The 139,809-nt window shown below is 48.7% G+C and overlaps 5 protein-coding genes across 13 annotated transcripts; 4 read left to right on the forward strand and 1 right to left on the reverse strand.

Moving 5' to 3' along the window:
• The first annotated feature begins 4,480 nt into the window (after positions 1-4,480).
• Positions 4,481-11,318, forward strand: SLC32A1 (solute carrier family 32 member 1). Its single transcript, XM_064730017.1, has 3 exons — positions 4,481-4,498; positions 7,626-8,389; positions 9,157-11,318. Exons 2-3 carry the CDS (start codon positions 8,018-8,020, stop codon positions 10,342-10,344), a joined length of 1,560 nt encoding a protein of 519 aa, XP_064586087.1. The 5' UTR covers positions 4,481-4,498; positions 7,626-8,017; the 3' UTR covers positions 10,345-11,318.
• Positions 11,319-15,519: 4,201 nt separating this feature from the next.
• SGK2 (serum/glucocorticoid regulated kinase 2) lies at positions 15,520-33,358 on the forward strand. Of its 3 annotated transcripts, XM_064730104.1 has the most exons (15): positions 15,520-15,623; positions 19,282-19,434; positions 24,939-25,008; positions 26,173-26,230; positions 26,675-26,724; positions 27,302-27,359; positions 27,886-27,969; positions 28,287-28,418; positions 29,241-29,353; positions 29,828-29,864; positions 30,419-30,505; positions 31,783-31,878; positions 32,150-32,305; positions 32,674-32,763; positions 32,970-33,358. In XM_064730104.1, exons 2-15 carry the CDS (start codon positions 19,383-19,385, stop codon positions 33,123-33,125), a joined length of 1,239 nt encoding a protein of 412 aa, XP_064586174.1. In that variant the 5' UTR covers positions 15,520-15,623; positions 19,282-19,382; the 3' UTR covers positions 33,126-33,358. The 3 variants fall into 3 exon arrangements, with proteins under 3 accessions (XP_064586174.1, XP_064586173.1, XP_064586175.1); XM_064730103.1 differs by lacking the exons at positions 15,520-15,623; positions 19,282-19,434 and adding an exon at positions 20,829-21,043; XM_064730105.1 differs by lacking the exons at positions 15,520-15,623; positions 19,282-19,434 and adding an exon at positions 21,899-21,943.
• Positions 33,359-34,847: 1,489 nt separating this feature from the next.
• IFT52 (intraflagellar transport 52) lies at positions 34,848-43,641 on the forward strand. Its single transcript, XM_064729849.1, is given in 12 exon segments — positions 34,848-35,151; positions 35,960-36,047; positions 36,311-36,440; positions 37,297-37,412; positions 37,731-37,907; positions 38,481-38,567; positions 38,858-38,926; positions 39,634-39,788; positions 40,778-40,865; positions 42,008-42,116; positions 42,612-42,757; positions 43,340-43,641. Coding segments are annotated over 12 exon segments (1,332 nt in total). The 5' UTR covers positions 34,848-35,032; the 3' UTR covers positions 43,388-43,641.
• A 1,415-nt stretch (positions 43,642-45,056) lies between these two features.
• MYBL2 (MYB proto-oncogene like 2) lies at positions 45,057-61,885 on the forward strand. 6 transcript variants are annotated; one of them, XM_064730170.1, is made up of 15 exons: positions 45,087-45,226; positions 49,240-49,333; positions 50,425-50,496; positions 50,875-50,967; positions 52,552-52,772; positions 52,921-53,077; positions 53,787-54,056; positions 55,267-55,656; positions 57,103-57,242; positions 57,518-57,617; positions 58,189-58,302; positions 58,810-58,926; positions 59,069-59,215; positions 59,554-59,596; positions 61,165-61,885. In XM_064730170.1, exons 3-15 carry the CDS (start codon positions 50,440-50,442, stop codon positions 61,311-61,313), a joined length of 1,998 nt encoding a protein of 665 aa, XP_064586240.1. In that variant the 5' UTR covers positions 45,087-45,226; positions 49,240-49,333; positions 50,425-50,439; the 3' UTR covers positions 61,314-61,885. The 6 variants fall into 6 exon arrangements, with proteins under 6 accessions (XP_064586241.1, XP_064586240.1, XP_064586237.1 ...); XM_064730167.1 differs by lacking the exon at positions 45,087-45,226 and adding an exon at positions 48,625-48,722; XM_064730171.1 differs by lacking the exon at positions 59,554-59,596 and having other exon boundaries at positions 45,057-45,226.
• LOC135456374 (uncharacterized) lies at positions 45,938-47,744 on the reverse strand. 2 transcript variants are annotated; one of them, XM_064730173.1, is made up of 2 exons: positions 47,645-47,744; positions 45,938-46,965 (listed from the first exon to the last, which is right to left on the reverse strand). In XM_064730173.1, exon 2 carries the CDS (start codon positions 46,938-46,940, stop codon positions 46,188-46,190), a length of 753 nt encoding a protein of 250 aa, XP_064586243.1. In that variant the 5' UTR covers positions 46,941-46,965; positions 47,645-47,744; the 3' UTR covers positions 45,938-46,187. The 2 variants fall into 2 exon arrangements, with proteins under 2 accessions (XP_064586243.1, XP_064586242.1); XM_064730172.1 differs by having other exon boundaries at positions 45,938-46,961; positions 47,645-47,734.
• Positions 61,886-139,809: the final 77,924 nt, after the last annotated feature.

Raw genomic sequence — 139,809 nt, forward strand, 5'->3', positions numbered from 1 at the left:
CAGAACCTGGGTTAGATCCACCCTGCCTGCACCTTGCCTGGTCCTGGGTCCATTTCTGCCTCTTATAGAGCACAGCATCCTACCAAGAGTGACCAACACCCCCACAGGAGGTTTGCTGCAGTGGTAACAGGTGAAATTTCTATTTTGCTGAAATATTTGCTGTGTGTCAGTGTGAGCTGCACTGTGCTGCTGTGTCACCAAAAATATATCCTCTGCTGCAGCTGTGGTTTCCAGCTCGTGGTCTCTTCCCTCCTTATTGTCTCCTGGCAAAGGATAATTTCAGTCCTGCCTTAGTATCTGTTCTCTTTCTGTACATTACCCAGATGAAAGAAGAAAGATTTCTCTGCAAAGGTCTGGTTTTCTCCCTGTGAGGTTTATGCTGAGACCCCCAGGGATGGTTGGACTCCTCTGGTACCTCTGGACAAGAAACTCACTGCTGGCTTGCTCATGAGGACAATAAATATTATCCCAATAAATATTGTCCTGTCCCAGCTTTGCTAATCTGAAGTGTTGGCAGGAAAGCTTTTCAGGTCAGAATATTTGAGAAACTGTAGAAATGCTGTATTTAGGCTGTAATTACTGAGTGCTGTCCCTGTGACTGGCTCTGGAGCCAGCACTGCCTGCAGGGTGAGGTACCCAGGGTTATGATGGGCACCCCTGCAGATAAAGGCACTGTGATGAGCTGACCTCTCTGAGCCATGTAGGAAATAGGCAGGTTCTCCATGGCTTGTGTTGGGCACAGGTAACTGCATTTCCCTGTTAGTGGAGGGCCAGCAGGGCTGGTTCCTGTGCCAAGTGCCCCTGTGGGCATAGACAGCCACTCACACCCTCCCTGTGCTGCAGTGAGTTTTGCCAGCACTGTGGGATGCAAGCGAATGATCTGTGTGAAGCCTTCCTGCAAAAAGAGGGTTTTTTTTCTTTTTTCTCTTTTTTCTCTTCTTCTTTCTTTTTTTTTTTATTATTTTTTAATTTTTTTTTTCTTTGCTAGAAGCAGGGCTCTGCAGTGCAGAGCAGGGGCAGCCAAGCTGAGTGCAGCACCCAGTCCCTGCCCAGTGTCCCCTCAGCTGGCACTGGGCATGCAGGGCATGCAGGACACACAGGCACAGCACCAGGTGAGGGTTTGTGTCTTCTCCTCTCCAGCAGCATGGGAAATGTTGCTGTGGGCTGAGCTCCCCTCTGGATCAAGCTGTGATATCCCTCACTTTCCCTTTGGCTCTCCTTAGGACACAGCAGCAGCTTCATGTGATGCTTTTCTGGGCTCAGCTTTTGACTGTATCCTTTACATGGAGTTTATCTTTGGTCTTTAGGAAAACAAACCAAGCAGACTAATGGATGATATCTGCACACAGAGCTGCCCACTCAAACCCTGCTGCTAGAAACAGCACCCTCCATGTGTGAGGCTCCACAAATTGGTGTGGGAGTCATGTTCAGAGACCCAGTTGCAATTTTGCCCTGGCTTAGGTAAACCTGGTTTCTGTCACTCCAAAACATTGAGAAAGGTCCTGTTAAAGGAAGATACACAAACCTGTGCCTGCTGCCTTGCCTTGTTAGCTTGGCTGAGCTGTCAGGAATACCTCAAAGCAGGATTTGGGATTTCCCCAATTGCTCCTCTTGGCTTTTGGATAGAGCTGGAAGATGTTTGCAGTAGATGTGAGTGACTGTACGTTGCTGACCTGCTTTTATCAGAAATGGCCACAAAAAGGAGAAGGCACATGGACAGATGGGGGATGGAGCAGGCTGAGACTGAGCCCTCCTGACAAGAAACACCCCAAGGCAAGCTGGCTGCTGGCTGGGCCTCTGCATGAGAGGCCCTTCCCACAGCACACACAGATTAAACACAATTAAGAAAAAACAGCATTAAAAGAATAAGAAAAATATAGATTATATAATCTATATTTGTACTGGGGCATCATCTGACCACAGAGAGAATTTTCCTGTACAGACCAGTCACTGTTACAGCCTCTACAACTGCAGCAGAAGAGATTTTTATTTGAAAGTTGACATTGAAAAGCTTGGCACCTATGAAGTGTGCACTTTCCTTTCCTAGTTCATTGTCATTTCCTGTGAAATACAAGTGTGTACATATATGAATATTTAATTTGACAGTGATGAAGCTTTATATATTAAGTCATTGAAAATGCTGTTAGGCTCGTGGGAACAATACCACAGAGCAGTGAGTTGAGAATTTGGTGCCCAGTGGCTACCACTTAATTTTGATGTGAAGCATAAAGACAAACAATGGGTTAAATTTAATTCCAACCTATGGAAAGTGGTTTTGGGAACGTGTTGTGCTCAAATTGCAAATTAATTTTTAGTTTATAGGTGATGATGGTTTATCAAGGCTCTTCCCTCTGGGAAATGGAAATCACAGCAATTCATGTACAAATTTTATCCCAAATTACAGATCAGAAGTTATTTATTTCAGAAATAATGAGGTTAAAGCAAAAAAAAAAATTTATTTTTTTTACATATGGGAAAATTTTCTTATTGTAATATACATGATTTATAATTATTATATTCTCAATCCTTAATGTGTGTGGTCTTTTTTTTATGAGTCTGTAATTTAGGCAGCCATTTTGTGTATTCAGTAAAAAAAAAAAGAAATAAAGAGGGGACATCCACTGCAGGCTTTCTCCTGGAGACTCTGCCTTTGGATTTCACTCTGTTGTGGTTATTTTCCTGCAGAGTCTCTGCCAGGGTGGCTGCTGCTGCCTTTGTCTGGAACACCAGAATATGGATCAGAGCACAAACCCAGCAGCAGCTTGTGTGATTCTGCACCCAGACTTTTCACTTCGTGCTTTTTGCTGCTGCTGAGCTTTAAACACACTCGAGAGGGAGAACCCAAGGCTTGGGACATTCAGGGCTTGGGACATTCAGGGCTTGGGACATTCAGGATTTGGGACATTCAGGACTTGGGACATTCAGGGCTTGGGACATTCAGGGCTTGGGACATTCAGGACTTGGGACATTCAGGGCTTGGGACATTCAAGGTTTGGGACATTCAAGGTTTGGGACATTCAGGGCTTGGGGCATTCCAGCAGCCCAGAGCTTCCCCTCTCCCCTCTCCCCTCCCCTCCAAACCCTCTCACCGTGCACCACGTCCGGACACCGACGCCTTTTCCTTCCCTACCGAAATTCCCAGAGCTATTAACTGGGTCACGGGAGCTGGTCCCAATCCAGCAGTTTATCTAATTGCCTTTTTATAGAATATCCTGCAACTCTTCATTATGCTGTCAGAGCCGCCCGGCGCGGTGGCGGCGGGGGGATGAGGAGGCAGGGCTGGGATGAAGGGCACTGCTGTGCAACCTCTCCTGTGCATTGCTGGGGCTGCAGGGCTGCCCTCGGCCCAGCCACAAACACAGGAGATGCTTTTGGCAGCGGCTGTGGGAAGGTGGAACGGCTTTCATGTCCTGGGATCACCTCTCCAGGTGTTCATGTACCTGTGCAGAGGGGTGGCTGCTCCAGGAATGCCTGGGCTGGCCTGTGAGGGTTCTGTTCTTCGGGCAGATGTGACCGTGGAATTTGCTGTATGGGCAGAAGGTGCCCCTCAGCTGGCAGCTGTGCTGTGCTGCAGCAGGTTAGAGGGGTGTGGGGAAAGATCTTGGCATAGACCAGGAGTCTGAGAGCAGGAATCAGGGGCTTGCACACCTGCATTTGGGCACCCACTCTTTTCCTGAGTGTTACAGGGGAGGATGAAGGTGAACATTCAAGATTTGCACAGCCCCTTTTTCACAATTTGCAGTCTAGTGTGTTTGCAGTCTAGTGTGTTTGTAGCAGCTCACAGACCCCCAAAGCCCACGAGAATCAAATCTTTTGCATTTGGGAGCCTGACTGAGCAGTGAACTTGGAGCGATGTCCATTCTGTCCCCAAATATCTGCACCTTGCAGCTGGCATTGCTCTGTGCTGCCCTGCAGCCCAGAGAGGGGCAGGTGCTGAGGGATTCAGAAAGACAACACACCCAGGATCGGCCTTGCTGACTTGCTTTAAATGATTTTTGAGCACAAATTGCTCTTTTCCCTCAGTGTAATAATCAGAAGACCCAGCCACGAGCCTCACAAGCCTGGTCTGCAGAGATAAGGCAGAGCTGCTCCTCCGCCTTGGATGTGCCTGGGGAGCACGGTGGGCTCTGGACGAGGCAGGAGCAGCCCCGCACACCCCTAGGGCAGCTCGGGGGGTACAGGGACCCCCAGCCCGCCCCGGGGAGCGGCTCAGGGAAGGCAGAGAGTGCCAGAGCCCCTCGGCTCCAGCATTGGCTGCTGCTCGTTCGCGGGCGCGCTCTCGCCTTTCAGCTGCTTCGGCTGAAACGATTTGCAGCTCAAACGCCCCCCTGAGAGCCGCTAACCTTTGGATAAGGTTTGGCACCATTATCCTGCTTGGGTTAATTGGGAGTTAGGGAGAGCTCCGGAGTGACGCGGCTGCCTCCATCCGTCCGTCCGTCCGTCCGTCCGTCCAGCCTTCCCCGGCGTGCTGCGGGCAGCGATGGGGAGAGAAGCAGAGGTAAATGCCCCGACCCTCCCCTCCCCTCCATCTCTCCGGGTTTTCCTCTCTTCCTCTCCCTCTTTCTGTATCCTGTAACCCTTCCCCGCCCTCGCTCCTATTTTTGTGCTTTCTACCCCATTTCAGCCGCCGGCAGTAGTTCGGGGGGAGAGGGGAGAAAGTATTTTTATTTCTCCAGCCGCTGCTACAGAAAATCTTTTTCTCCCCGTCCTGGACAGAGGCAGGAGCCAGCGGGCATCCCGGGGGCAGAGGGACCCCGGGTGGGTGTTCCCGGCTGGGCAGGGGGTCCGGGGGCTGTTCCGAGGTGCAGAGGGGCGGTGGGTGCGGGCTCAGCTCCCGGGGTTAACATCAGCATGGGGCAACAGCAGCACCCCCGTTCCTGTGCCCCCCGGAGCCCCCCGACCTGCTCAGCATCCTCAGCATCCCCCAGCTTCTCACTGAGCTCGGCGTCCGGCGGGGCTCGGCAGCCCCCGGCGCTCTGCGGGCTCAGCTTGAGGGGTCCCCGGGCAAAGAGGGGGCACAGCCGCGCTCAGCGCTGGGAAAAGGGACCCCCGACCCCAGGGCATCCCCGGGCTGAGGAACGGCCCGAGCAGGACCCGAGGAGGTTCCCAGGGCAGCGTTGCCCCGGGGCTTTCTCTCTGCATTGGCCCTGAGATCCTGAACTTATTTGCGAGCTCCCTGTGGATTTCCTTTATTTATTTTCTTAATTTCCTTGGTTGGAGTTTTTGTTTTATTGGTTGTTTCGGAGGGATTTTACTAGGTTTTGGGTTTTTTTGTTTTGTATTGGGTTTTTATTTTGTTTTGGGGGGTTTTGGGTTTTTTTTTTGTGTCTTTTGGGTTTTTTCTTTTTTTTTTTTTTTTTTTTTTTTTTTTTTTTTTTTTTGCTTGTTTGGTTGGTTTTCTATCCGTTGGGTTTTTTGTATTTTTTGGGGTTTTTTTTTCCCTTTTTGTTTGTTGTTCATATTTTTAAAAAAATATTATTATTTATTTTGGTTAGGATTTATTTTTTTCTCTAAGAGATGTCTCCCGAGCTCGACACATCCATGACATTCTGGATGCTCAACGAAGAGCCAAAAGCCCATTTCCTCCACCCTTGGCGTGATCATGGAAAGGCTTGGGTTGGAAGGGACCTTAAAGTTCAGCTGGGTGGCTCCCAGAGCATCCTCCTCCACTCTCTGGTATCAAGGGATCCCGGTGGGACCATTTTGGGTCTCCCAGCCGCAGTTCGGGGGTGCCGGGGCAGGGGCACGGATGCTCCAGGGCTGTTTGAGGAGATAATCACGCACCAGACAGAGGTTTGGATGCATTTTCGTTCCTTCTTCCCTGATGCCCCTGCAACCTCCAGAAACAGAGCTCCTTCACGCCTTCTTTCATAACGAACTAGTCTTAAGATGAATAAAAAAATTAATATTAATAAAAAAGAAAAATAAATCGTTGGATTAATCCCTCACGGTGTCTCGTGATTTCCCCGAGCTGTGAAGAGGCGAAACGGCGGCCGGGGGCAGCGGGGACGGCCTGAGCTTTGCAATTTCTCCCGTTAAATCCCAGCCCGTCAAGACTCTGCTAAACCCGGGGCGAAGCCGTGCCCCGCTCGGCGTTCGCGACCTATCTGTGCACTCACATGAAATAATTCCCACGCAAAGCCAAGGATGCGCCACGCTCAGCCGCCCTCCTCCTCCGCTGCCATTAAAAAACCCCATTTTTGGGGTGCCGGCTGTAGAAAGAGCTCGTTCATCCCCATGCCGAGAGCAGCGGCTGAGAGACCCCTTAGGGGTACTGCCCTCACCGCGGATATTTTAGTTTTATTCTGGTTTTTTGCACCCTTCAGTCTTTTTGCACCCAATTTCCTTTTGAATTGTGGCTGGGGAAAAAATAAAAAGGTTTTTAAGAAGGTGATTTAAGGATTTTTTTTTCCTAGGAATTGGGGTTTTTTTCCCCCATCTCTGCTCAGTACCGCATCCCACCTGCAACCGCAGCCTGGGAGCTCCCTTCCTACGCCCTCGACAACGATATTAGGAAATAATTTAGTGGTGGCTTTTCCTTCTATCTGTGGTAAAAAAATGGGGGTTTTTTGCCTTCCAAAACATCAAAGGAAAAGAAATTCCTCCTTTCCCTCATCTTTCAAAGAACATACATTCATATACATATACATATACATATACATATACATATACATATACATATACATATACATATACATATACATATATATATATATATATATATATAATTTTTTAAACAACGATTCAAAGGCTCTCCCACCGCAGAGGGGACGTGCTTTCCCACACACCGCCCCCGAATGCCATCGCTCCCCCTGGCACTCTCCACTTGTCTGTGCCACAGCACAGGACCGGGATTTCCCGTTGTCGTTATCGGCTGTGTTAGCCGCTCACCTCGGAAAAATTTAAAATAAATTAAAAATCGTAAGGCTTTTTGTTTAAACGAATATAAGCGCTTGGAAGCAAACCGAAATTATCGGTATTTTTTTAAAGAAAGGAGAAGATCAGTAGTGGCTGGTGAGGACGGAGAGCTCAGCACGGAGCATCCCCCGGTGCCGGTGCCCCCCTGCGGTGCCAGTGCGGTGCCACCCGGCTGCGGGCCCCAAAGGAGACCTGTGCCCCTTGTCCCGCCGGTTTTGGAACTCCCTGATCCCAGGAATCGTTAGAGAGAGCCGAGCCCTCGCTCCCTGTGCGCGGGTGGCCACGCACCGCTGTGTCCCCCGGGCAGGGGCCGCTGCCCAGGCCGCCTCAGCCTCCGAAGGGGCCGCGCGGTTTGGGGGACAGAGAAAAAGAAAAGAAGGGGGTGCGAGGAGGAAAATCCCGTTAAGAACCTGTCGAAAGCCGCCCGTCCGCCTCTTCAGCGGAGCTCTTTTGTTTCTCAGTGGGGAAGGGGCTGGCGGCCGGGGTCTGCGGGCGGCTGCGGGGCCGGTGCGGGGCAGGGCGGGCAGCGCAAGGGATGCGGAGCCGGGCTGGGGAGCAGGGGGGGGTCCCGGGCTGCGGCGCTGCTGGCGGGGCCCGGCGGGCGTGGGTGGGGCGGGGGGAGTGCGGGGGGCTGGGCTTGGCCGGGGAGGCTGGTACCTCCCCCAGAAATGCAGCAATTCTCTCCCCTCTCCTCTTCTCTCCGCGAGGTGGGCGCACTGCGATGGAGACGCGGCGCGCTCTGCCAGGGGCTCGCTCTGCCCGTCTGGTGACATCGGCCGGCTGCTGACAGCCCCCATCCCGCCCGAGTCGCCCCCCGATCCCGGCGCGGGGCTCGGCGGAGCGGCGCGGAGCAGCGCGGAGCGGGCGGCGGGGCGTGCGGGCCCGCTCCCCCCGCAGCGGTGTCATGCCCCTGGGCACCCCGGCCGGGAGCCGCCCGCACTGCGCCGGGACACGGAGGTAGCGGCTCGGAGCAGCTCCCCGCAGCAGCCCCTCGCCAAGGGGCCGCCAAGCCCCGTCCACAGCCCCGCCGCCCGCCCGCCCCGTCGGGTCTCCGCATCCCCGAGGATCCGCGAGCAGCGGAGTCACCGGAGCCGCCGCCATGGCCACCCTCCTCCGCAGCAAGCTCTCCAACGTGGCCACCTCGGTGTCGCACAAATCCCAGGCGAAGATGAGCGGCATGTTCGCCAGGATGGGCTTCCAGGCGGCCACCGACGAGGAGGCAGTGGGCTTCGCCCACTGCGACGACCTGGACATGGAGCATCGGCAAGGGCTGCAGATGGACATCCTCAAGTCCGAGGGCAGCGAGGAGGGCGGGGAGCCGCCCCTGGAAGGGGACATCCACTACCAGCGGGACGGCACAGGGCCCCTGCCGCCCTCCGCCTCCAAGGAGGCCTGCTCCGAGCTCTCCGGGCAGGGCAAGCCCAAGATCACGGCATGGGAGGCGGGATGGAACGTCACCAACGCCATCCAGGTACGGCCGCAGCCACCGCCGCGGGGCACCGGGCAGCGCTCCCTGATCCCGGTCCCGTTACGTGCTCTGTATCTCGGCCAGAAGCCGTGGGCTGATTGCAAACCGGTTTCGAGGAAAAGGGGGAATAGAGAAAAAACAGAAATAAAAATAAGTGAAAGATAGAGGTGAATAATAGAGCGGGAGGAGGGAATTAAATGGAAAAATAGATTTTAAAAAAAGGAAATTAAAATCCCCTAGCCCAGCCTTCTGCTTTGCTTAGCCCCCTCTTTCCTCCCCGAGCTGGGCACAGTGCCAGGGAGGGGCCCAGGCCCCAGCCCTGTCACGCTGCAGATTCTGACCCCATCAGGCTGCCCCAGCAAGGAGGGACAGGGGGACACGGGGGTGACTGGGCTGGTGGTGGGGCTGCACTGGGGTGGGCCCAGTCTGGCCCCAGCAATGGAGGTCTTGGTGCACTGAGAGGGGCTGGGGACAGCGAGGGTGGAGACTGGAGCAAAGCCTGGTCACCCAAACCTTGCCCGGCTGTTGTGGGTGCTCGGGGGTGCGATGACGCGGGCACTCTGTGACTGTGGGGGTGGCACGTCACAGGGACAGGGGTGCGTCACCGCGTGGCAGTGGCTGCGTGGCGTGACTGTGCGACCGCCTGCGTGGGCGCCACGGTGCGTGGGCAGACAGAGAGCACGCACGTGACCGCCCTGGCGCGGCTGTGTGCGCTCAGCCCAGGCCCCTCAGAGATCCGGCAACACGGTTTCCATTTTGTCTCTTTCTAGGGGATGTTTGTTCTGGGCCTGCCCTATGCCATCCTTCACGGTGGATACCTAGGACTCTTTTTAATAATTTTCGCTGCAGTGGTTTGCTGCTACACTGGGAAAATCCTTATTGCCTGTCTTTACGAAGAGAATGAGGATGGGGAGATAGTCAGGGTGAGAGACTCCTACGTGGACATCGCGAACGCGTGCTGCGCGCCCCGCTTCCCCACGCTCGGGGGCAGAATTGTCAACGTGGCTCAGATCATTGAACTGGTCATGACCTGCATCCTCTATGTGGTGGTCAGTGGGAACCTGATGTACAACAGCTTCCCCAACCTGCCCGTCTCCCAGAAGTCGTGGTCCATCATTGCCACGGCAGTGCTCCTGCCTTGCGCGTTCTTGAAGAACCTCAAGGCAGTCTCCAAGTTCAGCTTGCTCTGCACGTTAGCCCACTTTGTCATCAACATCCTGGTGATCGCCTACTGCCTCTCCAGGGCACGCGACTGGGCCTGGGACAAAGTCAAGTTTTACATTGATGTCAAGAAGTTTCCCATCTCCATTGGCATCATTGTCTTCAGCTACACCTCCCAGATCTTTCTGCCTTCCTTGGAGGGGAACATGCAGAACCCCAAGGAGTTCCATTGCATGATGAACTGGACTCACATCGCAGCTTGCATCCTTAAGGGACTCTTTGCCTTGGTCGCCTACCTGACCTGGGCTGATGAGACCAAGGAGGTCATTACAGACAACTTGCCATCCACCATTAGGGCAGTAGTCAACATTTTCTTGGTGGCCAAAGCCTTGCTCTCGTACCCCTTGCCGTTCTTTGCAGCTGTAGAAGTCCTGGAGCGGTCCCTTTTCCAAGATGGAAACAGGGCTTTCTTCCCCAACTGCTATGGGGGTGACGGGCGGCTCAAATCCTGGGGACTCACCCTCAGATGTGCCCTGGTAGTTTTCACCCTGCTCATGGCTATTTATGTCCCCCATTTCGCCCTCTTGATGGGTCTTACTGGGAGCCTCACAGGCGCAGGGCTCTGTTTCCTGCTCCCCAGTCTCTTCCACCTCAAACTCTTGTGGAGGAAGCTCTTGTGGCATCATGTCTTCTTCGACGTTGCCATTTTCGTTATAGGCGGTATCTGCAGCATCTCTGGGTTCATCCACTCTTTAGAAGGCCTCATAGAGGCTTTCAGAACCAATGCTGAAGACTAAGGAGGGGCCAGAGTCGGGTGCAGGAAGAGAATTGCATCGAACATCCGCATAGCCAAATAATTCTGCATCCCTTTAATGGAAAGAGTCATTATTTTCGTTACATGCATCCAACAAATTCTATGTCATAGAATCTGCAAACTAAGGAAAATAAGAAGAGATGAAAGTGCTCACCCTGGTGTCTTTTTAAATAAGCTCAGATTTAAATCTATTTTTTTGTTATTTAGATTTTTTGGAAGGAAATTATCTGATGCCCCACCCCTATCTCCTCACTCGTTGCCTGAAGCTTGGCCCCCCACAAACGGCCTGTTGGGAAACAGTCGCAGTTTTCAACACGCCTCACAGATATGCAAATCAGTGTTTCAGGAGCTGAAACACAGGTGCCGATCCCACGGGATTGGGAAGCAAACCCGCCAATGGGGCGGGAGCAGGGACCTTTGTTTTAACACTTTGAGAGATGGATGTAGACGAGACCCAGATTGTACGACCAGCCCAACAAGCCCAAGCAGCGTCTGATGACCGGTGATGCCGCTTACCTGCAATGTTTACACCGTAGTCACGATAGATGTCAGGACTGCTCGATTCTTCCATCCCAATCCACACCGAGGAACGGCGCTTCCCATCAAACACAAATGTGCTGCCTCTGGTTGAAATCGCAGCCCTGGAGTCCACTTCTCGGTGACTTATGTTTCGTTTTGTTTTAACAATTGTTATTTCTAAATTATGAAAAGCTAAAAAATAATATAATAATAATAATAATATATGGTTGGATTTGATGTCGTTTCGGGATTACAGGAACAAAACTACGACACAATTCATTCTGTGCAATCTACCAGATCCGTGGAGCTGTTTCCAATGTACGTGTGGTGTCATTGTGGTAAATAAGATGAAAAATGTATATCAGAAAAAAAAAATCTATCTTTAACATATAATGTGGTACATAAATATATGGAACAATAAAGAGAAAACATAGATGATGAGGCTGGCCTGGTTCGTGGGGGGCTTGGAGGAGCAGGGCAGGGGCAGAGGGAGGTTCATCCTCTCATTGTCGGGGCTACAACACATCCTCGGGCTAAGGGAGGCAGTGCCGGGTTTCCAGAGAAGGTGGCATTCAGCTGCTTGCAAGAGGTAGGAGACATTTTTTGGGAAGAGGTCATCTTACAGCTGGGGGTGGCGGGGCTGCTTTCACCCCCTCCTCACAGTTTTGCTTTCCCCCGTAGTGCTCAGACTACAGGAACGGGAGTTGGCAGATGCACCCCGGGGTTTTTGTTCTTTGTGAAACAAAGGAGGAGAAATAAACGAAATAAAAGGCTGGGTGTACCCCTGGCTTGATCCAAACTCGCCAAACCCTGCCCACGGGTGTGGAGCGTCGGGCTGATCCCCGCTGCGGGCAAAGCCGCCACCGCGGGGGAGGTCAGCCCCACACTCCAATCCTGTGACAGAAAACACCTCGATTTACACCATTTTAAAAGCCACGACAACTAATTGTCCATCCGCTGCCGCTACACAGCGAGGATGAGGATGGAGGGACCCACCGGCAGCGCTCCCGCAGCACAAGCACAGCTGAGGTCCCCGTGGGGATCCTGTTATTGCCCCCAAAACACGTCGAGCCCCGCTAGGGCTGGGATGTGCCCCCATCTCCCCCGCCTGGTCCGGCCGGGGTTAGCGGGCAGCTCCGCAATGCGGTACCGGGAGGGGGTGTTGGCACAAGCTGGGAAAGGGGCTGCGGGCGGAGAGAGGGATGTCCCTGCTCGGGGTAAACGCATTTCGGGCGATTTTCTGGGCAGCTTCCGATAGAAAAGAACAGGGGAGCTGTGGGGTCTGTGCCGTATGGGGACAGGGTGGTGTGGCGCCGGGGGTGGGTGAGAGTGGGGGGCATCGTGGTGAGACGCCTGCCCTGGATTAGCCACATTTCCCTCCATGCTGGGAATACCCAGCAGCGTCCTACCCCATTCTCAAGCTCATGCCCATCGTCTTCACGCTCATCCCTACCTCCATCCTCACCACTTTCACCCTCATCATCCCCGCTCTCACCCCAGGGCAGGTGACCCGTGATTGCCGCCCTGCCGCAGGCACCGACAGCCCGATCCGCCCCCCTTCCCGTGCGCTCCTGGCCCGGAGCCGCCACGGCGGCGCAGCGCCCTCGCCCGACGGCGCTCCCGGCCCGGAGCCACCGCATCTTTCCATAGCCGGGAGAAGGGACATGCCCGGCCTGGAGCGACTGCATCCATGCCCGGATGGGAGATGGGATGGGCCCGGCCCGGAGCCACCGCATCCATCCTCGGCCGGGAGATGGGACATGCCCGGTCCGGATTCACCGCATCCATCCCCGGCCGGGAGACGGGAACCAGCCCGGAGCCACCGCATCCATCCCCAGCCAGGAGATGGGATGGAACCGGCCCGGAGTCATCGCATCCACCCGCCCGAGATGAGGGGAGCCAGCCCGGACAGGGGGCTTCTCTTCAGGGGTGCTCGCTGCTCTTGCTTCTGCCCTGAACTCTCTGTTCCAGGTCTGCTTTCTCCCCCGGGCAGTGATAAAGGGCCAGTGTGGGAGGAGATCCAGCCCATCTCCCTGCCCTGAGATAAGCCCTCCGATCCTGGAGTAAATGGAGCTGAGATTGCCTGGCAGGTTAACACGGTGCTCTGCCCATCTCTGGTTTGTACACGGTGCTTTCAGGGTGTTTTTGTCCCTGTGTTCCCCACCAGGGAAGCAAGGGGACCCGTGCCATTCCATGCCATGCCACAGCAGCACACAGCTGGCTCTCCTCTCCTGCGGGCTGCTGCTTGAGTCTGTACACAGGATGCTCACAGACTAACATGTCCTGGTTTTTGTGTTTTACAGAGGCGAAAAGTTCTCTGGTTCAGGGTACACAATGATGGAAACTGTTTGATGAACCTTTAATTTTGCAGAGGTTTTAAACCTAATTCAGCACTTTTTTCCCCCCTTCCCCATATGAGCAGACATGCTCCCTGCTGTACTTGGGGCTGTTAGATTTGTGCCCTTTTTATGACAGTGGGGGGAAGGTCAGGATCCTCACTCCTATCTCCCAGGGCCAAGAACAGGGAAGCTTGACCAGCACCGCAAATCCCTGAGCTCCCCAAGCTCCTGCTGGCAGGGAGGCAGCCCCGGCTGGAGGAGCACTGCAGGCGGTGCGGCTCCCAGGGCTGACAGGGCACCTCAGCGTCTGCCCCGCCGCACCTTCCAGCTGTGTCGAAAGCAGCGATTTCCCAGCGAGCCCCAAAGGGCTTTGTCTCGCTGTCAGCTCGGCTCAGGCGCTTCCCCCGTGCCCCTGCCGGGAGCCGGCCCTCGCTGGTGGCTGACGCGGACCCGCTTGCGAAACGAGCCGGCTCTGCAAGCCCAGCGATAAGCACAGGCTGTGTCCTCTAAACTTGTCCGTGGCTGTTGGTGCAACACTTGTGCCTCGGGCTAGGGACACGGGCAGCCCCTCCAGCCTGTCTCAGCAGACATTTTGATGCTGTGCCTATGCCTGTGGCAGCGTTCGTGTGCCCAGTGCTGCTGGACATGTGCAGCCCCGACAGCAAGGGACGCAGCGGAGTGAGGAAAATAACCCCCAAAATAGCAGCAGGTTTAACGTGAATAAAGCAGAAATCTTCTGAAAACCCAGTGCGATGTCAGAGTCTGGTCTGTGCTCCAAATGGCTTTTGTCTGTGCTTTGTAGCTTCTGGTCATGTGCTGCAACAATCCTCTAAACCTTCTCACTCTGAAAACCAGACAAACAAAGGCCCTCTCTGCACTACCAGGGAACGGATTTATTTCTCTCTGTGTCTTTACAGTTCCTCAGGCACAATGGGGACCTCTATTTGGGCTCATTTCCTGAGACATGAGGGTAATACCAAATCTCTGTTGCCCTCATGCATCCACACAGTTGTGCCACCCATTGGGACCATCGGTGGGAGCTGGAGAGAGGTGAGGGCAGAGCCCACTCCTCCCTGTGTGCAGAGGGCAGGCATGGCTCTGCCTCCTCCCCACACATGGAGCCAGAGACCCTGCCTGTGCTGGCAGCTGGATATCTCAGCCTCATGAAGTTTGGATACTCCATATCACATATTCCAGGCTATTTCAGAAAATGCTTTTTCAGAAAAGTGCTATTTCAGAAAATGCAATTTCAGAAAAACCAAAAGAGGTATTCATTTTTGATGGTGGCATCAATGTTCTCCATCAACTGATTTTGTACATCTTTGGAGTTTTTGTTTCAGGTGAGGAGCTGGAGGCTCCACCAGTGACACAACTCACCTGTCAGACTCTTGTTTGTGCCCCCACACAGGGATGTGACCCCTGGTGCTGGGCTCCTGCAGAGGGGAAACAAGAGGAATGGAGCAAACTGGGGAGAGCATGAGGGCAGTAGATTTTGGCTCTAAGAGTGCTCCTCTGGGCTCAGTTCTGATGTGCCCATGGGCCCCTCTTGGATTCTCAGGTTATTGTCACTATAGGACATGAAAAAACACAAGCACACACCGCTGCTCTCAAGGTGAAGGAAAAAGGGAAGTGTATTTTCTGACTCCAACATTTATCGTTTTCCAAGAGTGACAGTGGATTGGAGGGTGGCAGTGCCACCTCTTCAATGACACTGGACAAACCAACAGTCCATCAACTTTCTCTTCTTCCATAAAGGAATGCAAAACAATGAGTTATTTACAGAAAGTGTGTGAGAAAGCTCACTACAAGAATGTCAACATCAGAAGGCTTAGAAAATCTTAAAAAATCAGGGTGACAGGTTCATCCTCTGTATGAGTGGCCCAGGATCCACAGGACTGTCACACCTGCACAGATCAGGCATGTAAAAGTCCTGGGATTTCTTGCCCCTCAGTGCTGCCAGAGGGCAAGGCTCCCTCTCACCCAGCTCCTTCCTGTTTGGCAAGGTCTGTTGGGGAATTGGCAACAGGTCCTGTGGTCTTGCTGGAGTTTGGGAGGTGACCCATGCCTCATTACCTCTGCTGGGATCCAGCATGTGACCCAGCACAGCCTCCGGCAAACAGAGCACTTTGTTCTGACCCTTTGCACCTCCCTGCCAGCGAGCTGCCCTCTAATCCCCCCAAGGAGGGATTTTCCTCTCCCACCCCAGCTCCCTGTGCCTTGGTCCCCTCATAGAGAGAGGTCCAGGGTAATAATTTACTGCCTGCCACAAGCCACTCCTTCGGACTTTTTCTTCGACCTTCAGACTGCATTGCCAAAATAAAAACAGCGGGAGGGAGAGAGGCACAGGCTGCTCCCACGGCGAGAGTGTGGCAGTGCCCGCTGGATCCAGGAGCCCTGCCTGCAGGTAATGCCCCTTTGCTTTCTCTGGGAGGATTGAGACTTTCCCTTCTTTAAATGACTTTCTGAAGCCCTTTGGGAGCAGCAGAGGGGTGTGAAGGATTCATCCCTTGCTGCCAGGAACCTGGCTGGCCTGTGGAAGAGCTGCTCCCCAGGGCCAGCAGCTGCAAGGGGAGGGGGGTTCAGTTCCAGCACTTGTTGGGGTGGTTTCACAGATGTGGAAGAGTCCAGAGAGGAGATGAACGGCCTCCTTTCCTTCCTCTGGGAAATTTTCTGGCTTTAGCTCTGCCTCCCCCAGCAAACTTCCATCAAAGGAACTCCCATCACCCTGCTTGTCCCTGCAGCCCCACAGCAGCTCAGCTGGGTGGGCTCCTGTGGGCAGCACTCATGAGTGCTCCTGATCTGGGTAATTTCAGAAGCTGGAGATCAGCAGACACCAACTGTGTGTCCCCATGGTTCTGGGCCACCTGCACATGGAAAGGAGCCTTGGGCTCCATGGGGATTTGCAGCCAGCACTGGAAGGGTGAACTTTACACCAAAAATTTCAGGTTGTGTTGGCTGTGGTCTGCTGGGCTTTGAGAATCTCTGAGGTGAAGCTCAGGAGTGTCCATCAGGCTTCCCAAACCCCCCTCTGGCAGGACAGGGAGGGCTGTTCCTGCTCTGTTCCAGAGCTGGGCTTGCCACATTTCAGGACAGCTCTGCTGCTCTTGTACAAGGGCTCACAGGTGCTGGCAATGCCTTCAGCCCAGCTTGGACGGGGCTGCTCACTGCATGCAGTGTGTAGAGCTCTGCTGGAGACAATCTCTGGCTGTGCCAGCTCCAGTTGCTTCCCAGGGTTTGCACATGGATGGAAAGGGTTGAAAACAAGGATTCCAGGCAGGATGGAGCAGACAGAGGGGAGGCACTCCCAGGGACACTGCACCCACAGCTGCTCCTGAGGAAGACAGTGCTGTGCCAGCAGCCAGGGGCTTGGTTTTGGGCAGTGCAGCTCTCAGAGCCACTTCTGAGCTGCTAAACTCTGCTCAATCCAGCCAGGAAACTGCCCTTGTCCCCACCAGGTGAGCACATCTGGGGCTTGAGCTAGGAATGGTGGCCCTGTGTCACACTGACCTGTGCTACAGAGGAAAAGAGGTATTCACCCCAAAAAACAGGGTTTGGGGTTGGTTTTTTTTTGTTTGTTTGTTTTTTGTTTTGGTTTCAGTTTTATTTTGTTTTTGTTTGTTTGTTTTGTTTTTTGGTGGTTTTTTTTTGTTTTTTTTAAAGGCACAGGCCATAATGTGTCCTGAAGCGCTGCAGGGAAGGAAAAGAGGGAAAAGCAAGCAGCAAGGGCAGTTGAGCCTTTTGCAAGGACAAGGTTGGCCAGGAAGGGTCACTTACAGTCAGACTGCTTCCAATGGTGTGTTATTTATTCACTGAGGCTGTGCCTACACTTGAAAAGCACTTGGGAGCAAAAGAAGTTCCAGGCACCTAATTTAATGGCGATAATAACCACAGGAAATGTAAAGGCTTTACAAGAGATCAGTAAGATTCTGCCACATTCATATTTACAGAAACAGAGGCACAAAAAGTGGCAAAAATTGCTCAAACCCACCTTGGCTGTCCTTTGAAATAAAAAATTGATACCCAATGGCCTCTTCTTATCTCCTTTTTTCAAAACATGGGAAAATATCCCAGCCCTTATGTGGGATTCCTTGGCAAAATCAAAGGCAAAGCCCCAGGCAGAGTCCTGATTTTTGAAGTTGGAAGAAAAATATAGAGGGGGAAAAAACAATTTAAAGAGCTGCAATGGTCACCAATAATCTATTTGTTCTTTCATAAATTCTCCTAAAAGGAACAAATAGCCTCTGAGCTTTTAAAGAACAGCTTATCCTATCCTATCCTATCCTATCCTATCCTACCCTAATCTTAATCCTATCTCATTTTAGCTCTTACCCAGCAGAGATAACTAAGTAGCCAAATATTTTAGGTCACCTTTCACTGCAGATCCATGGACTCTTGCTTTGTGCTCTCTAGAGAAGTATTTGTTTTGAGCCTTATCTGGACTTTCCCTGCAATTCCAATTGCTCAGGACTGTGTGGTTCCACTTCAGTGACACTTTTATGATTATGGTTATGGATATTGCCAGACAGGGAAGATTAGGATTATCTTCCCCTGTAAAATAAGATATAAAATATTGTAAAAGAGAAAGAGAGGGTACTTCTATGTGCGTAGAGACAATGGGCTGGACCTGTTGTCCCCACTGGATGTGTCCTGTCCGGGTAAAGCTGCAAAAATATCTTTGCTGGGATGGTCCTTCCTGGAGGGATCCAACTCAGCCATGGAAGGACCAAGCAGCCCTTGACCCCTTATAGGGCTTGGGGAAGAGAAAGGCAGCTTCCCTCCCTTGGGAGGAAAGAAAATGTTTCCAAGAATAGTCAATGTCTGGAGGCTCTGAGTTGTGCTGAATAAAATCCCTCTCTGTGGCCAGAGCTTGTTCCCTCATGGTCTGGCCAGGTCCAGGCAGGAGGTGTGCACAGAAGGGGTTAAATTGCCCAAGATCTGCTCCTCACCTTTGAACTCAGGTCCAGCCAGAGGTTTTCCTGGCACAGATATGTTCTCTGGAGGGCAGAGAAACAGCAGCCAGGCACAGAGGAGCAGCAATGCTGGCAAAACGCAGCCCTGACATCAGCAGCTCTGCAGCTCCACCAGAATTGTTTAATTTTGTCCAGCAGTGTGTGAGTTCTGGGCAGGGGAATGGGCCAAGGTCAGTGCTGCTGCAAGGGGCCATGGTTACCCTGCTGGCACCTGCAGGGACACGTGCCTGTGGGATGTGTGTGCCCCAAGTGCTCCCACACTCACAAGTGCCCTCAGTGTGGCACTGAGGTGTCCTGCCATGGGCACAGGCAATGATGGGTGAGGGACAAGAGCTGCTGCAGGAGGGGCTGGGTGTGGGCACACAGGACAGGGCAAGGGCAAAGCCTCACCTCTTACACATGGGGAGGGCAGGAGGCCAACCCTGCTCACACCTGCCTGTCCCACTCGTGTCATCATGGTGACAACTGCTCACCCTGGTGCCCTCAATAGGGAGAGTCACAGGGCTCCACAGGCAGAGCCCTTTGCAGCTGCCCTGGGTGTCTGATGTTGAATTTCTGACAGGATCTGCCCTACAGTGGGGTTCACTCATGGGCCATGTGTCCCTATGCTTTCACCTGTGCTGGGTGAAACCTATGGGTGCCCTTCTCTCACCCCTACCCCTCCAAACTCTGAGTTTCCTGCCCAACATCACCTGCTGTCCCAGGACTGCTCCTGTGCCAGGGAGCTGCTGGTGTCAGGGCACTCACCCTGGGTACGGGTAGGGTGAAATGGGGTTCAGCTCCTCAAAAGCCTCTAAACCCCAAATTCTCTCCCAACAGCAGAAATACATGAATTTACCATGCTTTGGGTAAATTTCTACTGTGTTACAGGAGCCAAACCTCTCAGCTCTCTTCCATTCCCTCTGTTTGCCAGCCCCAAAGTATTTGTCACTGGGGTGATGGCAGAGCCCCCCAGTATATCCACCAGACTGAGTGGGTGCTGCCCAGACAAGGCTCTGTCCCCATGTCCCAGAGCTGTCTGTCTGTCAGTCAGCCAGTGCTGCACCCAAGGACTTGTCTGTGCTCTCACCCCTGTGCCCTTCACCTTTGCAGACAGAGGAACATCTGTGTGCTCTGCTTCCCGAGGACACCCCGGAGCCAGCAGCTGAATTCCTGCCCCAGCTGCAAGGAGAGGAGATTATCTTGGCTGGCTTATGATTGTGGCCTGGATGGAGCCCTCCCACACTGCCCTGGGCAAGACAAAAGGTAATGCTGCTGGGTGGCACGGTGCCACTGAGCCCTGGGCATGGTGAGGGCATGGAGAAGGCTTCCCCATGGTCTCCCACAAGTGTTGGGCTCCAGAGCCTTCCTGCTGGGCTCCAGCTGGGCTCAGCCTGCCCAGCAAAGGCTGCAGGGAGCCTGGAACCCATGGGACACACACAGAGGTGGCAGCTTTGCCCACCTTTGCCGACCTGGCCCTGACTGACACCCAGCCTGGAGGGTCAATCATCACAGAGGGGGTAGGATGGACTAAACCAACCCAACATCACGTTGTCCATCACTAGCTGTCATCAGATTCGGTGTTTTATGCATTTTAGCTGTTAAAATTTTCCCTACAGGATCCTCCTGCTTTCTCTTCTTTAGATAGAAAGTGGCTTTTTAATTAAAGATGTCTTTTTCCATGGAAATTAAAATCAAGTAGATTTTGATGATAACACTGAGATTTTCATTAAAGAAACAAAAGCAGAAGGCACTGACTAGAAAATGTAAGTTTAAGACAATGTAATTGATAAAATTATTCTGAAATTTGACCATTTCAATGCAAGTGAAAGCAAAGCTGGAGAAAAGAAGAACAACGGATCTTCTTAAAAGATACCAATGCTGATAGCTTGAGAATATTGGCTGAGCAAAAAATCAGCTTTTGATCTGAAAGAAGGTAATATTTCAAGCAAAATGCTGTTCCCCCTCCCTCTTTACACATGGCTCCAGGCACATCAAATGTTCCTGATGATCTCTCCCTGGTAGCTGTAATCTGGGACCTATCCCATGGTGGCCAGCCCTTCTGCTTCCCACAGGGAATGCTGCCACAGCCTGGCTTTTACCTCCTTGCACCCAGCACTGACATTGCTCCAGAAGCTGCTTTCCTGCTGCTGCAGCTGCACACAGGGAGATTTTAATAGGAAACTACAATGGAAGCAAAAAGCAACTGATTTATATTTAATAAAGAAAGAGAAGACATCAGCCTTTCTCCCAGGTCCCCTTTTGCTCAGAGCTCAGTCTCTGGTCTCTCAAATCACCAGGCTCCCCATGTTTGATGTTTGCAGTTAGCAGGGCTGCAGCCCTCCAGGGTCCCCAGGACGCTGTAAAAAGCAGTTTCTTCATGGTTTGACCTGAACCAAATGTTAGTTTTGACCTTCCTCCAAATGACTGGACAGAGGACAAATTTCCAGCTGACTTGTAAAAAATCATTCAGAACACCTGAGCTGCCTGCCAGGCTGCAATTTGCTTCCACACACCACCTGCACCTCTTCCTCCCCACCCATAGTTATCCCTCCCACCTAAATTCTCACTCCTTGGGTACAGCTAGCAGGTGTTTCTTCATCTCTTGCAGCTGGTCAGCTTTTCCTGCTCTATTTAAAGTGCTGCAGTGAGGCACCAGCAGTGGCTTGATTGCTCTGGAGAGTTGGTGGTTGTGGTTAAATGAATTGCTACAGGAAACAAAGCTCTTCCCCTTTGGGGTTTAGGAAGGAGCTTTGGGCTCCTGGGTGGGCTGGTGCAGGGATGGGGAGTGTGGGCAATGAGAGGTCTCTGTGCTCAGTGCTCATGGACTGCTTCCCATGCTTCAGGACTCAGCCTCTGGGAGATGAGCTCCCAGGTATGTTTGATGACTTGTTTTCATAGGTTTCTTTTTTTTGTGAAGTGCTTCAAGCTTTAGCCACCTGCTGTTTTCTTTGAGTTCTGCATGTAGCTTTTCTCTAAAATTTCAAGGGTTGGTTGTCTCCAGCTTGCCTTGAGCCAGAGCTGCTTGGCTGGGTTCCTGCTCTGTTTTGCAGTGTCCCTGGGGTGTAGGGAACAGGATCTGCAGGAGAAAATTGGACAAGCCACTAGGTCTCCAGAGGCTGGCTAAGAAAGCTCCCTGAAATGCAGAAGTTCTTTAAAGTCTTTCCTAACCTCTTCCTGGACTTGCTGTAGTGTCTCAATGGGGATGAAAGTGGAGTTCAGTACTAGCTTGCAGCTATCTCTTAGATCTGTAGCAGGGGAAAACTTGAGCCTTTTTTTTTCTTCTTTCCCCAGTAAAAGCACGTGTTTGCAGGAATCTCCCATCTCCCTTCCTGCTCCTCTCTGAGCTGAAACTGGGGCATCTCCCCCTTAAGCTGAGAGCAGCCCCTGTGCTGGGTGAAACCTGTGGGTGCCTGTTCCTCACCCCTACCCCTCCAAACTCTGAGTTTCCTCCACAACATCACCTGCTGTCCCTTCCAGGCCTCTCCAGGCTGGCAGCCAGCCCTTCCCAGAGCAGGAGGGGACGAGGGATTGCCTCGGAGGGGTTTGCAATGTAGGTTAGGCAGGGGAGGCTGCCGAGAGCGGTGACATCGGGGAGGAGGCGGGAGCAGCCCGCGGATGACGAGGCTGTGAGGTTGTGTCTCCGTGCAAGGTACGCCTTGCATTAGTAATGTGTTTGTAGCAAATAACGCTGGGCTGGCATGGGAATGTGGGTCACCACTGCCAGAACTGTGCGAGGAACAGGGAGCTGCTCGTGCTGTGCTGGGAAGCAAACGTATGTTACTGAGGGATGTGTGCTGGGGGGGGTTGGAGCTGCAGAAACTGCTCCAACTTGGAAGTAGCAGCTCTCTGTTGTGTGAGTGAGTGCTTCCTGCCTGGGGGTGCCTGTGGCTGGGAGTTGGGGTGAAATGGTGTTTGAGGAGGGGGGAGTGGGGTGCAGGGGTCTGTGTTCCTGCTGGGTAATAGTCCTGTGATATTGGGGAACTCCTAGACTTGCTTGCCAATGCTCTCTGTGGCCCTGGAGCATCCATGCTGCACCAGCAGGCACGAGGAGGGATGCAGCCGGGCATGGATAACCAAGGATTCCAGCGTATCTTCGTGACCTATTTCTGCTTCTGTTGTTCAGTGTGTGCGCTCAGGAAATCTTTCTGCTTTAGGGGGGTAGGGTTTGTTAGTGATAAGGAAAAGCCTGCTTGACTGCTTGTGAGATTTAAACCACAAACTAACCTGGTTTTGAAGGTGGACTTGGGCTGGGGAAGGTGGCTCTGAAGCTGTATAGAAAGTGATGTGGGATGGGGATATACACATCTATAAATGGGTATGGTACTTCAGAGACTTTAACCTCAGAGCAAGTCCCTTTAATGAAAAAGCTGTGTTGGAAAAGGCTGCCCTTGGTCAGCAGGGACTTGTTGAGTGGCTTCACTTCCAGCAAACAGGCAGTGGAGCAGAACAGGGGTGGTAGAGGGAGGCATGAATGGGCTGCCAGGCTGGAAGGGGCTCCTGTGTAGCTGCAGTTGCTAAAACAGGCTTGTCCAAGCCCCTTGGAGTGAGTCAGGAACTTGTCCTGCATCCTGTAAATACCTCCAGGGCACATGGATGTGTTTCCATGGTTGCCCAAGCTGTGATATGTCCATCTGAGCCTCAGTCATTAGTTCCCCTGAGTCTGGGATCAGAATAGAGGCTGCAAGCTGGCCCTAAGGTCAAACCCAAGCTGGTGGGGCTTCAGATTTGAAAGAAATGTGCTGTACCACCTGATGGAGCTGCAGGCAGTGAGCAGGAGTGAGGTGGTAGGTTGGGTTGCTCTGGCAAGAGACTCCTGAGCAGGGGTGGGAACCTTCACTCCTCTCCCCACTGCTGCCATGTGCAGCTTGGGGCTTGCCCACACACACCTGTGTGCCCTGTGCCAGCCTCCTCCCAGGCCTGGATCCTCCAGGGAGTGCTGTCTGCTCAGAGACTGCAGCAGTGGTGTCCCTCTGCTGGGAATCTGCCTGCGATGGTGTTTACAGGGGATGAGGGAAGAGACGAGGATCTGACTCCATGTTTCAGAAGGCTGATTTATTGCTTTATGATATAAATTACATTAAAACTATACTAAAATAATAGAAGAAAGGATTTCATCAGAAGTCTGGCTAAGAATAGAATAAGAAGGAATGATAACAAAGGCTCTGTCTCAGACTCTGTCCAAGCCAGCTGGCTGTGATTGGCCATTAATTAGAAACAACCAACATGGGCCAATCCCAGATGCACCTGTTGCATTCCACAGCAGCAGATAATCATTGTTTACATTTTGTTTCTGAGGCCTCTCATCTTCTCAGGAGGAAAAATCCTAAGGAAAGGATTTTTCATAATAGATGTCTGTGACATCTGTCCAGCAGCCCGTGAGGCAGACACTGCCCTGAGGCAGGTGCTGGGTGACCTTCAGCAGCCCTGGGAGAGCCAGGCTGGCAGGGAAAGGACTATGCCCAGTGGGAGGAGATGGGGCTTGATCTGTCTGGGTGCTGCCTGCAAGCTGTCCCTGCTGGTGGCTGCCAGCTGGGACAGGATCTTGGACTTGCTGCAGGGCAAAGTATGGACAAGGTCAGGGGCTCACAGACCAGCCTGATGTTGTAAGTTCTCCCTCTGCGTGGTTTGTGGGCTTTACTTTAAATTCCCTTTGCCTTTCTTATCCATTCAGAAACTCTAAAACCACAGCTTAGTTTTTTGGCTGCTCATCAGAGCTGCCCCCAAATCCCAGATCTGCTGGTGGGGCCAGCTCAGGGGCTCTCAGGAGTTCCAGGTCCCCCTGCCTGGTAGATCCAAAATGCATGCAGGAAGGGCTCTGTTATGGGCTTGTTTGCCTCAAAACTCATTGTCCTACAAAATCTTTGCCCAGGGAGACGGGTTCTGGCAGTTGGTGCTGCCCATTCCTTGGTCTGTAGAAGGAGCTATTCCAGGATGACAGCTTGCTTGTGTCTACAAAGCCCCTTCTTTTTAGATGGGAAAGGAAAGACATAATTCTGTGAATGTTTTGATTCTTGCTTTCCCTGCAGTGGCAGAACTGAGGAGTAAAAATGAATCTTGAAATGCTTTTGCTATCTACTCCTAAGCAAAACAAGGAACTCCTCTGTACAGGCTGCACTCCTTGGGCTTCTCTCTGGCTCAGCCTGTGCAGCACAGAGCAGGCTTAGGGCTTCCTCTCTGTGAAGGGAGAGGTGATGATGATGATGAGTGGTGGCAACTGCCTGCACAGCTGAGCAGCAGGGATGCTCCATGGTGGGAATCCCAGCTTCTGGCACTGGCTATGTGTCCTTGGGCAAGCCACTGCTGTGATGTGTGTGTGCTGGCTTACCTCCTGCAGGGCCTGAAAGGTTTCATTCACGTCCCTAATTACTCACAGAGCCCTGAATGGAAGGGACAGTGGATGTGCCAAGCGTGTGACGTATCCCAGTACAACCTCATCCTTGTAAGCACTCTCCTTGTCCCCCCTGGGGACACAGGGGTGGCTCTGAAAGGCTTGACAGTGGTGCTTCAGCCTGATCCCCTTGGCCACCAGAGAGGCTGTCTGTTTTGTGGCACTCATGCCTGTCCTGTGAGCTATTGAGGGCTCCTGGTGAGGCTGGGAGGGAAGATGTCCTGGTTCCTATAATTTCCTGGTTATTTTGGTATGTGAGGAAGGGGGAGGAGGGCGGCTGTGGAGAGAAGAGCAAGGTCAGTGAAGAACAAATGTGCCTCTGTGCACTTGTGATCACGCTGCCAGCTAATCGGCTTCGGTGCTCCAACTTTGCTCACAGAACTCATCAGGCACGGCCGGGAGAGGATAGAACAAACCATCAAGGCCTCTGGCTCCAGGCTCTGCTCATAGTGAGTATGAACCCCTCCCAGTGGGATGGGAGCCCTTTAACAGCTCAGCCGATAACCCCTGTGGTGGATGGAGCTGGCTGGCACCGGGCAGATGTGGGCAGTCCCTGGCACAGCTGCCAGCATCCGCTGCTGCCCGGCAGCTCCTGCCATGCCCAGCCTGGCTGTGCAGGAGGGGATTCTTTGGGATGGCTGGGGGTCTGTGCCCGGTGGTGTGTGGGGGCAGAGAGTGGGAGCACCCACAGGTGAGATGTGGGGTCTTTGGGCCCCCTTTTTGGGAGGGGTGGGACAGAGGGTGGCTGTGGGGATGAGAGCCTTCAGAGCAGATGTAGTGTGGTGGGGCTGAGGGGGGTCTAAGCTCTCTGGGGCAGAGGAGAAGGGAGCAGAGCTGTTTATTCATGTTATCTTAATTCTGGCTTTTGCAAAGAGCATAGAGGAACCCCTAAAACCAAAGGGAGGAATCCCTGAGGCAAGGCTCACCCATCCCCAGTGATGCTCAGGCAGGATGGATCTGAACCAACAAATGTTCAAGTCTGCCTTCTCCAGCCCCAGCAAAAGCTGCACCAGGCAAACAAGAGCTCTTTAAAGCCTCTGTTCACCAAGCCTGCCCTGGCTGCCATGGCAGCTCCTCTTCCCTGCAATGTCAACATCCCTGAGCTGCCCTGGTCTGACCTGGCCTGGGGAGTGGCCTGTGGGGCTGCCAGCCCCATGGACCGTGGTGCCTGGACCTAGCTGGACTCTCCTGGCTGCCCTGTGGGGGCACTCACAGGGCTGCAGCATCCCTGTGCAGTGGGGAGGGGGCTGCATCTCTGCCAGGAGAGCTGTGACTTCACCTGGCTGGGGCTGTGGTGCTGCTGGGGCTGTGCTGGCCCTCGTGTGCTTGTGCAGCTTCTGTTATTGCAAGTCAGGGGCCAATATTAGAAAAGCTTGTTCACCCAGGAACCCTGCTTCCCTAATCTCCTGTCAGCACACATCATTCCCTGCCTTCCCCAGAGTGTGGGTATCCCATCCTTTGGGGGTGGCAGTGCTGGGGAGCTCAGCTGAGCCCTCTGTAAAGGAAGGGGTGCCCACACTGGGGTTTGCACTACTCCCCTGCAAGTTAATGGTGTGAAGCTGTTTCCCTCTTGGATTTTGGACTCAACACTGACTTCCTCTTCTTTTCCCAAGTGCTGAGCGAGTTGTTTTTTTAATGGATCGCTCCCGGAGCCCAGACAAAAGCAGCCAGGTGAGATCATGGCTCTGAACAAGCAATTCCTCACCTTTGGGACTAAGGGGGCTGGTGCCTTTAGATTAAATACAAGAAGAAGAGTCTGTGTTAGCCTGCTGGGAGTCTTGTTCCTGCCCTGTCCTGTGGGTAATGCTGGGTGGGGAAAAACAGCAGGGAGGCCCTTTGGGACATGGCATGATGTTCCCAGAGTCTGGGGACAGTAAGGTTCCTAGGGAACAGGAAGAGCAGGTGTCTGTGTGTATGTATCCCCTTGTCTTTGGGAAGAGAGGCTGCAGCTCTGTGGTGCTGTGTGTGCATAAGGCCATCTAAAGATACCTTAAATGTTTGCTGAAGTATCCACTGGGTGTTTATCAGTGGCTCTGTGGGAAGGTTGCTGTGTTGAGGAAGGAAAAACCCAACATGCAGCACAGTCCTCATGACTAAAATTCTTATCTTCTCTAGCCTTCAACACCAACTGACAACATCAACCTCGGACCTTCTGCTAACCCCAAGTAAGCTCCCTGCAAAGCCAGGTAGGGTGTGGAGTGATTTGGTAGGGGGATGCAGATGATCCCTGTGTGCCAGGGTGGTGTCTGCAGAGTCTGGACAGTTACATTTTACATTTCTCAGCCTTTAACACCACATGTGCCACCAATGCACCAGCTTCAGAGACTAAGCTGTAGCTGGTATTTATTCTAATCATCCTCTCCTGGCCATGTCTGTAGCCCCTTGTCCCCTTTCTTTTGAGAGGTAGTAAGGGAAGCTCTTCCTTGTCACTGCTGGCTTCCAGATTATCTTCTCTAGAAACAGGCACAAACTGTATCCCCTGTAAGGGCATCCCTTAGTCCTTGCAGGTGCTGTCACTGCTGCTGCCTGGTTGCTGAGGGGTTGCTGGTGCTCTGCAGGGTGCCCTGACACACACAGTGTGAATCCTGAGCTGCCTGGGAGCGAGGGTCACCACCCACCAGTGCCCTTTAATCCCTTCCACAAACACTCGTTTTTCCAAGCAGGATCTCTGCTTGGAAGCTGGTGTTACTGTTGCGTGTTTCTCTCCCAGAAACATTAACTTGTTTCATTCTTGCCCAACAGTGCCAAGCCGACAGACTTTGACTTCCTGAAGGTTATTGGCAAAGGAAGCTTTGGAAAAGTAAGTGGGCTTTGTGCAGGTGGGCTGTAGCTGTTTGGAGGCAGCTTGGAAGGAAAATGTGTTCCTGAAGGAGTTTCTGGCTGTGTCCTTTGTGTTGAATAGTCTGTTATGAGTAGTCCATTCTACTTTAAGTCACTTCAACCTCTTTAAGGACTGAAGAGTGAGGTGTTTTATGCTCAGTGATGGTAAAGAGCAGTGCTTGATTCAAAATAAGTTTCAAACTTGTTCAGCAAAAGATCTCCAGAGAAACCTGGAGACTGGCAGGATTCTTTAAATGGGACTGGCCCTAAATACTCAAAAACTATTTTCTATTGGGTGTCTAGGGGGTCTATGTGGAGATATTGAGTCCTTATCTTCTGGCAATGAAAAAGTGCTGGGAATTGAGAGGGCTGGAGCTTGGTCTTTAAAACCCTGTAGCTGGCCCCCTGAAGCAGTTTTTCTGTGTATAATCACTCACAAGAGTGTTACACTAATGAGGACACGCTGACCAAGGTGAGACAGCTGTGACCAGGACCTTCTGTTGCAGGTTCTCCTGGCCAAACGCAAGTGTGATGGGACTTTTTATGCAGTGAAAGTCTTACATAAGAAAACCATTCTCAAGAAAAAGGAGGTATGACTGCTCTCCTGGGCTGTTCTGGAAATTGTGGTCGGTGTATGGGCTCTCTGGGTAATGCAATTGGGGTACCTGGCATTCAGGTAGGCAGTTCACAACTTAAAAATCCATTAACGTGGATCTGGCTGTGCCATGAGAACAAAAGAACAGAGATAAATTAAGTCAGATAGGAGAGAGTGGTTCTCTTTTTGGGGCTGGAAATGACCCTTGTGGGCTCCCCGCCTCCACCTGCTTTGAAAGCATCAGTGAGCCCTTAGGACAGGCTGGGCTGGATCTTTGCCTGAATCCTTAATGCCTTGTCTGCTTCTTGATAGCAAAACCACATCATGGCAGAACGCAATGTGCTCCTGAAAAATGTCAAGCACCCCTTCCTTGTGGGACTCCACTACTCCTTCCAGACCTCAGAGAAGCTTTACTTTGTGCTTGACTATGTAAATGGGGGAGAGGTGAGTGCATTTCCAGGCATTGTTTTAATCCTTTCTGGTCCTTCACAAACATGCTGCTTTATTTAAAATTATTTCTTGTCAGGAGATAATGATGTTGAGGGATAATGTTGTTTTGACCGCTGGCAAGGAGCAGCCAGGAATACCTGACAGGATACCTCACCTGTAAATTGAGTCAAGATCTTGCTGGCTACGACCTGAGTCAGATGATTTCCTAAGTAAAGATTCTGAGAAAAGCAGTATTGGGGCATTTTAAAATCCTATGGAGAATATGGGAAATACTAGCAATGGTGAGGTTCAGGGAAACCCCTTTGTGGGCCAGCTCTGGATCCATGCCTAGTGCTTACGAGTGATGCCATTGCAACTTTCTAGACTTTTTCTGTCATGTAGAAGCTTACTTTTCTCAGCTGTCTTTTTGTGCTATCTGAAACTCGCTAGGACATATTGTTAAGGTGGATATCTTGCTAAAATCAAGTTCATGCTGGGGACCTTTGCATGTTCAGCTTTCTGCATGTATCACTTCTCATGGCCATACTACCACTGTAATCAGCCTGTGGGTTGTAGTAAGCTAGGAGCTTAACCAGGTCAGGAGATGATGAAGGGCTTGAGTATTAATAATTAATTTTTGTGATGATGAGGAGGAGAAATGAAACAATTTCTATAAAGGTGTTTGTACTGCTTAAATTCACTTGGCTTGGGTTTATTTCATCCTGTTAGTGCTACCTGCTACAAATCACTTTTCACTCATGTAGCTGGCTTTCAGCCTTGCTCCAGATTAGCCTTCATTTATTTAGAGACATGATCAACCCTCTCACCTTCCCGTAGCTCTTCTTCCACCTGCAAAGGGAGCGCTGTTTCCGTGAGCCCCGGGCCCGGTTCTACGCTGCAGAAGTGGCCAGTGCCATTGGGTACCTGCATTCCCTAAACATCATCTACAGGTAAGGCAGGGGCTCCAAGCCTGCCCTGGCAGGGAAAGGGATTCACTGGGGAGGTGAAATGCAGGAGTGGAGTAGCTGAAGAATGACCTAGCCCAGACAAGACTGTGCTGCTGATACTTTCCCCTGCAAGAGGGTCTGCACATGACCTGATGGGCAATAAACCCTTATTTCCCCTCTCAGTATCAGTCTGAGGGTATTAAGTTAAAAGACATAAAATAAACCTGGCTCAATAAGTGAGAAATCATATCTCAGTAACAATTTATGCATGGAAATGCAAGCTAACACCTGATCCTGTGGGAAAGCAGCCTATTTATGTCTGCATGTGTGTATACTGATGGGAATCTGCAGTTTGGGAAGGCCTTGCTGATCTGGATTGGGAGGCTTTGTTAGCTCCTGTTCACAGCTGATGCTGTTTCACATCCATGTTTTTTAAATATCTGGTCAAATCTGCTCAAACAGCACTTTGTCTTGCAGGGACTTAAAGCCTGAGAACATCCTCCTGGATTGCCAGGTATACTCACAGCTTGGACTGTCTTCTGGCTTTAAAAACATCAGGACCACAAGCAGAGGGCTGTGCCTGTGCAAGCTGGACTATAGTTGATTGCATGGCATGGATTTTGTCTGTCTGCCCCACTGCACTTCTGTGCAGATCCTGGAGGGGTGAGAGGGCTCGCCCTCTGAAGAACTGCATGGTTTTGGGGCTCATTCCCAGAAGCTGGGACCTGACCTGTGGAGGGGATCAGGGTGGTGAAGAGCAGGTCACTGCTGCAGCTCTGGTAGCCACTGTTACATAAATTGTCTCTGGGATAAAGCAGCAGAAAATCACAGCAGTGCTGGAGCTCCTCATGGCTATCTAGCTGTAGACAAGTAAAAAATAAGAAATTGAGACTGTATTTTTCTACAGGCTCCAGTACCTGTATATAGGATGAACATAATGGGAGGGAGGGGAGGAGATGAGCAGTGGGGAACCAAAACCCACATGAGATGTAATGCATAGGCAAATACTTGGAAATCCTGTCTCCTCTCCATGAAGAGTGAGACAAGTTAAATTTCCCTTTTCTTTAGGGACACATAGTATTGACAGACTTTGGACTCTGCAAAGAAGGAATGGAGCAAGAGGAGACAACTTCTACCTTTTGTGGCACTCCTGAGGTACTTCTGGGGCTTTGCTGAGATTGGGGGACTGGAAACCTTCAGACACTTGGTGCTCTGGGTCTTGGGCTTATGTGACACCTCAAAAAAATATGGGCTCTCTGAGGCTGTCAGCCTGAAGCTGGAGCTCAGATAAGGCCTTCCCTATCCAGCAGACAGTTACTCCAAAATTGCTGTGTTGTTACAGGTATGAATGAGCTATTGGGGCAGGGGTTCCTGCACTTGGAAATGGCCAGACTTGTGAAAATAGCTGGGGAGTGGAGACAACCTTGTCCCTGGGAGCAGGATTGCTGGTTGTTTACCTGCTTTGAGACCCCAGTGGTGCAGAACAAGGAGCCTGCTGGTACTGGCATGCAGAGGACCTTGCTGTGCTCTCCTCTGTGTCCTTGGTGCAGGCAGGAGCTGCAGGATTCCCTGTGCAGAGCAGGGGAGCAGGCTCCCCCCTGGAATGCAAACACTGCTCAGAGGGGAGGAAATGCCTTTCCTCCAGTGCACTCCAACTGGGTTTTGTGAAGACTTATTCCAGTCTGGCTTCTTGGAGGCTTTTTTACCTGCTTCTTACTGAGCCTGGGGATTTTGGTAGCACTTCAGCCTAGGTAATGTATCTGTCCTGCTGCTTTCCCCAGGCAGCTTGGCAAAGGGTCTGTAAACATGACACCTTTCAGCATTGAAGCTCAGCAGAAGTGGGCAGGAATTTCCCTTCTTTTTCAGCGAGGTTTCACTTATGCAACAGCACAGCATGAACCAAGCAGGAATGTTTGAGCTTTGTTTTCTAGTTGTGGTGTTGGTGTTTTCCTGTTCTAGACAGAGCCTGATAGTACACAGAGGTAATTCTGTGGGGAACTGTACTGCAGACTGCTCAAATTCTTGCCTATTGCTCCTCTACAATGGCCCTTGGTAGTTTTGCTCCTTTGGACAGACTTATTTGGGCTGAAAACTGCAGCTTTTAAAAAAATACAGGAGTTATTTTAGAGGTGTGATGTCTCCCAGAGGGACAGGATTGTTGGCTGAATTGTGGCAGGTACCAAATGTTTGTAGGAGTCCTCTCAAGGAAGAGAACTTCCTGTAGCCTGCAAGGACACTTTGAGGGCTTTGGTAGGTGTCTCTCAACCCTATTGCTCCAAAGCAAGTGGACAGTTTATTAGATAATACTAGGAACAGCATCTGTGTTATTCTTAACGCATTTGCTCAACTTGAGCTGCAGCCAGGTTTAGGACTAAAAAGGGCAAAGCCCTTCCTTTATAATTTGACTCCAATATTTCCTTCTGAATTCCCAGTATCTGGCTCCTGAGGTGCTAAAGAAGCAGCCCTATGACAGGACAGTAGACTGGTGGTGCCTAGGAGCTGTCCTCTATGAAATGCTCTTTGGACTGGTGAGTTTGGAAATGGGCTGGTTCACTTTGCATTGTGAAAATTTGATTTGCAAAAACTGTGGTGTGAGGTTGGTCTGGTGCTCATGACGTACTTGATAGAAAACTAAATCCTGAATTAATGATCTGGTCCAATCCTACCACTGCCCTTTCGAGCAGAGGTGTGGCAGGTTTCCCTCATCTACTCACTGCAGGATTCATTTTGACCTGCAATGTGTGGCTCCTTCTGGTAGCTCATGTTTTACCTGGCTGCTTCTCCTCTCTTTCAAATTAGCCTCCTTTTTACAGCCGGGATGTGTCTCAGATGTATGACAACATTCTGCACAAGCCACTACAGATCCAAGGAACCAAGACTGTGGCAGCTTGTGACATCCTTCAGGGACTTCTCCACAAGGACCAGAAGAGGAGGCTGGGTGCCAAAACAGACTTTGTAGGTGGCCTTCACTATGAGCAGGAGGGAGGGAGGATGGATGGGGAGATTTCTATTCTGAGCATTTCTTTCAGAACAGCACTGCCTTGGAAAAACCCTCCCACACAGTCTGTCCCTTCAGCCTCCTTCAAGGAACACATGGGGTTGACTTGGATTTCCAAAGGGAGAGGGGAGCTGTCCAGCTAAGGACACCAGTGTGTGATGGGTCATTTCCCTTGGGGGATTCCTGGATCAGGACCCTCGTATATTAAGGATTTGTGGATATGAGTATGTGGTAACTTCAAGTTAACTACTTAAAGCTGTGAGACCAGGTGCTGGAAAATGAGGGTTGGCAGAAAATTGACTTTTCCTTCCTGCTTTCTGTACAGCTTGAGATAAAGAGCCATGTATTCTTCAGCCCAATAAACTGGGATGATTTATATCACAAGAGGATTACTCCTCCATTCAACCCCAATGTGGTAAGTGGGAAATTCTGTCTGTTTTACAGTAGGGATCCTCTCCAAGTATCTCCCACTGATGCTGAGGGTTCTGAGGTGTGGATTGGGACCTGCAGATGCAGTGGTGATGAATCTTTTGGAAGAGCAGCTGCCTTGGGCTCTCTGAACACAAGGGTCTGGTCTGGGTCTGCTCCCTCAATGATTTGTGTCTCTGCTCCTTGGCTTAGGCTGGCCCAGCTGATCTGCGGCACTTTGATCCTGAGTTCACCCAGGAAGCCATCTCTGCCTCCATCACCCGCACGCCTGACCTGGCAGCCAGCAGCTCCAGTGCCTCAGATGCATTTTTAGGATTTTCATATGCACCAGCTGAAGAGGACATTTAAATTTTACAAAGGCTTTGTCAAGCCATATTTTAAATAATGAGTTTTATGGGGTTTTGTGTTTTTGTTTTTTTTTTCTTTTGAGAGGTTTGGTACTGTCCTTTGCTCATGGTTTAAGGAAATTGGCACTAACACACTAACTGGCTGGGATGGAACAGAGCTCTTAATTTTTGTTGTTTGGTGGATTTTGTCCCTAAATGAACGTTTCCCTCTCAGAGAAAGTGGGACACTGACTATGATTTTCCCTGAGTGTCTTGTGCTACTTGGCAGAATTGTATTCACTCTGTGGTTATATTTATGGTTGAGGTATGTGCCATCATTCACATCAACAGCCATGTCCCTGTAACTGGACACATTTATTTTACTTTTTTATTTTTGTGGAGCTATGCCCAATGTCTTTCTCAAAGCCCTCAACAGAAAAGGAAACTCTTCACATCACCATGAGCAGTGGCTTCCTTCCCTTACTCTGTCACTCAAGCTGGTCATCCTGGGCTGAGTGAAAAACTCTGTTCATCAGTTATTGCTCCAAAGGCAGCTGCAGATTTTTAAGTCCTGAACTGCACTGTGGCTTTTCATGCCAGTCTGATCCCCTTCAAAGTGAGTGGATTATCTTTCTGGCCCAGGATTGGGATGCTACTGAAGCAACAACGAGGCTGTGATGTAGGAGGAAAATCCCAGATCAAGGGGGAGCGGAGAAAGAGGAGTTGCTTGGAAAAATAAAAATAACTTTATAGCTGAACTCTGGTTGGGGGTGAGGGTGCTTTCACAGCCTGTGCTTGACCTGCCCCAGGCACACCAACACTACTGTGATGAGCACAGGGCAGTGAACAACAAGTGGTGGCCATGCTCCAGCACTCACCTGAAAATGCCCATCACTCATGTGGAACAGTTATTTATTCTGCCTTAATTTAAAAGCTGGTGTGTTCATTGAATGTCACTTCCCACATTTCTTTTTAAGCTGTTCTGTGCTGTTGCTGTGGGGAGGAGAGGGGGCTCAGAGCAACACGGGGATAAACAGGGGGCTTTCTAAAATCTGTGTGATGCTTGTGCTGTGGGGAACCTTGTGCTTGGTACCACTGTGTGTTTTGGTTTTTTTTTATTTTTATCAGGCTCTATCTTGTATATGCTGAAGTCATTGGAAATATGACATCGTTTATATTAAAGTTGCAAACACTCATGTGCGTCTCTGGGTGTCCTGGATAAGAGGGGAAGGAGGGTCTTTGCCTTGTTCTGGGCTGGAGAGTACGGGGCTGCATGCAGAAAGTGACTAGCACTGCTGCGTTTAAAGAGGAATTCCCCAATTTAAGCTGATCACAGAATCATGGAAGGGTTGAGGATCTTAAAGGCCAGGGGCAGGGATACCTTCTACTGCTCCAAGCCTCATCCAGCCTGCCCTTGGATACTGCCAGGGATCCAGGGGCAGACACAGCTTCTCTGGGTAGGGCCAGGGCCTGGGCCTTCTCAGACCTCTGCCAGGGGCTCCCTACCCTCACAGGCAAGAACCCGAAGCTGTCAGGATTGGGATTTTAGACACAAGCAAAATCAAAAGCCCAGAAATGTGGAGAGGAGTTCAGGACAGCGGGACTGCGCCGAGCCCTGACAGGCGCGGACTGGGGCTGAGGGAGGGCGGGACCGCACCGCCCTGTCCCCGCCCCGTCACGCTCCCCCCCGCCCTCCGCAGTGGTACCGCCCCGCCCCTTTCCCTGACAGGGAGTGGAGCGAACCATTGCGGCGACCTCTGCACTCGAGAGGGGGGGAAAGGCCCCCCGCGCATGCGTCCGGCCGGAGCGTTGCTAGGGCGCGCGTGGTGACGGCGGCACGGCGGGGGCTCGTTGGGGACCCGCGGGCGGCCGGGGCGCTGGCGCTTGCCCGCTGCTCCCCGGAGCCCTCCGGCAGCCCCGGGGGAGCCTATGGAGAGCGGCCCGCGCAATGCCATAGTGTTCAACGCCTCCAAGGGCGAGAGCTTCACGCCGGCCGGCGGCTACAAGGCCCTGCGGAAAAGGCTGCGCGGCAGCTGGAAGGTGCTGAGGTGAGGGGCGGCTCTCGGGGCGCGGAGAGGCCCCGGCGGGTGTGTGTGGGCACCCGAGTGGCCTTTGGGGGTGTGTGGGCACCCGAGTGGCCTTTGGGGTGCGTGTCGTGAGCTGAGGTCGCTCTCTCGCGTTGATGGCGCCCTGTTGCATCTTCTGCCCCTGTGGGATGCTGTGCGTGGTTCTTGGGAGCTGCAGCTCACCTGTAGGAGATAGAGTGTGAGTTGTAAGGGTGAAGCTCTTCATACAGGTTTGTGAGTCTGTAGATGGTATTGTTTATCTGATCACTGCAAAATACGGCATGAGCTGTTTAGGAGAGGATATCAGGGAAAGGCTCTTCCCCAGAGGGTGCTGGCACTGCCCAGGCTCCCCAGGGAATGGGCACGGCCCTGAGGCTGCCAGGGATGCCCAGGGTGGGGCTGTTGGGGTGTCTGTGCAGGGCTATGGGCTCAGTGGGTCCCTTCCACCTCATCTTACTCTTTGAAATGTGGCCAGACCAAAAAGAAGAAAAAGAAAAATAACAGGAAGCTCCTCAGGTGCAAAGTTTAATAGCAGCTGTGACAGCTTGCAGCAGTTCTGGATCTGCCACAGTGCCTTGTCAGAGGAGCGTTGCTGTTTAGCTGGTTGGCATTTGTAAGGGTTATTTTTGCTCAAGTTGTCAACTTTAAACCCAGATAAAAGGATGTGAAGTGACTGAAGTGATTTGCTTTGTGTTCATTTGCAAGTCCTTTATGAAAAAAACAAGAGGAAAAAGTTGTGGTTCAGGACTGTATCCAAGAATAATGTGTGTCTTTATTAATCTATTCATAGCTTAAAAGATGAGATCACTTCTGAGAGACTGTTTGGGGTGAAATTGTGGATTACAGCAGGACCAAGAGAGAAGTTCAGTGCTGATGAGGTAAGAAGTCAATAATTGTTTTCAAGTTAGTTATGTTTTCAAATTTGCTTAAGTAGAAAAGAACAAGGCAGAAGACTTTGCTGTAATGCTGCTTTAAATGAGTTCATATACATTGGAATTTGAATGTTTTTCTTATAGGGCAAAGTTAAATGCAAGCAGTCAAAACAATTCCTCTTCCCTCATCCTAATATAACTTCATGCAGTTTTGTGTGTAGCTTCTCATGTTTGTTTGTTTTTTTTTCTGGATCTTTGTTGATTTCTAGTTTTCTGTTCTGAAGAAATTCCTGGAGGATGGTGGGGCCATCCTGGTGATGCTCAGAGAAGGTGGAGAGTCCCGGAATGGCACAAACATTAACTTCTTGTTAGAAGAATATGGGATCATTTTCAATAATGGTAATGGGGCTCACTGCTACCTTTAGTCATCAGTTTGAAAATTCTTGAAAAGATCAGGTTCAGCCTTTGTGGATACAAGCCAAGCAGATCTTTCTCACAAAGGATCTTTTGATCTAAAAGATTTTTTTTCTTTAAATCTGCATGCACATGACAAGGTAATATGAAGCACAGCAAAGGCTTTCCATGGACAGAGTACATGGGCAACTTGGCCATTTCCATTCCTTTGTGTAGTTGTTAGTTTTAATTTACTAAAAAAAATAATTTTAGGGAAATTTCTTGGTTAAGAAAATTTTCCATATGTTTTAAAGGATTGAATGACTTAATGCTCACACTGAATAAGAAGTGGCACTTTTCTTTAGCAGACCAATAAAATGTCACTCATTAGTTTTGTGCTGCCAATGTGGTAAAAAACCCCAACAACCCAAGGCAAGTGTGTGTCAATGTACATAAAATATTTGTGGCCTTTGGTGGCTTTTCTAGACTATGCCTTTTTTGCATCAATAGGACTCAATTAATCAAGTATTTGGAAGATGCATAAAAAATAAAGTTGTAAAAGTTGATCCAGGCTGTTTTAACTGGGTCATCTTTTTGTCTCTTTTGCTTTGCAGAAGATGATGTGCTTAACTTTCTGTGTTTTTTTGAATTTGCAAACATATTCCTATCCTAAATCTATTCTGTCCGAAAGGAAACAATAGTAAAGGCTGATTTCAGTTTTGTGGTGTTAAAAGCATGACAGATTTGTGGTGTTCAAAGCAAACACCCAGGGAATCCAAGAGCTAAACTAGTTTTTCTTTGCTAAATCCAACACATTGATCAGCTAAGATGTCAATTTCTATATTTTTTTCTTTTTTTCAAGATGCTGTAGTACGAAATGTGTATTACAAGTACCACCACCCAAAAGAAGCACTAATCTCTGATGGAGTTTTGAACAGGTGAGTATTTGGGGTATGGGAATCTTCACAGTAAACTCTTGTAAACTGGATTGTTTTCAGTAAGGTTTGTTTTTCAATATCTCTAGGAATCTGAAGCGCAAGAAACGTCTTAGGGAACGATGGTGGAACCTACTCACAGTAGTGTTTTTTGAGGAAACTGCTGTGAAAATGTGCAGAACACCTCAGAATTGGCAGTTTGGATTGCAGCAGTATCGTGCTTATGTGAGTTTCTAATGCCCTTCTTATGTCTTGTGCTTCTGTATATCTAGAGGAAATCTTTTAAGTTGGTAACCTCTGAGAGCAAGAGTTGAAAGATACTCTCATGACAGATCTTGTTGCCTTGTCTGTGGTTCTTGAGTTCGGAATCTGCCCGCCTCCCGGCAGCGTTTTTGAATTCGTTTCCTGCAGAGCTCTCACCTTTGTTTACCCTTTTGGAGCCACACTGAATGTGATGAAGCCAGCAGTGGCAATCCTGTCCACAGGCTCTGTCTGCTTCCCGCTCAACAGGCCTGTCCTGGCTTTCTATCAGCATGAGGTATGAGCAGCCTGGGGCCCTCCCTGCTTCCCCCTGCCCCACACACAGATTGTGAGTGGATCTTTTGGGGCTACTTAAAAACCCACCTCAGTTTTTGATGTATCTGCAAATTCCAGATGAGCCCAGTGACTCCTGATTTTTTTTATGGTAAACTTTGCATGGGGCTCAGAGGAGAATTAATGAGGTGGTCAGCAAATATTCCATATTTTTGGTTGACTGGTGGATGTCTTTAATTCTTTAAAGTTTTGAGGTTTTTCTGCTGTTTTACTAATAATTTATTAAATAAGATTATCCTTAGCTCTGTAAGTACAGCATATTGAATTCCAAGGTTCTCACCATGGAACCAGTAGATTTTTCATATATTGTTTTACTCATCCAGCCCTGTTAATTTATAAAAATAAATTCAGAAATTTAATGATAAAGAGTTACAAGCACAGGATTGATATTGTTAATAAATGTGAACAAGTTAATGCAGTTTTTTACTGTGTGGACAAGTAATGCAATGCAATAACAATTGCCTCTAAAGCTGTGATTTGGAAGGAATTTTTGCTATATTGTATTCTTTCTTGGTAGAGCAAAGGTGGAAAGATGGCAGCCCTGGGATCTTCCCACATGTTCAGTGACCAGTATTTAGATAAAGAAGAAAATGGTAAGATCATGGTAAGTTGGAGTTTTTTGGGAGGTTTTTTTTTTCTTTAAAAACACCTTTTTGTATCTTCACAACATTTGTAAATCACTCCAGGCCCAGCTTCATTTTAGAGCAGGACAGCTATGAAATGGATTCAGTATGGGAATTCTCAGCCAATACTAAGAGATATTCTTTGATTTATTATCTTATTTTTATTTTTTTTTTCATGGTATGTTATTTAATAGATTTAATGGGAATATTTAAGCATAGTATGAAATTACTTGGATCCTCCTGAAAGTAATTGAGTTTTGCCCTTCCCCAGGATGTGCTTTTCCAGTGGCTCACAACATCAGATATCCACTTAAACCAGATGGATATGGAGGACCCTGAGGTAAGAGAGATGCATCACAAGGAGGTAAAGAGCAGTGGGATCAGCACTGGTCTTGGCACACCCTGTGTTTATCACAGTGGTTAACAGCAGGATGGGTGCTGCTGTTGTTGCAGGACCTTTATTCATGGTCTAGGATTGAGTAGACAGATGGCTCAGGTGTAAAAATTAATGGTACCGCTCAGCCTTAGCTTGCTATTCAACATCAGATATAATTTGTGAAAGAGTCTTTCCAATTTGCCCATGTCTATGAGATGGACTGCTGCAGTGTGATGAGTTTGCACTTCCCTCTGAGCCCTGAGACAAGAGGAATGTGCAGGAAGGAAAAGCAGATTTTCTGTATGTGAGTAGGAATCAACCTTTGTGTCAGTTTTAGTTGTATACAAATGCTGGTTTTATTTGGAAATATCTTTTTGTGATTAAATTGTATACTCTGTGCATAAAAACCAGCAGTTTTGCACAGTTGATTAGTAAGCTGTCTGTTTTAAAGAATGAACAGAAATCCAAATAAAACACCTATGTGTTGTGTAGCTTTACAGCTGAGAGAATTGGGATAGTTACTGATCTAGTGAGCTGCACTGCAAAGGGCCAGAGTGAAAACAAAGAAAGAGTGAAATATTTATTTCTAAGAGAGATTTTAGGTGAGATATGAGGTAGAAAGAGACAATGGGTTGGCCATTGATGCCAGGGGTGTGTGTGTGTGTGCTCAGATTTCAGACTACACCGTGCTCCCAGACACGGCCGCGCTCTCCGAGCAGCTGCGAGTGTGCCTGCAGGAAGGAGATGAGAACCCCAGAGACTTCACAAAGCTCTTTGATACATCCCTTTATCAGCTGGACACAACTGCCCTCCCTTCAGTTATCAAGTCAGCAGCTGTAATTTTCTTATTATTTATTTATTTATTTATTTATTTCATTTGGTGTTCTGTATTTTCTGTTTGTGCTTAAGCTGTGTCTCCTTAAGAGCAGGAAGGACTGAGCATTTTGAATATGGATGTACCAGAAAATAGATTTGTACAGCATGGCAAAGATGTCTTCTTGCTTCTTGTCTTAGCTGTAGTTTCTGGCCCTCTTTTCTCTTTTTTTTTTTTTTCCCAACTACATGAGATTCATTAATTTGATATTTTGAGAACTGTCTGCAGTGAAGTTGGGCACTTTCTGGAGTGATAACTGAGAGCTGCTCGTTTTTCCCCTTTTGAATTACTTGGCATTTACTGGAAGCTGCATTTCAGTCAGATTTGCATTTCCCAGTGATTATGTTTTGAGGTTTATCAGCTGCTCAGTTTTACCAGTTTTTGTCACTATGTTTTGTCCATCATAACTCCCCTGTTACCCAGATCATATCTGAACACTTTGAGTAGTGGCAGCCTAACACAGATTCCATAAACTCCACTCTGCTGGGGACACTTTTTCTTCTTACTCTGTATTTCTTGTATTTTCACTAGTTGTGAATACACAGGATCTCCCTTCTGACCCCATAACAAATACTTTTTAAAAAAATCTTTATAAACTTTCCTGAAACCCCAGTTCTGCTTGTTTTGTGCTGGATCACTTTTCCTTCATCTGTGTTTGTCCTGCTAAAAGATGATTGTAGAATTGAGCTGTGATATTTCTTAGTCACCTTATATTTTCACCTATCATTACCTTCCCCTGTCACAACTTTAATTTTCTCACTGTAGAAGTTATTTGTTACTGATCTGTAATTCTCTGAGGTCCTTAAAAAAATGGACATCCCATTTTTTGTGCTGTTACAGTGCAAAACTTTGATTCACAAAAATCCATCTCTATAGCCTGCTAGTGGAAATAGATGTGGTATCACTTTTTTCCTCATACTTGGAATTTTTCTGTGCTGCAGAGCTTATGAAGAGCTGAATATGAAACATGAACCCCTCCAACTCATTCAGCCTGAATTTGAGACTCCACTACCTGTGCTCCAGCCAGCTGTGAGTAATTTTCTTCCTTGTATATTACAGGGAGAACCCTTCCCCATGAAGGTTGGACTTGAGAATCTTGGATGTCTGTTCCAACCTTAATGAGTCTCTATTTCATTTGTTTCATGCAAAGCCTCTGTGTGTCATTTCCATGGTTCTGTAAAAGAAGTAGTGGGAAATGCTGTAGCAATAACTAATCACTTGGGAGTTGACTACACTACAGGGACTGTCTTTTAGGAAAGAGCACTCATTCACACTTCTAATTTATTAAAAGAGCTTCAAAATGTAGTGTGTGGTACCAAAACAGAATCCTTGTGTGGTGAATCTTTGATGAGTAGCTGCTCCCAGTCCTGGCTCAGCCTCCCCAGTGAAATCAGGATGTGGTATTTGTGAAAGCTGTGGTGGTGAAGGTTCTGCACTGCCTGCTGCCAGGGAGGAGCCAGTCTGTCCTGCTCTGCCTCCATCTCCCAGATCCTCAGGGGAAGCAGAAAGTGGAGCATTGCTCTTTTACAGCAGGAGCTGATCAAACTTTAACCAGCAATGTTTGGGCTGACAGCAACAACATGAGCTATGGGTGTGTCAAACTCACTTCAGAAGGCAGGAATCTCTCAGTATCTGAATTTTGCCATCATTGCTCCATCCTGCTTTACCCTGGCCACTGAGAAAGCATCACTGGGATCCTTTAGAGCTTCAGGAGTGCAACTGAAAGTGGTGTCTCCTTCACTGCTTTTTATAAACCCAAGTTCAGCTTGTGACATAAATGGTGCCTGCATGAAACAGAAAGTACTCTTACCAGAATTGATGTCAGTATGTTTTCAGAGTGAGGTGTTAGGGCCAGTTTATTTCCTCAGCTCTCAGCCATCACCTGGGTCTCATGGAGCAAAACTGAAACTGCAAATAAGAATGTCTAGTTGGGATGCTGGGTGATGATTCTGACATACATGTGGCTAAATTCTTTTGGAATGTTCAGTTGTTTTTACAACATAAAAATGGAATTTTCAAATGGTGCCCCTTGGTTCCATGGCTTTGGAGTTGCTTTTGACTTTTTAAAGGGTTTCTTCAAGTCCAATATAAGTTCAAAACTGTTGTCTTAGAGATCTATAAAGTGTAAGAAAAATATGTGGCAATCAAGCATGCTGCTTTTTCTCTCCAAGGTTTTTCCACCTGCTTTCAAAGAATTGCCTCCTCCTGCTCTGGAGCTGTTTGACTTGGATGAAACTTTTTCCTCAGAGAAAGCACGTCTTGCAGAGATCACAAACAAATGTAGGTGGAGCAGATTGTTTGCACATTTAAAATAAAAGTCCATTTTTTTCAGGGGAAAATGGTTATATTTCATTCTAATGCATGGACCTCATTTGGGAAAATCTACTGCTCTTATCCTGATCTAAGAAATTGAAAGGCTTTGGAAATTAATAGTGCAACTTTATGTACCATGAAATTATATTTTGTCTGTTACATGACATTTTATCATGCTTCTGCCTGCTGTTTCCTATATTGTACATAAATTGCTTTGTGCACTCTTGCTGATAAATTTCACATCCTTTTTATGCTTTGAAGTTAAAATGTTAAGATTATTCTAAACACATAAAGATAAGCAGGTACTGGCTGCAGGAATACATCATGGCTAGTCCACCGAGCTTAATGATGGGACTGAATCTCCCAGGATGGCAACAGCAAATGGAGATTCAGAGCAGGCTTTTGGCCAGCTGTTCCAGATGTGTGACACTCACCTGCCTTTTTCCCTGGGTGCTTGTTTAGGCACTGATGATGACCTGGAGTTCTATGTGCGGAAATGCGGCGACATCCTGGGAGTGACCAGTGAACTCCCAAAGGACAAGCAAGATGCCAAATATATCCTGGAGCACATCTTCTTCCAAGTGGTTGAGTTTAAGAAACTGAATCAGGTATTTTTAATAACAATTACAAGTGAGTAGTTGGTAGTAGCAGCAGTGAGGGTGGTGTGTCATTGTAGCAGCTACACTTGTCACAGGCAAGAGGTGATGTAAGACATCAGCTGTGCAATAAATGAGACCAGTGAAGTGTGATCCAGAGTACTTATGGCTGTTAATGTCCATAAAACATGTACTGCTCAATTTATTAAGTCTCTCATTTATTTTAATTGGGGGATTAGTACATGCAAGTGTAGGTTGTAATTGCAGCTAAGTCCAGTTCATTGCTGGTGCCTGAGTGAGAGCAGGGAGTCCTCAGGAGTGTTCACAGCTCTGGCCAGTGCTGCAGTGCAGAGGTGACCAGCATTGTTCCTCAGGAGCTGCACTGAAATGCAGCTGTGCTGAAAGAATTCTTCATAGCAAATTTAATGCTTCAAAGTGTGTTTGGAGCATATTGGCAGAGCTGCAGTTTGTGCTAACAAGAATTGCCTGTTTCACATGTAGTCTATTTAAGCCAAATATCTTACAGTCCTACCCTGTTATTAAAACTCTTTCTTCTTCTTTTTTTTTTTTTTCCTTCCTCTTCCCTTACTTAAGGAACATGATACTGACCCAAGTGAAGCTGGATTCCAGAACAGTACCTGAGACCTGGCTTTCCCCAGTTTGAGCTAGACCTTTTAGGGAAAGTATATTTTTCCATTTTTAAAGTCTCTCTTCTCAGTGTATTGATTGGGACTGTCTCAGTAGTTCACTGGATGCTTGGATCATTTATGTGTGGTAGTTCAGATAATTAATGCCTTCTGGGGAACTGCTTGTATTTTACAAGCACTTTCCAAAGAATTTCTTATTTTTCTACTTCTTTATTGAAACTGTAATTTTTTTAATATATTAAAAAAAAATATACCATGAAAATGTGTTTTGGGTCCTTCTTTCTGGCTCCAGCATTTGCTTTCCTGTAGTTAAGTCTTTCTGTTGGTTCTCCTGGTGTACATGAAATCCTTAATTACACTGTGAGAAGGGTTGTTATTTTGGTTTGTGAACTGAGGACAAAAAAATAGAGCCATAATTTTAACAGGAGCTGCTGAAAATACATTTATCACCCTGAGGCAGCCTCCTTTTGTCTCTCTGCCAAAGAGAACTAAGGAGAGGTGAGTTTGTTACTGTAGAGAGAAAACATTTCTTCCAAGGGAGGGGAGGATTTGAAATTAAGCAACAATGACATTGTTGCAATTGCTGCCTCATAGCAGACTGGAACTACAGAATTTTAAAAAGAGAGGACAGCACATGGATGAAAACCTTAAGATTTAATGGATCATTATTAAGAAACTGTGATACTGCACAGAAACTCATGAATATTTTTAGTTCTATTTATTTGATATCTGGCTCACTCCCTGAGGTAGTGAGTTCAGTAATGCACAGGAGTGGAAATCCAGGTTAAATTCATTGACCATGAAATGTTGAAGCTCAATGCACAGCAAAAATAGAGCCAGGGAGATCAGTGGTGAGAAGAAAAGATTTGTCAGCATCATCAATGCCACACCTCTATTGCAAGGATTTTTTTTTTTATATTAACATGGTGAAATTGCATTTTAAAGACTTTTTTGGCTGTCAGTCTGACACTCAAATTGTTAAATTCTTCCCCCACTCAAGCCTTCCATGACTTCTGTGCTTTACCTTGCTCTGCCACGGTTTTTAAAATTTTGCAAAAAATCTGTTCATCTTTTTATCCCCCCAAATATCTTTTATTTTACATTTCTTCATGCTTCACATAGCATCTTGGCACAAACTTTTCTAAAGGAGGTGCCCCAAATCTCCTGATCAGTTGAGGTGTGCTAATATAACGTTAGCAGAAGTGCTTGTATCTCTTCCTCCACTGCAGCTGTTCCCTTTTCACAGCAGCATGTTGGAAATTTTTCATTTATTCCTCTGTTTTCCTTTAAGGCCATGGCTGTGTTTGTCACCCAGAGCACTTCCTACAATCCAGCTCCAGATTTACACAACAAGCTTAATCTCTCCTGTGCAGTATCAATAGCAATCAGTCAGCCAGCACAGGCTGCAGCTGAACCAAGCCCCTGAGTGCTCCTCGTGCTAATTTTAGCTCTGGTTTGTACTCTGGGGTGTTTATACTTCAAACTGTAAATAACTTCTGTTTCCCAGCCCTGTTTCAAGTTGTTTTGTCGCCTGTTCCTGATGTTGTAACATGGTTTAAAAGAAGCCATGTGAGCAGCCAGGGGATACAAGCTGCTCCCTGTTTTCTCGGTGTCTCTGAGGCCTCTCTGACAGCTGAAGAACAAATTTTTTCACTGAATTGATGTTTTTTTGCTAGTGTGGGATACATGTAGCTCATAACTCTCTTTCAAAGCTGTCCCTTTGGCCCTCTGGAAGTATTTAAACTTACTTTGTAACTAGAAACACTTTAGTCGGGGAGTGTGATACATGTAAAATTTATGGCTGACTGACAGAATTTCGAAGGAGTACAAGTAGGTGAGTGCTTTCAAGAGGTGAGGTGAGGCCAGGGGGAGCGGGTTGGGCACAGAGCTAGTGAGGGAGTTTATATATTAATGAAATTATTGCTGTGATTCATAAAAGTTGGTTACAAGCAACTCTTGCTGCTTTCTCATTTTGTCTCTGTCCTCTCATGCAGCATAACTGATTACCCCTAAAAAGGAGGGGGACAGTACACTGGTTATTCAGCAAACCATAAATATCCTGAAAAGCGGTTTTAACAAGTTCCTCGTCCCTTTCTTTGCTGTAAGCAGGGACAGGAGAGGAAAATCAGGATTGTGTGAATGGGGTGAGATCTAACGAGAGAGTGTGAAAAATCTCTAATGGGTGGGTGCGATGGCCTGGGCTCCTTTCCTTCCCACCCCTTGCGCGGGGGCCGGGACAAGCAGTGACACCGTGCATGAGGCAGGCGGGAGCCAGGCCGGGGGTGCCCGGGGGCCGCTCCCCGGCTGTGCTTTCCCGGTGTGCCAGGAGGGGGATCCGCAGCGCCGGCTCCGCAGCCGTGGCCCCGAGGCTGCAGCCGCGTCCCGCTGCCCCTTCTCCGCCGGGACGCGCCCCGAGCCCTCCGCCAGGTAACGGGGCACGGCCCGCTAGGAGGATTCTGCACCAGGCTGCGCCCTGTGGGGCTGTACCAGCCCCGGGTGTTCAGGGGGAGGGCAGCGAGAGTCAGAGACCACCAGCAGAGAGACGTTTGTTTGTATCTTTATTGTGCTCATACAAAACAGAGGGATCGGGGAGGAGGAGCCAGCAAGGCTGCGGCTCTCGGGGGTGCCATCACCAGCCCAAACATTCCCCATCACTCGTGCGGACTCGGCGACCGCAGGTGGGCGGATTTAGCTTGTCACCACTGCTGCCATCACCACTCAAGCTGCTGGCTCCATCTCCTGTGCTGCAGCGCGGATCCCTGCTCCTCGCAGGAGGGAGCAGGCATCCAGCACCATCACAGAGCATCGTGCAGAACCACAGGGGCAGCGTCAGGGTCACTCGGCTGGCTCTCCTGGGTGGCAGACCTGCGGATCAGCGTGGAGTGCTTCTTAAAGGCACCAGGCCAAGCCAGAGGAATCACCACAGGGGTCTCCAGGGGTGATGTGTCTGGTTTGGAGCATCCCAGTAAGTGTAACTCCTCAGTGCTGACATCGAGGGACATGCTGGTATCCATAAAGGATTTTATTGCTGAGATGTCCCACCTGGGTGCTGGCACTTTCCCAAGTGCTGAGACATCTCCAGGCAGCTCAGAGCTCTTGAAGAGCAGGCTCTCCAGTGGCTTGGAGTGCTTGTCTTTCTTGCAAGGTGTCGAGGTGTTCTGTGATGCCACATTCATCAGGCAGCCATCTCTGCTAGGGTGCTCACAGGGCAAACCAGACAGCTCAAACGTGGTCTGGCCACAGTGGGCCTTGCAGAAGCAGACAAGACTGAGGTCAGAGATGCTCTGAGTCAGGCTGTGCAGCTCAGTCTTCACACAGCTGCTCGGAGACTCCACCTGCTTGACAACACACAGAGAACTGCCACTTGCTGCATTGTCCAAGTCCACAGGAAGCTCCCAGGTGTCGTGTTTGGAAGCACTGCCAGAGTCCCTGTAATAGCTCACAACAGGAGAAGAATAGCTATGGCTGGAGGAGCTGGCCAAGAACCCATTTTCCAGGATTTCCTTTCTGGTCAGAATGCTGGTGCTGTGCTTCTGGGTGGACAGCATGGTGCAGAATCCAGCAGCTCTCTGGCTTGTGGAGAAAGATCAGGATAAACCTGTTACTGTTCAGTATAATTCACCAATGGATTACAGACTTACAGTATCAGGACCACTTTTGGCAAAATCCTCTCTCAGTCTTGCAAGGAGCTGAGCAGGATCCAGGACATGTAGGAGAGCATCCAGCCAATCACTCTTTTTAGGCTAAAACAGTTCCACTCCAGCCTGTTTGTTGCTCAGAGGTCATAGTGGAATCTCCCTGAAGTTGTATTTATTTCACCTCAGCCTCCATATCACTAGTCTTAGCTTTATGGCATTTTATCCTCACTCCTGCAGTTAGAGCACCCAGCTAGAATTAAGTCCCTTTGAGAAGGAGGCACCAAAACCAGGCTCTGGCTAGGATGGGAGAGGCTGAGGGTCAGCTCTCATCTTACTTTAAGTTCTATATATGATAACCCTCATCTCCAGCTCAGCCAGGAGCTGACTTTCAGTTCCTTCCTGAAGGACTGGGTAGGCCAGGGAAGGGCATGGCTATACTCCAAACACAACTTTACTCTGACTGCATGTTAAACAGCCATAAATAGTTCCTGAATTTACTATAATGGGGCTGAATAGTCAGTCTAGAAGGAGAGTCTTCCTTAAGAGACTAAACCCTGTTTTTTTTAAGCATTTAGGAAAAAAATGAAGGAATAAGAAAACAGAATAAATAGTACCTTCAGCTCCTGTGAAGACCCTTTGATATTCTTGACCCTTCTCTACTAGTGTTACTTACAGCAGTTTTATAGTTCTGGTAATCAATTAACAGCTGATTTCCTAATTAAGCTAGTTTGGGAGAGGGAGGAGCTTCTGTTTGCTGTTTATTAAGAACGGGGCAGTGAAGGTGGGCCATGGCTGACTGAGGGAGGGACTCTGAGGGCTGGCTTGTGGTCAGTGAATCCTCAGTAAGGTGACACTTCAAGTCTTGCCTTGTGTTTTGTGAGCTGTTAGGAATATCCACGTGTACAGACCTTACATTGATATAGAGAGTATATGTTAATATTTGGGCAGTGCTCTCAGGCACGGGGTTGGATTGTTGTGGCTGTCCTGGGTAGGGACTTTGATGATCTTTGGGGGTCCCTTCCAGCCTGGAATATTCTGTGGTTCTGTAACATGTGCGATGTTCCTGTTCTGTGTCCCTGCTTGGTGTTAGGGCTGGATATGGGATGTCCCGGCTCGGTGCGGGGCTGGATGTGGGGTGTCAGGGGTGCATGTGGGGTGTCCTGGCTGGGTGCAAGCATGGATGTGGGGTGACAGGGCTCGGTGTAGGGGTGGATATGGTGTGACGGGGTCGATGCAGGTTGTCCTGGCTCGGTGTAGGGATGGATGCTGGGTATCAGGGCTGGATGCCGGGTGTCCCGGCTCGGTGTAGGGCTGGATACTGGGTGTCAGGTGGGGATGCGGTGTGTCCCGGCTCAGTGTAGGGCTGGATGCCGGGTGTCCCGGGTCAATGTAAGGGTGGATGCGAGGTGTCCCGGCTCGGTGCCGGGCTGGATGCGGGGTATCAGGTGTGTATGCCGTGTCCCCGCTCGCTGAGGGCTCCCTGAGGGAGCAGAGGGCGGGGCGGGCGGGCGCCCTCCCGCGCGCGCCTCTTTGTGCGGGCGGGATGCGCGGCGCGCATGCGCGGCCCGGCCCCGCGCGGGGGGAGCGCCGTTGGCGCGAGATAGGAAAGCGCCGCCAGCGCCGCCGCTCCGGACCCGCGCCCGGCCCTCAGCGCGGCCCGGCCCGGCCCGACATGGCTCGCCGCGCCCGCGGGTGAGTGCCGGCCCCGCCGTGCCGCCGCTGCCCGTGCCCGCTCCCAGCCGCCGGAGGCTCCTCCCGGCCGCCCCGTTCCCGCTCGCCGGCCGGACAGCGGGATGCGGGGCGGCGGCCCCGTGGTACCCGCGCTGGGACAGCGCCCCGGCTCTGCCCGCTCGGCAGCGGGGGGCGAGCGGGAGCCCCGCGGCATTGCCCGCACCGATCCCCGCGCCCCTTTGCGCCAGCTGCTGAGCTGTGCCTGCGTGCCCCTATGCAAAGTCCACCCCGAGGGAGAGAAGTGGAAAGAAATGGAGAGAAATACTCTTTCCCCTGCTCTGGGCAGAATAAAACTTGCCAGCTGGCGCCTAAAGTGGAGGATCTCCTTTCAGTCTGGGCTGTGTGGGTGGGTGTCGGTGAGGTTGGGGCTCGGTGCTGGAAGGGGGAGATCTGGAGCTCTGCACTGTATGGTGGAGGTTGCTCCCTCTCCTATATTTTTATCAGGTAGAAATGATAATTTTCCTTTATTCCCCCCTAGCGAGGACCAGGATGAGCAGCATTACCAGGACACGGATTTGGATGTGCCGGAGCAGCGGGATGGCAGGTGCAAAGTCAAGTGGACACCAGAAGAGGTGAGTGAGAGCCTGACATTTGCCGAGAGAGGTGCTTTGGGCTGGTGCCTCTGACATGGCACCCTGGGCTTGGGTGACTCCACCCCACCCTCACCTGCTGGCCACGATCTCACCTCCTCCTGTCTTACTACTGGAGAGGACCTTGTGTCTTTTGTACTGAGCTCAGGCCTGAATGAGGCTCAGAGGTTCAGGGGAGTTTGAATTGCAGCCTGAAGAGCAAGAGCTCAGAATTTTTAACTTAAGCCTGTGAGTACTGAGTGAAACACCACTGCCTGCAGCACTCCTGTGAGAACAGAGGAGTCCAGATGAGGCCTGAGGCCTCCAATGAGCTGAAATGTGCAGTGGAAATGTGCTCCTTTTTCTGGAGCATTGACACTTGGGATTATGGTTTAGTCATCCTGGCTGAGAGCCTGAAGTTAACTGGGATATTCTCTTCCTTCCTCCCAGTTTCACTAATCAGTTTGTGCTGTGTGAAAACTACAGCTGGGTCAGAACACCAAGAAAGGTGACTTTTGTGGAGGGATCAAAGCCTTGGGCTCATGTTGGGCAGGGAATAATTTCATTATTGAACTATCCAGAGCTCCCAGATAAGGATGTCTCTAACAGGCTTTCTGTGAGCTGTAGGAGTTTGCATACCCAGGCTATAGCAGGGGTCACAAAAGAAATGCTGTAGAGTCCTGTGGCACTGAAAGAAGAGCACTGTGCAGGTGGTGATACACTTCAATCAGTCAGCTTTCCTGGCCAGACAAAGCCAGTGGCTGGGCTGGGAGATGGGCTGTCTGGTCAGGAGTGTTCTGGGGCTGGCTAAACAGGCCCTTGCCACAGGTTTGAACCAGACTGTAGAGGAATGGAGCTGAGCACTTGTTTTGTACTTAATGTATGAGCTTGTCCTAGTACAGAGCTCAGAACCTGTCTGTTCCAGTTGGGCCCCATGTACTGGAGGGTCTGCTAAACACTGGTGTGAGCTGCCTTCCTCCCCTGAGGAACAAAACCTTGACAGTTCAAAACATCTAATTTGTTCTTTTAATGCCATCAGCCCTGTGGTGTGTGTTTTCAATGTATCTGAAAGTGGATGTTTTTGTCCTTTGCAGGATGAGCAACTGAAGATGTTAGTGAGCCATTATGGGCAGAATGACTGGAAGTTCCTGGCCAGCCACTTTCCTGTGAGTGACCCCATGCCCAGCTGGGAATCCCAGTGTTTGCATGTTGCTGCTTCCCTGTGTCTGTGCAGTGGGACTCTTTTCTGACTGTGCTCTGACTTCATAGCTCCAAGCTGTGAAATGGGGCTGCTTCAGGGCAGGGGGACCTTCTTGCATAGAGGGCTTTCCATGGTGAGTGTGTTGGAGCTGGGGTGAGAAATTGAGGTTCCTGTCCCTGTGTCTGGTGCCCTGGGCCCAGGACCTCCATTTGTGTTCTCTGTGTGCTTGTGCAGGTGTTCTGTGGGACAGCCTGGGTGTGTGGGGACTGCTGTCACTTTGGGAGGTTTCTGGGCCTCTGGAGCCCCTGGTGTGACACAAGAATGTTCCCATTGCTGTTCCCAGAACCGCAGTGACCAGCAGTGTCAGTACCGCTGGCTCAGGGTGTTGAATCCAGACCTGGTTAAGGGCCCGTGGACCAAAGAGGAGGATCAAAAGGTAAGTCAGGGCTGAGAGGATCAGAGTTGGTCTGTCTCTGGCTGCAGAGAGGGTGGAGATGTCAGACCCCTCCTCAGGTGTTGCACACTGTGTGTAATTGCCCCCTGTGGTGGGTACCTGTGAGAGCAGCTCTGTCTGTCCTGCCCTGAGCAGCTCAGGCAGCCATGGTTGGGATGTGATGTGATCTAGGCCCCTCCAGGTAAACACCTTCCCCCTTTCACACAGTGCTGCTACAGTACAGTGCTGCCAAGGGAGAGAGCTGAAAAGGGAATTAATTCATCTGCCTGCTGGCAGGTCTCCACCTGGCCTGGCCAGGTTGGATCTAAGAGAAAATAAAACTGGCATTTCCTGTGCCACTGTAGGCAGGCTGGAGTGGATGTCTGAGGTTGGCTGGGTGAATCATGACTTCTGTGAGCCTGTTTCTCTGCTGAATCCAGAGTCAGCCAAGAGGGGCCAACTCAGACAGACTCATCATCTTGATGTACTTAAGGAAAGTTGGAGTGAAATCCTAATTTTACCAAGGTTTTCTGGTACAGAACATCTTAGTTTGTCAGAGTCTCTGTAACACTCCTGCTCCCCAGCTTCTTTCCCTTTTGGTCCATTATGATTTGTCAAGCCCTAAGGAAGCTTTTCCTGATGTTGTTCCCTGTTCTTACAGCAGAGCAGTTGTTGCCTGCTTTCCCCTTCCCTTTGCCTTGTCCTGACTCTGCCAGCCTACCCATCCTGGCCAGGCTGGGCTCCAGCTCTCTCCTCATTGCTTTGGCCCAGCTCCTTGGCCTCAGTTTGGCATTTTTGGTCCATTTTCCTGTGCTTGAAAGGCAAGAGTCTGCAGCAGGGACATTTATTACGTGAACATCACTTCTACCTGCACCTTTCAGCTCAGCACATCTGGTCAGGGTAGAAATGTTCTTTGAGAACTCTTCAGCCAGGATTTTGATGGCTGAACATTGCAGATTGTTTCATCCTGACTGTGCACTGGATATTTTAGGAGCCCAGAATGGATTCAGTGCCCAGAAATATTTGCAATGGGGCTCTGGCAGAAGTGACAAAGCCCTGGGTGGAGGGTAAGAGGCAAAGTGGATGGTTCTGAAGTGAATTTAAATCTCTCCCTGTGTGTCCTGGTGCTGTCAGGGCATGGAGCTGCAGACTTGTCTATCTTGGGTGTACCACACTGATGGGGACAGCTGTCACACAGCAAGGTCCTTGCGAGTAGGGAGGGCAGAGGAGCCTTGGAGCAGGTGGGACTTGGCCCTTGCTCAGAAATGGGAATGTGTTTCTACATTTGGGCACCTGCCAGTCTCCACCCCATCTTCTGTCAGGGGTCATCTGCATTCACAGGTGCCCTGTGGCAAAATGTCTGCATGGAAAGAGCCTCCTGCAGAAATTTGGCAGAATTATTGCTCTCATGAGGGTTGGAACACCTGACAGCCCTGGTGGCTCCCTCCAGCTTGTCCTCCAAAGGGGGCTTCCTTTGTGTGCCCTTGCCCGGTCCCAGAAAAGGCAAAGAGCAAAGCCTGAAGATGACTGCACTGACCTTCCCCTCCTTTTTTGCATTTCCTTATTCCCCTCCCACTCTCTCTAAAGGTGATTGAACTGGTTAAAAAATATGGCACCAAGCAGTGGACCCTGATAGCCAAGCACCTGAAGGGAAGGTTGGGGAAGCAGTGCCGGGAGCGCTGGCACAACCACCTGAACCCTGAGGTGAAGAAGTCCTCGTGGACAGAGGAGGAGGATCGCATCATCTTTGAGGCCCACAAGGTCCTGGGGAACCGTTGGGCAGAGATTGCCAAGCTGCTGCCTGGGAGGTAGGACCCCTTTGCTCACTGCTGCCTTCTCTGCTGGCAGATCTGTGTGTTAGGCTCTTGGGATGGGGCTGGGCAGGGTGGTGGAGCTGCTAGCTGTGCTTTAAAGCTGCTGGAAGTGATGGTTTGTTCCCTTCTGCTCTCTCTGCAGGACTGATAATGCTGTAAAGAATCACTGGAACTCCACCATCAAGAGGAAGGTGGACACAGGAGGTTTCCTCAATGAAACCAAGGAATCCAAGTCTCTGTACCTCCTTGTGGAGGTGGATAACAAGGAGAAGCAAAGTCAGACAACAGCTGAGAGCCAGGTACTGCACTTGCAGCAGGCAGCTGGGTCAGTCCCTGCCCTGCCAATGCATTCTGGAGCTCTTCATCCACCTTTCTGCTGCCTCTCACTGCCTTTTCCACAGCCTGGTGTCTGCATAGACAGTCTGCCTTCCCCAGCCTCCCAACTCTCTCTCTCCAGGAGACTGAGTGTGTTATCCAGGCAGAGGACAGCAGCCTGCTAGAGCTGTTACCTTGCCAATCCCAGCATCAAGTCTGTCTTAGACCCTGAATATTCATTGTGCTGCTGCTGGTGGGAGGAGGAGGCTGCTCCAGACAGTGTGTGTGTGGGAGCAGGGTGAAGAGATACTGTGTTCCTTTCCTCTAGAACAGGAAGCAGGGAAGTACACCCAGTGATTGTTTTCATGAAGATAGCATGTAGTTTTTGAAGGCAGGCTCCTGATAAATAGGAAACAGAACTAGTGCTACATGCTCAGCCTAAGTACAACTTTCTCCTGGGACACTGTTAAATGAAATCTTCAGTTAAAGAGTCCTGTGCTCATTATGTTGCATGGACTCCTTAGGGAGTGTATGGGACAGAGCAATGAGGGAGAATGGGGATGTGAAACAAACCCAATGGCAGGTAGGAGAGTGGGCAAAGCTGAATGTGTCCAGGTGCTCTCTGTCCCCAAGATATGACACTGTTCCCTTGCTTTCTGCTGATGTCTGGTCTTTCTTTGTGTGTGTGCCAAGAATGTCCTGCTAAACTGGCCGGTGGATGTCTCTGAAATAAAGGAAGAAGATGTCAGTGATGAGGAAGTGACAGGTGTGCAGGAGCTGCCCTTGGAGCTTCCAGCTGCAGAAGTGGCAGAGCAGAACGTGGAAGGGACTCCAGATGATGCAGTGCCCGAGGATGGCACTTCATTGGTGGAATCACCATACAAATGGGTTGTTGAAGCTGCCAACTATTTGTACCCATCTTGTGCCCCAGCACTCAGTGAAGCTCTGGACATGATTGAATCTGTAAGTAAGACCCTTGTTCCTCCAGTTACTCTTAGGGTGTTACCCTCACCCTTTTTATTTGAGTGAACTTACTGGATGCCCTTGATCATCACCCTGAGGAGGACTGGGTCAGTCACTGCCATGCAGCTTGCCCCTGTCTCTCTTCCAGGGCTGGGTTAGACCTTTCCAGCTCTGCCAGTACTGCTGTGGGCTTGTGGCTTTTCCTAGCTGGATGTCCCTGTGCATGGGCTCTGCCTGTGTGGGAGGCTGTAAGTGCTGGCAAACTTGATTTCCAGCCCTTCTTTGTCAGCCAGAGTGTGCCCAGTTCTCCTTTTTGTAACAGTTCAGGTCCATGCTCACTGACTGTCCTTTCTGCCCTGTCCTGGGGTGGGATAGGACAGGGCAGACTGGGAATAAGCCAAGCCCATTGTACTATGCAGGACAGACCCCTTCACACTGGCATAACTGCAACCATTTGCTTTCAGTGGAGGTAACTTCACTGAAAATAGTTATATTCAGCCAGTCAAGCAGTGCTGAGGTCCCCTGGGTGACAGAGGCACACCAGGGTGGGAGGCTGGCTAAAATCTACAGGGCACTTTGCTGCTATCAGAGGGAAGTTGCCTCTGCAGCCCTCAGCCTGCCTGAGGCATGGAGGAGTCACTTTGCCTCTGTATAGCAAGATGGTGTGCCTGAGGCTGAGCAACACATCTGTGGGCCCTTGGGGCCTGCTTGTGTGGTGCTGGGTGTTGCTGCTGGGGTGGAGCTGTGAAGCAGCTCACTTCTGAACTGGTCTGGTTAGTTTTAATCTGCTTTTAGCTTGTGCAGGTTACACCAGAGCCCTGTGCCCAGCTCTACAGGTGTGCCCAAGACTGTGGGTTGCTCTTGGGTGATAGTTCCTTCAGTCCCTGTTCCCAGCTCTCTGCCCAGCTGGTGTTTTTTGTCCCCTCTCTGAAGGGGTGCAGCTGTTTGTGCAGCTGTGCTGTTAACCAAACAGGGAAACCAGCTTTGCATAAATAGAAAAACCTGGCCTGTGCACAAGCAGCAGCTCTCAGCTGGGTCAGATCCCTGCTCTGCCTGTGGCAGAGGAGAGAAGGGCTTGAGCTGTCCCTGCCCAGGCTCCTTCCAAAGCTTGATGCCATCTCACACCCCTACTTATTTCACCTCCCAGTTCACCAGTCAGTCTGCTCAGCTGCCACCCTGGGCTGCTGCTGATGCTTTCCTTTGTGTGCAGGACCCAGATGGGTGGTGTGACCTGACCCAGTTTGACCTGCCTGAGGAGCCCTTGGCTGGCAGCAGCAGCAGTGGCAGCGCCAGCCCGGCCAGACCAGCACCCAGTGAGGCAGCCCCGGCACTGCCCAGTGTCACCGAGTACCGCCTGGATGGCCACACCATCTCTGACCTGAGCAGGAGCAGCAAGGGAGAGCTCATCCCCATCTCCCCCCACGCTGAGGGCAGCTTTGGCACCCCGCCCTCGGTGCTGAAGAGGCAGAAGAAGAGGAAGATCTCCCTCTCACCCGTCACAGAGAACGTCACCAGCACCAGCATGTCCTTCCTGGACTCCTGCAACAGCATGACACCCAAGGGCACCCCTGTAAAGACACTGCCCTTCTCTCCATCTCAGGTATCTTCTTGCCCTAATGTCATGTATGCCCATCAGCTCTGCCAGCTTTGTGCTCCTCCTGCCTTGAGTGAGGCCATGCCAGTGTGCAGAGCTTGTTCCTGCACTAAAAGAAGGCTCAGAGCTGGTTTCTGGCACTGCTTCTCTTCAGTGCTGCCCTTCCTGTGGGAGCAGCAGCCTGTGTCTCCATCTGGGAGTGACTGCAGCTTTAAGGAAGCCCAGCTACCCTGTCTGAGGGGCCGGGCACGTGCCCATCATGAGGAAGGAGCCCCATCTGCATACCAGGGTGTGATGGAGAGGGCACTGCTGCTGTCCCCAGGGCATTGCTGCCCCAGCTGTGGGCAGCAGAGTGACACCAGTGAAAACTTGCTTTCCCTATCTGCTGCCCAGCCTGTGTGACTGAACTGCAAACAAACACCTTGTGCAGATCTGTCTTTCTGTGTCTATGGAAATGCTCCTGGCCTTTGTTGCAAAAGGGGCTCAGGATCTTTCAGCCTTTGTTGTGACTCCCACAGTGTCCACACATGTGGTCTCCAACACATATCACCTTGGAGCACTGTGGTGGTCAGACCCACGAGTGTCTCCTGTAGAAGGGGTGGAGTTGTGCCTATAAATGAAAATAAAGGCTGCTGCATTCTCCAGTACAGTTCCCACTCAAGTTCTGTTCTCCAGAACCTCCCCAGCTGTGCCTTCCAGGGCTTTATTTCTGCTGTTTCTGCAGCAGAAAACATGGGAGAGGCACCAGAGGAGAGTCCAAAATGCAGGTTCAGATGGATTTGAATGAAAGCCCAGCACAAAGAAAAAACCAGAGCAGGACCCATAATGTCCAGCTCTGCAGAGTGTAAAAAGCAGGAATGTGTGGAGTGAGTCTGAGAAGAAAAAAGTGCATGCCCTGCCTCAAGCTGAGCTTCAGCCATCAGTGAATGTCACAAACAGAGTTTTTATCTCCCAAGAGGCTCTTGGGTACAAACACTGTTCCTTATGGGAGCAGAGCTGTCCCTCACTGGCTGCTGGGAAGAAAAACCCTGGAAGAGCTGGTACAGCTTGTTGTTTGCTCCTCATAGTTTAGGCTGAAGACTGCTCAGTGCAAGACCTGTTAACTTGTACACTTTGTGTTACATGGACTTCCCTCATGTTTGCCAGCCTGAGTTGGGTGATCTGGGATTACCAGTGCAAGGAGAGACTTCTCTTTACTCTGTAACTGGTAGCTCTGATAGTTGTATCAGCTTGTCCTTTATGGGAAGTGTATAATCTTTATAGGTATGAGGCACCTTCTGGCAACTTTTGTGTATCCATTTACAGAACTGTGAGTATTAACCCCCACTGGTTTGGGAGGGTTGTTTCTACTTCAGGGTTTCCTTCATATTTAGGGAAAAGTAATGGCTTGTGATGCAGTGCTGGGCTGCTTGAGACTGAGTATCTTCAATTTTTCTTTCCTGTGCTGTGCAGTTCTTGAACTTCTGGAGCAAACAGGATACACTAGAACTGGAGAACCCCTCCCTGACCTCCACGCCTGTGTGCAGCCAGAAGGTGATTGTCACCACCCCACTGCACAGGGACAAGACCCCTCTGCTCCAGAAGAACTTAGCGTAAGTCCTCCCTTTCCCACACAGCAGTCTGGTCCAGCTCAGACACAGCTCCCAGTACTTGTCATGATATTACTGAGAAAGGGGCAAGGCAGGCTGGGGATTTCCTTAAATCACTGTTTTCTCCCCCAAAACAGCTCTTCTCTGAGCTGCAGGGAGTGTCCAGGCTCACTGTGGGCACAACCAGTGACCTCTGTTGTGCTCAGCTGCTGGGTGAGCTGTGGCCTTGTGTGGGTTACAGGCTGTCTGATCCCTTGTCTTTCCCTCTCTGCTCCCAGGTTTGTCACACCAGATCAGACCTATGTGGTGGACAACACACCTCACACTCCCACACCTTTCAAAAATGCCCTGGAGAAATATGGACCAATTAGACCTCTGGTAATTATTGGGCAGGGCTGTGCCTTGTGGGGCTGATGAATGCAAATGAGACATGGGATTGAGGGAGGTTGGGGCAGGGCTGTGAGCAAACTCTTATCTGGGCCAGAACAAAGGGCAATTTGGTAGTGCCAGGCTGAGAGGGGAGGGGTGAAGGGGACATTGTCACAGTGATCATTTCATTGTAAGGAGCTGCAGGACTTTTAGATCCTCTGTAAACCAGCTAAAAATGCCAGAAGCTGCCCTTGCATCAGGCTGCAGTGCTTGAGGAACAGGGAAATGATCTGCCTAGGGCTCCCTGAGGAGCTGGATCTCCCAGGCCTTGTGTGCACACAGGTCCCTGATGGCACACTGGGGTTCAGCTGATAAGTCCCCGCACCTGCAGATCCTGTAAATCCATCAGGCTAGCAGAAAACTTGTCATATCTTTCCCAGCTGGGAAGCAAATAGGTTTTTGTGTTTGTCCTCCCTCTGTGGGCTCTCCTGACCCCACTGTCCCTGGAGGGGAATGCTTGTGAGCCTGCCCAGCACAGAGATTTTGACTGCCTGGTGCTCTCTCTGCCTTTCCACCCCAGCCCCAGACCCCTCACCTGGAAGAAGACTTGAAGGAGGTGCTCCGAAGTGAAGCTGGCATTGAACTCATCATCGAGGATGATGTGAAGCCTGAGAAACAGAAGAGAAAACAAGGGGTGAGCTGGCTGTGCATCCATACCAGCTGCTAAGCTGCCCTGTGCTCTTAAGGAGTGTTTTGGCTGGTTTGATTCATCCTGCTATAGATGCCAAAATGTTTTTAGCCCCGTGGCTGCTCTCTTTTAATCAGCAAGAGGTGCCTGAGGTTAAGGGCTGCTTAAAGTACCTCCTGTGGTGTCCTGGTTTATGCTGAGCTCAGGGCTTGTTGGCACACTTGGAGCATCTGGGGCAAGTTGGGCTCTCAGAAGGCTGTGGGATGGCATGAAAAGTCTCAGTTTCCTGGTGGCCTTCCCCTCCTACTAAAGGTTCCTCCTCTAAACTGGTGGCTCAAGGTGCCAGGAGGGGGGCACTGGAAGCTGCTGTGCCCTGTGGTGGGGAAGGCTGCACACATCTTCCCCCTGAGGTGCTGGTGCCATGCAGAACTGGGGTGCTGTGGCCTTGGTGGGCCCCCAGGGTGGCCTTTGCAGGGTGGTTTGTGCTGACACCGGTGTCCCTGTGCTCCCCAGCTGCGCAGGAGCCCCATCAAGAAGGTCCGAAAATCTCTGGCCCTGGACATTGTGGATGAAGACATGACACAAAACCTGCCTGCCCTCCCCAAGACTGTGTGTTTCAAAAGAGCCCAGGTGAGGGATTGTGTGCTCAGAGCAGGCTCTGCTCTGAAAAAACTCTGCAAAGCAGCAGTAGCAGCCTGGAGCTGCCTTTGAACAGCCCATGGGGATGAAGGGCTGGATTTCTTCTTTCCTTACACTTTTTCTCCTGGTGCAGCCTGTGAATTTCCTGTCAAGGTCCCTGAACCTGTCCTCCTCGAGCAGGAAGAATGACAGTGGTTTGCTCAACAGAGCCTTTGTGCAAGTGCAGCCAGAGAAAATGTCCTACAGGAAAATGCCAAGCCATTTCCGACCACCAGAACCGGTAAGCCCTGCAGCAGCCACTGCTCTCCCAGGCAGGAGTTTATCTGGCAGTGCAGCCCTTGTCCCTTGAGAAGTGAGGGATGGACCTCTGAACTGCTGCACAGGCATCCCTGCACTGTCAGGGCTGTCTTTACACCAAGGCTGGGAGATGCTGAGCCACTTTATGTGCCATTTTATGTTCCTCAAAGACATGGCTCATGTTTGGCCCTGGAATTCCTCATGGAAATCCTCACCCAGAAAGGAATTTGGATGTCTGCTCTGGCATTAAAGTAAACCTTCCTTTTTCCAGTGGGCACTCCTTGAGTGACAGCAGCAAGCTCATCTTTTTTTGCTTTTCAGGGCAGAGCAACTCTGAAGAGCTGTATAAAGGTTAAACAGGAAGGTATTTCCCAGCCCTGTGTTTTTTAGGGTGTTTCTGGGTAGTGGGGAAGGCTGTGTGCCTTAGGCAGCATAGGCTGGCTTTATCCTGCTTTATCCTGACCCTGTGGCAGTACAGAGCTCCAGTTGGCAGTGTGACACCTTGTCCCTTGTGCTGAGGTTGGGCCTGTTACAGCAGCTCTGCTCCTCAGCTCTGCACAGCTCTGCTGGAGTCACAGCAGCCTACAAATGCCCTCTGGGGCATAAACAGATCTCTACAACCTTCACTCACAGGCATGATGCATTCATGGAGGGATATCCCTATTTGCTGGGCTTAGATAAAGTCTAAGTGTATGGAAATCTGGACCATAATTTTGTAGGTATTTACTTGGGTTGAGTCACTTGAGGTCTCTGGTAGCTTCAGTGGGGATGGAAACACATGCTGTCCTTGTTGGGGGGTTAAACTGCAACTAGGAGCTTCTGTGATGGTGTTTTCCCATCCCTGGAGGTGCAGGGTTATCCTCAGGAAACTGCAGTGAGTGGGGATCTGTCCCTGCATTAGAGCTGTCTAGTGAAACCTATTTCTTCTGACAAATAAATACCCTTCAGCCAGAGTAATTCCTCCCCCTTCCCAAAATAAACCCTTCTTAAGCGCTTCCATTTCTCCTCCTGTCCTCACCAGGGCTGTGTTGCTCTGAGAGCTAATGGCTCTGTATAAATAAACTTTGGGGGTGACAGGGAGGCAGCTGCTGTGGTGACAGAGCACAGGTGTGCAGTGAAATCCCTCTGCCCACAGCCAGCAGGGCAGTCTGTGCTGCTGCTGCCTCTGGGGATTTATTGTGCTGCTCTGGTGCTGCTGGCAGGCAGTTTTTAGTTAAGGAAGCTCATCCAGCTCTGGGCTGAGCCTCAGTGGGCCCAAAGCCACTCTGTGGCAGTGTGGGACATTGCTGCTGTGGCCAGCACTGGAGCCCTGGTTCCCTGCAGTGCAGGTATTTCCAGTTCAGGGCACTGCCTGTGTCCTGGCATTTACCAGGGGATCCTCAGGGGCTTTCCTGGAGTGCAGAAACACTCATGGGTGCCCTTTCTGCATGCAGAGACTGAAGCACTCCTGGGTTTTTGCTGTGGGACCCTGCTGAAACTGAAGGTACCAGATTGCTGTTGAGGATGGCATTGGATCAAAACAGACCTGGGGCCCAGCAGCTCCTGTAGGAGTTGAACTGGTTGGCAATAAACTCCAAAGCTGTGCTTGAATTTCTTCCATCATTCTGGAATATCTTCAGGGCTGTGAATTTTAATAGGTTTGTGCTTTGGGGTTTTTGTCTTGAGGCAAGTAAGGGAAAGCCCTGAAAGGGATTTTCTTGAAGTGGAGCACTCACCTGGGAAACTGCTGACCCTGAACCGCAGAAATTACCACCTCAGCTGTGAGGAGTAACTGGTGGTGGGCAAGTTCCTCCTGGCTGTGAGATGGTTTCTGAAGTTTTATTTCCCTTGCTAGTTTTATTTATTTTTTTCAGTCTTTTAGAACAGGATATCACAAGATGTTTGTCCTTGGCCTTGACTGTGTTGTACACATCCTTTCTCTTCCCTCTGCAGATGACCAGGGCTTGGAAAGCAGTGGCCTGTGGTGGAACTCGAGACCAACTCTTCATGCAGGAGAAAGCTCGACAGTTTCTGGGCACATTGAAACAGAGTCACACATCAAGGACCTTAATCTTATCATGAAGGATTGTTCTGCTTTCTAATCTTATTTTTTAAACCTTTTTAATAAGTGGAGGGGGAACCACAGGAAAAAATATCTTCTGCCAGGCCTTAGTATATGGGAGTGGATTTTTTTCCCTTCAGTTCCCAGGTAGATCTACATTGTAATAAATGGGGCTAACTGCTGGCTAGTGTGTGGAATGCAAGCTTTGGGATCATTATGGAAAGGCAAACAAGGGAGGCTTGGAGAGCTGACTGCAAGACCTCTCTCTGCAAGACCTGAGTTCTGGAGAAGTGGAAGCAGCAGCTGTGTTGCACCTTGGAGCAGCAGGTGCTGGAGACTGACCTCCCAGCATCCCTGGATTCCTGCTGCTGCTCTGGTACCTCAGCAATGACTTTGTGAAGGTTCCTGCATGCCTTGAGTGTCCCTCCTGGCTTTCCCCAGGGGATGGAGTGTCCCCTGGGCTGGAGAAGGAGGAGGGAGGCTGTGGTGCTATGGGGTGAGCTGTGCCTGGAGCCCCTTGCTCCCTGTGGGGCTGCTTTGTGCTGCCATGGCTCCAGCAGGGGACTCTCCCCACGACTGTGCTCCCTCTTCCAATAAATGATGGTGCTCACATCCCTTGGACTCTGCCTCTGCCTCACAGCACTGGGGGAAGGCAGCAAAGTGCTGGGGTTTGTGGGGGCTCTTTGCTCTCCTGGCAAGTTGTTGAATTCTTGTTGGCTTTTCAGCAGGGAGAAGGGATTTTCTCCTCACACACACCCTGAGTTTCATCAGGTGTTCTGAAGTTTTGGATACTTTATGTAAATCAGATTTGGGATCTCTGCAGAGGTGGATGGAGGCTGGAGAAGAGCAGCAGGAGTGTGTGATGTAGCAAAGCTTTTCTGTTGCCCTTCCTTTAGAGACTAAAGTTGCTTCATGTAGCTATTCCAGTGTGGGAACAGTAGCACTGCCCTGGTTTGAGGTAGCCAAGGATGGAATGTGGGGATTTTAGCAACATATTAACTTTGCAATTGGAAAGGTGTTGGGAAAACTGCAGAGCAGCTCGACAGAACAGGAAGAGCTTTTTGGGTGAGCTGTGATGTGCTTTCCATGGCCAAAGCCAGCCTGGCAGATCTGCCTCTGCCTGGGGCTGTGCACAGAACAAAGCTGTGCCCACCCCAGGGTGCAAAACCAGAGCTGGGCTGTACAAATCTCCTTTCAGGCTGTGGCTTATGCTGGAAATAGAGTCAAAAAATCCTTGCTGACAAACTTGTTAATAAAACCTTGGATCCTGGGAAATGAGGGAGGTTTAGAAACCCAGCTAATTTTTCATTTTTACAAGCTCAGGGCCAGAGAAAATCCATGAAGTAATTTTTATTTCTGTTTCTTGGTGTTGCAGTGTTTGCTTTGGAAAGACAGCTGGGACCACTTGTCTGAAAGCCTGGCTTTAGCTGCTCCCATTCTGTTGTTATTTTAAGAAAAATCGTCATAAACCCATCCCTCTCTGCTGGGGCTTTGGTGGGCTGGGCTGTTCCTGCACTGGTGCCTGCACAAACCCAAGCCTGGAATTGCAATTCCTTCCTGGAGCTGTGAGCAGGCAGGGGCTGCTGCAGGATAAATCAGGCTGTGAGCCTGGCACCTCTGTTTGAGAGCTGCCCCCAAATTAAAGGAGGATAGGACAGAATAAACTGCTTCTCTGAGGCTGTAAATCCAGGCAGTGCAGGCTGTCCTGTACTACAGAACGTTTGTGGAGAAAGCTCAAGGGGCAGAAAAATACCAAGGTCTGGCATAGCTGATGAGTAAAATAAAGAATTAGCTTTTAATTGGAAAAGGGAGCTGCTTCTAGTGTGGAGGTTGCCAGTGTGGTTTGGCTGTCCTGGGGCCCAAGAATAGACATTGGTGAGGTAAAAAAGGTTGCACTTTGTTTTTCCTGTGAGTTTGGATGCTCTGCTTTCTTTCCAGTAAAAATCTCATGGAAGTTGAACTCCATGCTGCCTGTGGAGTTACTGGGCTGGAGCTGGAGACCCCTCCCAGTCTGAGGCTCCATGTCCCTGGGTGATGTCCCTTGAGGCCTCTGCAGTGACACAGAGTGGCCCAACCTTCATTCACAGAGGGAAATCTGATGTTTAATTTAGCTTTAAATGAAAGACCAGGATGAAAGTGTTCCATGAGCGCTGGCTGTGTGTGGGAGGAATCCCCTCCCATGGCCCAGCTTGTTGCACAAACCCCATATTCTACTTGATTTTAAAGTTTGTCTTTTGGTAGTTTGCTTTCTACAACAGATCAGATGACTCTCTGGTTGAGTCCAGACATGGAAAAAGGTTTTTTAAAAGGGATTTTTAAAGGATTTTTACCAGGAGTGGGAAGGGAATATCATAGCCAGAGCTCCTGGGTTGTGGCAGTGCCCTGACTGCTAACAGGACGTTGTTTCCAGCTGGGAAGAGTAAAAATAACGGAGTAAGGAGATTAAAAAAGGAGACCCATGTTTTTTTATTGGCAATCTTACTTTGGATGGAGCCTGGTGTGGCTGAGGAGCACTGATCTCACACAGTTCCATGGTCACCAGTGTGGGAGCTGCTGTGTGTCCCTCCAAGGGCTCTCAGCTGCTGGGCTCCCTCCTGCTGCTCACAGGGATTTCACACCTTTTTATCTCGTTTTCACAGCTAATTCTGCTAAAGCCTGTGCAAACAGCATGTTGCTCACAGGGGACTCTTTTGGTTCCACACCCACGGGGAGAGATATCTGACCTGGAGGAATGCAAGTGGTGAACAGAGAAATTCCTCGTATTTTGGGCATTTCTTGCATCTGAAGGAAATACAAGAAAAAGACAAATGATGAGGCTCAGCTAGGGAACAGGGTATGAGACCAGCCCTGGCAAAGCAAGGGTTCTGTAGTTATGGGATCCATGTTTGTGTTCCTGGGATGTGGAGTTCTCCAGATGTTGGCAGCAATTCGTGCTGCAAGCCAGCCTTGCCCTGCTGACCTTTGATGGCTCCTTAGTAACAGAGTAGGGGAATTTCTCCATTACAGCATCATTAATAGCTCAATATTAATTGGTTACACCCCAGTAATGTTCCATGGGCTTTATCACTGCTCAGTGCAGGAAAGGACTCTGGGATGAGTGCAAGGGGGTGCTGAGGTTGGGGTGTGGAGTCCAGAGTTTCTGCTGTGCCAAAAAATCCTTTGATCCTGGGGATTACTGACAGCAGCAAAGTGCTTCCTCTCCTACCTTTGCTTATGGTTTTTATTGAGTACTTGCTCAGCAATAACCTTGTAGAATTTCCCATGTGCTTTTTTTTGATGCTCTGACCTGTGGGTTTAGAGATTTGGGAAATTAAAAGGATGATTCCAGCTGGGCTAGAGTGCTGAGGATTAGCTGAGCAGCTCCTGGGTCTTTCATGAGATGGAGACCACTTGTGCTAAGGGCTGGCTGCAGCTGGACAGGAAAGTAACTGTGCTTTGGAAACTTAAAATCCTGCCTGCCTCTGTTTCTGGAGTGAGAAAACTGCAGTTCTTCATCTCTGCCTGAGCGGAATAATCAAATGTTAAAATATGGTACTAGGTCAGGGGAAAACATTTTCCTGTGGAAACCAAAGGGTCCAGGGTGAGGAAATAAATGTTTCCACTGAGAAGATGTTAGGGATGAGAAATTTCAGGGAGTTAAAACCCCTGGTGTGAAAAGACTCAGCAAAACTACCCAGAGGACAAGCACAGGGTCACCTCCCTGGCCATGGGCAGCCTCTGGCCTGTACCAGTGTGGCTGGCAGTGGCCAGAGCAGCTTGTGAAAGGCAAATCTAATACTTTATAGCAGGTTTGTGTTTGGAAATGCTTTATGTTTGGTTTTGTCTTCCCAAAATACTAAATAGATGCTGTAGGAAAATAAATAGATGTTGCATTCCTAATCCCCCTTAGATTTTTTTGAAAATTTGTTCTGTTTTGGAGAGCTCACTCAAAGCTTTGACTTTGAGCAAGGCAGCCAGCCCAGGGAATGGGATGCCTTGTACAACTGTGATGCCTTTAAAGATGGAGTTTGGGGGTTTCTTGGGGGGTTTTTGGTGCCATTCTGCTGTGCCCAGTTCTGGGTTCAGCCAGGGGCACTGGGATGCTGAAAGTGCTTAATTCAGTCTGTTGGGGAAGGGAGAGCCCAGTGCCTGGCCGTGAAAATAGAGTTATCTGTAATTGTACAGGAGGTAACAGGTGCCAAAATTGCTGTCAGATCTGCAGAAAAGGACCAGATAAGAGGAAAAAAAATAGAAATTTTAAATTCAATTCTGCTGATGTACTGGTCTATTCCCAGGGTCAGTGTAAATCGAGGTTTGAATTAAGCCAAAACAGCCCAGTTAATGTCTAAATCTGCCATTTCTCAGGCCCTGTGCAAGCAGACAAACACAAAATCAATATTTGCTCTAACTGTTGCTAAGTTTTCTTTGCAAATTAATTTCTGCCTAATAATCCCTGCAGCTGCAGCTCTCTGGAGCCCTCCCTGCCATGGCTCCTGCCCCGTGGTTCCCTCCCAGACCATGATCCCGAGGGGATGTTTGGGGACACTGCCTGAACCCCTCCTGCAAAACCCACCCTGCTCTGCCTTCAGGGCTGCACCCAGCATCCTTCATGGCAAGGGGTGCATGAGGGGATTGAGGCTTTCTTTAGTGAATTTCTGGATGACACTGAGCTGAGAGCGTGGGTCGATTGTGACGGTGTTCACAGGGGTCCAAGGATGAGGGAAGAGACGAGGATCTGACTCCATGTTTCAGAAGGCTGATTTATTATTTTATGATGTATATTATATTAAAACTATACTAAAAGAATAGAAAAAAAAAGGTTTCATCAGAAGGCTAGCTAAGCTAAGAATAGAAAGGAATGATAACAAAGGCTTGTGGCTCGGACAGAGCCAGAGCCAGCTGACTGTGATTAGCCATTAATTACAAACAAGCACATGAGACCAATCACAGATGCACCTGTTGCATTCCACAGCAGGCGATAATCAATGTTTACATTTTGTTCCTGGGGCCTGTTAGCTTCTCAGGAGGAAAAATCCTAAGGAAAGGATTTTTCATAAAGAGATGTTTGCGACAGTCGATCTGTTGGAAGATAGAAGAGCTCTGCAGAGGGACTTGGAATGGTTGGATGGATGGGCAGAGTCTAACAGGATGAAGTTTAATAAATCCCAGTGCCCAGTCCTGCATTTTGGGCACAATAACCCCCTGCATGTTGTAGGCTGGGGATGGTGTGACTGGAGAGTGCCCAGGCACAAAGGGACCTGGGGGCACTGATGGACAGCTGGACATGAGCCAGCAGTGTGCCCTGGTGGCCAAGAAGGGCAAGGGCTCCTGGCCTGGATCAGGAGTGGTGTGGCCAGAGGATCAGGGAGGTCATTCTGCCCCTGTACCTGGCACTGGTGAGGGCACACCCTGAGTGCTGTGTCCAGCTCTGGCCCCTCAGGTTGGGAAGGACCTTGAGGGGCTGGAGCACATCCAGAGGGGGCAGCAAGGCTGGAGAGGGGCTGGGAGCACAAACCCTGAGAGGAAGCCCTGAGGGAGCTGGGGGTGCTCAGCCTGGAGAAAAGGAGACTCAGGGCTGCCCCCATCACTCTCACAGCCCCTGAAAGGTGCCTGTGCTCAGCTGGGGCTGGGCTCTGTCTGCAGCAGCACTGACACAGCCAGAGCACACAGCCTCAGGCTGCACCAAGGGAAATACAGGCTGGAGATCGGGAAAAAGCTTTTACAGAAAGGGTGATAAAGTTCTGGAATGGCTGCCCAGGGAGGTGGTGGAGTCCCCATCCCTGGGTGTGTTTAACAAAGCCTGGATGTGGCACTGGGTGCCAGGGTTTGGATGAGGGGTTGAGGATAGGTTAGACTTGATGATCTTGGAGGTCTCTTCCAACCCGGTCATTCTGTGAATTCTGTGGAAGGAAATCAGGTATCATTTTTTCCAATCCCACGCCGTGGCAATGCAGCTGGATTAACACCCAGGCAGAGCCGTGTTGAGCCAGGAGATGGTTTTGTCCCTCCTTTAGAGTTATTTCTGGTTTGAAGGCTCGTTCTCCGCTCCTGCCGCTAAGGGGGAGTGTTGCCACGCCGAGGAGCAGCCGGATGAGGCTGAGGCAGCGCATCCTTCCCCTGCTCGCAGCTGCTTTTCCCTCCGGGAGCGGTGGGAGAGGCAGGAGTGAGGCAGAAATGGCCCCAGCATCACAAACACCCTCCTGTTCGGTGTCAGAGTGGGGAGGGACGCGAATTTCAGACCCTCCCTGGACAATAAACAAACTCCATCCTTTGTAGCCACATTGCTTTGACTGGGTTGAGCACTGGTTGATTCAAGAGGATGGAAACTGGTGAAGAGTGGGGAGGGCATGATGAGGATGCAGGTGGGTGGAAGGACCCTTGGCTCATGAAATGAGCTTTCCTGCTATAGGATTGGATGAAAAGAAGAGAAATACCCCAAAACTGCCTGTGGAAAGGATCCGTCCCTGCCTGGAAAAAAAGAGTTAAAAATGGGGCTTGGAGGCTCTCTGGGACAGGGCAGGTCAGGATCTGCTTCTGGCAGCTTTCCTGTGCTCTATACTTGTGTCATCACTGCTGTGCTCAGGCTGACCTCAAGGTCACTCTCCCGCCCTGTGAGAGACACAAATTGTATGTGCAGGTCAGATTTTCCCTCCTTAGACCCCCAGTCCCTCTGCCCATGAACTGCAGATAACCCCCCCTTCATCTCTTATTTACCTCTCCCTGCACAGGGTTTTGGGACCTGCAGATGCCAAACACGCTTGTTTATGGTTTGCTGGTGTTAGAATTGTGAGTTTTCCTCAAAAATATGTCTTCTTTTTAGTTTCTTACTTCACTTCAAATGTCATCCTTTTTCTCTTCTTCTTTCAGGGCCACCCAGGGATTTTATTCACAGAATTGGAATGAGCTGCAGAAGGGATAAAGATCATTCATGGGAACCTTGAAAGAATTGCCTGAGCTCCATGAAACAGAGATTAAAAATAAAACAGGGAGGTGAAGCACAGGCTCCAGCACGAGCTTCTTATAAATACTTGTCCATGAAATCAAGAGCTCTTTCTCACCCTGCTGGGTGACCTGCACAGGGAGGAGATGATGTATTCCCCTCAGGAGTGGGTAAAGAGGAGCAGAGCCCAAAGGCAGGGAAACAGCAAGCTGGAATACCTGCCAGATCTCAGTGAAAAACATTTGTGCTGCCTTCTCCCTGGGGAAAGGAACAGGTGAGCTCTGCTGAGTGTGGTTTCAGAGCTGGGGCACCAAGGGAAATACAGGGATAAAGTTCTGGAATGTTCTGCCCAGGGAGGTGGTGGAGTCCCCATCCCTGGGTGTGTTTAACAAAGCCTGGATGTGGCACTGGGTGCCAGGGTTTGGGTGAGGGGTTGGGGCTGGGTTGGACTCAATAATCTTGAAGGTCTCTTCCAACCTTGTGATTCTGTGATTCCTGGGGAAGTAAAGAGGAGGAGGAGAAGAAGCTGTAATCTCTCGCTGCCTGCAGGCACAGCTTGTGATGCTTTTGGTGCTGGTGTGAAAGGAAAGGCCCTCTGCTGCCTGGGAACCTCCTGGCCAAAGATCTGGGGCTGATCATTCCTGCCCTAGGGTGAGGTTATGATGCTTGTATCGCCATTCATGTGTTCTGTTCATGCTGGATATCATGTTCTGTACCTTCAGGACTGGCTCTGAAGAGTGAAAGTTTCATTTTAGTTTCTTATCAGCCACTCCCCCACAGCTGGTGGGACACACAGACAGGGCAGTACATGGTGCTGCTTTTGCTTTTGGCTTGGCTTTTTGCTTTGCTCTCACTTTTGCTTCTGCTCATTAGTTTAGCTAAACAGTCCAAATTTCTTCCTGGATTGTTTCTCCTTTCCTTTTTGGAACCCCTCGAACCTGCTCTGGACTGGGCTCTGGGAACACCGAGAGTTTGCACCTTGTGGCTGCAGCAGCTGCCCCAGCACACGAGGGACTGAGAACAGAGAGACCACGCCCAGAGAGACTTTCTGAATTTGTCATCTTTTTCAGAGCAGTGACAGAGTGATGTCACCTGGTATTGTTCATTCTGTGTGCTGGGGGTGCTGTGCCTGTTAAATAAACAGGTTCTTCCCACTTCTCTCTGAGGAATCCTTCCACAACTGCCTGGGGGCAGGGGCTGTGTGGGTTTGCTTTCTGGAGGGGCCTCTTTGGAGATTCTCTCCCAAATTTGCCCTAAACCAGGACAACTCCCAACCCTCAGCCTCTGTCCAGGCTGGTGTTCCTGGCTCTTGCATCCTCCCACCACAATATTCTCACAAAGCACTTTCCTCCAGACTGGTACTATGGATATTTCCCAGCTCAAACCCAGCCAGACCCCACTCTTGTGCACCCAAAGCTGGGAAATTCCAAGGGGAAAAGCTTGATTTGGTGCTGTGCTGGCTCTCTGTGCCCAGGCAGAGGCTGACCCCAGGGAGGCTGGCTTGCTGAGCTGGAAATGCTGGGAGATGCTCTCTGGGTGCTCTCTGTCAGCTGGCCCTGTGCAGCTTGCCCTGGTTTTGGGTCGGGCAGGGGATTCACACCAGGTATTTATGTCAGAAAAGCCACTCTGAAGCATAGCACATTTGTGTAGCTCCTCCTGTTGCCTTCTCCGGGTAAGTGACCTCGGGAGATGTCTTTTTAGATAAAGTGAAGGGAGGTGAGCATTTTTTCAGTCTGATAAAAGGCCATGCTGTGTCTGTCGTGGGTGTTTTGAGCATTCTGTGGCTGGCTGGGGACCTGCTGAGTTTTCTCTGTTATCAGAACAAGCCATATTGAAATGCAAAACCCTCCCCATCTCTCTCATATGTTTTTTTAAGATTCCAGTTGGGGGGTTTTACTGGTGCCCAACTATTCTTATCTCCTGCCCCTGTGGCCACAGGGATGATTCCAGGACTTTGGGAGATGGAGAAGGAGCCAGGCCAAGGTGAGAGCACAGTGGGATGATGCAGTAAGGACAAAGGGTTTCAGCTCTCCATTGGACAGGAAGGCAAAGCTCCTGTTTCTAAGGAAAAGTCTTCCTCCTAAGAAGAAAAAAAAAAAAAAGCCATTTTAGGTATTGCTGATAAGGAATCAACTAAATTCCTCTTTTCTAGGTCCCCATCTCTGCAAGAGATCACTCAGCTATTCAGCTAAGGCTTAGCACATGGGGCTTTTGAAAACATCTTGCTGCAAGTGCTTGGAAAATGCTATCATTTAAATCCATAATAGCTCTGTTAGGAAACCTGCCCCAGGCATTCACATCAGCTCCTGGTGGGGCTGTGTGTGTGTCTGGTGCATCTTCCCATCACCCCAGCCATGCATAATGTGATTATAGCACAACACCAGCCTGCCTGGGCTTGGAAGCAGCTCAGGCCAGGGGCCAAAAGTGATTCAGAGTGCCCAGGTGGGCTCCCAGCCAGGGCTGGGGCTGTGTGACAGAGCCTGGTGTGCTCCCAGATGAGCTGAGTGTGCTCCATCTGCTGTTGCCAGTGTCATCCTGCATCCCACCGGGGTCTCTGTTGGGTGGTGGCAGAGGCAGAGTGAGATGGGAAAGGACACCGGTGTGTCCTTTTCTCAGGAGAAAGCCAATTTCTGGAGCAAACAGCTGGGTGCCATCAGCTCTGTGACACCCAGACACGTCCATGGCAGGAGGTGTCAGCAAATCCTGACCATGCTGAGCTTCTGGTGCAGTACTGAGGTTAGAGAGGGAGCTCTGTTGGACCCTCTGCTGATGCCTCTGCCTGCTCTTCTCATAAAATATGGATCTGGGAGATCTGGAGAGCTCTGCTGCAGTTACTGAAATGCTTTTACATCATGTATTGCTTGCTGCTGCCCACACACTCCCTCCTCTGAATAATCATCAGTTTCTCCTATAATTATGTTTATTGCAGGCTTGCTATGGTGACACACTATCCTGCACTGAGGAGTTCCAAGCTGCAGTTCCAGCTTCCAGTTCCTGCTCTAGGGGTGCAGCCTGGGGAGGGAAATATATTATATATTATATATATTATATAGGAAATAGATATATATATTATATATAATATATTATATATATTATATATTATATATATATATTATATATTATATATTATATATTATATATTATATATTATATATTATATATTATATATTATATATTATATTATATATTCCTGGGGTGCTGCTGGGGAGGGAAATCCTTCCACAGCCTCTCTGTCAGGCTCCCCCTGCCCAAGATGGCATCACAGCAGGTAGCCCAGAAATTAATAACATCATCATTTTTCCTGTGTGCTTTGGTAAGCAGGCTAATTAATAATGATGGGTCAACAGTTTTTAGGATTTTAGGATTAGCAGCAGGTTTAGAGGAGGATCATGGGCATGTCTGAGCTGCAGTGTGCAGATGTAGGCAGGTGTGTGGCAGTAAATGATGTATGACCCACATATTAAAGTAGTTTTATTGTCTTTAAAAAAAAAAAAGTTTATGAACTTAATCCTCTTCCTCCACCACCTGCCCTAGTTTATTCAATCCCTCTTATTTAGGATAAAAATAAGACTTTGGTGTTATCAGGTAACTGATGGCTTTGGGGTGAGATGACCCAGCCCCCACAGCCCCATGGTATTTTATGAATTACTTGCCTTATGTGCTGCAGGGTGAGGAGCTGGGGACATCTCACATCTCAACAGACTTTCAGAGGCTCTGTCCTGCTTCTCCCACCTTGGTTTTCCTCCACCCCAAGGAAGCAGCCCCAGGGCAATGAGCAGGGCATGATGAGGGGTGCAGTTAGCAGCACCCTGTGAGGAGAGCCAGGCAGTGAGTGTGGGCTCCCTGCCTGTCCTCCTGGAGCCCCCCTTCCTGCTGGAAACCCACTTTTCTGCTGACAGCTCCCCAGCCCTCACACAGTGTGCTGGGTAACATCAGGGTATCAGTCCATAAGCTGCTAATTAAAATATAAACATACAGCAGTGAGAAGGGGCTTGTGTGATGGACCCTGAAATGCTCTGTTTGCACAGCTGATGGGACACTCAGTGCCCTGCAGCTAGACAGATAGATAGATAGATAGGGCTCCCCACTTGTGCAGGTTCCCTGACCCGGTGGTCCTTGTGTGTCCTGCTTCTCCCTGGATTCATCCCAGGGGCTGCAGCAGACTTAGGGGTGAGGTCTTGGTTTAGTTTATACTGAAGTGGTGTCTGAAGGTGTCTGTGGTGTGTTTGGGATGAGTGGGATGGTCCAGCTGCTGTGGGGAGCAGGGATGGGGTGTGACCTGGTGGGGACAAGGGGGTGGCCAGGGAGCTGCAGCCCCTGGTGGCCTGTGACCGTGTTCACAGGGGTCTGAGGATGAGGGAAGAGACGAGGATCTGACTCCATGTTTCAGAAGGCTGATTTATTATTTTATTATATATATTATATTAAAACTATACTAAAAGAATGGAAGAAAGTATTTCATCAGAAGGCTAGATAAGAATGGAAATAGCAAAGAATGATAACAAAGGCTTGGGGCTCGGCTCTCTGTCTGAGCCAGCTGACTGTGATTGGCCATTAATTAGAAACAACCACATGAGACCAATCACAGATCCACCTGTTGCATTCCACAGCAGCAGATAACCATTGTTTACATTTTGTTCCTGAGGCCTGTCAGCTTCTCAGGAGGAAAAATCCTAAGGAAAGGATTTTTCATAAAGGATGTCTGTGACAGTGGCCCTGGGTGACTCTTCCCTGCTGCCCCTGCTGTGAGCTGAGGGTTTGTTCACCCCACATGGAGGTGTGGGGGGCTTTGGGGTAATCTCTGTTTGCCTAAGTGCTTTGAGACCATCAGGAGAAATGCAGTTCCAGGGGATTTGTGTAATGGGCCAGACCCTAGCAGACCCTGCCCTCCCTCCTGCCTGTCCACGGGGTCTGAGCAGGTCCAACATTTATTTGCTCAGGTGGCCAAGCCAAACACGGGCAGTACCTGCTGCACACTGCACACAAATCAGGGCTGAGCTACAACGGTTAATTCCTCCTAAAATGGGCATGGAAAGTTAAACGGACAGGACAGGAATGAGGTGGCTTTATTTTACAGAGACTATTCCTAGGGAAGGTTCTTTCCACCTTTTCTGGGCAGGGGCTGCCCTGCAGACCATGGCTGTTGCCTTGACTCCAGGTTTAAAAACATCCAGCCATTTTTCTCCTAATTTTTTCCCATCTCCAACAGTTGCACCTGTTCTGAGTGCCTGTGTCCCTCAAGCTTTGATCCTGAAGCAAAGCTGAGTTGTAGAAGTTGTTGGTGCTGGGATGGATGTGGTGACAGGAGCCAGGGTGCTGCAGAAGCTTGGTTGAGTTTTGGATCAGGAGCTGAGCTGGTCCCCAGTGCTGGTGCAGGGCTGTTTTGTGTGAGCTTAGTGCAGTTCTCACAATGTGACCATGTTCACAGCAGTTCTTGGATGAGGGAAGAGACGAGGATCTGACTCCATATTTCAGAAAGCTTGATTTATTATTTTATTACATATATTACATAAAAACAATACTAAAAGAATAGAAGAAAAGGTTTCATCAGAAGGCTGCTAAGAATACAAGGGAATGAATAACAAAGGTTTGTGGCTGGGACAGAGAGCCAGAGCCAGCTGGGCTGTGATTGGCCATTAATTAGAACATCCACATGAGACCAATCATAGATGCACCTGTTGCATTCCACAGCAGCAGATAACCATTGTTTACATTTTGTTCCTGAGGCCTGTTAGCTTCTCAGGAGGAAAAATCCTAAGGAAAGGATTTTTCATAAAACATGTCTGTGACATCCCAACAGCCCTAGAGGGCAGAGAAATAATGTGATATGGGAGGAGATGAATGAGGGGGTCTGTGCTGGGGATGCTGGACCCCCTCTTGAGCTCAAATGCAGCAACACATCCATTCCTCTGTAACTGGACAGAAATCAAGGCAGAGAAACCCCCGGGGAGGCAAACTTGCTTTTCTGGGAGACATCACCTCCACAGCCAGGCACTGAGATGCACAAGGTTCCTGGGCTTGAAGGGGGCAGCAATTGCCTTTCTTACCCTTTCTCCTGAGCCAAGCAGCACTGGCATGTGGGAAGAGGAGCTCCAGCTTTGTTTTTATTTGCTGGAGAAGGGATCTTCCGGCAGCTGCATACTTAATGGCTTTCTAGGGCCATTCATTAACCTGACAAGCCGACCAGCAAACCCAGAGCAATGATTCTACCTGCTTGCCATGACGTCTCTTTTTACCCCAATAAACCTTCCCAGTCCTTGCAGCTCAGCTGATGAATCTGCCCTGAGATGCAGGGAAGGGCATCTCCAGAACAATGAATCCATGTCAAAAGATTTGTGAGCAGCCAGCCAAACAATTCCAGACAGAGAGACAGGAGAAAGAACATCATTCCTGAAAGCGCTGCATTATTGATTAAGCATTTGTGGTCCATAAAACATAGTAAAACCATGGGGCAGGCTGCAGAATGAATTCTATAAAAAAAAAAAAAAAAAAAAAAAAGGTTGCTTTTTACTGTCTCAGGTCCTCAAGGACGAGGGTAAAGTAAGTTTAGTACCAAGCAGGAATTCATTTGTATAATAATGGTTTTTGATGACTTGCAAAGGTTATTTTATGATTAGCCATCTAATTATAAAATGGCCAACAATTTCATCTTACCCAAATCTGCATCAGCTAAATTATGAAATGCCCTTGTTTTATGCAAATTCTGGAAATACTGCTTCCTTAACCTCCCAACCCTGCTGTCTGTCACTGCTTGTGTGGAGCATAAATCTCAGGGCAGTGCCAGAGCTGGGTTCAGAGGCAAACAGAAGAGGGTGGATTGATTCCAGGGGAGCAGGGACAGTGGTGAGCGATGGTGGAGGTGTAGCATGGGGCAGATGTGGGCAGATGTGGCTGGGTAACCCCATGGCATGGCCCCAGCTGGGCTGCCCTGCCTGGGGAGCTGCTGGAGCTGGCACAGGGAGGTAGGAGAGTGCTCCTAGGGAAGGGTTCATCAGTCACTTGATGGCCTGGAGATGTGAGATGTCCTTGCTCTCAGGATCTCCACACTCCCTGCTTCCTTCCAATGGTTTGGTTGGAAGGGGCCCTAAAGATCCTCTTGTTCCAGTCCCACAGCCATGGGCAGGACACTGCTCTTAGCCCAGCTTGGTCAGGGCCTCATCCAGCCTGAACATTTGCAGGGATGGGGCAGCCACAGCTTCTCTGCTGAGAACAACCCCTGGTTTCTCTCTCCTGTAATTTCTCTTAGTCACCTGGGGCCATGAGTGCTTTTCTCTTGTGCCCCAGAAGCATTGCTGAAAGGTCCTACAGTAATGGGCCATGAAGCACAAATTCCTCCTGCTCTTGTTCTCTCACAGCACTGCAGGGAGTGAGGGCAGGGGAAACTGAGGCACAGGTTTGCTGTCCTTCAAGGTGGGCATGTCTGAGACTCAGATGTAGGTGGGCAGGGGACTGATCAGAGCTGCTCTAGAAACACTGTGTGTGTGTATTTGTGGCTTCTTTGCTTGGAAGAGATGTTGACTCCTCATGCCTGAAATTTGTGAAGCAGGGACGATAAGAAAACCTTTTATATATTTTTTTCCAGTTCTATAAATGATGAAGCAAAAGAATTTGTTGCTTCAGTCAATTACAATTCTCAAAACCAGAACATTTTGGCTACTCCTGGAGAGGACTCTTTTTCCAAAGAGCACAACCGTTACCAGAGCACCAGAGAGGGCAATACTGAAATAAAACAGTCTGAGGCTGGTGATTGTTGCAGAGGACAGAAAATCCCCAAATTTTTTCCATTTGGGTGAAATATTTTCCATTCCTCAAATCAAGTGTTTGGGGTTTTTTTTGGCCACTATTCTCCTTCCTGTTAAAACAAGCCTTTAATGATGGGCTTGTGCCTGTGGGACAAGCCAGGCCTGGGTGAACTCCAAGGAGGAGATGGTGAGAGCAGGGGAAATGCAGCAGGAATTAAGAGCTTGTCTGGGAAACCCTGGAGAGTTTTTGAGGACTTTGGTATGATCCTTGTGAGATCAGCTCATGATCCCTGGGGGGCTCTCAGAACAGGAGGGGATCTGCCGTGGTGAGGATGGAGAATCTCTGTGCTGGAGGCAGGGAGAGCAGCAAAGGAGGAAGAAAAACATCAGGAGAGGGGGAGGGAAGGAGGATTGTGAAGATTAGGTCCAATTAGTTACGTGCACTTTAAACATCAGATCCTATTAAACACTCCTGGTTTAAAACCAGGCCCCATTATTTGGCTGCAGCTTGCAGACAAAGTCCCGTTAAGTGGAGCTGCTTTGAAACCCAGGGCCTCAGACACAGCCATTATGGAGATCAGGCCCATTAAATGTATTCAGTTTGAAGATTAGCTCTGGTTGTACTCAGGCAGTTCAAAGCTGGCCTGTAATTAAGCAGAGGAGGTTGGGGAGCTGCAGCTGGAGGGGAGAGGGGCACCTGTGGAGCATCTCCTGTGCCTGCAGCTCCTCCCTGCTGGGAAGGAGCCCCTGGGGCAGGGCAGGGTGCTCTTGGTGCTGCCTGCCCTGCTGAGTTACCCCAAATGCATTTTCCAGCTGGAAGGGAGCAAGGGTGGTCTCCAGACTGGTGGAGAAGGAGGCTTGAGGCTTCAGAGGTGAAAAACAGGGGGCTGAGGGAATATTGCTGGCTGGGCTGGGAGCTGGAGTAATCACAGGAATAAAAAGGAGCCCTGTGCTCCCCTCAATTTTTTCTCTGATTTTGAGATGTGTCAGCCTGCAACACCCTAACTCTTTGTGCCTGGAGAGCACCAGGGTGCCACAGGTGGTGTTGGGGCATGGGGAGGTTACCCCGGGATAGCCCCAAAGGGTTTGGGTGTTCAGCCCATGGAAATGTGGGCACTCACCTGTCGCTGTAGGACATGAAAGAACACAAGTGCACACCGCTGCTCTCAAGGTGAAGGAAAAGGAATGTTTATTTTCTGACTCCAACATTTATAGTTTTCTAAAAATGACAGTGGATTGGAGGGTGACAGTGCCACCTCTCCAATGACACTGGGCAAACCAACAGTCTATTAACTTTCTCTTCTTCCATAAAGGAATGCAAAACAATGAGTTATTTACAGAAAATGTGTGAGAAAGTTCACTACAACATCAGAAGGCTTAGAAAATCTTAAAAAATCAGGGTGACAGTCACCTGTCTAGGACCAAAGGAGCTGTGCATGGCTGGGCTCTGTGCTTTGGGTGCCTGAGGAGCCCACTCTCAGCATGGGCCTCCCTGCTCTGCTGGCCATGATGGCAGCCTGGGCACTCAGTGATGCTTTTCCTGTAGGATTGCACAGTTCTACAGATTCCTTGTGTGGGTGCTTCCCTCATTAACAGGAATGGTTCAGGAGCACATCTCAGCTGTGAGATGAGGGGGTCAGAGAGGGCATCCAGCCCAAACCTGTCAGAACTCAGCACACCTCTCTGCGTGTCCAGAGTTGTTGGAGCCCCTGCCGGGGGGCTCAGAGACCCTGGCACACAGCCCAGAACACCCGTGGGTTTGATTATGACACATGGAGCAAATTACCAACCTTGTATGAAGACCTGAAAGCCACAGAAGTTTAAGAAGTGTAATAATAAAATTATCACCAGGTGCAAAAGTAGATTTTGGGGTTTTTAGAATGGGAGTTTTGGTGACAAGATGGAGGGACTTGGGTGTGTCCAGCCTTCCTTCTTCTTCTTCTCTACCTCCATCTTCTGCTGTGATGCTGGCACTTTGGGATTGGTTTAGAGTAGAAGCTCACTGTCTAACATAGGTGGTGGGTATTGGAAAGTAATTGTAAACATGTTATACGTAGTTTGTAGTGTAAAGAGATGATACCACCCCGGGGGCAGGCAGAGTGCCTCTGTCTGTCCTGGTGAGCAGACCTCGGCTGGGCAGGAGAAAAACTTTCATAGATAAGAAACAATAAACAACTCTGAGACTGAGAACTGAAGAACTCCAACTCATTCTTTGAACATGCGGGCCAAAACAGAGACTTTTCATGTGTCTCAGGGCTGCAATAAATTGCAAAACTCCCGAGACAAACCCACTGTCCCAAGGCAGTCCTCCCTGCCCTGGGATCCCAACCCACCAGTGCCAGCCCAGTCCTGCTGAGCCTTGCCTGCACTGGCTCAGTCTCACAGCTGATGGATTTCCTGCAAGATACCATTGACCATCCCTCCTCATCCCACTCCTCCACACATTGTTCACTGCTCCTGCTCTGCTTTCACAAGCTGTGATGGGCAGAGGTGTGACAGCACCAGGGGTCATTTTCTTCCTGGTCCCCACATCACTGAGGAGCCCCTGGTGGCCCTCACCTCCTAAGGAGATGCTCTTACAATCATTACTGGCATCATTGCAATTTATTTCCAGGGGATTTATTTGGTGCTGCTCTTGGTCCTGAGCCTCTGTAGCATCAGATCACTTTTAATTAGTGCTGGGTGCTTTTATCTTTGATGGAGAAAAAGGATTTTGCCATTTGGACCCTGGCATATGAAGTATTAACTTAAATATATATATTTAATTTTTGTATTAATATAGTTAATTTTTGTATTAAATATTATGTAGCAGCACAGTATTAATATTAAAACTTTAATACAATGTAAATGTCAGACTTGCAGTGATAAAACTTAAATGAAATATATTTATAATGTATTTATCTCTCTGTTTCACTTGTGATAGCAAAAGATTTTTAAGTAAAACTAGATTGGTTTTTTTTCACTTTTCAGTGGAAGAGCTGTTTCTTTGTTCTACAAGAAACCATTCCATTAGAGGCTGTTTTGATTTTTTGTTATCACTTCTGATCTCATGACTTGAGGACTCAGGGCTGGAATGAGTGCTGAGGCTGAGACCAGAGGTGACAGAGGGAGTGCTGTCAGCTCTCATCCTTGTCTCACCCTTATCTCTCCTCTGCCCTTTGTTCCTGTGGTTCCCAGCAAGCAGATCTGAGTTCCTGGCCCTGCCTGATGCTCTTGTGGCACAGATGGGGACTCACAAAGGAGGAGCGGCCACCCTGCAGCCAGAATAACCCAGCAGCTGCTGTCCCTGTGCCCAGTGCTGGGCTCAGTGCCACGGGCACACCCCAGGGAGTTCTCCAAAGGCTGTGCAAAGGAGGGATGCCCGGAATCCTGCCTGGTGCCCGTGGTGGCAAGGGGAGGGAGATGTCCCCAGGTGTGACAGTGTTCACAGGGGTTTTCGGATTGGGGAAGAGATGAGGATCTGACTCCATATTTCACAAGGCTGATTTATTGTTTTATGATATATATTACATTAAAACTATACTAAAAGAATAGAAGAAAAGGTTTCATCAGAAGGCTGGCTAAGAATAGAATAGCAAAGAATGATAACAAAGGTTTGTGGCTTAGGCTCTCTGAGCCAGCTGTGATTGGCCATTAATTAGAAACAACTCTATGAGACCAATCACAGATGCACCTGTTGCATTCCACAGCAGCAGATAATCATTGTTTACATTTTGTTCCTGAGGCCTCCCGGCTTCTCAGGAGGAAAAATCCTAAGGAAAAATTTTTCATAAAAGATGTCTGTGACACCCAGGCATGCAGGGGGGGACAAGGGAAAGCTCAGAGCTCTTCACAAACAGCAAAACAGAGTCAAAAGAGACAAAACTGGGGTAGAGAAGCTGCCCTGCCCCAGCCTGGCCCATCTCCTGATGTTGCTTTTCCCTGGTCACTCAACCCCTCAGCAGCAGAGGAGCGGAAGAGCCTCCTTCCAACTCCCAGCTCTCCTGCTGCTGGAAGGGTGAACCTTCAGCCCTCCAGGACAGCAGTGGGGAAGAACTGAGGGAATCCCTGAGAGGCTGTGGGGGAATGCTGAGAGAATGAGGGTCTGGGGTCCTGCCCTGGCCTGCCAGCTGTGCTGGCCCTGCCTGGGTGAGCTGAGCTGCTGTAGAAACATGGCTCAGAGTGGGATCCTGGTGCCCCAAACCCTCCGGATCCCTCTGCCACAACAACAAAAGGTGCTTGGGAGCTGTCACAGCAAGACAAACTGGCTGGCCCTGTCCCCATTCTCCTGTGGTTTCACTGTTCCAGGTGTGTCTCAGGTTTATCTGGGTGTGTGCTCCATCCCCATGTGTCAGAGCTGGGGCAGTTCTCTGCTGTTCCTGGGGCAGTTTTTTCTTTCTCTCTCCCACAGCCAACCCTCCCTCCAGGAGATCTCTGCTGTCCATGGCCACTGAGTGTCCCTGCAGGGCTGATCCAATCCCAGCATCCCATGGGGAGATGCTCCGCCCAGGGGAGGAGCCAAGCATTCCTACCTGGATCCAATCTGAGCCTGGCACAGCACAGCAGCCTTTGCCCCCTGCATTGCCAGAGGAGCAGCTTTCTGCTGCCCTGCATGGCCAGAGGGAGCCCAGGCCCATCTGCAGCAGCCCTGGAGCTGCAGAGGAAAACTCCCTCCTTGTGCAGGATCCCTGCTGCAGCAAAGCCACAGCTGGCACTGCAGGAGGGCTGAGCCCCCATGGGATGGGGCTGGGACACCCCCTGACACACAGGGGGCCAGGTCAGATTCTGATTCTGTCAGTGGTTTGTTTTCTGTTTGTACTCTTGCATTTGTATTTCTAGTTTTCCTAATAAAGAACTGTTATTCCCTTTCCCATATCTTCCTGAGAGCTTTTTAATTCCAAGATTATAATAATTCAGAGGGAGAGGGTTTACATTTTCCATTTCAGTGGAGGCTCCTGCCTTCCTTAGCTGACACCTGTCTGTTCAAACCAAGACAAGGTGGTTGTGACAGTCCCACAGCCTCCAGGACAGGCCTGGAGCTGGAGCTGGAGCACATGGGCCGTGCTGATGGAGCAAGGCTCCAGGAGCAATAGGTACAAGGATCCCATCTCCTCTCATCCTTTTATCTCCATCCCTTTTTGAAGAAGCAGCAGATGAAAGAGCCCACTACTCACATCAAACCCCCATCAAGTGCATTAAAGGAAATGGCTTTAGCTTTATGGTTTGCTTTGAAGGAAACAGTGGCAAAATGAGCTGGGAAGGCATGAAAGACACCCCAGCTGGGTTGGCTGCATTTTCAGCATCAGAAATTTGTCCTCTGAAGTAATTAAGATGCAGGTATTTGAAAGGATGCACAAGGGCACATCATTAAGGCGCACTTTAGCTCAGCCTCTGCTGTGCCTCAGGGATAGCTGCAAACAGTCCCAAATTGCTTCTTCCACTCCAAACAAGTTCTTTTGGGAGCAAAGGTAGAAGTGCAGAACCATTCCTCTGGATAAATCTTCTGGTTTAAATTCCTTCTCCTGATTGAATACAATAAACCAGATGTGATGGCTTGCTGTACCAGGAATGAGACCCTGTCCCAGCCAGGTGAGAGAGAAGCAGGATGAGCTCTGGAGGGTGGGAGCAGCCTAGGGTGGTGTGGTGGAGGGTTAGCTGGGCTCTCCCACCTTCTAGGAAATTGCTTCCCCCGTATCAACGGGTTTGGGATCACTGTTTAATAAGGGGCAGATGGCACATTGTGATTGCCAGTCTCTTAAACCAGGGAGATGTGGTGATTTCATCTTTCCCTCTGTGTCAGCTGCAAAGCACAGGCCTCAGGTCTAGATGTGTGAAGGTTAATAAAACCAAATAAAAAATTAATTCCCTTCAGCAGAGATGGCAGCTGATGATGTGCCAGGGATCCCCTCAGAGCAGAGCTGTGCTGCTCAGGCTCTGTGGAGTCCCTGAAATCGTGGCCATGAGCTGCATTTGCAGGTGTAGCAAATACCAGCATCTGTGCACCTGCCAGGAAGAAACCAGAGCTTTTTCCAGCTCCACAGCTGTTCCTGTTGTCCCTTCCAGTGGGCACATGTGTCCCTCAGCAGAGAGAATGAGCTGGCAGGTTTGGGGTGAAGCAGAGGAAAGGCCTTTTGCTGCAGGGTGTTGTTATGCCAGCTTTTCCATCCTGCTGAGGGAAATCTGAGGTATGTTGTGGATAATTTGACATCCAATGAGCAGCTGTTCCAGATGTTATGTGCTCAACTCTCTAAGCTGAAAACTTGTCCATGGAAGAGGGACTCTGTGGTCATGTACAGACTCCAGGGTGCTTTGAAGCACCTACTGCTGGTCATTTCTGATCTTCCAAGTGGTTCTTCCCTCCTTCTCAAAATCTCAAACTTTGTATGTCTCTTTGGGAGCTCCTGACCCTGGTGCAGGGCAGTGGAAAGGACACTGTAGGGATGTTCTGTGGTACATGGAAGAAGACCAGGAATCCTAAGGAAAGGATTTTCATAAAAGATGTCTGTGACAATGGACCTCTGGGCAGCACAGCTCTGTCCCAGCAAGGACATTTATTTTCTGGCTTAAATTTCCTCTGTGCTGGTCCATAGGAGAGAGGAAGCCTCTCTGAAGTATCACCTTGCAGTTGTACATGGGCACAGGATTTTTTAAAGAAACTTCCAAGCTTCACCTTTTTGCTGGGTAGTGGCATGTCTCAGGACATCACTAAGGGGAGGTGTCATGGATGCTGATGGCCCAAAAGAGACCACCAAGAAGAAATTCCTTCCTCCAGAAGCTGTTTCATCATCTCTTTCTGGGCAGCATTCCCTCCAGCTCTCCCCCATTGCCCTGCAGGAGGAGCTGTCAAAGCTGCTGAGCAGCTCAGGGCACTAAGCTGAATGGATAGACGTAATTCTGAATGGATAGACTTAGTTCTGCTGCCTGGAAATCCCCCAGCAGCTGGGACAGAGTGTGACCACTGCCTGCAGCAGGTTCCCAGAGCAGTCACTGCCCCGTCCCCAAGGCTTGGAGTTGGGTGTTTCACAGCTGCAAGGGTGACCCAGCCCCACAGACCCATCCAGGTGTGCCCTGTGCCTCCATCAACAAGGTCACACTCTGCTGGGAAGCATTAAACACATGGATGGTGGCTACAAAACCCTCTCCTCTTTTTCTGACTGTGTTTCCCATCCCACTGAGTTGGGTGTGATGCCACAGGACATGGATTGCTGTTTGTCTTGGTTTGGAAAGACAGGAGTCTGCTAAGGAAGGCAGGAGCCTCCCCTGAAATGGAGAATGTAAACCCTCCCCACCCCTCCAAATTGCTATACATTTTAAATTAAGGGGCTCTCAGGCAAAAATATGGGAGCAGGAAATAACAGTTCTTTAATAGGAAAGAAAATAAAAAGATAAAATAAACAATGCAGTAAACCGAAACAACACTGCCAGAGTCAGAACCCAACCTGACACCCTGTGGGTCAGGCTGTTGGCAGCAGTCCCATTGGAATTGTGGCTCAGCCCTCCTGCAGTGTCAGGGCTGGTTCTGCTGGAGCAGGGATCCTGCAGAAAGGTGCAGTCTCTTCCTCTGAAGATGCAGTGGGAGAGGCAGCTGCTGTTCCTCTGGGGAATCCAGTGGAGAAGCTGTGCTGGTGTTCCAGAACCTCCAGATTATATCCAGGTAGGAATGCTTGGCTCCTCCCTCTGGGCTCACATCTCCCAATGGGATGCTGTAGTTCTTATCAGCCATGCAGGGACATTCAATAGCTGTTATCAGCAATGTCCCCTCCAGAGGGAGGTGTGAATGTGGTCCCTCAAAGAGAGAGATAAGGCAAACTGCCCACTTGACAAAAGATAATCTGCCATACAGATGGGAATTGAAAACATCTGGCATTGCAATCTTCAACACTGTTCTCTTCCCACTCAGATTTAGGCACTCTGTGGCACTCTCAGAGGGTTTGTTCAGGTGGAAAAGGAACATTTGGAGCACGGGGTGGAGAAACTGATTTTTCACTTCAGTGAGGGAAAAAGTAAATCCTCAGTGCTGGTGTGAAATGGCAGAGAAAAGGAGCTGCCTGGATTACAGGGAGAGAAATACCAATTATATTGAAACGGGGGGAAAATCAGGAAGGCTTTATCAGGACTATTCACTGACAAAACTTGCAGCTACAGGCTGTGTAGGAAAAGCCTCAGATTTGAATCCACAGAAATATTCTGGCTATAATAATCCTGCTGTATTCAGGCAAAACTCCTGTGGGGTCCAGTGGGAGCCTTGCTTGGGGCCTGGAGGATTTACCTTATCAGTCTTTTGAAAATGTTAAAGAATTTAAAGCCCCCAGCTGCCTTTCCCAGTGGAAAATCCTGTGCATGGCAATGTGTGCCACAGTGAGAGCCAGCTCTGTGTCCCTGCAGAGGTGCTGGGCTTTTCCCTTTGTCCTTCCCCCCTTACTGTGGAGAGGAGTGAAATCCAGAGCCTGTAAAGTTTCTCACACTGCTCTCTGTCAGCTCTTTTCCCCTCCCTTATGCCCTTTGTGCCTGGCTGGGCTGTGAGTTCTCTGTTCCTGGCTGTCCCTGCCCTTGCTGCTCTGACTGTCACCCTGTTTTTTAAAGTTCCTCTAAGCCTTCTGATGTTACATTTTTGTAATGGAGTTTCTCACGCACTTTTCATGTAAATAATGATTGTTTTGCATTCCTTTCTGGAGAAGGAAAAAATTGATGGACTGTTGGTTTGACCAACAGTTGGAGAAGTGGCAATTTCATCCTCCAATCCATGGTCACTTTTGAAATTCTGTAAATATCAAAGTCCAGAAATACACGCGCCCTTTTTTGCCTTGGACATCTCAGTGTGTGAGTGTGTTGAAAATTGCAATGCAAGGTGTTTTCTATTACCATCTGTATGGCAGATTATCTTTTGTCAAGTGGGCAGTTTGACTTATCTCTCTCTTTGAGTGACCACAATCACTCCAGGCACCACAAAGGACAGACACTTAAAAAAATATTAATAACCTCTATCTGTTTTCTGGTTGCTGCAGTTCTTTTTAGGCCCCATCTCTTTTCTACATCACCTGAGTTTTACCACTGAGGTGACCAGATTGATAAAAACTCCTCTGTAAGGTTGTTTAAACCCAGAATTAGATGGAATGAGAAGTGTTGGGAAGCAGCAGTCATTGATTTTCAGGACCTCCACTTTCCAATCCATGATGGGGAGAGCAGCTGGCCCTGGTGTGCTGTGACCCTGCAGTGCATGGGCTGTGCTGGTGTGGGTGCAGCTGCTCACCAGAGCACGTTCCTGCTTGGAGAGCAGCACCTTCAGGAGACCAAAGGGCATCCTGATCTACCAGGAGCTCAGGTAAGGAGCCCCTGGGATTTGCTGGAAAATCAGAGATGAGAAGCACACACCAGGCTGCTCAAAGCACTGGGACAGACCAGCTGCTGCAGAGGGTGTTCCAGCTGCTTCAAGAAAAGGATGGGAGAAAATGGTGATGGTTGAGAAAAGGGAAATTCTTCATGTGCTCAGACAGCCCTGGGACTGTGTCCTGAAGGATGAACCCCTGTAACCCACATAACAATTTTTGTCCTGTTTTTCAGGTGGTCGTGGCTCTCCTCACCATCAATCTGAGCCTCTGATCAGCCTGAGCCCTGCCCCACTGAGACCTCGGAGATAATTTGTGGCAGCATCTTCTGGAGGTTAATGACACGTTGTGGGAAGTGGTCACTTTGAAATTCACTGCTGTCTTATTTCACTTCATATCCTCTTGGCTTTGTGCTGCTGCAAAAAACCAGCCCCCAGTTGCTCACTGCAACAGCATCTGGTTTTCCCCTCATTATTAACTGATTTTTTTTCTATTTTGGGGTTCTTTTCCCTCCCTAGTAATTGTTGCTGGGTTGCTGGGGGGAAGCCATCTGCGTGACTGGGGAGATTTAGAGAGTCAGTAACAGAAGGGATGTTATCAGAGTCTGGTACTTTAGGAGACTATGGTAATCCAAAGCTGATTACGGCTGGGCTGGTGCAGCAGGAAATTCGGGACATATTGGACACTGACACTTGCCAGGAGCATCCAGCAGGGCAGGGCTGTCTGGACATGCTGGGTAGGTGTCACAGACATCTTTTATGAAAAATCCTTTCCTTAGGATTTTTTCCTCCTGAGAAGCTGAGAGGCTTCAGGAGCAAAATGTAAACAATGATTATCTGCTGCTGTGGAATGCAACAGGTGGATCTGTGATTGGTCTCATGTGGTTGTTTCTAATTAATGGCCAGTCACAGTCAGCTGGCTCAGACTCTATGTCCGAGACACAAAACTTTGTTATCATTCTTTGCTATTTCTATTCTTAGCTAGCCTTCTGATGAAATCCTTTCTTCTATTCTTTTAGTATAGTTTTAATGTAATATACATCATAAAATAATAAATCAGCCTTCTGAAACATGGAGTCAGATCCTTGTCTCTTCCCTCATCCAAAAACCCCTGTGAACATGTCACAGGGAGGGAGAGCTCCACTCCCTGTTTGCATGGAGGGTACAAATAGTGACCCTTTCCCTCTGGGATGGGGGCTGGGGAGAAAGGCGATAAAAAGGATAAAGGAGGGGGAAAGCACAAAAGCTCTGCTGTCTCTGGGCACATGGCTGTGAGGGTGAACACGTCCACAGCCAGCTCACATTCCCCTGCTGTGACAAAATCCCCATCCAGGGCTGCTCCCAATGGACATGGGTCAGTCACAAACACCACTCCCAAGGCACTAAATCCATGTGCTCAGTCTGGGCCGTGCTGCTGTGCTGGCCCTGGTGAGTGATGCAGCCTGAGCACACCCAGCACATCCATCACTGCTGCCTCTGGGGCTGGGATTTATCCCTGCCAGGGCTCCCAGACATCTCTCACTTCTGCTGGGCTCTAGTAACAAATATCCAGGGTTTGACCACCTCCAGTCTCACAAACACACACCAAGGGGAGTTGCACTGGTGCTGTGCATGGCAGAGGGGTTTGGGTGAGCCCTGAGATGCTGGGGTTGGGCTGGGGCTGTGGGATGCTCTGTGCTGCTGGGGCAGCCTCTCAGGGAGAGGATGATGCTTTCCTCACCATGGAACGTTGCTGCATAAATCAAGTGGTGCTCACATGAGAAATGGGCTAGTAAGACCCATCATGAAGGCATCCTGGCTTTTGCAGAGTTTTCATTCCCATGCTCCCTGTTGGGGTCTCAGGAATTGCAGTTCCTTTTCTCCCCTGAGCTTTGCAGTGGTGGTTTTCTGGGACAGAATCTCCCCATATCACCTAAACATCCCCTAATGGTACCTATCTACTGGCACCTATTGATGAGAAGCAATAGGTCAGCCCATGCAACCCCAAATTATGAATTATACACCCCAGGCTCTCAGGGAAGTGTGGGAACACCAATGTCTTTGGAGCTGGGAAAGAAATTGGAAATCAAAAGGCCTGGGCATTCTCTAACCGCTATAGCAGGGTTTTATTAAGCAAATTATTACTGAGCAAGTAAACAAAGCAGCAGGAATCAAAGTGGCAATCAATAGGATGGTTTGGTCCAGGGCAGCCTGGGCATGGCCATGTGCAGACCCCACAGCCTGGCTACAAAGGATTTTGGCATGGCAACAGGGCAGGTTCAGTGTGGAGATGGAGAGCTCTGCCCTGGGTGTTCAGGGGGCTTCCCAAGTGCTCCGTGCTGGCTCAGAGTCCTGGTTTGATAAGGAAGTGAGATTTTTAAGAGTTTTTTAAACCATAACACTCCTGCGCCTGCAGGGGAAAGTGCAGCACTGGAGCTTTTACAGGAGATTGGGGACTCCCCAGTGAGGCTCTTTCCCTGTCTGCTGGGAGGGGACAGCCCTGTGCTGAAGGGGGCTGCAACAGATCACAGCAGATGGGGGCTGCCGGTGCTTTTGGGGCAGAAAAAGGGCAATAAAGGGGGCATGTGCTGCCCTGAGCTGCTGCTGCCTCCCCATGGGGGATATCTCATAGGAAAGGCTGCAGTGGGGCCAGCGTGCAAGTGGGGTGTGAAAGGCTGTGGAGACCCCTGAGACACTCCTATCCCAGCCTCTGCCTAGCTCTTTTTAGGGGTTTATTTTATTAATTCCCCCTCAATCAGTGTGCATAGGGTGTCCCCCCTCGGTGCTGGATGTGGTGCCAGCCTTGGCAGCTCTGTGGGGTCTGCACGAGGCCATGCCCAGGCTGCCCTGGACCAAACCATCCTATTGATTGCCACTTTGATTCCTGCTGGTTTATTTACTTGCTCAGTAATAATTTGCTTAATAAAACCCTGCTATAGCGATTAGAGAGTGCCCAACCCTTTTGATTTCCAATTTCTTTCCCAGCTCCAAAGACATTGGTGTTCCTACACTTCCCCTGAGAGCCTGGGGCATATAATTCATAATTTGGGGTTGCATGGGCTGACCCATTGCTTCTCATCAATAAGTGCCAGTAGATAGGTACCATTAGGGGATGTTTAGGTGATTTGGGGAGGTTCTTTCCTGGGAAACCTTCACTGCAAAGCTCAGGGGAGAAAAGGAACAGCAATTCCTGAGACCCCAACAGGGAGCATGGGAATGAAAACCCAGCAAAAGCCATGATGCCCTCATGATGGGTCTTAATAGCCCATTTCTCATGTGAGCACCACTTGATTTATGCAGCAATGTTCCATGGTGGGGAAAGCATCATCCTGCTCATTAGTGCAGCACCCAGCATGGCAGGGCCCTGGCTGTGGGCAAGCCAGCAGCGGAAATATGAAATAATATCAATAAAAGGAAGCAAAAGTGGAGCTTGCCAGATGCAGCCACGCTGGGGGTTGTCAGGAAATGACAACACTGCGTGCAGGCTCCATGAGAGATTAAAAAGTGTTTGGAAAGTGTCCCCCTGAGTCTTTAGCCAGGAATGGGCAGTATGCAAATACAGCCAGTTAATCATTGCAAAATAGGACAGCGTTTCCAGGCACAGGAGGCAATTTTACTCTTGCATTATGCAGGCTCCTTGCTCTTAAGCATGTTGAGGATAATTTTTTATTTTTTTGAGGAAAAAAGAAGTGAAAAGAAGTGAATGGAAGTGTTTTTATAGGGGAGATGACTTTGGAGACCTTCACTGCTCCTGGGGGGAAGGGATCAGGGACCACCTGGGTTGTGCCAGAGGCTTCCTTGGGCTGGAGGATGGCAAGGATTTAACCCCAGTTAGGGAGTTGGTACAAGCTTTATCCTGGTCTTATTTGCAGATCAGCTATAAAATAAACTCTGGGGGTGTCTGCAGCCGTTTTTGGGGTACAGCTGGGTCCTGTGGGCAGGTTTGTCACCCTGCAATAAGGTGCCCTAAAACAAGGCAGGGCAGCACAGGCAGCTGCACCCCCAGCCTGGATCCCACCGACTGCAGCGATGTGGCTCATCCCTCTTATTCTCATTTGGTATTTTTTTCTTGAACTTTCCATTAGTGAAAGAAAAAAAGAAAAATTCCTGTTTGGCTGTTCCAGTCTAATTTGGGATGAAAATGAAGCGCTGAACTGTTCCTGTGGCCCGCGGCGGTGTTTAGCAGCTCTGTTCATGCAGCTCCACGCATCTTAATAGCGGCTGCCTGGAGCCTCCATCCCGGGGGTGTGGCTGCCCCCGGGGTGTGGGGTGTCCTGTTAGGGTGTGGGATGCAGTGCAGGGCTGTGGGATGCAGTGCTGGGTGGATGTATGTGGTGTAGATTGAGCTGTGGAATGGGATGCAGTGCTGGGCTGTGGGATGTGGTGTATTGGGATGCTGGGATGTAGGATGTGGATGTGGATGTGATGTGGAGTGACTAGGATGGGATGTAGATGTAGGATGTGGATGTGGAGTGATGTAGATGTGGAATTGGATCAGGGTTATGTGTGGGATGCAGTGTGCTGTGGGATGTGATGCAGTGCTGGGATGCAGGATGCGATGTGGTTGTGGGTGTGGATGAGTCTGGTATGGCTTGGATCAGTGGAGTGGGATGTAGGATGTGGGATGTGGGATGTGGGATGTAGGATTTGGGATGCAGTGTGGGATGTAGGATGTGGGATGTAGGATGTGGGATGCAGTGCTGGGTTATGGGCTGTGGGATGCAGTGCTGGGATGGATGGTCGGGATGGTTGTGGATGTGGCTGTGGGTGTGGGATCAATGCTGGGTTATGGATGGTGCAGTGCTGGGATTGAGATGGGTGGAATGTGTGGGATGTAGATTGATGCAGGATGGGCATGCTGGTTAGATGTGGTTGCAGTGCTGCTGGCTCTCCAGGGCTGCCTCCCCTCTCTGTGGTTCCCACCTCGGTACCCACAGGACATGAGGCAGGACCTGTGGCTCTGTACCATCGGGAGGGACACAGCATCCCCTCCGAGCTCCCTTCCCAACATCACAAGGTCTCCAAACCTGTGAGAACCCTGGCTGTGTTGTTCTGGGCCGTTTTGGCCTGCTTTGCTGCCTCTAGATGGCACTGACCCAACGCGCACGGCGCGGGAGCGGCGCCTGCCTTACATCCTTTTCCTTCCCTTGGGTTATTTTTGTTTTAGAGTCCTGTAATAATGGATGTTCAGTTTCGGCAGCGAGGTGCTGATTACAGAAATAATCGATGCCATCGAGAGCAAAGAGCCTGTCCGTGCCAGGTCCTTCCCTGAGGAGCCGGGGCTCAGTCCCGGGAGAGCTGGGCAGGCATGCACAAGGGATGCTCGGCCCCATGGGCAAGGAGAATTCCTATCCTGGGTGCTTTTCCTTCCCTGAACGCCTGTCAGACGGGTGTGGGAAGGCAGCAGCACAGCCTGCAGCCGGGCAGGGCCCTGGGCTCCGGCAGACATCCCCGTTCTGCTCGTGGTTATCCTGGTAACAGCTTTGCTCTCTAAATCCCATTTTATGCTGATTTCCACATCCCTTGAGTCAGGCAGCGAGAATCTGCCTTAAACCCCGGAGCTACATGAGATCTGTGGAGCTCTAGGATGCTCTGTGAACCAAAGGCATGACAAGAGCAGAGGGAAAATTCCCAGCCCTGTTTGGCTTGCTGTGGAGGATGAAAAGCTCCAGCCTGGGTGGGAATGGGGTGCAAGCAGCGTTTGGTCCCTGAGCAGATCCATCCTTTCTCCTCCTGGGACATCTGTGTCCCCAGCACCCTGCAGGGATGGGAATGTGCATTACCCACCAGGGAACGTGCATTACCCACCACGGGGTTGAACACTGGGGATAATTTTAAAAAGAGACCCAGATTATGGGATGCTCCAGCCCTGTTTGGCTTGCTGTGGAGGATGAAAAGCTCCAGCTTCAGTGGGAATGGGGTGCAAACAGCATTTGGTCCCTGAGCAGCCCTATCCTGGAGACATCTGTGTCCCCAGCACCCTCCTCCTCCCCTGCAGGGATGGCAATGTGCGTTTCCCACCACGGGGTTGAACACTGGGGATGATTTTAAAAAGAGACCCAGATTATGGGGTGCTCCAGGGACCTGAAGCAGCTGCTGGCTGCCAGAAAGGAGGGTCATGGCTGCAATAAGCAGAGCCTGTCTGTCCATGGAACAAGAGGGTCTCAGCCCCTCTCTGCCTCCCTTCCCTGTGGGATTGACTATGGGTTGATTCCTGATCTGATGGAAGACAAAGCTCCCAGCATCACCCAGGCAGAAAGGCTCTTTTTCCTGCTTCCCAGGAAATAATCACATTTTCCATTGTGCTTTGCCTGGCCCCCTGGATAATAATGAGAGAGGGAGAGCAGGGATGGGGCTGCTCAGGGGCAGCACCTTGCAATGGAGCTGCTTTCCAAAGTGTCTGCCAGGGATCCTGTGGGGATAAGGAAGGGTTAATGGCTGACCCACAATATTCATCTGTAGATATTTGAAAATTGGTGTGTTTTCCTGCTGTACTTGCTGGGCAGCTAGAAAGAGGGTATTGTGTACATATTTCTCTGTGTACTAATATAATTTTGTAATATTATATTATATTTTATGTTAATATGTATTTGTATTTCTTAATATATCTGACATAAGCTGGCTAAAGGACAGTATGGCATTATTTAAGCTTTATTTAAAGGACAAGTCAAGGGAGATTTCTGGAAAATTTGGGCTATTCCCCATGCAGCAAGGGAGGGGAATACTGAATTCCCTCCTTTCCAGCACAAATTAGCAAATGCATATTGCCTGAGCAGGAGGGAATACAATGTGATCAGGAAACTTGTCTGAGGCAGGAGGCAGCTCTGCTCCCAGGGACTGCCACACTGGCTGCCCTGATTTCTCAGAGATGTCTGTGTCACTGTGCCTGGGTCCCCACAGCAGCTTTCCCAACACAAAATTTGCTTTTTTCTGGCAAAAAGCAAATTCAAACTTCTGGCCATGCCCATGGTTGGTGTTGAGTGGGGAGGACTCCCCAGAGTGAGAAGCAGTGGTGGGTGTTTAAATATCAGTAGAAGAGAGTTAAAAATTACATGTGGCTTGTGAGATGTCTCTGTCCTTTCCTCTAGGAGGGAAGGATGGGGACCAGCACATTCCCATCTCTCAGCCAGAATTGCCCTGAAAAATAAATCCTCCCATGGGAATGGGTTGCTGCCAACCCATAGTGTCCTGAAGTGAAAGATCTGTGCAGATTACATGAACATCTCCTGATTTCTAACCTCACCTCATGCCCTTTGGGAAGGTCTGATTTTTTTTTCAATTTTTTTTTTTTTTTTTTTTTTTTTTTTTAGCTCTTGGAACTGGCATTATTCCTTCCAGCAAGAAAGAATCACTGAGATGGACATTTTCAAGGAGATTTTGGAAAGAGTAATAATGTCTTTGAAAGAAAGATGGATGTTTGGTTTGGATGAAGGCTCATAAATCGTCTGGGGGAAGGGTGCATCTACTGGGAAATGTGAATGTGGGTAAAACATTTACACAATCTTCTGTCTGCAGAGTTATCAAAGCTTCCAGAAATGTTGCTTTTAGGACTTGCAGTGTGTATTTAACTCTTCCTTCAGCAAATCTTTTTGGCTTTTATTCTTATTTGCTAAGTAGTTGGCTTGTTTGGGAAGCTCAGAGGGAAGAGGTGGACTTGGGGCATTTCTTATTGCAAGGAATATGGAAATCAAGTCTCTCTTCTGGTCTTGGTAAGGTCCTGTTTGCCCTCCTGACTTCCTGCTCTGATTTTTCTCCTCCCTGAAGAAAAACTCATGGGCATGATGAGCAAAACCCTCATATTTTCTTCCTTTCATCCCTTCAGATTGTGCAGGTTTTGGGGCAGGATGGCAATGGGGATTCCTGCACTTCTCTGGGAAGGAGTGAGTAAGGTCCAGTGCCCTGAATTCACACAGAGAACACAAATCCTCGAGGCACAGAGAGTTTAGGATGAGGCAAACCAACGTGAAGCATTCATAAAGAATAGTAAATAAGCTAAGGGGGGCCTGGCTGTCTGCACAGGTATAGAGCTTCATCAGGAGGCAATGGTGACACCCTGATAATGGCTTGCATTTAATAACAGGATTTAACATCCCTGTAAAGGGAGGAGGCAGGCAGCTGCTGTCAGGACCAGGAGACAGAGTTCCCTTGTATTACACTTGCACAAATCACTTGTGAAACTGGGGCAGGCACTGGCAGAAAGAGCTGCTCTCTCTTCCCTCTTCCTGGCCGGAGCAGGAGCCACTGCCATGGAGGGATGGAGGGGAGGGGGTGGCTGTGGTGGGCTTGGGGGGCCAGTCTGTGTGGGGCATTGCCCTGAGGACCTCTTGGAATCTCTGCTGCTCACAGTGACCCCGAGATGCGTTAGAAAGTCTCTTTTCCCAGCCTGGCAGTCAAAGAAGGAGTCAGAACTATTCTATTCTTGTTCTCAAGGTTGTTTATTGTTTCTTATCTATAACATTCTTTCTGTGACCCACCATAGGTCTGTCTAGCAGGTCGAGTTGAGGCACACTGCCCACCTCAAAGGCAGTGCTGTCTTTTTATACTAAAACTACATGTCCATTATTTACCATAACTTCCCAATACCTATTACCTATGTTAGACAGTGAGCTTCTACTCTAAAGCAATCTAAAAGTGCCAACATCACCCAGAAGATGGAGGCTAGGAAGAAGAAGGAAAAGGGACAAGGTATGCCCAAACTCCTCCATCTTGTGACCCCAAGCCCCCATTCTAAAAGCATCAAAAATCTATATTTCACCCTGTGATAAATTTGCTATCATTCTACTTAAACTCTTTTGACTTGTAATTCTTCATATAAAGGTTGGTAATTGTTTTTTCCAAGGGCTAAATCAAAGGCACAGGGCTCTTGGGCTCTGTGCCAAGGTCTCCGAGCCACCCGGGCAGGGTCTCAAGTCCTCCAGGGCAGCCAGAGGAATTTCCTGGGTTCCAACACAGATATTTGCCATAGGGACTGGGGCTCCCTGGAGGGGTCTGGCCAAGAGGCAGAACCTCACTGGGTCTGGGTTGTACATCCTTGCAGGGGGATTGTAGAAGATTGCAATGCAAGATGTTTTCTATTACCATCTGTATTGCAGATTACCTCTGTCAAGTGGGCAGTTTGAGTGACCACAATCACTCCTCCCTCGGGAGGGGACACCTGCTCATAACAGCTATTGAATGTCCCTGCATGGCTGATAAGAACTACAGCATCCCATTGGGAGATGTGAGCTCAGAGGGAGGAGCCAAGCATTCCTACCCAGATATAATCCAGAGGTTTTGGAACACCAGCACAGCTTCTGCATGGGATTCCCCAGAGGAACAGCAGCTGCCTCTTTTTCCACTGGATCTTCAGAGGAAGAATACATCCTTCTCTACAGGATCCCTGCTGCAGCAGAACCAGCCCTGACACTGCAGGAGGGCTGAGCCACAGCTCCAATGGGACTGCTGCCAACAGCCTGACCCACAGGGTGTCAGGCTGGGTTCTGACTCTGGCAGTGTTGTTCCAGTGTACTGCATTGTTTATTTTATCCTTTTATTTCTTTTCCCTTCCCTATTAGAGAACTGTTATTTCCTGCTCCCATATTTTTTACCTGAGAGCCCCTTAATTTAAAATTTATAGCAATTTTAAATGGGGTGGGGAGGGTTTATATTCTCCATTTCAGGGGAAGCTCCTGCCTTCCTTAGCAGACTCCTGTCTTTCCAAACCAAGACAGGGATGCTCTCTGGGGATTCTCCTGGACCCATTCCCAGGCTGCACGACTGAAACCCCCAGTGCAGCCAGAGCCAGAGCTCCACGCCTCCCTCCACTGCAATTCCAGACTGTGCCACCCTATTCCAGCCCACCCACAGCCTGGGATGCTCTCCCAGCCCTGCTCCCCTGGAAGCTTGGCCTGCTCTGGATGTGCAGACGTCCTCGGGGAGCCTGGAGGCGGGTGGGCTGCGTGTGTGGGGGTGTCATGTTCCCAAATCCCCACTCAGATCCGCTGGCTCCCGGGGAGCCGCATGCTGGGCGGGCACGAGCTGCAAGGCCGTTGGTGGGCTCTTATCAAAGGGGGCTTTGAGAGCCTGGTAACCGCAGGGATGAGCTTGATTAGCTGGGGTTGTGATCAATAATTAATGCTGGTTATTTATTATTTGCTAAGTGCCGACACTGTGCTCGCTTCCCAGTCCCCCCAGTGGATCTCCAGCCTTGCTCGGCGTCCCCGGGTTGCATTTTTATGCTGCTCAAGGGTCACAAAAGATTTCAAAGAAAGAATATTTTAAAAAATGTAATCCTTTGTGCGGAGAGAACAGAAGCATCCAGCCACTGTAGAATTTGCTGTAACTGGGGAGAAAATTTTATCTTCTTTTTCCTCATGGTTTGATTTCAGGGCAGCTCTCAGGTAGCTCAGGATGCAATAGTCTGCAGGTCAGAAGTCGGTGCGGGGGTAGTGCAGGTCCACGTGAAGCCAGAGCTGTGCCAAGTGCACCAGAGCAAAGAGAAGTGAGAGACAATGCAGCCGGATTTGAAGAGATTTGAATTATTCAGTCGGCTGGGTCATGGGCAGATCATGCCACTCGTGGCATCTCTGGAGCCTGAGAGCTGCCATTCATGCCAGGGCAGAGGGTGGGGAGGGTGCTGGGCTTTCCTGGACCTTTGTGGCCCTCACTGCCAGCTTGCAGGGGGTGTGGGCAGGGGGAGAGGTTGTTTTATCTCTCAGGAGAGAGGGGGCTGTGCCTCAACTTTGTACAGCAGCAAGGAATTAAACAAGGAGAGGGAAACACACTGGGATGGAGAGAGAGGTGGTGGGGTATCACTGGCCAGGGCTCTATGTACAAATCACAAACAGGACAGGACTGCTGGAACGTGCCTTGAGCTGTTTTATTTTCCAACAGCAGTCTCATTACATGGTGATGACAATGGGAAGATGCCAGCAGCTCACATTCCAGGCAGCAGCCAAAGAACTTAATGTTACAACTCACTTTAAAAGTTTTTTGACCAATCACACAAAGCAAAAGCACATTGACAGTAGTTCTATCCAACCACTATAAGCACAGGTACCTTTGGTTAAACAATGCTTGCTTATTTCAAATACAACACCTGCTTGTAAGCCTTAAAACACAATGCACAGAGCTCCATTATTAAGCTTAAAACTCCCTAATATCTTGCTAGATAACTAGATAAACTTTTCTGTAGCTTAGGGAGTTATTCTAGACGAGTGTTAATACACAGACCATTTTTCTATTTTTCCTTACTTTTCTACTTTTTGAATAATTTTTCTGCTAACCTATCTCATGGCTACTGCTTAGCTCTACTCACAGTTCTACTGCCTCTGAGGCCTGCCTTTTGCAGCTTTCCCAAAACCCTGTGATTTTGTGGATTCCCACAGTGGGGCAGCAGGACAAACCACAGGTTCAGGAGTTGCAGGGAATGCAATAATTTGGACCCTCTGGAAAGCAGCTGTGGGTGGGCAGGGAGGGGCTGCACTCTGCCTGCCCAGCTCTGCCCTTCTCAGGCCAGGTGCTGCTCCCTGAGCCCCTCTCAGGGTGACCTCACTGTGCTGGGCACCATCACCTTCCTCCTCAGCCATCGGGGGAAACGGCACTGGGTTTTATCAAGGGGAAAAGGAAAAACAGCTGGGATTTGAGAAAACACCACAAGTGGGTTTTTTAGGAGTTTACAGACCACTTCCTACAGGTTCCTTTAGGGATCTAGGGGGCTTAGGACTGTAGGCAATGTTTATAGACCCCTCCCACAGATCCTTCAGTGCCCTGGGGGCAGCAATTTGTTGTGGGTGAGAGAGCCAGGGAAATGCCTGTGGGGAATGTGGGCTGGTGGATCCTGTCGGTCCTACTTGAAGGTAGCAGCTTGTGGTTTATTTTAATAGACTTACCAGCCTTTTAAAGCTAATTATATTTCTTGCTCTAGTGCTCCAAGAGATTAAAGAACCACTTCTAATTTCTGACCTAGGTGTAATTCCAGTTGAATCCCCCCAGCAATGCACCCCTGGGGCCCCACAGGAGCTCTGTGCATGATCTGCAGGGCAGGCTCACCCCACAGAGCCCCCAACTCTCCCTGCCAGGCTCTGTAAGGGTTATGTGGGTCAAGGCTGTGCTCCCTGGAGCCTCCATCCCTTTGCTGTGGCCTGGCTGCTCTGTGCCTGCCCCAAAAATCCCTCTCTGTCCCAATGTCCCACAAATTCAGCCATGAATTCACCCTGGGCTTCTCTGTGGTGATTGAAACTGGTGAGCGGATGAGCACAAAGCAGGAGTGACGGATGTGACCCCACGGCTCAGAACAAATGCACATCAGCTCCCACTGTTATTTGTTGCTGTCTGATGGCAACAAAACAAATTTTTAAGCAAACTCCAGATACTCAGTGACCCTGTTGTTATCTTACTGGTCCTGATGACTTGGACAAATCACTTAAGCTTTGTGCTTTGGTTTAATTTTTTTTTCCAGAAACCTTTGTTAGCATCCTGAGCCAGCCTTGTGTCACACAAAGCACAATGTGATTGTTGCTCTTCTCTTGCTAGAGGCAGAGTTTGGTATGTACAGAGCTTTATGGAAGCACTATCTAGTTAATCCTTGTTTTGTTGCAACAAGGAAGGCAATGAAGGGTTAATGAACTCTCCCAAGAGAGATTAGTCTGGAATATTTAAGGCTTCTTTAGTCTCAACATTTATTAAAGGCTTTTTTTTTTTGTTGCTGTTTTATTGTTGTAATGCTCCATTCAAAGGAATCCCTCCTGGAGAATTCTTTCAATTTGGTCTCCAGCACAGAAATAAACTGGTTTATCTTAGATCTTTTAATATCATACTCAGGGCTTTTAATAAATGTGAGTTTCATCAGTGCCTTTTTTTTAAACTTTTTTTTTTAAACTGGTGAGATAATTTAATATTAACACATCACACCTTATCACCCAATAACACTTAGTCCCTGTAATCTTATGACAGACTAATTTCTGTAGCAACATCCCCTGTGTCAAATCCGCTCCATTCCATTACTACCCTGGCTGCTCGTGGAGCCTGGGTTGGTAATGAATATTCTGGCTTCTAAGCTTTTATCTAAGGATTATGAAATGAATTTGGAGTTTAGCTTGAGGGAGTTACAGCTTCATTTTGCCTAGTGGAAGCTCCTTCATATCGTTGGAATAAATCGTGGGGGTTTCCATGCTAAAAATGTAAGATGGAGAATCAAAAATATATTTGCTCAAAATCCCCTGGATGGGCTGGGGTGTTACGTGTGGGATTTGAGAAAAAGGGTTAATTGAAAAGAGAGTTGGGGAGATGGAGAGGCTGTGGGGAAGGGGAGAGTGGTGTTGTCTGTCTGTCTGTCTGTCTGTCCCAGGGCAGTGCTGGGAGCTGGGTGGAGGCAGAGGGGGGACCCTCACTGTTCCAGGTGGATCCTCTGCTCACCCCTGAGCCCCATCCTGCTGCACAGTGGGGTGCTGGTGCCTCTCCCTTCCTGCCTTCCTGTCTGTGACACTAACAGCTTTCACTTAATTTAATCTGTGCAGCTCACAAGGCTGAAGATGAGGTGAGCTCATTTGGCATAATTATCGGATGTGTCAGGAATGTGAAATCCCAGGCAGTGCAACTGTCCTGGAGCCATCACACCTCTGACAGCCTGTCTGCTGCTGATGCTGTGAGGATGGCAAATGCACCTGCTTCCTCAAGCAGAAAATAGACTGTTAAAAAAAATGGTGAAGGCTAAACTGCTATGGTGGGTTTTTTTATGTTTAGCATATGCTCTCCATTCCTGCTCTGTTCCCCCTCTGTGTTGCCATCCTGGCTCTGGTGAGGTGCTGGATGATCAGTGCCACCCATGCAGGCAGTTGTGGTGGCAGGCAGGGTGTCTTGGTTTGGAAAGACAGGAGTCTGCTAAGGAAGGCAGGAGCCTCCCCTGAAACAGAGAATGTAAACCCTCCCCACCCCATTTAAAATTGCTATACATTTTAAATTAAGGGTCTCTCAGGCAAAAATATGGGAGCAGGAAATAACAGTTCTTTAATAGGGAAGGAAAAAAATAAAAGGATAAAACAAACAATGCAGTACACTAGAACAACACTGCCAGAGTCAGAACCCAACCTGACACCCTGTGGGTCAGGCTGTTGGCAGCAGTCCCATTGGAATTGTGGCTCAGCCCTCCTGCAGTGTCAGGGCTGGTTCTGCTGGAGCAGGGATCCTGTAGAAAGGTGCAGTCTCTTCCTCTGAAGATGTAGTGGGAGAGGCAGCTGCTGTTCCTCTGGGGAATCCAGTGGAGAAGCTGTGCTGGTGTTCCAGAACCTCCAGATTATATCTGGGTAGGAATGCTTGGCTCCTCCCTCTGGGCTCACATCTCCCAATGGGATGCTGTAGTTCTTATCAGCCATGCAGGGACATTCAATAGCTGTTATCAGCAATGTCCCCTCCTGAGGGAGGTGTGATTGTGGTTACTCAAAGAGAGAGATAAGGCAAACTGCCCACTAGACAAAGGTAATCTGCCATACAGATGGGAATGGAGAACAACTTGCATTGCAATCTTCAGCACTGGGGAATGGGGACTCAGGGCCAAGAGGCTGCTCTGAGCACCTGTGTGTCCCTCTGATCCCAGCTCTGATCACACACTCATAGCTGAGGTGTGGGTGCTCTTCCTAATGTGCAAAACTCTTCCTGGGATCGAGCGAGGCTGGGATAATGTGCTGCAGGTGGGCTGTGCACTCAACTAGGGGACTGGGAACTCCTGACTGTCCCCATCCCCTCCTGCCTGTCCCACACAGCCCAGAGCCTGTGGGAAGCTGCATCCACTGCTCCACTGTACAGAGCAGGATGGGGTACAACCCATGGAGTGGGAGAGTACAATGTCTGCTGTGAGCAGAGGTGTGTCCCTGTTCCATTCTTCTCTGATTTCTGCCAGGATCATTCCATTACTCATTTAAAAATCCCATTTTTTCCCAGTAATCCCCATCCCTGCTTTCCTGGCACATGCTCTGGAGTACTTGTACAAACCCAAGTCCTGAGAGGAGCAGCTCTGATGGTTTGAGAGGAGCCTTTCACAACTTTGGAGCAGATTTTCCCAGCTTCTCTTCCAGAAGTGCCACCAGCACGGAAACCCCTGGAGAGCCCTGGGATGGCTGGGTCAGCCCTGGGCAGGTTCCAGGGATGTGCCCATGGATCACAGAGGGGAAATGGGATGGACCTGGCTCAGCCCTGCCCACCCGCTGCCACCTCTCCCTTCCTCAACGAGCACCGAGTAATAAATTGGACAAAAAAATAATTAACTTGCCATAAATTGGGTATTAGCATATGAATTAGATTTTAACATATGAAAGGGCTTTTGATTCTGCATAAAATTAATATAGAAAATGACCGTAACAGAATAACAAATTACACTTCAGGAGCTGGCTCCTCTGAGTCTGGCTGACAGTGTGATGGTGACACAGAGGTGCTGGGGAGGGGGAAAGGCTGGCATGGGGGCATTGTCTCTGACCCCCCAGTATTTGGTGCAGCCCCAAGCCTCAGGGATGCCCCTGCCCTGTTATGCTGGTGCTGAGGAAATTTGTGCAGGTAAAGTCCCTCATTTGTGTTCTGGAATTTCCTTGTTTGTTTGGGCAAGTATATTGTTATTTTACTAGTTAAATATATTTTACAGTTTATTTAACCTGGGTGGTTCTTTTCATTTGAATTTTAAATATTTTGACCAGTCTTGCTCTCAGCTGTTTTGTTAATATATCCAGGACAGGGAGGATTTAAGACAGAGGTTGAGGCATTCCCCTGTCTGGGGTATGTGATATTGTTAAAAATTATCTGAAAATAAATTTCTATTCACAAGCAAAAACTTTTCTAGGACAGAATTCAGTTGGTAAAGACTGGCCATTTATTTTGTGAGGAGGAAAAAGAAAACCAAGCTTTAATTAGAGTATGGGAGGTATGAACACAACTAGCTGTAGTTTAGGGAACAGCATCTCCATGAGCTGCCAGTGGTGGTGTTGAGCTGCCATGGCCTCTGTGCATGCCACTGGATCAACCCACCTGCAAACTCAAGGTCTTGGCTTAAATTGCCTTTAAGTGTAAAGTCAACACATTTCACCCTTTGTTTGGAGCAAGAGAACTCAGCTTGTGAAGAGTGGCTCGCTGAAATGCCATCATGTGTTTCCATGCCTTCAGGCATCGCCCAGTGCAGGAGGTCTAGAAAACACCAATTGGAAAGATTGAAGATTTGACAGAGAAGAGGCTTAGATGAGAGGTTAGAAAGAAAATCTTCCATGTGAGGGTGGGCAGGCCCTGGCACAGGGTGCCCAGAGCAGCTGTGGCTGCCCCTGGATCCCTGGAAATGTCCAAGGCCAGGCTGGATAGGGTATGGAGCATCCTGGGACAGTGGAAGGTGTCCCTGCCCATGGCAAGGGGTTGAAACAAAGTGGTCTTTAAGGTGCCTTCCAACTCATACTATTTTATGATTATATGACATTTTATATCTCGAGGGAAACTCTTGGATTCCATAACCCTGCAAGGTTCTGTGCCACTTTTCCCTCGCAGAGCACTGGGGATGGCCCTGCCCTCCAAATCACTGCCCACATCAGCCTCTGTCCAGAACAGTCTGGGGGATGTTCAAAGCCTTCCATGCTGGCCTGGGTCTGCTCCAGATCACGGGTAGTTACAGAGTTACAGCATGCTTTGGGTTCAAAGGGTTTAAATTCTGAAAAACAACTTCATTCCAGCCCCTTGCTGAGGGCAGGGACACCTTCCACCAGACCAAGTTGCTCAGGGCCTGGCCTTGAACACTTCCAGCGATGAGGAGTCCACAACCTGTTCCATGGCTTCATGACTGTCCCTTTTCTTTGGTTCTGGGTCTTTTTTCGCCTTTTTATTCAGTGAGCAGATTCCCTGTAGGCTGTGCATGTGCCTGAGACAGTAACATAATTACACCTTCTCAGCTGCTGCCTGTAAATGCTCTTGCCATGAGTGCCAATTAAAATAAATGCAGATTATTGGGAATTTAGAGGATAAACAAATCTCTTTTTGTCTAAATATCAGCCTGGGTTCTGGGGTCATTAGGCTGTTTTGCATTAATGTCTGCATTCACTCTGGCAGGGAAAAGGCCTCAGCCTTGTTACTGGAGCAGGAAGCTGTCATGGCCCAGGGTTGTTTTTGGGATGGGTTCTGCATCCAAGGAAAATTGAGGGAGCACATTGCTGCCCTGAGCAGTGAGCTGGTTTTTTTTGGATGGAGGAGCAGAGGGCTGCCTGCTCTGATGGGTCAGCAAACAAACAAGAATCTAAAGAGCTTGCTCTGAATTCATGGCCAGGCAGAGCGAGCCAGATAGAGACATCCAGCTCTGCCCTGAGGGTTAACTACCTGCTGCTGAAATACTAATTGCAGGGAATTGTGTCCATCAATTATGGCAAACAGGGTTTGCTTCCTGGAAGGGTGACAGCAGAGGGAGAGGGAGGGAGAAGCCCTGATCATCTAAACGAGCTTTTTGCTCATCATCTCACATGGGAGGGCTCCAGGGAATGGTAATGAGTGGGACACGAGCTTCTCCCACCAGCCTGTAGCTAGCAGGTGTGACCGTGTTCACAGGGGTCTTATGTTGAGGGGAAGAGAAGAGGATCTGACTCCATGTTTCAGAAGGCTTGGTTTAATATTTTATGATATATATTACATTAACACTATACTAAAAGAATAGAAGAAAAGGTTTCATCAGAAGGCTGGCTAAGAAAGGAGAGAAGAATGATAACAAAGGTTTGTGTCTCAGCTCTCTGTCTGAGCCAGCTGACTGTGACTGTCATTAATTACAAACAAGCACATGAGACCAATCACAGATGCACCTGTTGCATTCCACAGCAGCAGATAATCATTGTTTACATTTTGTTCCTGAGGCCTTTCAGCTTCTCAGGAGGAAAAATCCTAAGGAAAGGATTTTTCATAAAAAGATGTCTGCGACAAGCAGGTCCTCAGGAATCCAGAGCACCCCTTTATTCATGCTGTTTCATATCCATGGTCCCTAGCTGGCCCTGAAGGCTTTAGGTACCCATGGCCATCACAGGCTACTTTTCCTGGGAATGCCTGTGATCACTGTGGAAATCACCACCAATTGAGTCTCTCAATGGCTTTTTGAGGGTCTGTATTAGCAGTGGAACCATGTCCTGCCAGTGCTGAGGTGGGATCATCCAGCAGGCTGAGTTAAATCTTCCCTTTCCTTCCCCCAGGCAACAATTTTAATTGCAGTGCTGTGATAGTACTAATAAAAAGAGGGATTTCACACTCTCTCCGGCTTTAGAAATCTATTGTTCAGCCTGTTTACCTCCCTTTTTGTTCTGAGAAATGCTTAATTGTCTCCTTGGACAAGGCTGTCCTTTAAATTATATTAAATTGGTGGTAATTTATGTAGCTTTTTTTTTGCTTCACACAATAGCAATTTTCTCTTTACAGACATTGCTTTTGGAGCTGTTCAGCTCTGTGCCTCAGAGCAGTCCTGGAGGGAGCAGGGTAACCCCAGAGCCACAACTCTGTACCCTGAGGTGGCTCTTGGGACCTGATCCCTTTGTTGCTCCCTAGTGCCTTCAGATTCCTGGGAGAACTTCTGGCATCTCCAGTTTGTTTGCAAGGAAGAAGGAGCAGGTATCTCTCCCAGGTTACCTTTTTATTACCTGCTTGTTCTGTTTTTCCAAGCTCATAAGTTGCCCATGATGGAGTTACCAAAGGATGAAGTGATGCAATGATTTCTTTCAGACTTTCAAGCCATTCCTCTGCTTGACTTGTTTCATGGATGTGCTGGGTAAAAGGTAAAAAAAAGGTTAAAGACAACTAAAATTTTGTTCAATGAAAAGCAACACAACTGGGGAAGGTTCTAGAGCACTCATCACATGAAGAGTGCTGAGGGAATTGTGGGGCTCAGTTTGGAGAAAAGGAGGCTCAGGGGGGACCTCATTGCTTTCTTCAACTCCCTGCCAGGAGGGTGGAGCAGGGCCAGGGTCAGTGTCTCCTTTCAGGTAAGCAGTAGGATGAGAGGAAACAGCCTCAGGTTATGCCAGGTGTGATTTAAATAGGAGATGAGTTAAAATCCCTTCACCAAAAGGGTTGTCAGGAACAGGCTGCCAGGGAAGTGGTGGAGTGGCCATGCCTGGAGGGACTGAAAAGCTGTGTACAAGTGACAATCTCCATGTGCTGTGGGCACCAGCTCATCTCCCATGAGATGATGCTGGTTAAGGGGAGGGAGGTCCTACTCCTGCAGATGCAGCCACTCCCCTGCTCTTTCTTTTTTTCCCTTTTATTTCTTTTCCTCCCCTGTCATTGGAGGCAGAATTTGAGCAGTGTCACTGGCCTTGTGACTCTGTCACTCCCAAGCATGTCACCCACAATGGCATTTCTCTCCAGCCCAGCTCTCCAATGGCTGTGTGACCTCTCCTCTCCCTCCTGCACATGCTGTTCTGGGTGGGCAGAAGCTGCCTAGGGCACAGGGCTGCTTTGATCAAAGGCAGCCTTACCCATTCCTGAGACAGGGGCATCCCAGGACATGCAGGGATGAGGGCAGCATCGGGGCTGCCTCCTGCCTCTCGGGTTGCTGTTGATAATTACTGCCCCAAGATGTGCAGGATGTCTCCACTTCAGCCCATGCAACTGAAGAACGAGTCTGGACTCTTCGCTTTTCAGTCTTGGAGTCTTTTATTAATTCTTATCTATAAAATTTTCTTTCTGCCCAGCCCAGGGCAACCACAGACACTCTGACTGCCCCCAGGGCGGTGTTGTCCTTTTATACTACAAACTACGTATAACATGTTTACACTTAATTCCCAATACCTATCACCAATGTTAGACAGTGCACTTCTACTCTGAACCAATCCCAAAGTGCCAACATCACAGAAGAAGGAGAAGGAGAAGGAGAAGGAGAAGGAGAAGGAGAAGGAGAAGGAGAAGGAGAAGGAGAAGGAGAAGGAGAAGGAGAAGGAGAAGGAGAAGGAGAAGGAGAAGGAGAAGGAGAAGGAGAAGGAGAAGGAGAAGGAGAAGGAGAAGGAGAAGGAGAAGAAGAAGGAGAAGAAGGAGAAAGGCTGGACACGCCCAGATTCCTCCATCTTGTCCCCATAACCCCCATACCAAAAATCCTAAAATCTACATTTTCACCCTGTGATCATTTTGTTATTACACTGTTCAAACCTCTGTGACTTTCATGTCCTCATGCAAAGTTGGCAACTTGCTGCAAAGGTCAAAATCAAATCCCCAGGTGTTCTGGACTGTGTGCCAGGGTCTCCGAGGCCCGTGACGGGGTCCTTGGCAACTCTGGACACCCAGAGGGATGTGCTGAGTTCTGACACCTGCCCACCCTCCTCCTGCCTTTGGGGACCAGGGCTGTACTTGGAGGCACCTGGAGCTCCCCAACCCTCCTGCCAGGTGAGCAGCCTGTCCCCACCTCGCCAGCCTCCCCTTGCTGTCCCTGCACTCTGCATGAACCTGGCTGGCAGCTCTGTTCCTTTTTGTCTCAGGGTGCCCCAAGATATGATTTATTAAAAAAATTATGGATATTGATCTAGTACCAATATCCAACTGTGATGGACAAAAACTCTCTAGCAGTTTAAAATTGGAAAGTGTAACGTTTATTGTGGGATAACTCCCAAATACACACTGCAATTTACAGGTGATTACAGAGTCCTTTTATCTACACAAGTATTAAATATCCAAAATACAAATACATAGTCATAACTTTGGTATGAAGTTATTCATAACTTCATATGATAATTAGTTCAAAAGCTTTTAAGCATGCATAGTTTGTTCCTTGAAATGGGTCGGTGGTCTCTTTCATGGGGAGGGGTCCCAAAATGAGGAAGTAAATGAAGTCTTCCTTGTTCTGACCTTTTTACCTTTTCAAAGCAAATATGACAAATGAACCCTTGGTAGAACTCCCATTCCCTGTCTTCAATTGCTTTCAGAACAGAGGAGGCCACAATTGTCTGATGTTCCTAAAAGCTATTTATCAGTTTCTATATTCTTCATTATAAACCCAGCTAACTAAACATTGTGTTGACAAGCAATCAATTATTAGTTAACTACTAACACTTAACTTCATCAAGGCCTACTCATTTATTTTAATTAACTCCAATAAAGCTTATCTCTAACTAAAATCTTAGCTCCTCTAAAATCTCTAAATTCCTTAAAGTCTATGTCTCAGATGTCTCAGGACAAATGTCCAGGGGGATGCTGGCCTCTGCAGCACTGTCAGCATGGGGTTGATCAGGCTGGCAGCCAGAAGCACACTGGGCTGGAGGAGGCTTGTGAGAAATTTAATTAATCCTCCTGTCACTGGTGCCAGCAGAGCCCAAGCGCCCGTGCCAGCTGTGCCACTCTAACACATCTACACCATGGATAAAACCTCACTGGGAACGGCAAAACTCATTGCTGCTGTGTGTCTCGGTTTGGAAAGACAGGAGTCTGCTAAGGAAGGCAGGAGCCTCCCCTGAAATGGAGAATGTAAACCCTCCCCACCCTTTTGAATTGCTATAAATTTTAAATTAAGGGGCTCTCAGCCAAAAATATGGGAGCAGGAAATAACAGTTCTCTATTAGGGAAGGGAAAAGAAATAAAAGGATAAAATAAACAATGCAGTACACTAGAACAACACTGCCAGAGTCAGAACCCAACCTGACACCCTGTGGGTCAGGCTGTTGGCAGCAGTCCCATTGGAATTGTGGCTCAGCCCTCCTGCAGTGTCAGGGGTGGCTCTGCTGGAGCAGGGATCCTGTAGAGAAGGATGGATTCTTCCTCTGAAGATCCAGTGGAAGGAGAAGCAGCTGCTGTTCCTCTGGGGAATCCAGTGGAGAAGCTGTGCTGGTGTTCCAGAATCTCCAGATTATATCTGGGTAGGAATGCTTGGCTCCTCCTCTGGGCAGAGCATCTCAGAATGGGATGTTACAGTTCTTATCAGTCATGCAGGGACATTCAATAGCTGTTATCAGCAGGTGTCCCCTCCTGAGGGAGGAGTGATTGTGGTCACTCAAAGAGAGAGATAAGGCAAACTGCCCACTTGACAAAGGTAATCTGCCATACAGATGATAGTAGAAAACATCTTGCATTGCCATCTGGAACACTGGGACAGGACTCCTCTGGAAGCGCTGAAGTGACTGATGGCTTTTTTGAGTACCTGTTACCCTGGGTGGCCAGCGGGAAGTGTGGCAGGGAAAGGAGGACAGGATCACACCGCTGCCTGCAGCAGCACTCGCTCAGCCCCTGACCTTTTGTACAGCTCATTAACAACACACTGAAGAGAAGGAGGGTAGAGCCATTACAGAGCAATTTATATGTAAATGCCCAAAGTACCAAAAAAGAGCAACCCCACCGGCATCCATTAGAAAAAAAAAAGTTATTGTATTTTCTTTTGTATGTGTCTGGGTTTGTTGGGAATTTTTTATTTTTCATTTTGTCAAGATAGAGTACACTGTCAAACCTCCCATTCGGCTTCTTGATTCTCCAATTGCATCCTTGCTGCATCCAGACAGAAGTTAAGGCTGGGTTTTCCCCTGCCTGGGGAATGAGACAGGGAGGCTTTGGCCTCTGGGACCCCAATAACTTTTGGAGATTGTCATTCCATCTCTGCTGCCCACCTGAACATCCAAACGAATTCCCAGTGAGTGGCTGTGTTGTCCCCACAGAAAAGCAGGTGACAAAGGTCTTCCCATAGCCTACATCAAAGGCTTGACTTCTCCTTGGAAGTCCAGAAACTTTGTCCTATAGGCATTTCCAAGAAAAGTGAGTTTACATTTAGCTAAACCCTGCATTCTCTCTGCTGAGAGGTTTTAGCTCTCTGCTGAGGGCTGCTGCCGCCAGCAGCAACAGAGACAAGGTAAAACACATGTATAAATTCTTAATCAAACCATGCTCTGTAATGGCCCCGAGTAGTACAGCTGGTGCTGCTGGAAAGCGTGTGCAGCTGTCTCTGCATATCTGGAGAATGAGCTGATCTTTCCCTCCTGGAGCTGTGTTGGCTCTTGTCAATCTGAGACCATACACAGGCAAGGTTGGGGGGTCCCTGGATCCAGCTGAAGGGCTGGGAAAGGCCTTGTTTGTGTTGTGAGCCTGGATGTAGTTTGATAGGAGGCAGAAAAGACTCAGCAAAGACCATTTCTGGGCTCGAATGCAAAGTGGAAGACCTGCCTGCAGTGAAAGTGCCCCCAGTGATGGTGTCAGAATTCCAGACCCTTCTCCCAGCATCCCTCCATCCTGGCTCCTCCACAAAGCTGCCTGAGTCTGTGAAACCCTCCCTGCCTCAGCTCTGCACCCTCAGCAGCCTCCAGAGAGGGTCTCATGATGTGTGACCCTGCAGTGGAGGCACAGGGAGCTGTTTTGCCCTTGCTCATGGCCCTACCAGCCCATCCCCAACGCAGTACCTGGATTTTGGGGGCTTCCAGCTGGCTGCTGCTCTGTTTGTGGGGTAACCACACTACCCCATGCTCAGCTTTATGCAGATGAATGTAAATACAATGTCAGTCACCCCACTGACATAATGCTGGTGTTGGTGGCTTTGCTGGGTGTGAGCTCCAACACATTTCTGTCCTGCCTCTCACAATGTCTGAAGATTTTGAAGGCACCAAAAATTTCCAGGGTTTCTTTCTGCAGGTGTGCAAGGGAAAGCTATTGAGATGGGAGAGAGGGAAAAATGGAGAATAAGCAATGTTACAGCATCACTATCAAATATGTAGGAGCCCATGTCCTGGCAGAGATGTGTTCATTACTTCACAAACCATTACCAGCGGATCAAACACAAGAACTCACTCTGGGGTGCTTGTGCCCATGGCCAGACACCCAAAACAGGTGCAGTGACAAAATCCATCCCTGGCCTTACCCCTTCCTCTGCTCCAAATGCCAATTTGCAGGTTTTTTATATCAGTGTTAGGATTAATCCTCGGCCTTGCAGTGAGGCAAAGAAAGATAATCCCTTTCTCCTGTGCACCCACAAGGGGCTGAGCTGCTGGCAGCTGCTGCAGAGGATGGCTTTGCAATGAGGATCTCAGCACTCTGGGGTTTGTTTGCTGCAGCTGCCTGGCCAGCCTGGCCCAAGCTTTTGGCTGTGTGTGCTGATGTGATGTTATGGTGACCTGCAGCATCACTGCCAGCAAACCATCACCACGGCCCTGGGGCTCTGCTCTAGAGCTCCTTCTCTGACCCCAATGTGCTGAGAGCTACAGCAAAGTAGAATCACTGGCAGGAGCTTCAGTTTGCAACTCCATCTGCTGGAAAAAGTGATGATGAGCAAGTTAAAAAAGGTTCAGAGTTGCTGTCCAGGTTTGCAAATGCGGATGGTCTCACTGGAGCAGGACAGGGGCTGCCACAGCCCCAGTGTGAGCAGGGCCCAGATCTGGGGTGATAATGAGTGATTTAATGAGGAACCACCTCAGCTGGTTGCCTGAAGGGACAGAAAAGCTCACCTTGGTGCTTGCATCAGGCATTTTGCTGCTTCCTCATGTGCTTTGGTACTTCCATTTGGGAGTGGAGGGATGCCTGCCAGCTCCAGCAGGAATTGCTTTAGATGCTTGCTCACCCCTTTGCTTATCCAAAAGGAGTAACTGGGTGGGCTGGGGCCTAAATCAGTGAGTTCATAATTGCACTAAAGGAGAAAAAAACACAGCTTCCCAGTGACATGGGCAGCCTATTCTTTGTGTGCCTGTGTTTACCCTCAGACACTGTCTGAAAAAAAATCACCAGAGCTCAAAGAATCCATGCTAGCAAGGATGCTCAGGGTAAAAGACTAAGATAAGGGTAAAAGACTAAAATAATGCTATTTAATCATGCCATACAAGAAGCTGATAAAGGATAACATAACACAGATTTGACGTGGGGAATTAATATCTGAATGTCAGCCTCCACTTTTATTATATCCCTAATACATCCCCATTGAAGCAATATAAATATGATTATAGAATTTCATCTTAATCTTGAGGAGATAAAAATAATGCCTGCAGGCACAATGGTGCTCTGGCTGTTGCTCCATGGGAAGCACTGCCTTATCCCTGCTGGGCAACCCTGTAACTTCCACTGTGCTCAGGCAGAGTTCAGTTCAGCACAGCTGCGTGGAGCATTCATTGAATCCCAGTTCTGCTCCTGTTGGCTCTGGAGGTGTGTGGTGACCTCCTGCAGCACTGTCCCCTCCTCTGGGAGAGCTGAGCAGGATCCCAGGGCCCACCCAGTCCCACAAGGGAGGGGAGAAGCTCCCAGGATGAACCTCTGTTTGCTCATTTGCTGCAGATCTGAAATAGGAGGTGTCCCCTGCTTGGTACCTCCTGGGGCATAACAATTAATCAGTCCTGGCTGTTATCTACCTGGGGTTTAGCTCATTTCCTGAGGATTAACCTAATTGTCTAATTATTCGTTATATTGTCTCTCCTCTGCTCCTCATTCATTTTTTGGTTGTTTTATTTGTAAAATATCATTCGCCTCTTATTTCAAGGCATTCAAGAGCTTTACTTTGTGGTTTTATTTTTTAATGCATTTTTCCCTGAAAAGTCCTTCCTGATCCAAACCTTTCCTGACAGAAAGGACTGGGAGATTTGGCACTTCTGGTGGGTCATGTCCTCTGTGCCTCCATGAGAGACCGCAAGTCCAATCTTGTCCCTGTGTTCACCTTGCCTGAGTTCTGAGACAAGGTCACACCACAGAAAGAAACTGACTCTAGAGAAGCTGCTCTATGAGAGAACTCCTTGAGAGGAGTGTTAGGGCTAGGACCTAAGTGTGGTTTTCTCCATCAATGGGTATTTAGCTCTTTGAGTTTGTCCCTATCTCTAAAAAAACACTTGCTCCTGACTCTGGGAAGTGGTTGTGTCAACACCTAGGTCTTTGTTCACAGGGCACACACTTGTCACCCCCACAAAAGCCCTAAACCAAAAAGAAATCACCTCTGGAGCAGCCTTTTGTGACTTTTGGTGTAGTTTGCAAATGCAGAAATGGAATTTCCTCGCTCTTTCCCATCTGTCTTTTCAGAAGGACTTAGATGATCTTTTAAAAAGGGCACAAATTGCTGAGTCTTCTGCTGAGGCTTCAACCAGTCAGCTCCAGTTAGACCTTACCAGCTGGTGCAAGCTCCACTTGGCTTTTCCATCCTGCAGAAATGCACAGGGAGCCAGTCTAAAGTTTGGATTGGGGCTGAAACACCCTTGGATGTGTCCAAAGTAAAAATAAGTTAAAATCTGCCTTCCTTGGTGAAAAAGGAATGCTTGCTTTTTCCTTTCCACCTTTGTACTAGAGCAGGAGCCAGTGTCAGGGGGACAGCCTGGCAAAGCTCTGCTGTCACTCAGGCAGAAAGCAGCTGAATCCCTGCAGATAATAATCCTCTATTGATTTTTTGCCTTGTTTTTACAATCATTAGAGAATTTTCACTAAGCAGAACGAGAAAAATCTTCTGATCCCCCAGAGGGTTCTCATGTTCTCTCTAGGAAATAACAACAAATGAACAAAAAAAAAAACAAAAACAAAGCAGAAAAATCAAACCCATGTGTAAACCATAAATAATGGGGGAAAGCTGGCTGAGAGCACTTTGATGTTCAAATGCATCAGTTACATGATTTGGTTCTTTTCCTCAGGATTTTCCTGTGTTTTCCTAAGTTCTCATAAGCAGATTTTCATTGCTCCTCCACAGTCCATCAGCATTTCCAGCCCTGCACAGAGGAGCATGAACTGGGCTGGGCACAGGTGGGTTTGTTGCTTGGCTGGGTGTTGTGTCAGAGGCTTTTGAGGATCATTCCTCTGGGAAAAGTCTGTCTGATAAGGTCTTATCTGTGTTTTGAGGAATTCCCAAACTGCATGAGGCATGAGTGTGTTTGTGTGTTGGCTCACCATGTGTGTCCGTGCCTGGCTTGGGGCTCAGGGCTGGTGGAGGCTGAGTTTGTGCCCATGCTGTGGTTGTACCTGAGGCTTTCTGTGGCCTGGAGGTGACTGTGAAAAGCTCCCTGTGGCACAGGGAAGGGCTGTGTGTGTACATAGAATCAGAGAACAGCTTGGCTTGGAAGGGACTTCAAAATCCATCTCATTCTACCCCCTGCCATAAGCAGGGATGCCACCACTATCCCAGGGTGCTCCAAGCCTTGTCCACCCTGACCTTCAACACTTCCAGGGATCCAGGGGCAGCCACAGCTTCTCTGGGCACCCTGTGCCAGGGTCTCACAGCCCTCTACATGTGTGAGCACACGCATGTGTGCTTGGGGATGGGCTCTGCACACCTCATCCCAGCACAGGCTTTGGAAGAGGTGCCAATTCCAAGAGCTGGCAGCACTCTTCTGCGGCTCAGAGGTGCCTGCTGGCTCACACAACTGAAAAGATTATGACATTCAAAAGAAATAATTCATAAACAGCAGATGTTTCATAAACTGTGATTAAAAAACCCAACAACACAACAGCCAGGACACCAGCCTGCCCCTGAGTGCCTTGGCTTAAGAACAGGTATCTGGACAGAGCAGCTGCTGGAAATGCCAGGGGAGGGCAGCTCTAGAGCAGACCTGAGGCACTCATGATGATGAATGCCTGATAAGAAATGTTGAAGTCTTGAAGATTGCAATGCAAGATGTTTTCTATGACCATCTGTATAGCAGATTATCTTTGTCAAGTGGGCAGTTTGCCTTATCTCTCTCTGAGTGACCACAATCACACCTCCCTCAGGAGGGGACATTGCTGATAACAGCTATTGAATGTCCCTGCATGGACTGATAAGAACTTACAGCATCCCATTGGGAGATGTGAGCCAGAGGGAGGAGCCAAGCATTCCTACCTGGATATAATCTGGAGGTTCTGGAACACCAGCACAGCTTCTCCACTGGATTCCCCAGAGGAACAGCAGCTGCCTCTCTTCCACTGATCTCCAGAGGCAAGAGACTGCACCTTTCTCAGGATCCCTGCTCCAGCAGAACCAGCCCTGACACTGCAGGAGGGCTGAGCCACAATTCCAATGGGACTGCTGCCAACAGCCTGACCCACAGGGTGTCAGCTTGGGTTCTGACTCTGGCAGTGTTGTTCTAGTGTACTGCATTGTTTATTTTATCCTTTTTTTTTTCTTTTCCCTATTAAAGAACTATTTATTTCCTGCTCCCATATTTTTGCCTGAGAGCCCCTTAATATAAAATTTATAGCAATTTGGAGGGGTGGGGAGGGTTTACATTCTCTGTTTCAGGGGAGGCTCCTGCCTTCCTTAGCAGACTCCTGTCTTTCCAAACCAAGACATGAAGTTATACAAAGGGGGCAACTGAGGGAAACCAGACTTCTACATTTTTATAAGAAACAGGGAAAATAATTATATTATATTATATTATATTATATTATATTATATTATATTATATTATATTATATTATATTATATTATATTATATTATATTATATTATATTATATTATATTATATTATATTATATTATATTATATTATATTATGAGAGGTAAGGTGGGGAAGGAGGAGGCGAAAACACAAATGAAGATGCAGCAGAGCCGAGCCACCATGTGAAGGGTTTTGACAGTGTGATCCAAGCAAAGCTGGAGCCCTTTGCAGCAGCAGCAGCAGCAATCTGACCCTGTCCCCTGCCTTCCTGAGCTGGGCAGGGATGAGAGCAGGGCTGCTGCTGGGCCATGGGTCCTGACCAAGGAAGGGCCAGCAGAGCCTGACACTGCCATGTAGCCCTTTCCCAAAAGCCTTGTTGTTACAACTGTAAAAAATCCATTTCAACATCAAAGTTGGTTTAAATTTGAGCTTTCAGTCTCTTTGATTTAATTTCTTCTGCATCTGCTAAATAATGACAAGAGCACTTTCAGAAAATGCCCTTCAATGCACTCTAATTTGTTTTTGAACTGTAATCATCTCCCCTTCTCTTCCTCTTCAAGACCTTTGGTCTGTGCAAACACTGCCCAGGCAGCAGCCAGGAGGAGAAAGTGAACATTGCGATGGTGTTCACAGGGGTTTTGGGATTGGGGAAGAGATGAGGATCTGACTCCATGTTTCAGAAGCCTTGATTTATTATTTTATGATATATGTATTACATTAAAACTATACTAAAAGAATGGAAGAAAGGATTTCATCAGAAGGCTAGCTAAGAATAGAAAAAGAATAACAAAGGTTTCGTCTTGGATTCTCTGTCCAAGCCAGCTGTGTTTGACCATTAATTAGAAACAACCACATGAGACCAATCACAGATGCATCTGTTGCATTCCACAGCAGCAGGTAACCATTGTTTACAATTTGTTCCTGAAGCCTCTCAGCTTCTCAGGAGGAAAAATCCTAAGGAAAGGATTTTTCATAAAAGATGTCTGCGACATCATCCTGTCTCATTCCCTGGGTCAGGGCTGAGGGCTTATGTTCACATTCATCACCCATTATTTATTCCCATTTCCACGGATGAAGTGCTCTTTGGAGAGGTGCTGTGCCTTAGAGAGGGCTCACTCACACAGGATCAGTGCTTTCACCATTGCATCATCCCAGAGCTTCCAGCTCACCCCACTCCCATGGTGCTGTGTCCTTGTGGATGTGAATTCCTTTGGGATCAAGGAGGAGGCTCAGTGTGAAGGTGTCTGTCCTAGCTGAGCACACCTGATGCCCACGTGAGGCTGTGCTTCACTGCAGGAACTGCACCAGCCTCCCCAAAAGAACTTCCCTGACAAGCCTCACTCTCCCCAGGAGCTCTCTTGTGGCCAAATGAAAACTTGAATATTTTCTGTGGAGAGTGAGGGCTCTAAAAGGTCGGCCATCCTTAGGCTTTGCCATCAATAAAGCTTAATTTGGGGACAGTGATTATCTGTCACAGCAAAGGTCTGTCTGCCCCAGCACCCTCATCTCCAAAAGCAGCCAAGGGAAGGGGTGGAATTCAGGGTAAGCAGCAGCTGCACCTCCCCAGTCCTCAGCAGCTCTCCCTGCCTGCAGCCCAGGCACTTTCTTGAGGGGCTGTGGTTAATAATGTTGATAGACATTTTTCCCCATTAATTTGTCTAATTGCTTTTTGTATGTCTGGATATCCATTAGCTGGTCTCAGCTAAAGAAAGGTTAATGAATTAGAGCCCTTAAAAGCACCCGAAGGATTTTAACAGAACCAATTCTCCAAGCACAAATCCTCATGTTCTCACACTGTTGTTAAGAGCTGTACAATCATTTTGAGGGTGCTTGGTGTAAGTATGGGAACCCCAGCCCTATCTTACCCATTTCCCAACCCAGAGAAATTGGGGTGGTTTATCTGGCTCTGCCTGAAACCTGCCATTCCCATTCCTGTTGTGTTCTGGGAGGATTTAAAAAAATATTTTATTTGTTATTTTTTATAGTTTAATATTATTTTAATATTTATTTATTATTATTTATTTATTCATTCATTTTCTGTTAGAGGAGGAGGAAGAGTTTGGATTATTTTTTTTCTTGAAAATGTACAGCCTAAAAAACAACAGCTGCTTAATATGGATGAGTTTCATGGGACCCAGAAAGTGAAGGAGAGAAGAAATATAAAGGAATGAAATTTGGCACAGGTGGAAATGATCAGCAAGAGGACAAACCTGCTGAAGGAGGTGAGTCCAGAGGGCAGAATATGAAACCTCTCTTTCAACTGAAACTACAATCAAGATTTATGGCCATGGTGAAGGGTGGATGGGGTCTTCACTCTGCTGCCCCCATGCTGGAGCAGCAGCCCTGGTCACACTGGGGCACACTGGTGGCTCTGGGTTGACAGCAGTGGCCGAGGAGCAGCAGAGTGATGTGCTCCTACCCAGGCAGGACTCTGGGGACAGCTATGATAATTACTCAGCCTGGGGTTTTGTGGTGTAATTAGTGAGAGTAGGGTGCAATTAACCACAGGGATCAAGCACAGAGTATCTCACAGTGTAAGAGGAGCTTAGTGTTGTCCTGGAGCCTCCCATGGTGGTGGCTCTGGCAGTCTGGCCAAGCCCCAGAACTGTGAAGGAGAACTTTCCTAAAGGTCTGCACTCCTTTCCAAGCTCCAACACCCTGACCAGACTTACCTGGGACCAGGTGAGCCACCCACCTTCAGCCCTTGGTCAGGTGATGTATTCAAGCTCAGTTTTCTCCTTTCTCTTGGTTAGCCTATGTGGGTGCCTTACCTGGCCTTGCTCCTTGGCTCTGACTTCAGGGCTGCCCCACAAAATTGGCTCTCCCTTCCCTGGGACTGAGGTCCTGACTCATCTTCCTCAGCAGAGCAGCTTCTTCTTGCTGATTCTTGACACTTTATCTACAGGTAGGTCAGCTTTTATAAAATTTTATTTGTGCTTGATGCTTTTCATTAATGGAAGAGCTGATCTCATTTCTCCCTGAAATGGTCCCATTTGCAGCATGGATAGATGAACAGTGAAATGTCAGTGGAGAACTTGAGGAGGGAGAATGTGTTGGGGTTTTATGCAGGAGGAAGGGGTTGTTGCAAGGTCCATGTGTTAATGCCACAACCCTGGAAGCTGCCAGTGCCCTCAGGAACATTTCCAGGTGAGCAAACCTTGCTGTTGCTGTGCTGACCATGCTCTGTGGGAGCTGGACATTGTTCAGAGTACAGAAATGTTTCCACTCAGCTTTGCCCCCTACCCTTTGTGCTGTTCCCAGCCTCTGAAGGCTGAGGGGTTGGTTGTGCCAGGCTGCTGCAAGATTTACAACCTGATTTTCAGATCTCAGAGCAAGATCTCACTGTGCTCCCAGCTGCTGGCAGGGTTTTAAGCAGGAGAGGCTGCCTGTGATATGTTCTGCTTCACAGCAACTGATGGGGCATGGAGGGAGGGGTGCAAGAAGTGAGGAAGCATGGAGTGCAAAAGTAAGGCTGAAAGGAGGGGAAGGCAGAAGTGCTGGGAGCAGCTGGCACTGGATTGTAATAAGATGACAAGAAGATCCAAGACTTCAGCAGCTGCTTGGTACAGCCAGTAACCCAACACATGAGATGCTGCCTGCTGGGAAGTGAAAGGGTTGGTTTCCATAAATAATTATTATAATAATATGCAGAAGTCTGATGTGCAGGGGGCTCCAGTCCCCCACAGCTCTCACCTGGAACCTGACAGCACTTTATGTGAACTCCAGGGTGAAAGCAAGAGGCTCATGCTGTGGGGGAATGGCTCTGGGCATTGGGAGCATTGGGCCACAGGCCCCTGCACACCAATGCTGGAACTTTCCTCAGGGAAACAAAACTCACCAGCCCAGGTTCCTGATGTCAGTTTGCAGGAGGTGCTTGGGACTGTCAGGGCAGCCTGATTTGGATGTGGTGGAAGGTTGGGTGAGGGAGACATCCTGCACCATTTGGAATTTCTGGAGGCAGCCGCCCACTCAGGGCCACAGGTGTTTCACCATGGAGAGCTCAGGCAGTGGGCAGGTTAGGGAGGTATTATGAAATTTTTGGGGCTGAGGGCAGTTTTACACTGTGACCTGAGGCACTCCTGCCTCCCATCACTTGCCCCAGGATCTCTGTGCTCTAAGACAGCAGGAGTTGCTGCTTTCCCAGGGTCTGCATGAGTGAGCTCCCAAGTGGCCACAGACTTGTTCTGCAGGGCTGGAGGGCTGGTTCTGCCCAAGCTGAACGTGGAGTGAAGCGGGGCCACCTCCTAAACCAAACCTGAGCCCTTCCAACCTGCAGGTGTTTGCCACAAGCTAGTCTCAGGGGTATGAGCAGAATTTCTGTTGATCCAATTCTTTCACAGAATTCACAGGTGTGACCATGTTCACTGGGGTCTGAGGATGAGGGAAGAGATGAGGATCTCACTCCATGTTTCAGAAGGTTTGATTTATTATTTTATGATATATATTACATTAGAACTATACTAAAAGAATAGAAGAAAGGATTTCATCAGAAGACTAGCTCAGAATAGAATAGGAAAGAATGATAAAGGTTTGTGCCTCTTCTCTGTCCAAGCCAGCTGACTGTGATTGGCCATTAATTAGAAACAACCAACATGGGCCAATCAAAGATGCACCTGTTGCATTCCACAGCAGCAGATAATCATTGTTTACATTTTGTTCCTGAGGCCTGTCAGCTTCTCAGGAGGAAAAATCCTAAGGAAAGGATTTTTCATAAAAGATGTCTGCGACACCCAAGGATGGTGACTCCACCACCTCCCTGGGCAGCCATTCCAGAACTTTATCACTCTTTCTATGAAAAGCTTTTCCCCAATCTCCAGCCTGTATTTCCCTTGGTGCAGCCTGAGGCTGTGTGCTCTGACTGTGTCAGTGCTGCTGCAGACAGAGCCCAGCCCCAGCTGAGCACAGGCACCTTTCAGGGGCTGTGAGAGTGATGGGGGCAGCCCTGAGTCTCCTTTTCTCCAGGCTGAGCACCCCCAGCTCCCTCAGTCTGGGGCTCTGTCTGAGCTGCAGGAGCATCTGTGGCCCCATTGATGGGATGGCAATGTTCTCTTCCACCCACCACATCCCCCTCATTTGTTGTATTTTAAAAAGTGCTAGAGCAGCCTTAAAATAGACGGTGAAAGAGAGAAAGTGCAAAAAACAGTTTAAAACATTTCTGCATAGTTTGTGCTATTTTTAGCCACAATTTGATAAATGAATGTAGGTCAAAAAATGGGGGAGAGAGTTCGCACTTTTTCTTTTGTACGGAATTTAAGAGAATTTTGGGAAAACTGGAGCAGCTCGGGAAGGGACTAAGTAGGTGCTGAGCATGAAGTGTTTCTGCCTGAAGAGCAGATTCCTCAGATGGTGGGTAGGGCAAAGGAAATTTTTATTTCCTCCAAAATATTCCCCACTTTGGAACATTTACACAAAATACCTCAACCCCAAATTTCCACCCCACTTCTGGAGCTGGTGCAGTGGTGCAAAGGGCATTTCCTGAGGTCCAAAACCACAGTTGTGTTGATTCTCTGGATGTGGTGAGAGGAGAGACTCCTTTTTAAAATTTTTTTAAAATGCACCATGCCTGTGAGATGACTACTGGAGGTATGTGTGGGGGAAAAACACCTGGGTGATACAGATACAAAATCTATTTCATTCTCCTGTCAAATGTCTCTGCTCCAAGACAAGTGTTTGAGGGCTGGGTGTATGTGGGAAAGGTTGGAGGAGATGGATAAAGGTGAGTGGGGAAGGTGAAGTTCTTTGAAATGGGACACAGACTTGACCTAATCCCAGTTTTATCCTCTTCTGGCTTTGAGAAAGTTTTTTTTAACCAGAATTTCTTGATGTCAGAATCCTTTGAAGGAGAAGAGGAAGCAGGAATAAGGGGATAAGGAGAGCAGTTGTATGAGGGACATGTGTTTGGACAGAGATCTGAGCACCAAGAAGAACATTCATGTATTTAAATGCCTTGGATATGCTCAGCTCCCTCCTGTCAGCCCTTCAGGAGGCAGAGCACTGCTCTGGGCTGGATGGGTCCCTGCTGAACCTCTGTCTTGGTTTGTGAAGCCAGGTGTCTGCTAAGGAAGGCAGGAGCCTCCCCTGAAATGGAGAATTTAAACCCTCCTCCAAATTGCTATACATTTTAAATTAAGGGGCTCTCAGGCAAAAATATGGGAGCAGGAAATAACAGTTCTCTAATAGGGAAAAGAAGAAAATAAAAAGATAAAATAAACATTGCAGTACACTAGAACAACACTGCCAGAGTCAGAACCCAACCTGACACCCTGTGGGTCAGGCTGTTGACAGCAGTCCCATTGGAATTGTGGCTCAGCTCTCCTGCAGTGTCAGGGGTGGCTCTGCTGGAGCAGGGATCCTGTAGAAAGGTGCAGTCTCTTCCTCTGAAGATGCAGTGGGAGAGGCAGCTGCTGTTCCTCTGGGGAATCCAGTGGAGAAGCTGTGCTGGTGTTCCAGAACCTCCAGATTATATCCAGGTAGGAATGCTTGGCTCCTCCCTCTGGGCTGACATCTCCCAGTGGGATGCTGTAGTTCTTATCAGCCATGCAGGGACATTCAATAGCTGTTATCAGCAATGTCCCCTCCTGAGGGAGGAGTGATTGTGGTCACTCAAAGAGAGAGATAAGGCAAACTGCCCACTTGACAAAAGATAATCTGCCATACAGATGGTAATAGAAAACATCTTGCATTGCAATCTTCAACAACCCCACAGTGCTGAGCTGCCAATGCTGCAGTGTCCAGGAGTGATTCTCTATGCTCTGCCCCTTTCCCCTTCTCCTGCTTTGCCCCACTCTGCAAAGAAAACCCTGCCAAAATAACTTTCTTGTTGCAGTACTCAGTTACCTGCAGGACGCTTCCTCAGTGCTCTGCTGGCTTTCAGGCACATCCAAATGTAATTAATGTATTCTAAATTAATCTTCAGCACACAGGGGAGCGAACAGACACAACCTTCCCTGACTTTCTCCCAGTGCCCCATTGGTCCTAATGATGGTGTGGAACAGTAGGAGTGCAGACAGACAGAGCATTTAATATCCACCTGTGCCATTCTGACAGTGTGCTTGCAGCTCTCTGCAGGGCAGGATAATCACTGCACTGACTGCTGTGGGACTTGGCAGTGTGGGCAGGGATGGTTGGCACCTGCAGCTCCCTGATTTCCTCAGGCTGGAATGTCACTGCTGGGGCATTGAGGGAGCTCAGGTGCCCCCTCAGTCCCTGTTGGAATCCTGCTGTCCCCTCCCTGCTGGTCTTGCTCAGGTGGGACTGGTGAGGGACCGTTACAGGGTTCAATGCAAACTTCACCTGGGGCAGCACCTTGCACACAACGAAACCAAGAGGCAGAAAAATTGTAACTTAAAAAGAAAAGAAGGAGAAGTGTGTGGTGGCTGATGCAGTTCTTTTGCAGCCTCACTCACTATTAAATCCCTGTTGTGATCAAACCCCTGCCAGAAGCTCAGGTCCTCCTCAGCTCTTCTCCCACTTCTTTCTGCTGGGAAAGGGGAGAGAAGAATTAGGAGGGCAAAAGTGAAAAAAAAACCTCATGGGCTGAGATAAAGACAGCATAACAGGGAAGGCAAAAGCTATGCACACAAAGGAAGAATGAATCAAAGAATTCATTCCAACAAGGAATGAATTCCCACCCCACTTTCCAGGAGCTGGCAGGTGTTCAGCCATACCCAGGGTAGCACGGCTTTGCTACATGAAATGTTGACTTGGCAAGACAAATACCATCATTCCAGGTGTTCACCTTTCCTTCTTCTCCCCACCTTTACATGCTGAGCATGATCCCATATGATATGGGATATTCCTTTGGCCCCAAGGGATCCCTTCTTGTGCACCCTGATTGTCCGCACTGCCGGGGTGGGATGAGGGACAGAAAGGCCTTGACTGTACAAGTTCTACTCAGCAGCGACTAAAACATCCCTGAGTTACCCAAGCCAGCCCCACAGCAGCTACTGTGAAGAAGATAACCCCTATCAAGGCCAGCCAAGCCCAGCACGCTGCCTGGCTGGCACATGCAGTGCTTGGGTGATGCTGGCCAGGGGCTCTGTACAAATCACAAACAGGACAGGACTGCTTGAACGTGCCTTGAGCTGTTTTATTTTTCACCATCAGTCCCATTACATGGTTATGACAATGGGAAGATGCCAGCAGCTCACATCCCAGGCAGCAGATCAAGAACTTAATGTTACAACTTACTTACATGAAAACAGTGGTTTTCATGGCTAAATGGATGGAAGAGTTGCAGAACATGATGTCAGCTTGCTAAGAATCTCATCCCAGAGTCACACACAAAATAATACTCTCTACCAAAAAAATCAAATGTGATCCATCAACTACTGTCTTTTTACCCTACCTACTTTTATATTATCTTGTAGTTTTAAAGTGTTATATATATTAACTAAACAGAATTTACAGCACACACATTGATTTTACATTAATCTTGCTTTAGCTGAGTCTGAAAAAAGCCAAGCTGTTTTTTTCTGTCACAAGTCAAGCATATGCAATCATTTGCAGTAAAACTGAGCTCTTTGTAGCACACTTGCTGGCCACCAGTGGCTCCAAAACTTTTAGCAAAAGAGGTTTTTAATATTTGCTATCTAACAAGGCCAGGCTGGATGGGGCCCTGAGCAACCTTGTCTGGTGAATGGATCCCTGCTCATGGCAAAGGGGTTGGCTGCTCACTGCACTCTCAGCCATCCAATCCCATGGGAGTGAACTCTCTCTGTGCCCCCCATCCAATCCCATGGGAGTGAACACTCCCTGTGCCCAGCACCTCTGTGTCCCCCATCCAATCCCATGGGAGTGAACTCTCCCTGTGCCCAGCACCTCTGTGTCCCCCATCCAATCCCATGGGAGTGAACTCTCCCTGTGCCCAACACCCCTGTGTCCTCTGCAGGGGCTGCTGGCACAGCTCAGCTCAGCAAAGCCTGCCCTGAGGGGAAAACCAGATGGGTGCCTGGGATCAGGCTGCCTGCAAGGGAAGGGGACCCTCGGGATCCCAGTGAGTGACTGGACAAAGCGCAGCAAACAGGGATGCTGAGGAGGGTTTTTTGCCTGTGGTATCAGGACCAGAGTCAGGGACAAAAAGCAGAGGCTCCCCACTTGCAGCCCTGTCTCCTCTCTGGGGGGAGAGAAGGATCCTTCAAGTTGGGATCCATCAAGTCAGGAGCCATCCTAGGATGGACAGCTGTCACAGACATCTTTTATGAAAAATCCTTTCCTTAGGATTTTTCCTCCTGAGAAGCTGAGAGGCCTCAGGAACAAAATGTAAACAATGATTATCTGCTGCTGTGGAATGCAACAGGTGCATCTGTGATTGGCCCATGTGGTTGTTTCTAATTAATGGCCAATCACAGTCAGCTGGCTCAGACTCTCTGAGACACAAGCTTTTGTTATCATTCTTTCTTTTTCTATTCTTAGCTAGCCTTCTGAGGAAATCCTTTCTTCTATTCTTTTAGTATAGTTTTAATGTAATATATATAATAAAATAATCAATCAAGCCTTCTGAAACATGGAGTCAGATCCTCGTCTCTTCCCTCATCCTCAGACCCCTGTGAACACGGTCACAGACAGCCAACCAAGCTCCCTCTGGGGTGGAATGTTGTCATCCCTTGCTGCTGCACACAGTGATACCCTGTGCTGGCTGCTGGGGGCACTCCAGTGTTGGCTTTTTCACAGCTGTCCTAGTGATAAAATAGAGGTTCTCCTCACAGAGCAGGAAATGTGAGTCAGCCACAGCACCAGGGCAGCATAGGTGCAGGTTTGCTGTGTAATGAATATTTAAATTTGAGGATGAAATTTCCTCTGGAGGTCCAAATTTTGTTTCTGAGAGTTAAGTGTACAAAATACCATATTCCATGATGGATGGGGTATAAAGCCATGACAGCCTGCAGAGCAGGGAATTCTATCAAAGAAAGAAGTAATTTATAATTTTCAGGACTGAAATGGGTTGCCAGACCTTCTGGGCAATAGCCTCATTAACAGAGGATACAGAGGCACCTCTCAAAAAGCAGTGCCACGTCCTGCTGATTGCTGAGGTGTTCATTGGATGAGGTCTGGACCAAAACCTTCCCCACAGGAAGAGGAGGGTTGGGCTGATGGCAGAATAAAAGTGAGGTTCCTCCATGCTGCTCTTTAACCTGGGACAGCCTCTGTGGGGGCTGCTTGGATCCATTACAATATCCAACACACTGAGCCCCTGATGTGGCTCCTGGGAACACTTGTGAAAGGCACAGAGGGCAGGTCAGGGCCTGAATCCTGTAGCAAGAGTCCTAGGAAACTCTGTGGGGCTGGGAAGATTTTTCCTGCACAACTGAGTGGCCCATCCTAGTCACCCTGGTTATTTAAGGTTTTCTAAGCCTTCTGATGCTGACATGCTTGTAGTGAACTTTCTCACACACTTTCTGTAAATAACTCATTGTGTTGCATTCCTTTATAGAAGAAGAGAGAGTTGATGGACTGTTGGTTTGTCCAGTGTCATTGGAGAGGTGGCACTGTCACCCTCCAATCTGCTGTCACTTTTAGAAAACTATAAATGTTGGAGTCAGAAAATAAACTTCCCTTTTTTTCCTCACCTTGAGAACAGTGGTGTGTGCTTGTGTTCTTTCGTGTCCTATAGTGGCCCATCCTGATTTCTGACCCTGCTGTGCTCTCAAATTCAGATGCTGTGTCCCACCTTTATTCCCCTGCAGGCTGGGGGTAGGCTGCACCCATGGAGCAGGAGCATGGGATGAAATCCAGCTGAAAATTGCACCTACAGAGCCACTTTTAGAAAAAAAATTAAGGTACTCTGAAATTTTCAGGTACTGTGTAGCCACAGCTACACCTGGGAAGGCTGATCTTGAGATGGATTGCTCTGCCTTAGCCTGTGTTATTAAACATAAAAAATACTGTACTCGAGAATAAAACCCCAAAGATTTATGCTTGAGCTTTTCCACCCAGCTCCTGGGTTTTGTTTCCTGCTTACTTAAGGGGCTCAATTATGCCTTGGAGGAGGCAGAGGGTGGGGAGGAAGGCTGTCACCTCAATGCCAAGTGCTTCAGGCAGGGGTAATGCCTCCTGCCTGCTGCTGGGAAGGGGAGGGACTGCTTTGGGTGACACTAATTGGGTGATGCCACCCAGCAGCAGCACTCTCAGTGCATTTGTGGTAGGTGCAGGACCAGCTCTGAGGATGGCTGGGATGCAAATGCTCCTTGGATGTGTTGCTGTTCCAGAAAAATCTCAACCTCTCTGGCCTGCCTCCCTGCCAAGCCTCAGAGAATAAACATTAGCACTTCTTAGTGGAAAGGAAAGAAGAATAATACTCTCCTGGGGAGAATTTGGGCTTTTTTTAAGTAGAAAAGTTGAACTTTACCAGAATTCCATATACACAAGGATTTGAGTTACAGATGTCTCCTGGATTCCTGTTCCTCAATGCCTTCAAAATGTTCTCCCAACCTCCTGCAAGGGAGAATGCTCAGTTTCCATCCCCAAAAAAATCCCACATGGAGTGGAAATTTCCCTTCAACACCTCAATTGTGTCTGAGAGGTGCCAGCAAGGAGCAGGGATGGGGCAAGAGGCAGTGGCTGGTTGTGATGGGCAGATTTAGGACGAAGCAGTGAAGTCATGGGGCTGCATTTTGCTGCTCTGGTGATCCTGGTTGCTCTGAGGTACCTCAAAAAGAAGCTTTGCCATAAAAATGGCATTTGCTAGAGGTGTAGTTGCAGTGGCTTGATGGTGTTGGGAGCAGAAGAATAATTCTGTCCCCATCCTATTCCCTTGCAGAGATTCCTGATGGCTCCAGCACCACTGCAGCAGCCAGCTCAGCCCCTCCTGCACCTGAGTCTTGCCCTCCCCATCACCAAAATACAAAATAGGACTGGGACCATTCTCTTCTCAGGGATGTGAGGGGTGAAGTCTCTTTTTGGTGATCTGAGAACTTTAACAAAGGAAATGCTATAGTCAGCCTGACCAGAAAAAATAGGAAAAACCCCTAAATGGTCAAGCCAAGAAACTTTGATCTCATTAGTCTGAACAGCAGCTGGGTTTTGTTCCATATCCTCCCAGCTTTCACCTCCTTCATCCAGCAGTAATTTTCCAGGGGTTATAAAGGTGGTTGTTCTGCCTCTATACAAACACACTCCTGTCTTTCAAACTTTCACTTTTAAAAATATATTTAATGGAAAAAAAAATGTGCACACTGAGTAATTTATTGCAGCTGTTTCTGTCCTGTCACCAGGGAGATACCAAAAGAACAGGTCTGGCATTATAAGAAGGTGGAGAGACTGGGGTAGAATTGAAATAGGAGATGGAAAAGAACAGGGAGAGAGGGGAGCAGAACCCCCCCTGTGTCTATCTGTGCCCATAATGTCTGTGTCCATTTACTCACCATATTTAAATACATACCTGCCTTTAGGTGTGACAAACCAGCCCATTATTCATTATTGCTCTTATTGGCAGGAACTTTTTCTTCCTGTGCCTAAATAGAAAGGAAACAAATCTATATTATTGTTTCACACCAAGTCGTACAAGATGCCAGTACACAGGTTAATGAAAAAAATGCATGAATTTGGATAGATATATAAAGGTCCCTTGGGTGTTCAGTCATAAATCTTTGTAGCTGGAAGGCAGAGCAGACATAAATAGGCCTGATATAACCAACTGTTTTACATACAAATGAATGCTTGCCTTTTATTTAGTTGACAATATTATTATTTTGAATCCAAGGAGAATATTAAATGAATTTTGTCATGCTGTCTCCATTAGGAGTGATCCCTGATCTGTGAATTGACTGTAGTGCAGGCTTTGGGCTCCATGCAGGGCTGTAGGAAGTGAGGGGGTGTGCTATATTTCATGTAATGGGGCAAGTGTCACTGAAATGCACTGGGTTCTTTAGAGAAATATGCCCTCCCTTAAAGCTCCACTGGGAAGGAGGAAAATGGAAATAAATTGACTTATGATGGCCCCATACTTGTAATTATGGGTTCTGTACAATGGATTTCTACTGAACTGACAGCAGCTGAGAACTTATTTCTTTTTAAATATAAATTATTTCTTTCCCATGCCAGGCACTATGAGCTGGTGTAAGCTGCCAAGTTGTCAGTGCTAGCACCCATATTTGCTTATTTATTATTTGCTCATTTATTATCTGTGGTACATGCACAGCTAATAAATGCCTTCCCCTTCCTCTGCCTGGCAGCAGGAGGGGGTGCACAAGGTGTGGGAACCCCCAAATCCCCCTCTGGTGCTCATTCCACTGGAAATGGGGCCAGAAATCCTCAATGCATTGACACTGCAGGCTCACACTGCAGCCTGCTCTGTGCCAGGGTTGCAGGGGGGCCTTGAGAGGAAAAGGCTCCATCAGTCCCTGGAGTAAAAATAGATGTTCTGTGGGATTTGCATGCAGCACCACCAGAGCTACTGATCAGTATTAAAACCATAAATAAAATGGTGCTTGTTTATTCTGGTTGTCCACTGACTGCAAACCTAGTAAAAAAGGACTTGCTGCACTTTACTGGGCAGTAAAATATATCTGGAGGGATTGTGCCAAAAGCAAGTAGATATGAGGTTTTTTGTGTTAATTTTGTGAAGAGCAGCAAGAAAAGGGCAGAAGTGTGGCTTATGGGTCTTGTACAGCTTGTTTTTTAAGTTGTCTGTGTGTCTTTGAGTAAGCAACACTAAACAACTCCAAACACTCTGGGTTTTTTTTTGGAAGTTCACTAACAAATGCTCTCAGCATTTCTTAAACACAAACCAGTGTCCCTGTGTGTTTGTCTGGGAGGTGGGACTGGTCATTGCTGAGCCCAGTCTTTTTGCTGATGAGAGGTCTCAGCACAGCTTGGCTTTTAAAAAACTGTTTAGTAGAATCTGTGCCTCTGAGGTATCTCTGAATGCCTGAAAGTGATTTCCTCACTGCTTTTGTGTCTTCAAGCTCACAAAAACCATGGTAGGTAAATGTGATTATTTACCCTTTACAGACAGTGGATGGGATAAAGAAAAATGGAATGATTTGGTGAAGGTTGTACTCACACCCAGCCTGTAGCCAAGCTGAGCCCAGCTCCCCACAGCTGGGGCTCAGCTCCCACCCATGGGCCACCCTCCCTCTAGAGCAGCTGGAGCAATTTCAGTTTCCCACCATCCTCCTTTGGGTACAGCAGATGTTATCCCAGAACCTACAGGTGCCTCTGCATGGGCTTAAACAGCCTGAGGGAAAAATTAAACCTGAGAAAATTGCTGGATGTGTGAATCGTGTGCTGGGAGAGCTGCCACGTAGAAAGGACCTTGGCCACCCTTCCAAATTATCCCTTTGCTATTGGGTAAAACAGGAAAATATGTTGGGATACTTGAGTCTAATCAAATACTTTCTTTTTTTTTGCTCAACTTGCTTTTGTTTGGCTGCCTCAGTGAGCTGGCTTCTCTTCTGGCCCCAGATCTGTGCAGCTCCTCTCACTGAGCTGCTGCTCCAGGGCAGATGAGTTATGCAGGAGGTGCCCTCCTGGTGCCTTTGCATTTTTTAGCACTGCCAGGCACAACCATCCTGCTTTCCATTCCATGAGTTTGGTTCCAGGCTATTTCTTGCCTCTTTGGGTGCACAAAGCAAAGCCCAGCTTAGTTGGGTTGCTGCAGGTCTTTGAGGTTGGCTTTGCTCTTGGCTCACCTAAGCCATGGAAATATTGTAGCTATTGAAATTTCTATGAAGGGAAGTTTAATTTTAAAACAAAGCCTTCAAACAGTCAGAGCCAGCCAGCTCAGAGGATTGTGCTTTCAGAAAAAATAAAGGAAAAAAATTAGCATTTGAAAGCAAATCTTCCTGATTCCATAATAATCTGGGAAATTAATATTAAAAAAAATTATGGAGCACCACAGTATTCTTATTTCCTCAGAGCTGAGAAATTGAAACCTAATAGTGCAGGGTGCTCCTGAATCTAAAAATCTGAATGTTTAAAATTTGTATCTGAATATCGCAGACATCTTTTCATTAAAAATCCTTCCTTAGGATTTTTCCTCCTGAGAAGATGAGAAGCCTCAGGAACAAAATGTAAACAATGGTTATCTGCTGCTGTGGAATGCAACAGGTGCATCTGTGATTGGCCCATGTTGGATGTTTGTAATTAATGGTCAATCACAGCCCAGCTGGCTCAGACAGCGAGCCAAGCCACAAACCTTTGTTATCATTCTTTCTTATTCTATTCTTAGCTAGCCTTCTGATGAAATCCTCTCTTCTATTCTTTTAGTATAGTTTTAATATAATATATATCATAAAATAATAAATCAAGCCTGAAACATGGAGTCATATCCTCATCTCTTCCCCAATCTGAAAACCCCTGTGAACACTGTCACAGACCACAAATGAAATAACAAGGATCCTCTCATTGCCTCTGTGCCTCAGCGAGGTTTGCTGCAAAGCCAAAGTTTCCTTTCAGTAATTGTGTTTAAAAGAAGCCTGGCCAGCATGGGGGTGGTGGGTCCTGCAGAGACTGAGGCAGGGCTGCTCCAGGACCAGCTGGGGCTCCTCCCCAGCAAGACCCAGGCTGGGGAAATGGGCAGTGGGCAGCAGAAAAGTGACTTGGAAATTCTTTTTGGACTGAATTATAAATAACTGCAGGATAGAATAAGCACTGGCTACAGAGGAAAGATGCAGAAGCACTTGGAAGTTTTTCTGTTCTGTTTTCATGTCCTGCTGGACACCCTGGCCTTGGGCACTGCCAGGGATTCAGGGGCAGCCACAGCTGCTCTGGGCACCCTGGCCAGGGCCTCACCATCTTCCCAGGGATCAGTTCCTTCCCCATATCCCATCCACCCCCCTGCCTGTCAGTCTGGAGTCATTAATGCAGGATGTGCTCCTAAAGGAGCAGCAACACTCTACAGCTGTCACTTTAGGAACACCTTTGGTGTCCAGCTTCCATCTCCATCATTACCAGCCCAAAATACTCCCCAGCCTTAGTAAGAAAAGCAGCAAAGGTTGGAAGTGTCCCAGATTGCCCAGATTTTTTGCCTTGCTGTTAAAGGTGCTGAGAACCTCTGGGTTCACAGTCACTATGGATGCCCCAACACCACTTTATAAATCTTTTTGCCATTGTGGCAGAGATTCATTCTATCTCAGACCCTCTTCCTCCAGGTTTGCTGCACCACAGCTCCCAACTCTGGGCATCACTTTGCTGCCTTTCAGGTAGCTGGTTCTTAAAATCTCGTGTTCCTCTGCTGCAGTAAGTGTTGTGAAATAGCTTTGTTCAGCATGTTGTAAAGGGCTACTGCTAACAGCTAATACTCTTGTTTAATTTTTCAGCTGTAAATCAGAAAACAAACAGCAGTGGACAGCACTGGCTCTGTGGTGTGTTTGCTAATGTGGGAAGTAGTTATTCACATGCCTTTTGTTCACAGCTCCAAAAACAAAGGGAGAGGAGGAAAAGCCCTGCAAGCCTTGCAGAAGCAGTTAGCAATTTGCACACAGGGCTGTCAGGGAGCTCTGCTTTCCTCACAGAGGAAATGCCTCTGTGAGCCCCTCAGCAGCACAGGCTTCCTACAACGTGTGGCTAAATGCAACTCAACTCCTTCTCTTTTATTTGCATTTAATGTGCCATGGCTGAACAGAGATGCAAGCCTGGGTAATGAACAGAACTGCAGACTGTTTGTACAGCAAATAAGAGTCATATTTTCCCTTTATAATGCCCTGTAACCTGGTGAAGGCTTCACTGAGCTCAAGGACTTGGAATTCTGGCTCTGCCTGCAATTCCTGTGTCTGTCCTGACCCTGGTGTGATTTCTTGCAGATTTTTCACAGTAAATTTCCTTTGGTGTTTCAATGCTGGCTCCTGGGCATGGCTGAGAGGAAGTTTGAATGCTGCTGGCACAGAGCAGCTGCAATTAAGACATCAGGATCTGTGAAAGGGCTGCTGTCACTCAGCATATTGGCTGATATGAAGCATTTGTTGGCGTTACTGATTTAAGCTTTTCTGTATCACCTACTCCTTGTCACTCACTTGGTTCTTGTGGTTTACAAAAGAAAAACACCTGCAAAAGAACAGGAATCCCACCTGCCTGACAGCTTTTGCTGGTGTCCAGCCCAGAGGGAAGGGGAGCTGTGCCTGCCCTGGGAAGCAGGAGGGGATTGGGATAAGCTGTGCCTGGGCTGCCTCCATCCATGGGTTGTGATGAAGTCAGAACTTAGTGTTAGCCCAGATCTTCACACAAAAAGATCTTCTGTGACCATGTTCACAGGGGTCCCAGGATGAGGGAAGAGATGAGGATCTGACTCCATGTTTCAGAAGGTTTGATTTATTATTTTATGATATATATTACATTAAAACTATACTAAAAGAAGAGAAGAAAGAATTTCATCAGAAGGCTGGCTAAGAATAGAATAGGAAGGAATGATAACAAAGGTTTATGGCTCTGGCTCTGTGTCTGAGCCAGCTGGGCTGTGATTGGCCATTAATCACAAACATCCAGCATGGGCCAATCACAGATGCACCTGTTGCATTCCACAGCAGCAGATAATCATTGTTTACATTTTGTTCCTGAGGCTTCTCAGCTTCTCAGGAGGAAAAATCCTAAGGAAAGGATTTTTCATAAAAGTTGTCTGTGACAATCTTCAGCATCAAATTTGAGGCTTTTACCCTGTGCTGGCAGCCAGGCATGGCATCACTATCCTTTGGCCTTTGATATCAAAGCTGATGGGAGGAAAATTTCTTCCTCTGTGTGCTTAAGAGGCCCCAGGAGAGCTGCCTTACACTGTGATTCTCATTGCTGTGTGAATCGGGCCAGGAGCAGAGAACAAAACCCTCCTGCAGCTCTCCTGGGCACGTGCAGGGGATATTGCATGGCTCCAGATGGAGGAGGCAAACATAAATACCTGTTTGTGCCAAAGGAGTTACGTGCTGCTCATGCACATCATCGGGGCTGTGTGTGGGAGTGGGGAAATAGATCTGTGAGTGAGAGCTCTGGGAAGGAATGCTGAAATGATTCTGCATGGAGAACCTCGTGTTCAGGTGCCTGGGGGCTGCTCCACTGGAATTCAAATGCAGTTAAAATAAGGTTTGTAAATGGGAGGTTTGTCTTTAGAGGGCAGTGAGCACAGCTTTTATTTGGCACTCACACACAGAGATCTCCCTGTCCTGCCCAGAAATGGGGATAAGTTATCCTGCAAATTTCAGAAACATCAGTGCTTCCTTAAAGAAATGTTTTGCACTCAGATTGCCCTGAGTTGCAGGGGGACTGTTAACTGCACCTCCCCAGGATGAATCCTTTGGTCCAGAAGAGCCCAAAAATCCTGGTTTGGTACAAGTTATGTGAGACAGACTTGGTGTCAGTGTGAGAGTTTTTCTTGATGGGGCTCGTGCTGGGACTTGTGGGTGTTGCTGTGGCACAGAGCAGGGTCTGGGGGTGTTTCTGTGGTACAGAGCAGGGTCTGGGGGTGTTTCTGTGGCACACAGAGTTGGGTTTGGGTGTTTCTGTACACAGAGCAGGGTGTGGGTGTTGCTGTGGTGGGAGCTGAGGTGCAGCTCATCCTCTGCTGAGGGGTCACACCTTGTGCTGCTGGTGTGGGACACCTGGGGATGCTGCTCTTGTTCTGAAGGCAGTGGATGTTGGCAAGTTCAGAAGACAGAAAGTGCTTCGCCATCCATTATTTAATCTTTGGAGAGGAGAAGAAACCCCATGTGCTTATGTGCTTTTTATGAGCTGCTCTTTTGCTTTGAAGATGGGAACCTGAGAGAACTCCCTCGTGAAAGCCCCTTGGGGAGTGCTCTTTCCTCAGACACTCACCTCGCATCTTCATCTGCATAAATAATTTTCCTTGTTTGGAAATATTTTTGTTATTCAAGATAGTAACTTTCAAGATGTATTTTTAGAAGGTGTAAAAATTGATATCATCATTTGTATCACAGAAATACAAAGAAAATCCCTTAAAACCATCCATTCCTTCATTTCAGTTTTGTATTTTTGAACTTTCAAGAGCTAACTCTAACATTAAAATCACTTTTAAATACTCTGTCTTCGCACAATTTTGTTGTTTCTCCATTTCTAAGCTTCAAAATGATATTTAAGGAAGAGTTGTTTACTGTAACTACTTCACAGTTTGCAAATTAGCATCAAAGAGGGAGGGAGGGAGGAAGGAAGTGGCGGAAGGAAGGAAGGAAGGAAGTGGCGGAAGGAAGGAAGTGGCGGAAGGAAGTGGCGGAAGGAAGTGGCGGAAGGGGCGGAAGGGGCGGAAGGGCGGAAGGGGCGGAAGGAAGGAAGGAAGGAAGGAAGGAAGGAAGGAAAGGAAACACAGTGAGCAGAGACAGAAGTGTGCATGACCTGACTCTTCCCCTGATTAGCTCACAGGCTGTTGGTAGTTTGCTTCCTCCTCTGGTGTAATCCTCATAAAAAAAAATTAACTTGGCTGTTCTCCACCAGGACTGGGGGGGGTTCCTTTTTTGTATTTCTTTATCCTGGGGCTTCCCACATGTCCCTTCTCATCTGCACAGAAGGGGGTGGTGAATATAGAGATGAAACACAAGCAGCCAGGAACACCCACTTATTGATGTTTCCTGCATTGTCTGCCCAAGACAGGTGGGCTCTGGGGCAGGAGGTGAGTTTCCTTTTTGATGGATTCAAATAAGAAAGCATTTTCTAAGATAAATTCCTCTTTTTGTTGCTCACTTGCTCATTTCTAAACTGTGTTTTATTACTTCACGGGGTGTATTATTTCTGCTTTTCCACTTCAAGGAAGACTCAGATTCTTCCTGCTTTTTTTACTAGCATCAAGCTGGGCTTTTAAGAGGGTGAGGGACTCCTTGGTGACTCCTTTCCTTCTCCACCCACTGTGAGCTGCTCCTGTCTACAGCAGGGCCAAGCTGCAGCTGGTGGGAGGAGAGGAGGGGAAACCCCTCTTTATTTATGTTTGAAGGTTAGAAATACCAAGGTTGGGGATGGTCATGAAAAATGCATGCCCCTCATGTGGGAGCTGGCCTACATTTCCCACCAAATGCCTCCTGGCCAATGTTTTGAAGATACACCCCGTGTTTTGAGTTGTTTTTCTGTTGTTTTCTCTGCTGTCTGCATGGATGCATTTGGATGATCTCATTCTCCCTGCACCATGTAATATTCCTTTGAGATGGAGCTGGGGATGGATGCTCTGTGCTGTCAGTGGTGTGTTTGGAGTGTGGCCACCTCAGCAGCACCTCAGTGTCCCCAAATTCCATGGAAACTCCTCTGCAGGAGGGAGTTCTGGGGGGGGATAGAATGTAAGAAACTAAAGATAGTGCAGAAGGCAATCTCACCCCTGAGGAGTTGCAGCTGTACTAATCACCAAAGATTAGGAACAGGCCTGCCCTTAACAGGCCACAGCTGTGTCCAATAAGGATGTGTGCTATAAAAGAGTGGGTTAGCTGGGAGAGGGTGGAGTTGGAGCTTGTTGGCTGAGTTGTTAAGAAGAAGGAGTCAGTGCTGTGAGGAGATGCCCATGAGAAATCATCAAGAAGGTATGGAACTTTTGTAATAATATGATACTAGAGTTCAGCTCTGGTGAGAGCACAATGTGCAGGCTGTGCTGTTGGAGGATTCCTCTTGCTGCCACAGGGGCTGGACAAATGTGGGGAGGGGACACTAAACTCATCATCAATTAATTTCTGTATCTAGGAAACACTGGTTCCCAAGCTGTGTGGCATTAGCAGTGGTGCAGCTCCACTGGGGGCTGCCCAAATTGCAGAACAGTGAGGTTTTGGTGTGTGTGGGTTTTCTATAAATACAATCATACAAGAAGAGGCTGGGAGGCTGCTCCCCTGCACCTGTGCATTTTGTACCTATTGCCTTCATCTCCCTGCTCTCACTGTGACTCTCAGAGTGTCTCCTCTCCATTCTGCACCTCACATCCTTCATGCTTTTCACAACATATCCCGTTTCCCTTTGCCAGGAATTGCTGCTCCACACAGCTCAGGTACTGGGTTGCCCTTGCAAGGAGGGATGTGCCCAAACAGGATCAACACAAATTTAAGTTGGAAGGGTCCTTTGGCAGCCAAGCGGTGCCAGGATGTGCTTGCTCAGGCTCCTCCTGAGCTCCCTGTCATCTCTGCTTTAGGTGGTGCTGCAGACAAGGACACTAATAACTTAAGTAATTACTCATGTCCAAATCAATTTGCTGCCCTGTCAGTTCCATTTCCTCTTTGGAGCCAATATCAGCATTGATTCCGAAGTCACCCTTCACATCCCCAGTACTGTGTACAGACTTCCAGTGATTTCTCTAACACAGTCTGAAGGAAGGCTCTGCCTTCAATAGAACTTGGTTTCCAGTTTTTGTAGCAGTTTAAATACCTTCATGTGGGTGAAAATTATTTTTCTGGTGGATCAGGGTGGTCTGGTAAAAAGGCAATCTGAATTCAACACTTTTGCTCAAAGTAACCACACACTGAAGTTTCTCCACCGAAGCCTCCACCCACAGCTTGGAAATAGGTGAGAGTTTTTGTCACCTTTAAAGTGCAAAAAGCTGGGACACCATCCAAACTGGCTGCTGGATGAGGGGTGAGGGGCTGCCTGGTCCTCAGTATCTGTCTAGCTCCATGGAATCAGAAAGGTTTGGGTGGAAAGGAACATTAAAGCTCATCCAGTGCCACCCCTGCCATGGCAGGGACACCTCCCACTGTCCCAGCGTGCTCCAAGCCCTGTCCAGCCTGGCCTTGGGCACTGCCAGAGATGCAGGGGCATCCACAATCCTCTCATCCTGTGGGATGCAGAAGAACCAAGGTGTGCAGGGATCAGGGCAGTGCTGAATCTTTAGTTCTCATGTATTCAATTTTCAGGAGCACTTGCACCTGTGTCCCCTCTTTTGGCTTAGGTGTGGCTGCACTGGCTGATGTGGTGGGTGAACACTCCCTGTGCCCACCTGTGGGTATTAATTTTCTTGTCTTGGGAGCTGATTTATGTTCTGCCTGCAAAGAATTCTTTATTGGATGTGTGGCCGTTAAAAAAGGGATGATTTGAAAGTAATCAGATATTTTAAACTAGAAAACTATGTGTGAAATTCTCACCATCTATATTAAAATCTTAATTTAATGTATTTAAAAGAGTTACAATAAATGAAAATGCTAAAGCAAGACATTTACTGCTGAAGTTTTCTGATTCTTTAACCTGCTGAAAGGATGGATGAAACCTGCCTAAACACTTGCATTGACCTTGCTGAAGGGCTGCCTCTGCTTAAAAGCTAGTGTTTTCAGGAATTACAGAAAGAAAACTTTGTTTAAAGCAGTTACATCCAGTAATAAATCTCAAAAATTAATTAGCTCAAATTTGGTGAGAACAAAACACAACAGTTCAGGAGAGTGGTTTTCTTTCTGCTGCCTCAGATATTATCTTCTTGCACCTGAGTTTCATTCAATTAGCTGCAACATCTCCAAGGTTTTGGCCCCTGTTATTGTCAACAAAAAATTCAATTTTAGTGATCACATGTAGTTCTTCTTTTGTGTTGTAAATCAGATTGAAATGCAAAGCATGGTTTAATAAAAATATTTTTGTTGCCTAGCACACACAAAGAAGTTGTAATTGGTAGAAAGCTGTTTGAAATGCTGATTTGTGCATTTTTATTCAGTTCCAGTTGTCCAAGTACAGTTTGATACAAGTGGAAAATAAATTATCATTTAGTAAATAGTGAAGGGATCACTTAACATTGTTTAACATGGCAAAAAATTGAAAAAAACAGACTGTGAATGAATGCAGCTATCTGTATTTTCCTAAATGCATACAGATGAGGTAGTGAATTGAAAGTTAAGGCTAAATTTAATTGCAGTTCATGTTTAAATAGTTTCCCGCTGATAAGAATAAAACTTTCTGCTCAGCAGCCACCCGAAAGTACAAACAGAAAAGGGATTGAGACCAGTGGTTTTTGCTGATTTGAAACACTTCTATGTAAATCAACCCAACCCTGATAGGGAATGAAAACTCTTCCCCAATACTGGTACAAGCCCCTGCCTGCAGCAGCCCTGGTGCAGGATGGAGCTGCTGTGGTCCCTGGTATCCAGAGCTGGGAATGCCATATTTTAGAAAAGAAAAGAGAAAAAAAGTGTTTCCAGCCTTTCTGAGCATAAACAGTGAGAAATACCAACTAATCAAATGGGGTGTGATAGATGGCTGTTAAAGGAATAAAAACCTGCCCACGCTGATAATAAACATTGCAACTGCTTCCAAAATCACTCCCCAGGGCAGCTTCGTCAAACTTTAGTTGTGGAGGAAAAATAACTGTGGCCAGCAGAGCCAGTCTATTCAGTGATAAAACAGAACAACAGGGAAAAGTCAGTGTGGAAGAGTGTGACAGTGTTCACAGGGGTTCCAGGATGAGGGAAGAGATGAGGATCTGACTCCATGTTTCAGAAGGCTGATTTATTATTTGGTGATACATATTATATTAAACTATACTAAAAGAATAGAAGAAAGGATTTCATCAGGAGGCTAGATAAGAATAGAATAGGAAGGAATGATAACAAAGGTTTTGTGGCTCAGCTCTCTGTCTGAGCCAGCTGACTGTGATTGGCCATTAATTACAAACAACCAACATGGGCCAATCACAGATGCACCTGTTGCATTCCACAGCAGCAGATAATCATTGTGTACATTTTGTTCCTGAGGCTTCTCAGGAGGAAAAATCCGAAGGAAAGGATTTTTCATGAAAGATGTTATGTGACAGAAGAGCAGCCTTGGTGCCTCTTGTGGCTGCTGGCAAGAATGTTGTGCCCAAGTGACCCCCAGTCACTGAGACAGGACTGCCCAGCTGGGTTTGAGCCTCACTGGCTCTGCCTGGCTTTGGTTTTTCTCCTTCCTTGTGTCCTTCAGGTGATGTTTGGCCAGAAGGTTCTGTGTAGGTACAGAACTGGGGGAGAAGGAGCTGAGAGCTGCTCTAGCCCTCCCTGTGTGGTTCCTTTGGGGGTTCTCTCACTGATTCTCCTGCTGTTTCTGGCTCTTTGCCTTATCTGAGGCTTCCCATGTGTAAGTTTGGTGTAGCAGTGATCAGTCCTGCTGGGAGGCCAGAGGGTGACAGGGGCTGTGTCAGCCTTGGCAATGGAGCTCTGCCTGCTCCAGGTGTAGCCACAGAGCTCTTAAAGCTGGGAACTCCCCTCAATCCCTTTCTCAATCAGAGGAACACTGACAGCCCTTTTGGAGGCATCCCTTCAGTAGCAAGGTCAAAACCAGGATGATGTCTGCCTTCCCATCTCCTTTCCTTCCCGCAGAAAAGGAGCTGGGATATTTTGGTCATCAAGAGAAATGTGGAACTGATCTTGCTCTCACCTTCCTCCCCCCTTCCCTCTTCAGGAATTGCTTCTGGAGGCTCCTCCCTCTGCCTTAACAATTTAACTCCAGTAGAATTCTATCCCTAAACTATTGTTCTCATGAAATGTTATGCTTAATAAAATGTGTGGAGCATCAATAATTTAGGTACCTGTGACAAAACATAAAACTCTGTTAAATATATCATAAACTTTTCCTGGTGTTCTTGATAATTAAAAATGGATGTAATGGCAAAGCATTGTAGGTATTAACTCTATTTCAGAGTCCTTGCATTTAAACCAGGGGCCATCAATTTTAAAATACCGTAAAAAGTGTGGCAAGATTTTTCAATATGTCTGATATACTGTCCTATCTATTTAAATTATTAATATGCAATGCAACAACAGGAATCTAAATTCTTCCCAGCATAAGCTCTAGGCAATCACTCCAAGAGGAGCTCAGTGAGCAGAAATTTGGGGTCCTTAGGCAGTGTAATACAAAGGCATGGCTCACGTTTTTCAGGGAATGCAGCTCCCTGGTAGACAGCAGCACAAGGTAAAGGCTTGACAAAGCCCCAATATTTTTCACACCCATACACAGGGCTGAAATAAATAGATCAATTTTTTTGTGCTTACTCCAGACTCTGCCCTACTGCTGTGGTTGTGTCTTTGTTTTGGGACAAAAGGAGTGAAATGAATAAGGTAGCATTGTGTCTTCCTCACCAGCATCTCTCCAGGAGCCCTGGCTGTGGAAAAGCTTATTTTAAAGAAATGGAGTTGATGTGGGGGTGAGGAAGAGATGCATCATGAAGTCCCAGAAAGCAGGAAAATGTTCCATGCTGGGAATCGCCCTTTGTTTGTAAAAGTGAACAGATTGAGCAGTGAGAGAAAAAAAAAGAGCATCAATTCACTTTAGTTTGGTGTGCTGTCCTGGATGTGCTGTTTTTGGAGACTGTGTCTCAGTACAGCACTCAGGGTACCTGGCCAGCTGATTAATATTTTCTCAGGGAGTGAATTTATTCCTGGCCTGGCACAAGTGGATGATGGGTTCGTGTCTTTGATCCTGAGATTTACAGCTCTGTGCCATTAAGAGAACAGCAGAGTTTTGTGGGTTTGGGTCTGGATTGATGCTGCTGCTGTCCAGAGCAGCAGGGGTATCCCAATTCCCTTCCCATTTTCTGCTCCTGCCCTGATGCCCTGTCTAACCCAGCTGTGTGAGTGCTCCTGTGCTCTATCAAAACCCTTCTATTCCTCTGCAGGTGATATTTCAGAGAAATCAATGCAAAGGGAAAACTGGCAGCTTTCACTCTGCATGAAATGACAAGTGGCCCAAAGATTTTTGTTTGGGGGGAGGCTGCTGTTGTTGGAAAACACCAGTGTGCTGTTTTTCTTTGTAAATGGACTCATTGTTGTGGCTGTTATGGGGGTGTATTTCACTTTCTGTTTAGTACCATCGCCATTATACACCAGGATGGATCTCTCTACACAGCAGAGCACATAACAAAGAATTAATCCTCCTGTTCACAGAGTCACTAATAGTAATGAGTGAGGGACTTCTCTACAAGATGGTTCTTTTTTCTTGAAGGATAATTTAAAAAATGATAAAAAATAATAGAAAGACAGGACAAAGAGCATCCTCCTGACATGCAGTGTGTGGGGAACACCTTTCTGGGCAAGCAGTGCTCAGTGCAGGGGAGACAAACTCAGGAGGGGAGGTGTGACATGTTCACATTGGTTCTTGGATTGGGGAAGAGATGAGGATCTGACTCCATATTTCAGAAGGCTGATTTATTATTTTATGATATATATTACATTAAAACTATACTATAAGAATAGAAGAAAAGGTTTCATCAGAAGGCTGGCTAAGAATAGAATAGCAAAGAATGATAACAAAGCTTCTGTCTCGGACAGAGTCTGAGCCAGCTGACTGTGACTGGCCATTAATTAAAAACAACCACTTGAGACCAATCACAGATCCACCTGTTTCATTCAACTGCAGCAGATAATCATTGTTTACGCTTTGTTCCTGAGGCCTTTCAGCTTCTCAGGAGGAAAAATCCTAAGGAAAAGATTTTTCATAAAAGTTGTCTGTGATGGGGAGGCATTTTCATAGGATCACAGAACATCCTGAGCTGGGAGGGACCCCCAGGAT

The sequence above is a fragment of the Zonotrichia leucophrys genome, chromosome 20 (assembly GCF_028769735.1).
Source record: "Zonotrichia leucophrys gambelii isolate GWCS_2022_RI chromosome 20, RI_Zleu_2.0, whole genome shotgun sequence".
In the NCBI taxonomy this organism is placed as follows: Eukaryota; Metazoa; Chordata; class Aves; order Passeriformes; family Passerellidae; genus Zonotrichia; species Zonotrichia leucophrys.

Coding starts and splice junctions, on each gene's coding strand:
- SLC32A1 (XM_064730017.1), top strand. CDS start 8,018: ATGGCCACCCTCCTCCGCAGCAAGCTCTCCAACGTGGCCACCTCGGTG. Junction 8,390..9,156: donor ACGTCACCAACGCCATCCAG/GTACGGCCGCAG, acceptor GTCTCTTTCTAG/GGGATGTTTGTTCTGGGCCT.
- SGK2 (XM_064730103.1), top strand. CDS start 20,869: ATGAATTGCTACAGGAAACAAAGCTCTTCCCCTTTGGGGTTTAGGAAG. Junction 27,360..27,885: donor GCAAAGGAAGCTTTGGAAAA/GTAAGTGGGCTT, acceptor CTTCTGTTGCAG/GTTCTCCTGGCCAAACGCAA. Junction 27,970..28,286: donor CCATTCTCAAGAAAAAGGAG/GTATGACTGCTC, acceptor GCTTCTTGATAG/CAAAACCACATCATGGCAGA.
- LOC135456374 (XM_064730173.1), bottom strand. CDS start 46,940: ATGCTGTCCACCCAGAAGCACAGCACCAGCATTCTGACCAGAAAGGAA.
- MYBL2 (XM_064730166.1), top strand. CDS start 49,013: ATGGAGAGAAATACTCTTTCCCCTGCTCTGGGCAGAATAAAACTTGCC. Junction 49,334..50,424: donor TCAAGTGGACACCAGAAGAG/GTGAGTGAGAGC, acceptor TGTCCTTTGCAG/GATGAGCAACTGAAGATGTT. Junction 59,216..61,164: donor ATTTCCGACCACCAGAACCG/GTAAGCCCTGCA, acceptor TTCCCTCTGCAG/ATGACCAGGGCTTGGAAAGC.